At 46.1% G+C, this 144,179-nt stretch overlaps 1 protein-coding gene across 2 annotated transcripts; it reads left to right on the top strand.

Annotated features, from left to right (window-relative positions):
* Nucleotides 1–24,957: 24,957 nt before the first annotated feature.
* Nucleotides 24,958–101,246, top strand: Bcas1 (brain enriched myelin associated protein 1). 2 transcript variants are annotated; one of them, XM_059261983.1, is made up of 12 exons: nt 24,958–25,029; nt 27,107–27,185; nt 39,785–40,362; nt 56,579–56,734; nt 57,410–57,454; nt 60,132–60,266; nt 66,833–67,042; nt 76,094–76,135; nt 80,880–81,047; nt 92,172–92,237; nt 96,388–96,663; nt 101,051–101,246. In XM_059261983.1, exons 1-12 carry the CDS (start codon nt 24,958–24,960, stop codon nt 101,123–101,125), a joined length of 1,902 nt encoding a protein of 633 aa, XP_059117966.1. In that variant the 3' UTR covers nt 101,126–101,246. The 2 variants fall into 2 exon arrangements, with proteins under 2 accessions (XP_059117966.1, XP_059117967.1); XM_059261984.1 differs by lacking the exon at nt 60,132–60,266.
* Nucleotides 101,247–144,179: the final 42,933 nt, after the last annotated feature.

Here is a 144,179-nt window from a genome sequence, read left to right as displayed (position 1 = left end):
TCCCCCTTTCTTTACCTTTTACACCATCTGGAGATCCTCAGTGTATGGATGGCACTGCTCACATGATTGGGGAAAGCCGTGCCCCTCTGATGGTTAACCTTCATTGTCAACTAGACTTACAATCACCATGGATACGCACCTCCAAGTGTGTCAGTGTGGGAGTTTCTAGAAAGGCTTAGCAGAAGACAAAAGAGCAACCCTGCCTTAGTTAGGGTTTCTATTGCTATGAAAAGACACAAGATCATGGCAACCTTTATGAAGAAAACATTTAATTGGGGGGAGGTGCTCACAGTCTCAGAGGTTCAGTCCATTATCATCATGACAGGAAGCATGCATGTGGGCAGACGTGGTACTGGAGTAGTAGCTGAGAGTCCTACATCTTGCAGGCAACAGGAAATCAACTGAGACACTGGGAGGTATCCTGAGTCCTCAAAGCTTGTCTTCCACAGTGACACACTTCCTCCAACAAGACCATACCCATCCAACAAAGTCACACCTCCTAATAGTGCCACTTCCTATGAGATTATGGGGGCCAATTACATTGAAACTATCACACAAACCCTGAATGTGCACACCACCACCCCACGGGCTAGGATCGGATCAGAAAAAAAAAGAAGGCAAGCTGAGAACCCATCGTCATCCCCTCTGCTTCTACGCAGAAGATGCATCGTGGCCAGCTGCCTCATGCTCCTGCCAGCAGAACTTCCAACCACGGCAGGCGGATTGCACCCTCAAACTGTGAACCAAATGAACTCCTTCTTCCTTCAGTTGCTTTTTTATCAGGTGTTGGGTCAGAGAAAGGAATAGATTAACTAGCACATCTCTCAGTGAATCCTGGCTGGAGATGTCCACAGATGCATGCAGAGCCACACTTCCTCAGCTCCTGGCTGGATCTCAGTCCAGTCAGACTGACAGTCACATGAACCATCAATATAGGCAACAAAATATAACCAGAATATAAGGCCTTTTCAAACCTCTGTTGTATCTTTAGCTTTTAGAATTATTTTTTATTTATGGAAGACAATATTCAATATTCACTTTCTACTTGTGGCAGTCACCAATTTCCAGGGTGTGCACATGCCATGGTGCATGTGTGGAGGTCAGAGGACAAATTGCAGGAGTCAGTTCTCTTTTCACTATGTGCGTCCTGGTGCTTGAGCTCAGGTTATCAGTCTTGGAGGCAAAGAACCTTTACCTCCTGAGCCATCTCGCTGGCCCTGATTTCTTCTTTAAATTCACTAGATAAATTGTGAGTCACTTTACAGGAAATGTGTAATGACGTAGGAGGTGAGGGACGGGATGGAGACCGTGTGTGGCTAATTCAAGTATGGAGGACAGCAGTAAGAGGAAAGAAACAGGGCTGGAGAGATGGCTCAGTGGTTAAGAGCACTGGTTGCTCTTCCAGAGGTCCTGAGTTCAATTCCCAGCAACCACATGGTGGCTCAGAACCATTTACAATGGGATTGGATACCCTCTTCTGTCATGAAGATGTACAGGAAGACAGAACACTCACACACACACAAATAAATAAATAAATCTTTAAAAAAAAAAAAGAAGGAAAGAAACATAAATGCAGTTGCATCATCAACATTTGCACACACCTATGACAACCTTTCCTACATTTCCTTAGTTTCTGTTTCAGTGGTCTGTGTAGTCCTTTATTGCTCCTCAGGATGACATCTCATGTTCTCAGCTATAGCTCTAGAGCAACAAAGATGACCCTGATATAGCAGAGAAGTGAACTCATTTTCTCAAGAGAAAGATCCATGACTCAAAAAGTTCAGCTTGAAACTCTGTCCAAAGTGCATCAGGGAGGTGGATGGATATATTGCCTGCTCAAATGACCATAGGAGTCAGAAAGATAGGTGCCCAGGAGATGTTCTATCAGTAAAATGCTTGTACAACTCTGAGGCCCTGAGAGCCCAAGAACTCATGGAGACAAAACAAACACCCAGGTCTGGAGACAAAGTACTTCCAATTCCAGCTGTGGGGAGGCAGAGAGCGGTAGGTCCCTGGGGCTCACTCACCGCCTGAGCTCACCTAGTCAGCAAGCTGCAGCCCAGTGAGAGACTGTTTCAAAAACCAAGTGGACGGCATCCTGAGGATGACACCCGAGGATGACACCTGAAGGTGACCTCTGGCCTCCACACACGTGCACATATGTGCACAGCACCCACACATGTAGACATGCACACATTCAGACAGAGAAATCAGGAAGGTGACATGGGGCCTGTGATCGATACCTCCACACAGATTCTCTGGCTCAAAAGGCCTGGTTACCTCGGCACATCCTAAAGTTCATGTGGTGATATACTGTGTTCCCCAATATATTGTGCACCCCAATAAAGCTTATCTGAGGACCAGAGAAAAAGGCCAGCCACTATATTAAACATAGAAGTCAGGCAGTGGTAGCACATGCCTTTAATCCCAGCATTCAGGAGGCAGGGATACATCTGGATCTCTGTGAGTTCAAGGCCACACTGGGGAACAGAGCCAGGCATGGTGACACACGCCTTTAATCCCAGCATTAACCATAAAGGTCTGGAGGTCTGTACAGACAGACATGAAGTGACAGAGCTGGGCAGGAAGAGGAAGTGATGTAGCTGGGCAGAGAGTGGAAGTGAGATGGCAGAACAGAAAGGCACATAGGCATGGGTATACAGGAAGTAGGTCTCTTTGGAAGCTGAGGAGTTAGTGAGGTGAGGTTGGCTGTGGCTTTTCCTATTCCTCTGATCTCTCAGGTTTTTACCCCAATATTTGGCTCTGGGATTTTTATTAATAAGACCAGTTAGCAATTTGTGTTACAAGTTCACTTTAAAATAATCAGAATATCTAAGCATTGGATGGAAAAAAATGCTTGCTGTTCTAAACACTAATAGTCTTTGTATCTTTACTTCATGTAACTATAAATATTCTGAACTGTGTAGTTATTGTGTTAGATTAATTATGAAATGTGAAATGCACAAAGCATCTCCTTTACTAACACTCTTTTTCATTTTCATGGAGATGTGAGGTTTTCTGATCGTTTTTCAAACTTTTGAAAGAAACATGGCATAAGAATAGCTTTATTAAAAAAATAGCTTTACTGCTTGTGAATTTGCCCCAAGAGAAGTGATAGTGTAAAAATGAAGCTAAGTAGCAGCAGCTGCTGGGACACAAGCCGGAGGGGGGTGGGGACCCAGAAATACTGCAAAGTGGTGTCCCTTAAAAAGGCCGCCAGTTCTCAGTTCTGCTCATGCAGTTTGTGAGGATATGACCAGCCCCTCCTGTTTTATAAGGAGAAGTCAGAATTCTAAGCTTTCCTGTAAGTTCCCCTCTTTACTAAATGAGGGCAATTGATCCTCGCTTTGAACAACGGCTCTTCTCTCAGGACACATCCTGAAAGCAAAGAACACAAATGCTGGAGGTGAGGAAAACTGGCTGTCAAGAGCCTGCTGCTTTGGACAAAGGACAAAGACAAATGTCCAGTCAAAACATTTTCAAATTCACAGCCACCGAGGAAATAAGAGTTTCAACAGGAATCCTGATGATTCACATGTTCCCATCGCTCTGCTTCCAGGCCCTTGGTTTTACAAGCAGCTCTGTATGGGCCAGGAACCCATGAAAGAATAAGGAGGGCCGGGAAGTGTGCCTGGAGGGCCGGGAAGTGTGCCCAGAGTGCCTTTGCACGGCTCTTTCTATTTACCAAGGGTCCTGTGGCCAAACGGGACTACAACAGAGAACCAACTTTTTAAAAAATTTGATCTTGCTGGCCAGTGGTGGCGCATGCCTTTAATCCCAGCACTCAGGAGGCAGACACAGGAGGATCTCTGTGAGTTCGAGGCCAGCCTGGTCTACAGAGCAAGATCCAGGACAGGCACCAAAACTACACAGAGAAACCCTGTCTCAAGAAAAAAAAAAAAAAAAAAAAAAACCAAAACTGATCTTATCTTAGAGGTTAGCTTAAGATCATGAACAGGACAGTCAAGGGCATTCTTGGGAGGAAAGATGGCATGGTGCCCACTGGGGAGGGGGTCCTCATCAGGTCAGTCAAGTAGGTCCAGACAAGGCTTAGAGAGATGGAACAAATGTTTTGCTGGCTCAGTTTCCCCTTTTGGAAATGGATGGGCTAAAAGGTCACAGCTGAGACAGGGACAATGTGTTTAGATACAAAACCAGTGGGGCCCCTTAACTCAGTGTTAGAATCTTGTCATAGTGAGCAGGGGTCCTGGAGAATGGAAGTGTGTGGTGGTATATTGTGTACCTAATAAAGCTTGCCTGAGGATCAGAGGACAGAGCCAGCCACTAGATTAGATATAGAGGCCAGACAGTGGTGGCACACACCTTAATCCTAATTCCAAGGCAGAGATCTGTCTGGATCTCTGTGAGTTCAAGACCACACTGGAAACAGAGCCAGGCAGTGGTGGCACACACTTTTAATCCCAGTCCTGGAAGCACACATGCCTTTAATCCCAGGAATAAACGGCAGGGTGAAGAAAGGTTTATACGGCGTGAGGAAACAGGAACTAAAGCAGTTCAGCTGAGACCCTTTCGGGTGAGGACTCAGAGGCTTTCAGTCTGAGGATTCATGGAAACAGGATCGTCTGAGGAGTTGGTGGGGTGAGGTTGGCTGTGGCTTGTTCTATTCTGACCTTTCAGCTTTTACCCCAATATCTGGCTCTGGGTTTTTTATTAAAAGACTAGCTAAGATTCAAACAACAGAAGGAGGAACAGAAATCCTGGTTAGGCTGGGAGCCCAGAAAGGAAGGAGTAGAGCAAAGAGCCAAGAAAAGAGGAGGGGGCATCAAAACCCCAACAGTATGACAGACCAAGTCTGGGGGCCATGTGTTGTGGAATACTACTTTAACTAGGCAAAGATGTATCACATTTGTTTATGCTGCATTTGTTAATAAATATGTGTTGCTTTGCCTGCCTAAAGCACCACATTGGTCTAATAAAAAGCTAAATGGCCAATAGCTAGATAGTAGAGGGATAGGTGGGGCTGGTGGGCAGAGAGAATGAAGAGGAGGAAAATCTAGGCTAGAGAGGAGAGGAGAGAGAAGGGCCAGCCAGCCAGGCAGCCACCAGCCAGCCAGACACAGAGTAGGACACACAGAATGAAAGAAAAGTAAAAAGCCCCAAGGCAAAACATAGATGAAGAGAAACAGGTTAAATTAAGTTATAAGAGCTAGTGGGACAAGCATAAGATAAGGCTGAGCATTCATAATTGATAACAAGTCTCTGTGTCATGATTCAGGAGCTGGTTGCTGGCCTCAAAGAAAGCCCGGTACAGCCACGAGAACCGTGACAGGACACAAGGTTGGTGAGAGTAAAAGGAAGCAGAGATGGGAGGTGGAGGTGGGTGTGACCCTAGCGCTCTCACTTGGTATCCCGTAAACAGCAGAGTTAAAGACAGAACAGCTGGCAGAGGAGGGTGTGCCCCCAGAGCTGAGGTTTTATTTTAGGTGTATCTGTAACTCCTTTGTGTCCTTTTCAACTCAATGGCTTTTTATACCTATTTGTGTTTGTAGAATCTTGAAATCAATTATATCTTAAAACTTAATAATGATATTTTACACACATAAAACATGTGTGCTGTAGACTCAGTATCCGACACACATAAACATAGGTGGAGCAGAGCAATCACCTTCAAATATATTCCAAAAGAGAACTGTGTGTCTTTAAGCCAGTTATGTAGTTTAAAATTCTATCATCCTACACATGTTTGTATTTACGTACATACACACATACACCACACCTTTAAAAGAGATAGGAATATCCTGTGCACTCACTTTACATCAAGGCTGTAAGACTTATTTAGTTGTGTTTTTTTTTTTTTTTTGTAGTTGTTTTAACATAATAAGAGTGTTCCAGCTTGCTTCCTGCTACTGTGAGAAACACCAAGACTAAAAGCAACTTGAGGAAGAGAGGTTTTATTTCATGGTACAACTTGTAGTCCCTCGTTGAGAGAAGCCAGGGCAGGAGCTCAAGGCAGTAATAGAAAGCAGAAACCACGAAGGAATGCTGCTTACTGGCTTGCTCCTTCTGACTTGCTCACCCTGCTTTCTTATAGCCTAGCACTACCTGCTTAAGGGATGGCACCACCCACAGTGGGCTGGGCCCTCTGATATCCGTTAACAATGAAGAAAAGGTCTCATAGACATGGCCCCATGCCAGTCTGGTAGAGGCAATTCTTCAGCTGAGGTTCCCTTTACCCAGGTGACTCCAGGCATGTTTCAAGTTGACAGCTAAAGCTAACTAGGACAAAAACATGGAGATCACAGGCGACAGACTGAATAAATCCCTTAGGAAACACATGACATATTGGCCAGAACATGACAACACATTGAATCACAAGTAACTATTTTATTTAACCATTGAGATGAGAGGGGTCAAGGACTGAATAAATGTTTCTGAATTCCCTTTATAAAGTTTTTAAAATAAGTTTGTCTGTTCTGTTTTGGTTTAGCAGGGCAGAGGAATTTTGCTGCCTGAGCACCTTTACATCCCCCTCTCCCTGCTCCACCTTTTAGAAGAACACCTTTTCGTTTGTCCACCACTGAGCGAGGGTAGGGTTGGGGTGAGGGGGTTGAGTCTCAGTTATGTGGTTCCCCAGGATGGGGAGGGGAAGAGAAAAGGGTGGAGCAGGGGCAATTTTTGCAGACTGGAGAAGCAGTTTGTAAGCCTGTGGACTAAACATAGACTAGCTTTTTAAAAACTTGTAATTCAAGTTATGATTCAGGTGGTATTAGGCCCTAAGGAATCGGGGACTTTGTGTTTGTTTCTCTTATGGGGAGTGAGACCTAGTTTTATGTTAGCTAAAAGTCAGCAATGGGGGTGGGAGGGAAGGGTAGAGATGGATTTACCATTCTGGAGGGGCTGAGTTAGTGTAGATGGAGGCAGGCATTGTGGGAGAAACCACGGCTAGCTATGTCCAGGGCCCTGGAGGAGGATCTGGGCAGCGCACTCACACAAAGGGGACCAGCCTCTTGGCAAATGTCAACCTCTGGTCCAGGGGAGTGAGAAGCAGACAGATGTGGGGAGATTTGACAGAGAGGATCTTGCAGGGGATCATGTGGGATCTGAACTTGCTGGACAGGACTACCTGATTGGAGCAGGGACCTTAGCGTGCAGGGATTTGGTTAGGAAGGAAATAGCCTGAGGCAGCCTTTGTTAACAAGCCAGCAAAAGGAAAGAAATTTTTCTGGAGTAGAATTTTAGCAACAGGATTTGGAAAGTGGCACCAAATTGGCAGAGAAGGGGCAGTTTTATAGTGAGAGAAAGAGAACGTGACAAGTCAGATTTGAGAGTGAAGACCAGGAACCTGGAAGATGGTGCAGGGAGAGCAGAAAGAAGGGTCATGGGAGTGGAGAGAGAGACAGACACAGACAGACAGACACACACACACACACACACACACACACACACACACACACACACAGAGGAGGGGGAGGCTTTGAAAGCATGGAACCCCTGCCCATCTTCCACTGCATTGGAGAAAGTCCTTAGAGACTTAATGAATTTGCGAGTTAGACGGACCACCCTCTGAGATTATGAGGGGCTACTTTGAGCATGCCCCGTACTGTAGTAGAACATGAGAAGTTTGGCTTGACAGAGCCCTTTTAGAAGATTGGTGGCCCATGGCTGCTCAGCAGAGTGAGGAGGAGGATTCAACAGAAATCAAGTCAAAGGGAAGGGCTGTTCCTGAAACCAGCCGCTCCATTTAGTAGGAGCCCACTGAGAGGAAGAGGGTCATTTCCACGAGCTCTCACAAGGGAAACTCCCCGCCTGGTGTCTGAGTAGTTCCCGAAGCAGGGAGAAGATCTCAAAAGTCACATAAAGTTCACTCAGCCAGTGGTGGGCGCAATAAGAGCAATGGAAATAGTCCTTGTCTGACTTGCTCAAGGAACAGGGTTACAAGGGATCCGGCAGCAAGAAAAGGCGGGGGGGGGGGGACCTCCACTAGGAGAGAGGAACTCTATTGGAGCACATACTCCCCAACTCCCCATAGGGGCCACCCACCAAATAGAAGGCTGGCAAAAAGAAAGACAGACATGACAAGCATTTCATTTGGGAGGAAACCTTCATAAGGGCTCCCTGACATGAGAACCAGAGCCTGCTGCCTCTTACAGCTGGGAGAGTCATGGGGAGACAAGGGATGCCGAGGGAGATTGAGAAGTTTCCTTCTGTGGCCGCAGCTGCTCATTGCCAGGGGTAACCAACATGCCTGTTAAAGGACACTGAGTGGTTAATAACCGTTTTTCCTGGCCAGCCATTTCTGGGGCGTCCATAGCACAGGGAGGGAAGATTCCAGAAGAACAAATGACTTTAGTTCCAGTGGCTGAATTACTTTGGTTTCAGCTATTGTCATTGTTTAACCCAAAAGGGAGCTTTACAAAAATGGAGTGACTGTGGCTAAGAAGACCTTGTCTCAAAACAAACCCAAAGCAGTGTTTCAAAATGACTATGTATAACGTTGATATGGAATGGGACAATTACCAAAGAGAATCTTCTCAAGACAGAGTCATTTTTTGTTGTTGTTGTTTTTAGTTTTGGTTTTTGCGTATGTCTTTGCATAATTCTCTTCCCATTTGTTTTTCTGAGTCATAATGGGGTTTGAACCCAGGGCTTGCCAGATTCTCTCTGCCACTGAGCTACACCCTGGGCCACTGCTCCCTGTATGCTTTATAATGAAAATTTATTTCTTCTAGAATCATGGGGAAAAAATCAATTTAAAAATTTTGTTCTCTGGAGTTGCATTAGTCGCCTTCCTCGTTGAGACAGAAAACCCAACAGAGACGATGTAAGAGATGTAGGAGGTTTGAGACTTGGTGTTTTGGAAGTATTAACACATCCAGGAGGAAGACTTGAGTGAGGTTAGGGGAGGGACAAGCGTTGCCTGAGCTTCTCACATCATGATGGCACACAGGAATCTGAGGACACCTGACCGAACCAGGAGTGGCCATTACCTTCAAGGTCCAACCCCCTAGTGACTCACCTCCTTCAGTGGGACCCTACTTTCCAAACGTTCTATGCCTCCACCTCCAAAGTATCACTGCTGGAGACAGAATTCAGAACATGACCTATGGGGACAGCTCAGGTTCATTCCCTGACACCGTCAGAAACCATCGAGGACAGAAAGGACTTTTTGTTTCTGTTTTTTTAATTAATTTATTAATTATATTTTATGTATAAGTGTTCTGCATGTATACCTGCATGCCTAAGGAGGGCATTAGATCCTATAATAGATGGTTGTGAGCCACCAGGTAGGAATTGAACTCAGGACCTCTGGAAGAGCAGCCAGAGCTCTTAACCGTTGAGCCATCTCTCCAGCCCCAGGACTTTTTGTTTCATTCAGATGAGATCTAGCGATATTTGTCATGTTGGAAATCAGAACTAACAAGTTTCAAATATTCAGAAGTTCATTTAAAAGTATAATAAGCCCATTTGATGCTAATGAAAACATTAGTATAAAATACAACTTTTTTCCAATAATCTTCCAGCAAAATTACTTGTTTTGCACCAAAATTTTAAAAAGGCGAAAAACAACAGTATGATTTCAGATTTTTGAAAGTTCTTGGGGGTCTGCCCTGCTGGAAGACACAGGAGTTCCTCCCGCCTCAGCCTCTGCCACTTCGGTTAAGATGAAAAACACACACGGTCCCACAAGTGCGCAGCTGAGAGACAGACACACTCTAACAATTGTTCTCAGATAACTCTGAGCATTGCTCCAAACCTGAAGAGTGAGTGTGTCTAGTTATGCTGTTTTGTTTTAGAAGAGAAAACAAGAGCCTGGTTAAACGGCCTGCAGCTGAGAGTGTGTCCTGCTGTCCGAGGACCACAGTGCAGTTCCCAGCACCCCTGCCAGGCGGCTCACCAAGGCCATTAGGTCCTGCTCCGGGGATCCCATGCCCTCATCTAGTCACTGTGGGCACTTTCACACACGTGGCATGTATACACACAGGCACTCACACACGTGGCATGTATACACACAGGCACTCACACATGTGGCATGTATACACACAGGCACTCACACATGTGGCATGTATACACACAGGCACTCACACATACATAAAAATAAAATATTTTTTTTACTTTCATTTTTTTCCCTACTCATTCATTCTAATAGTCATTGTTTCCTAGATGGAGGTATTTCTTTTTTTAGTATAATATTTTATTGATTCTTTGAGAATTCCAAAAATAAAATAAACCTTTTTAAAAAGAAAAAACAATTTATGGAAAAATGGAAACTTATAAATGGCTCTTAAAAACACCTGATGCTACAAAAATGTAAAAAATTTCCAAATATAACAAAATTTGATTTCATTTTGATTAGAATCTTTTGGGGGTTCCTTTTTATTTTTGCGTGTGTATATGCAGATGTATGCCTATGTGTGTGTGGTATGTGTGTAGTATATGCATGTACGTGGTTCATGCTGGTGTGTGCACATATGGAAGCTGGAACATGATGTCAGGAATCCTGCTCTATTACCCTCTGCCTAGTTCCCCTGAGACAGGATCTCTCATCAAAACTGGAGCGAGGCTGACAGCCAGAAAGCCCCAACCCCGCTCCCGTCTGCCTCCTACAGTGCTGGGCTTGCATGTGTGCTATGTCATGCCTGGCCTCTTACATGGGAGCTGGGGATTTGAACCCAGGTCCTCATGCTTGCACAGCAAGTGCCCTTACCCACTGAGCCATCTCTCCAGCTACGTCTATGTTTTCTGCCTCTTACTAGATGTGTTGCAAAACAAAAATCGCCCAGGATGAGGGAAATTATTAGAGAAATGTATTTCTAACTCCATTTAAAGTGTTGACAGATGTATCAAAATCAAAACAGTCTTCTGAGTGGATGCGGCGGCTCCTACCTTTAATCCCAGGGGGCTGAAGCAGCAAGGCAGTGATTTCAGTGCCGCGCCTGGGTTATATAGCATGACTCTGTCCCAAGAGCAGCATGAAGAACAGCTTTCTTTGTCTTCCATGTGGCAGTATTTATACAGCCTGGTCCCCCCCCCCCCCCCGTATTCTCCAAAATGATGTCTTAGAACCAGATGGGAAGAAGTTGTTCCCACCTTCACTCTTCTGTTGCTCTCCCCCAAGACCAGCGCGGTTCTCACGGAGGCCTGCTCTCTCTCCCCGTGGCCTTATCTCCCTGCAGATTCTGAATGACCAGAGTTCAGTGCAGTCGATGAATGGTTTTAAGAAGGTGAATTTTCTATCTTTTTTCCCTTTACTATTTGTGGGGCTTTGTTTATTCAGATGTGCACATATTGTGCTTTTACATATGTACTGGACCTTTAGCTGCTTTAAAAAAAAAAAAAAAAAAAAAAAAAAAAAAAAAAAAAACCACTTCTAGAAACAAATGGTACCTGTGAAAGAAACCTCAATACTATCCCTTCATGGTTACGATCATTTCACTCGGTCAAGCATTTCCTGTGAATTATCCCCTGCTGGAGCTCTGCAGTGGGCGGCTGCTACTGTCCTCACTTCATACATGTGCAAGCCAGAGCACAGAGAGAGCAGAGTCCTCCCGCGGTCACATGGCTGCTCACCTAGTAGAGCCGGAATTTTTGTCACCTGCAGGAACCCTAGACCCCAAGTGTCCACATGAGAGTGAGCCCCGGATCTGACTGAAGTGAGCCCCTGAAGCCAGTGTCAGACCACAGACTGAACTAAAGAAATCATCTCGTCGTCTCTGAGCTTGCATTCCCAGCTTCCCAGATATATCACGTGATCATGGCAAAGGGAACCTCAGATGCAACAGAGGAGCTGATCAGGAAAATGCCGGCGACAAATGGGATAAAAAGACAAAAGTGACATCCGGTTTACTGTCTCAGCTGGAGCAGACTGGCCAGCTCACCCAGGCAGGGGGTTGGCTGCCATCAGCAAATCCAGTACACAGGACCACACTGCAAAGGTTCATGCCCACTCCAGCTCGGATCCTGAAAGCATAGCAGAGGGGCTGGGGAGATGCTCAGTCAGTAAAATGCTTGCTTTGCAAGGACAAGGACCTGAGTTGGATCCCAGGGAACCATGGGGAGAAACCTGGGGGATAGTATAGCCCACACCTTTGAAACCAGCACTGGGGAGGTTCTGACTAGTGGGTGCCTGGGGCTTGCTGGCAGCCTAGCCTACTTGATAAGCTCAGGCTAACCAAAGACCTTGTCTCAAAAACAAACAACAACAAAACACAACAAAAAAAAATTATGAGTAACACCTGAGGAGCTGCATTATGGTTGTCCTCTGGCCTCCACAAACACGGGGGGCGAGGGGAGGGACGACTGACATTGGCTCAGTGAGCATAGGCAAAGGTCTGTATGGAAGAGGACAGCATGTATGCAGGGTTGTTATGAACTGGCTTGGAGAATGGTGTCAGGATACGCTGGATTTCCAGGGAGCCCTCTGCAACCGGCTCCATCCAGATTCCGGAGACAGGGGCTGACAGCTGTGTGGGTCAGTCAATATTTGAAGAGGGGTGGAGATCCTAGGGAGAGAAGATTAGGAGGTGAATCATGTCAGGGGTGTATTGTGAGCACCTCCAGTCTGTATGCAGAGTGGCTCTGCTCAGGGTCCGGCTTGTCCCTCTGGGAGGCAGAGTCTGCACCAGGAAGTCTTGGCGCTGGAGGCTCACTGCTGTCTCCACCCAGGGCGTTCTGCTCTGCTTCAGGTCCTGTGGTCACCATCTGGAAATCCCTTTCTTCCCATACAGATGTGTAGGTAGTGTGTACACATGTACATTTGAGTATTCACATGTGGGTAGATATGCATACATAGGTGAGTGTACACATGTGTATGTGTGCGTGCGGAAGTCTGTGCTGGCTGGTTTCATGTCAATTTGTCACAAGCTAGAGTTATCTGAGAGGAGGGAGCCTCAGCTGAGAAAGTGCATCCGTAAGGTTAGTGGTAGACAAGCATGCAGGGCGTTTTCTTAATTCATGATTGATGGGGAGGGCCCAGTCCACTGTGGTGGTCCCTGGGCTGGTGGTTCTGGGTTCTGTAAGAAAGCAGGCTGAGCAAGCCATGGGGTGCAAACCAGTAAGCAGCACCCTCCATGGCCTCTGCGTCAGCTCCTGCCTCCAGGTTCTGCCCTGTTTGCGTTCCTGTCCTGACTTCCCTCGCTGGTGGACTGTGATGTGGAAGTGTGAGCCAAATAAACCCTTTCCTCCAACTTTCTTCGGTCATGGTGTTTCATCACAGCCGCAGTGACCCTTGAGACAAGGTCGAAGGCTGACACTGGGCGTCTTCCTGGGTCACTCTCCACTTTATACATTGAGGCATGGTCTCTCATTTGAACCCAGAGCTCACTGTTCAGGCTGGTCTGACTCCCAGCTTGCTCTGGGGACTCCTTGCCTCTGCCTCCTACACACTCGGATTGCAGTGAGCCACTATACCCCCTGGCTTTTACATCCTCACCCTTGCGTGGCTGAACCACCTTCCTAGCCCCTTGAAATTCTTCTTACTTTTAAACCATTTATTTTATTTTTAATTATGTATATGTGTTTTTGTCTGTGTAAGTATGTGCACCTGAGGATGAAGAGGGGTCAGATCCCCTGGAGCTGGAATTATGGGCAATATTGAGCCTCCTAACAATGGTGATGGAAACTGAACTTGGATCCTTTGTAAGAGTCCCACATGCTCTTAACCACTGAGCTATCTCCTCAGACACCCCCTTGATATTCTTAACAGTGTAATTTGTGAGCTGAGGTTGTGTAAGTAAAGGTGATGGTGTATAAAGGGTGTACACGAGGTGTGTATAAAGGGTGTACACGAGGTGTATGCACAGTGGCTGCTCTACCACCCTTTCACACCTACCACTCAGGATGCCACCATCCACATGGGGATGCTGAGCAAGCCTGGCAGTAAAAGGGCATCTGCAACCCGAGTGTGCATAATCTGAGTGTTAGCCTGCTTGCTGTGCAAGTCAGTATGACGCCAAACACAGAAGGGGTGGGGGCACACATTCTAAGAACCACAAATATGGGCTGGAGAGATAATTCAATTGGGAAAGCGAATTCCCCAGAGTCCATGTGAAAAAGCCAGGCATGATGCTACATACTTGTAGCCCCAGCGCTGCAGAAGAGGACACAAGGGGACCCCAGGGGCTCTTGAGTGTAATGGGTAGCCATTCCACACTGCGGGACTGCGCCGCGTCTTTCCTAGAACCTGCAACCTACCTATCCCTTCATTTGTAAGTTATGCCACTAAATAAATCTCCCTTTTAACTACGTGGAGCGGCCTTAATAATTTCACCAATGTCTGAGTCACCTGGTCAGACTAATCAAGGAACTCCAGGTTAGTGAGAGACACTCTCAAAAGGAGAAGTGAACAGCTTTTGAGAAACAGAAGCCAAGGTTGACCTCTGTACGTGTGTACCTGCATACACACAAACACTCATGCACAGGGATGCACACATACATGCACACACACGTGCATGTGTACCTGCATACACACACACACACACACACACACGCTGCTGAGAGGGCAGTTATGAGGTTCCCAGAGTTCCACACCGGAGTTCCTTGCATTTCAAGCCAGCCCTGCACGGAGTAAAGGAGAAGGTAGGATCCACACTGATGGCTTAGGTTTCTATTTCTGCTTTAACTTGCAATGATTTGAACAACCAATGTAATTCATGAACAGTGGAGTGAGAGGGTGTAGAAGGAAGGGGAAATCCTGTCTCTACTCCTTCCACAGGGCTTCTCCTTGCTTCTAGAAGTCTGCACTGTTTTCTCTTTACACTGCCAAATCCAGAGCCAGCTGCTGTGGTTTGGATAAGGGTCCCCTACGAAGCCACAAGGTGCAAGCTTGTTCCCAGTCTGGTGCTATTGGAGGTGCTGTGGTCTTGAGTAGGTGGGGCCTTACGGGGGAAGGGGGCTTACTGGTCCTTCAATCTCTGGTAACCCATCTGATTAGGGGTCCCCTGTCTCTTCCTCTCTTCACTTCCTGCCCCCAGGAGGTGAGCCAACTTGCTGGGCCACTCCTCTCCACTGTGACATGTTACTCAAAGCATTGGGGCCATTTGATCACAGACTGGAACCAAGTCATGATCCGAACTGAACCTTTTCTCTCTATAAAAAACCCCCTCAGGCATTTTATCGTAGTGACGGGTGGCTGGTAACACACCAGTGAAGCCCTCAGTACAGCTGCTGACTGCAATCCTGGGCTTCTACAACCTGCTGGTGCTTCCTGAGAGCCTTGCCTCAGTGAGTGTCCTCAGCCAAACTCCTACCCCAGTGTGAGCATAAGTGAGGTCCAAAGAGAAGGGCAGGAGGCATCTGTGGCGGATAACTGGAGGGTGAAGAGAGCCAGGCAGCTCTTGGCGTCTTGTCCACCATCTGCCCTTTCCAGTGGACCAGGAATATCAAGTCAGATTCACAATGAACATGGGGATCTCACAGCCAGGAGGCTGCGAGACATTTGAGGAGTTGGTGACTCACTCACAGTCACCCAGCTGGTCTGTGAGAATAAGGTCTGAGCCAGCAGCACCAGGGTGGAAGCTTGCATTGCACAGTGGACCATGATGGCCTTACTGAAGTTGGGTTTCTTGCATGCCTAGGGGCTGAGCGCTCCCCCACTTAGAAATTGAGAGTTTACTTCAGTCCTGTATGATGTTTCTGCTGCTTTCTGACTCTGACTCCATGCTCTCAACTGCTGCGGCTCTTCTTGGCCAGCAAGACTCGTGTTCTGTGAGTCCAGCATTTACATTGTTAGGACTCTGTGTCCAGTAACAATAAGCCCAGGAGGGTGGGGAAGCCCCACCCACCAGGCCATATATAACCTGATGCTTGGCAAATAGTCATGATGAGGACCTGGGTGAGTGCGTTATTGACTGAAGCCGCAGTAATTACTGGTTTGCATTTCTCTTGAATGTTTTCCCAGGAGTGTCCTTAGCACATTTTCCTCTTGCACTGGCTGTCAGGAAGCTCGGAGTCATGACTGTGAAGGCTTCTCAGCAAGTCTATAAAGAACATGCACATACTGTTTCATCCCTCCCCATCCTTTTGTGTCTTCATTGGCTTGACTTCATGCTTGTTCTCATGTACGTTACATACATCCTCATGAGGCTCTTTAACTTGTTACACACTGTAACTGTCTTGACTTAAGAACGTACCTCCGGGGCTGGAGAGATGGCTCAGAGGTTAAGAGCATTGATTGCTCGTCCAGAGGTCCTGAGTTCAATTCCCTGCACCCACTTGGTGGCTCACAACCATCTGTAATGAGATCTGGCACCCTCTTCTGTATACATAATAAATAAATAATTCTTTAAAAAAAAGAACGTACCTCTGTTGGTAGAGCAGCTTGCCTGGCATGCACGAAGCCCTGAATTCCATCTCCTAAGTCACATAACTTGGATGTGAAGGTGCATATGCACACCTGGAATCCTAGCACTGAGGAGGTGGAGGCAGGAGGATCAAATGATGTTCTTAAACTTCACAGTAAGATCAAGGCCAGCTTGGGCGACATAAGACCCTGTCTCAAACAAGCAAACAAATTCCTGTCCTGAACTTCTGACCAGCAATGTCACATGCTTTTGTCACAGCAATAAACTCCTCTGTCTAAGTGTTTTTTGGTGCTCAGAACTTTTACAGGACTAGGCACTGGGGGCGGGGGGAGGGGGAGGTGCATCATCTTCTAGCTAGGTGGTCAGGTTATGGTGGAGATGGCATCCTGGAATCAACGCAGGTAAAAGACGACATAGAGCTGCAGACCCTCCCAGAGCATCTTCTCCCGGTTTTGACTGTGATGCACAATTGTCACAGAGAGTTGTTGCATCCCAGGTCCACCCGCACAGCCCCACAGGGTAAAGGACACTGTGTGAGATGCTCAAAGTGCCCAGGGGGCATGAATGTGAGAGAATTCAGGCGCTCTGTTTTTTACTGGGAGGAGAGGCACCGACATCCAGGAAGAGACGCGTTTCCAAGGGTCGGGCAAGCAGGGCAGGGGAGGACTCCTCCCAGCCTGTGTTTGCCCTGCTCTGTGTATTCAGCCAGCAGGCCGGACAAGGAAGCAAAGAGCCAGGGTCAGGCTCTGCACTTGTCCCATACTGGGCAGCAACAGCTGGAGCCGCAGGACCCTGAGCAGAAACAACTGCTGCAAACAGCAGGGGACCCAAGATACTCCCAGCAGCAGCAGCAGCTCATCAGGTAACTACCTCCAGCGCCTTGAAGCTTTACTGGGGTGTCCATTGCTTGTGGTGGGGGTGAAATGATAGAGGCTGGGGACCTGAGGGTTGAATCTGACTCGCCGCTCCTATCTCTCACTCATGTGCTCTGTGGTCTTGGTTTGTGAGAGCTTCGGTTTTACGATCTGTGAAATGGACTTAGAGATTGTGCTTCCTAAAAGCTTCAGTGGCCATGTGGGCTGTGTTGGGTACAAAGCAACATAAGTCACTCAGGTCTGTGTGGATCCTGGAGGGTCATTAAAGATTGGGGACCAGTGTCTAGGCAAGAATCTCACAGCCAAGCAGACTTCAAATCTGAGGCTAGGGACCTGCAAAGACAGGTGAAAGGGACTTGTTAAGTGTTGTCTGTGAATCTGGCTCTGTCTATGATCATGGTGACATTCATGGTGACATCCAGTGAGGCAGATGTTGAATTTGAATCCCTGGGAATTTGCATCACCCTCTGAACCACTCTCCTGCTTGCCTGGACGGGCCATGATGTTCAGAGGGTGGTCTCAACCCGACCATAAGCTAGCCAGGTCCCCTGGGAGCAAGTTCCTTCAATCTTATGAGACTCAGTTTCCTCATCTGTAAAATGGGTATCACCATACCTCTGAACTCAGGATAAATACACACAAATGCCCATACGCTGAGCTAACATCAGCCATGGGTCTGCTCTTGGTGTCGGCATCAGGTCCAATTCCCAGTGGAGAAAACGAGACTGGAGAGAGGTGGGAACCGGTCTGAAGCCACAGAGGTGGAGCCAAGTGACAGCCAGAGGAGGGAAACTGCATTCACAAGGGACATCAGAAGATGTCCCTCAGCCATCAAGATCAGCTAAAGTCAGGAGCAGTGGTGCAGGAGGGAGGCAGAGGCAGGAGGATCACCAAAAGTTTCGGGCCAGCCTTATCTACATGGCTTGTTCTAGGCCACCCAGTAGAATATAGTGAGAGTGTCTTATAAGTAAATAAATAAATAAGGGCTGGAGAGGTGGCCCAGCAGTTCAGAATACTTGTTGCTCTTGCAGAGGACCCGGGTTCTGTTGGCAGCACCCATCTGACCCCTCACAATTATCTCTATGATATGATGCCTTCTTCTGGCCTCTGTGAGCACTGCATGTACACACACACACACACACACACACACACACACACACACACACACACGCGCGCGCGCATACAGGCCAACACTCATGCACATAAAATTAAAATAAATACATACTTTTAAAAATGGAAACCAATAAAAAAAAGTACAAAAAGATCAATTACACTTGAAGTCAAAATTCACAAAGTGAAAATTAATGTGAAAGCATCCTTGACTCAGAAAAATCTCAACTCAGTAAAAATAAGATCTGTGACAGCATTAATGCTGATTTTTTAAAAACTGTGCTAAAGGTGTTAGGGATGTAGCTTAGAGGTAGGAAACTTGCCTAGCAAACACGAGACCCTGGGTTCCATCCCCAGCACCACAGAAAAAAACAACAGGAAGAAGGCTCACACCTGTAGCCTAACTAACACTTGGGAGGCTGACCCTGTGACCTAACACTTAGGAGGCTGAAGCGGGCAGACTTGCAGTGAGCTGGAAGCCAGGCTGAGTCACACAGTGTATCCCAGCCCACACTGTAGCCTGAGACTCTTTCTCAGAAAAGAAAAGGAAATTGTTAAGCCTGGTTCTTCCTGATGCCTGGGATTCTTGCCTTTCCTGAAGCCACCTCACTGGCTCACCCTGGTTCCAAGCCCGCTGGGGTCTGAGCAGCCGCCCTCAGCCCTGGGGCGCGTATTTTGCTTCCCCAATGAGAGAAGGTGTGTGTACTTCGGTGGCTTCAGCGGAGGTGGCGTGGAAGGGAGAACCACGCTCTGAGCCACAGAAAATTCTTTTCTACTTTATTTGTATGAAAGAATCTGAAACCTCCAGAAGTATATCTGGTTTGGTTTGGTTTGACAGAGTCTCACTATGAAGCCCAGGCTGCTTCCAAACTCGGAATCCTCCTGCCGTGGCTCCCTGAGTGCCGAGTTTACAGGCATGTACCACGGAGCCAGGCTTCCTGGTTGTGTGTTCTCTTTAAGGAGGAGGGTATGTACTCTAGGAAGCAGTGGGTGTGCCAAGGCTGATCCTGGCTGGATTGTGTCTAGAGGTACAGGGGAGAAAAACAGACAGGTCTCAGGAGGCCACCTCCCTCCCGCTCCCTCTGCTCCCGCTGGTGTCCTGCACAGCACCTGCCAGGGGGAGGGGCTTCCATACTTCAACCCAACCCTGCCCAGTCAAGTGGCTGAAGTCTGCTGAGTTCTCACAGACATGGGTTCAAACCCCGTCTAGGCCTCTCTGTAGCTTTTTTCTCCCTTCTCCATTTACCCAACAAGCAGGGAGTGAGGCCTGGAAGAATGCAGGAAGGACAGACCAGGGGCGGTCTTCTTGGTGATCACATGCTTATGGGGAGGGACTGCAGAATGAGTCTCTTCTACAGAACAGGGAGGGAGAACTTTTGGAAGGGAAACACACACCAGAACTAGGGCCAGGCTGTGTGAGGCCAGCAGAGACCCGCAGCGAACTGCAGGGAGGCAGTCCCCTCTCCACTCACGTTGTGGCCGCCCGGGCTCTAAGAAGGACATCTGCATGCATGGGCACCCATGTAAGCTGGTGCTGGTCCTGCACGGTGCACCGAACGCTTCCCATGGCACCGCCCTGTCCTTCATTTAAGGATGTTCAGTTTAGTCCTGAGAACAAGAAAAATCAAACCTGGGCCTGGTGGTACAGGCCTGTTCTCTCAGCTACTCTGGGATGTTTAATGCAGCGGGGTTGCAAGTTCAAGGCCTGTCTGGGTTACAGAATAATCCCAAGGGTAACCTGGGCAACCTAGTGAGATTCTCTCTCTAAAAATAAACTGGGGGCTAGGATGTAGCTTAGTGGTAGAGAGCTTGCCTAACATGCTTGAGGCCCTGGGTTCAAATTCCCAATGCTGAGGGGAGAGAGAGACAGGGAGAGAGAGAATGAGCCAGTAAGCTGCTGACTTTCTAGAACCAGTCACTCTATATGCAAAGCAACGGTGTGTCACAGAAGCAGTACGAGTGTCACCAAACGTTCCTAGACACCCAGCAAGAAGCCCTTCCCCTGGACTCCAGGTATCCCATGCAGGGCTGGGGGGAGGAGTTCAGAGAGGGAGGATTTCTGTCCTGAGCCCCCGTACAGGAAGCAACCTGCACTACTGTGCATGGTCCCCTGAGGGTGGCCACCGAACCCCAGCACTGTGCTAGGCACCTGGTAAGGTAGATCCAGATGGTGGGGCTGAACACAGTGGGTTTACTCTCATGATTCGCCAGCAATACTGACCTTGCTTTGGGAGCTGGGAGAGAGTCTGGTGCTGCCCAATATGCCAGCCTGGCCATGTTGGCAGCACTCTCGGTGGAGTGGTAGGTGGCTTGTGGTTTGTCTGCATTCCACTGCAATGATCAAAGGTGATTTCTTGTTTGCTGGGTGACTAATTCTGTCACCATTCCACCTTTCCAGGCCCTCCCCTTGCACCCGAGAGTCATTTAGCTGCCTGCTGGGAGGAAGTTCTCAGGAATATTCTTTTGCTACGGCAGACTTGAATGGTGTGTACATTTATCCCCATCCCAGGAGCAGGGGTCACTGCTAATCCACAGCTGAAATGAGGGGCAAAGGTACAGCCCTCTGTCCAATAAGAGGTGTTCCTTAGCAGCACTCAGAGTGGCACATTCACATGAATCAAAACCCAGAGCAGCTGAGCTCAAGACATCATGACAAGAAATGGATATTCATGGCAGCTAGCATGCACCAGCAATGTTTGTGACATTGGTAATAACTGACATTTTTAATTTATACACCTGAGTCCTGTAGAGGTCAAGTCCTGCATAGGGCCTTTATGATCATGTGTGTGTGTGTGTGTGTGTGTGTGTGTGTGTGTGTGTGTGTGTGTAGACCAGAGGCCAATCTCGAGGGTCATTTTTTAGATCCTCTACATCTTGTTTTGTTTTGTTTTGTTTTCCTGTATACCATGTGTGCCTAGTGCCCACAGAGGCTAGAAAAGAGTGTCTGATCCCATGGGACTGGAGTTACAGGCAGCTGTGAGCCACCATGGGGGTGCTAGGAATTAAACCAAGGTCCTCTGAGAGTTTTTTGAGACAGGGTTTCTCACTGGTCTGGAGCTCACAAAGCTGGCTAGACAGGCTGATCAGTGAACACAGGTATATGCCTTTCTCTCCTTCCTCAGTGCTGGGATATATGCCCAGGTATATGCCTTTCTCTCCTTCCTCAGTGCTGGGATATATGCCCAGGTATATGCCTTTCTCTCCTTCCTCGGTGCTGGGATATATGCCCAGGTATATGCCTTTCTCTCCTTCCTCGGTGCTGGGATATATGCCCAGGTATATGCCTTTCTCTCCTTCCTCGGTGCTGGGATATATGTCCAGGTATATGCCTTTCTCTCCTTCCTCAGTGCTGGGATATATGCCCAGGTATATGCCTTTCTCTCCTTCCTCAGTGCTGGGATATATGCCCAGGTATATGCCTTTCTCTCCTTCCTCAGTGCTGGGATATATGCCCAGGTATATGCCTTTCTCTCCTTCCTCAGTGCTGGGATATACGCCCAGGTATATGCCTTTCTCTCCTTCCTCGGTGCTGGGATTAGGGGTGCACACCACTGCAGCTGGCTACATTCGGAAGCACTGGAGGTTGAACTCAGGCCTCACGCCCGTGTGTCAAGCATTTTACCTCCAGAGCCATCCCCTAAACCCTTTAGTCTGCTCAGACTGCAAAAACAAAAATACCCCAGACAGGAGTGAGGAGCCTTAATGACAGATACTTATCTTTTCACGGGTCGCATGGTTGGGAGCCAAGCAGATTCCTCAGTGGAGTCTCATCACTAGGGAACTCTGAGGGACACTGCCTTGAACTAGCAAGGACAATAACAAAGATGATCAGTTTGTAGCTAGCATTTGAGTGGTACCATCAGGTGTCAGGCCCTGTGTGGAGCACCTGGAATATATTAACTTGCTTAATTCTCACAGTAATCACTGGAGATGGGGCCTAATGTCCTTAATTAATTAATTCCATTTTAAATTAGCATAAATGTATTAGGTTTCAGTATGACATCATCAAACAACTGGGTTTTTTGTTAATTCTCCTGCCTTCTCTTCTCCCCACTCCCCAGTCCTGTTACCCCTCAAATGCGTCTACTTCCAGTAGCTCCCTGTCTACTTCTATGCTATAGGCAAGAACTTCCTGAACTAGGCTCCAGTAGCCCAGGAAAAAGCCCCTGGAATTACCAAATAAGACTACATGAAGTTTAAAAGTCACTGCTTACCCAAGGGAACCATCATCAGAGCACATAGACAGCCTGTACGGAATGGAACAAAAACCTTTACCAGCTATACCCAGACAGATGGTTAATATCCAGAATATATAAAAATTTGCGCCAGGCGGTGGTGGCGCACACTTTTAATCCCAGCACTCGGGAGGCAGACACAGGAGGATCTCTGTGAGTTCGAGGCCAGCCTGGGCTACAGAGTGAGTTCCAGGACAGACTCTAAGGCTACACAGAGGGACCCTGTCTCGAAAAAAAATTTTTTTTGCACAAATTAAACATAAAAAGAAACTCACACATAAAAATACTGACAATCTATAATGAGCTAGTGAGACAAATAAAATGTTTTCCAAAGAAGAAACCTGAATATGCACTTTAAGAAGTGTTTAGCGATGGAGCGGTTACTTAGCAGTTAAGAGCACTTGCTGGTTCCTGTAGAAGACCCGGGTTTGGTTCCCAGTTCCTACATGGCAGCTCACAACTGTCCATAACCTCAGCTCCAGGGGGTTCAATACCCTCTGCTGCTCTCCTTGGGCACCAGGCATACACAGGATGCACATACATACATGTGAACAAAACGCTCACACACATAAAAAAGAGAGGAAGAAATGAAAGCATTCCATAGCCTGAGCCATCAGGCACATCCCAGTAAAAGCACTTCATTATCCTCCTTGTGTAGATGAGGATACTGGGGCTCATGCAGGCTTAGGAACTGGTCCAGTGTCAAGTTTCTCAGTGTGTGGGGAGCAGGAGCAGAGTGTAAACTCTAGAGCCCACTTCGCAATCCCGTGTTCCGCCGCATTCACCTAGAGCTATCTGCAGCCTCTGTGTGAGCTCTCCGGACCCGGTAGGCACGCCTGTCATTCTTGCTTTGTTAGTCACAGCACTGCTGGGCCCTGGAAGCCTTGCCACCCTCCTGCCAACTGTTAGTAGATGTTCGTTTCCAACCATGCTCCCTTCAATCTTTGGTCCTTTGAACCTAGCCCCAAAGGCTCAAGGAATTTGTTTCTGCTATGCTTATATCTGCCAGTAGGTGGGAGTAAACTTTTGCTTTGGTTTCATTCCAATGCTGCCATTTAAAACAGTTGATGGACAGGTTAGAACAGCTTTAGATGTGGACATTGATTGCTGGAGAAAGCAGTGTTGTCTGATTCCAGGTGATCTCAGCAAAACACAGGTCCTGCATTTCTCACTGTTGACTCCCCTTGGCCCTGAAGTTGCAGAAAGACTATTTAGAGGATGCAGTAAAAGGGTCAGGGAACCTCAGCTCTATGAGATGAAAAGGCACGTCACGTGACTGTGGGTATCACACATCTCCCAGACCAAGCTATTTCATGACCTTAAATGTGTATTGAAAGTAGTCACCAAGGGGCCGGGGAGATGGCTCAGTAGGCCAAGGGCTTGCACACAGTGTGAGGATTTGAGTTCAGATTCCCGCACCCAAGCCAAAAGCCCTGTTGGAGAGCACATGCCTACCATCCTGGCACTGGGCAATAGCCACAGGAAGATTGTTGGCCGGTCCAGCTGGTCTAGGAAGTTCCAAGTTCAGTGAAAGACTCTGTCTCAAAAATAAAGTGGAGACAGTTGAGAAAGTCACCCAGATGTGGACCTCTGACCTACACACATGCACACACACAAACAGGTGTACATTCACAAGCCCCCAAAGTAGCCACTAAATAAGATCTAACTTGGATTGAACAATTGGGGCTTGTAAGTTTTGCAGACCACATTGTTGAAGTGTCAAATAACAGTGTTGACACTTGTAACAAGCTAAATTTGAAGTCTGGGTAGAGCCATGATATGTGTCCTGTGCATAAATGTATTCTTGTGTGTGCATATGTTTATTTATGTATGACCTTTTCCAAGATATTCAACCTGCATGCCTCAGTTTCCCCATCTGCACATTCAGGACAATGTTCTCCAGGTCCTGCTGATATGTTACAAGGAGTCAATGAGTTTTCCTTGGAGCAAAGCTCCTAGACAGTGTCTCCACGGGGAAAGCCCTCAGCCAATGCTGTTCCTGCTTATCCTTTTCTCCTGACTCTGCTTGTCTGAGCTGTAACCTGCCCTGTCAGTAATGACGATGCTCTGGAGACTCTAGGTTCCTCTCTTGGCTCTTCCAAGGCACCTGGGTTCAATTCTCAGCACCCACATGGTGGCTGACAACTCTGTAACTCTTGTTCCAGAGGATCCTGAGCCCTCTTCTGTCCCCAGAGGACACTGCATGCACACGGCACACAGACATTGTGTGTGCTGGCAAAACACCCATACATGTAAAATGAAAATTAGTAAATCTTTTTCATATATATATTTTAAAATGATACCCAAGAAATCAGGTTTTTTCCCCCAAGAATTTCATTGTGGAGAAAAAGACTGAAGCCTGGTGCCGGATACCAGCCAGCTCAGGGAACCTGTCCCTATGTCTTGGCTTCACACACAGGTGCTAAAACTCAGGTTTGTGTTTTGATTTCTTTCTCCTTTTTCTCTATTGGAGGAACAATGGGCAACCAAATGAGCGTCCCACTAAGAACCGAAGTCCAGGAGAAGGAACCGGAAGCAAACACTTACAAGGTAACACGTGCTTAATCGCTGGCACACTGACACCAGAAAGTAGAGCCTAGAGGGCGCTACTCTGTCTACAAGGGCTCACTGACGAGATGGGCTGTGAGGGCCGCCGCTCTCACTGTTGGTCAGTGGTAGTTGAAGTCCTAGAGTCTACCAAGGAGCTGGTGAAAAATGCAGGTTCTATTTGTATGTGTGGCAGGGGGGCAGTGCTCAGTGCACCCGAGTTCTGATCCAGCACCCATGGAAAAGGTTGGGTATGGCAGCACACAGACATGAGGACCCCAATGTGACCTCTGACCTCTGCATGCACACACATGGGTATTGGTTTTAGTATTAAGGTAACTCCACGTAGTTAAAGGGAGGTTTATTTTGTGGGGTAACTTACAAGTAAAGGGATAGGTTACAGGGTCCGGGAAAGGTGTGGCGCAGTCCAGCGGTGTTCTCTGGAGAACTCTGCTCGGTCTACCTCCAGCAACCAGGATCCAGGAACCAAGAGAGCCAGCACATCCGGATCTCGGGTCTTAAGGGCTCCTGTCTTGGCCCCACCTTGTAGGCGTGACAGTTACTGAAGCCTCAATAGGGGTAGTACTTCCAGGTCAAAGCTGGAACAGCTACTCACTACACATGGGCATGTTATGAGTACACCTCCACCACAAAATGCAGACTCTGAGCCTCCATGTAAGACGAGCAATTGGAAGAAATGGTGATCTATGAAGCCTGTGTCTTCAACGACTTCCACGGGTGATGGCCAGGGAGCCAATTTAGTAGCTACCCCAAGGTCGGTTTCCAAACGCAGACTTGTTTCTCAGTGCTCCCCTTGGGGACACCGGACAGTATCTGGAGATGTTTTAGATAGTCAACTAAGGAAGGGGACGTTTCCGACATCTAGTGCATAGAGGCCACAATTGCCATCCACTGTCCTGCACAGGACATGCACACACACACACACACACACACACACACACACACACACACACAGCCAAGAATTCCCTAGCGCCCCCCCACACACACACACAGCCAGGAATTCCCTAGTCCAAATACCCATAGTGCTGAGGTTGGCAACCCTGGGGGTATTTCAGTGGTTCAAGACTGACCTCCGGGAAATGTCTGAAATTACAGTGTCTGACTTTCTCCATAGAACTTTTTAACCCAAAATTATGTGGAAATCAGAGTGGACGGGAGTGCTCTCAAAGCTCCTTGATAATGGCACACACAGCGCTGGTGGAGAGTTCACAGGGCTCTCTCCTCAAAGTGCCTGGCAAGAGCTGAGGCCAAGGGGCTAGGGAGTTAGATCAGTGGGTAACGTGTTCGCCTTATAAACACAAGGACTTGAGTTTGATTCCTGAAGCCCACCTTAAAAAGGGAGGAAGGAAAGAAGAAAAAGAAAGGAAAGAAAGGAAGAAAGAAAGAAAGGAAGAAAGAAGAAAGAAGAAAAGGAAGAAAGAAAGAAAGAAAGAAAGAAAGAAAGAAAGAAAGAAAGAAAGAAAGAAAGAAAGAAAGAAAGAAAAAGCCAGACTTGTATGTAGCAATTCTGAGGAGGTAGAAACAGGCAGATCCATGGGACTTGTAGATTACTTGGTGAGCTCCAAGGCACTGTCTCAAAACAGGTGGATGTGACTAGAGGAACGCCCTCTGAAGTTGTCCTATCCACATGCATGTGCACCCACATACATACATAAACACACACACAGAGTGAACTTCCTATATTTGACAGGTGTGTTCACTAAAGGCGTGGCTAATAGTAGCATCTGTGTGGCCACACAGGTGAATTTAGCCTGGCAGGCCACTGAATTGACATGCTAGACTCTTGCTTGGTTCCTTATTAGACAGTGTACCTTTGGGGCCTCGACATCCCATGTGTGTTGTGGGACTTGCCTGCCTGTGTGAACCCAGGAGTGCTCTTATGATGATGGGAATCCGGCCAGAGTGAGTCATGTTGCTTCTCCAAGGCTGGATGGAGAGCTGGCAGTTTCTACAAACACAGCTTTTAAGTATGATGTTGGAAGATGCTCCTGCAGCCTTGAGGCTCTCCCGTGAGCGTTCCCCCAAGACCTGACCACCGAAACCATCCATTCTGTTGCAGGTGATATCAGACAATGAGTGTGTTCAGAATGGGAGCCCAGTGACGGTGTCCACTCACGTGGTTCAACACTATGATGAAGGTCAGTGCTGTGGGGGAAGACTGCTCTGCCGGAGTGTGACGTCATCTCTGATCCTATTTACAGTGAACAGAACAGGGGTGGACCACAGGTTTTCCTTGAAAGCTCGCATATTTATTCCCCAGGGTGGCAGAAACCCTGGGCCCATGCTGGTGCTTACACATGGGATGCTGCTTGCCCTATGGTGTTAGAGCCAGAATCTAGAGGTCATTAGTTTGTTCTCCTCTGAGTTCTGGAGAGGACCTAATTCAGGCCGTTCTAACTCAAGGATGGCTGGCTTCTCCCTGGCTTCACAGCATCTCTAAATACACATGGCAGGCTGGGCATGGCTTTGCAGCAGATAAGAACAAGCAATAGGGTGGGAATCCCAAGGGTCTGGCTTTGGAGGTCAACACACCTGACTTAGAACCCCTACTTGGCAGCTCATTGGCCATGGCACATGGCACAGCAAGGTGTGACTCCATTGCAGTTGGTGACCATTTCATGACTGACCTGACCTCACCTCCCTGCTGCATGCCTCACCTCCCTGCTGCATGCCTCACCTCCCTGCTGCATGCCTCACCTCCCTGCTGCATGCCTCACCTCCCTGCAAATACCCTCGGTGATTTTGGAGAACTGAGATCGTAGAGTTACAGGAGATGAACTACAGCCCTTCCACATACTTCCAGGCTGACCTAATCAATAATTCTTATAGGAAGATGAGCTGTTCTGGGGCTGGAGAGATGGCTCAGTGGTTAAGACACCTGCTGTTCTTCCATAGGATATGGGTTTGGAGAGAGAGAGGCTGAAAGAAGGATGCTGGTAGACTTGATTGTGGCCCATGCACTAAGCAGCATACAGCCTCAGAACAGGTGTGGACGTTTCTAGAAGCTGACCCACTTTTAACACATGACTTTCTGAACTATAAGATGCCTGTGTTGTATTAAGGCCCAAACTTGTAGTCATTTGGTGCCACAATGCATGCAAGTGTGGCAGTCTAACTAACTTGACTTGGGGGTGGTGTCGGTTCTGCCATTTGCCAGCGTATAATGGTGGAGTGGAATTGGAACTGTGCAAGAGTCACCTGTGAGATGGGACCATGCCATTCTGTCCACCCATGAGGGGGGTGTAAGGATGGTAGCTGTGAAGGATGACCTGGAGGAAGTGAAGGAGGAGGGGCTAACTACAGGCGAAATGGGCTGCAGTGACAACCTGTGTCACTGGCTACCCCCGATGAGTCAATCTTTTTTAAAATTTTATTTTATGTGCATTGGTGTAAGGGTGTTAGATCTCCTAGAAATGGAGTTAGAGACCATTTTGAGCTGCCATGTGGGTGCTGGGAATTGAACCCAGGTCCTCTGGAAGGGTGGCCAGTGCTCTTAGCCACTGAGCCATCTCTCCAGCCCGGATGAATCAATCTTACCTGACCAGATTCTCCCCCTTGGGTATTTATTACCAAAACTTCACAGCTCTTTCAGGGAAATAAAAATGCCCCATTTCTCTCTTTCCTTGATTCTGCTCTAGTGAATTTATTCTCTTTAAAAGAAAAAAGTGTCTATCTTCACAGCTGACCGATGGCAGAGCCTGGCACGTGACTGATCTGCCAGAGCACATCATTTCTCAGGAGCTGATACCTGTCTCTGTCACACACGGATAAGATGTTTCTTAGAATTAATATCTTCCTTTTCATCCCTCACCAATTGTCCTTAAAGAAGGAACTGCCTAATTTTGCATCTTTAAAATACGTGTGTGTATCTATGTGCATGCACATATATGGAATCAGTTTAGTGAAGGGAAAATTCCCTACTCAAGTGAAAAAGGTTCTGACTGATAAAACAATGAGTGAGAATTTGCCAGTTTTGATCCTTGAGGAATTCTCCCAGACGATGCCCCAAATCACAGCTGCCTGACTGCGGAAGAAATGATAGGGCCTGGGCAGCAGCTAACATGTGTATCCTCTTAGCAGCTGCTGTTTCCAACTGCTCTGTTGGTGTTTGCATTGGGTTTTGCTGTTGTTGCTTGTGGTGGTTTTATTCTCGTTGCTCATTCTGACCTTGAAGTCACAATCCCCCTATGTTGTCCTACAGTAACTGGGGTGATAGGCCTCAACACAGTGCCAGGATGCTACTATACTATTTTTTTTTCTTTTTTTTTTTTTTTTTTTTTTTGGTTTTTCGAGACAGGGTTTCTCTGTGTAGCTTTGCGCCTTTCCTGGAACTCACTTGGTAGCCCAGGCTGGCTTCGAACTCACAGAGATCTGCCTGGCTCTGCCTCTCAAGTGCTGGGATTAAAGGCGTGTGCCACCACCGCCCGGTGCTACTATACTATTTTAAAATGCCTGTATGAGTTGAACAAAAGTCTGGTAGGGAGTTGGGGCTCAGTCAGTAAAGTACTGAGGTCCTGAGTTTTGATCCCCAGAATCCACGTTTATTTTTATTTTTTATTTGTTTATTTTTTTAAGGCTGGCCTGGTGTCATATGCTTATAATCCCAGTACTGGGGAGGTGGAGAGACATAGATCCCTGGGACTCACTGGCCAGCCAGTCTGGCGTGCTTGACAAGGGAGAGCCTGTCTCAAAATGGCAAGATAGGTAATGCCAGAGAAAGACTGTCCTGTGGTTTGCACGCACACGCATACCAGTAGACGTGCACCACCTCGCATACGCCTGGATACACACGAGCATACGCGTACACACAAGATTAATCAATTAATTTAAACTTTAGCAGCCCCTGAGAGCAAAGGGCTCTTTGCCATCTGTTATAACATGCAATGCACTCAAGGTCTGGACCAGCACAGTTTTCTCCAGCCTTCTGGGAGATTCTGATGCCATGGCAATGTGAGGATGGCTAAGGGCCAGTCTGAGGCTGTGTGAGGCATGGAAGTTGCAGAGAGACAGAAATGACCCCCGTCTCCACAGCTCTATGTGCGGCTCCTGGTAGGAAGCCAGTAAGAGATTTGAGGTGCTCCAGCGACGGCCTGAAGTTAGAGTTTTCAATTAGAATCCCCCAACTCAAGACACCTGCAACAGTCAGTGTTCTAACCAAACACACTACACGGCAGACCCGGAGATGGCCACCTCTGTCCTTATGTCTGCCTCACTGCTTCATCATCTTAATCACGACCATTATCATCTCTATAATCATCAACCATCCTCACCATTACTAGCAGCTGCCATCATCATCATCAGCCATCATTACCATAATCATTACCATCACTATCTTTACCAGATAACATCACCACCATTATCACCGTCATCACGATAGTCATCACCGTTATCAAATATTTCTTTCATCTGCTTTGAATCCTGCATCTCTTCTGTTTCCCTCTTTTTATTCCATTTTCTCTTTCTTTTCATTACTTGTACGTTTATTTTGTTTTCGCTTTTTCTTCTTCTCATGTATATGCAACATACATGTTTGCATGTACGTTGGCACACGTGTGTGTATGTGTGCGCATGTACATGCACAGAGAGGCTCAGGGTTGATGTCGGTAATCATCCTCCATTTCCCTTCTACATTATTCTTCACAGCAGAGTCTCTTAGTCAAGCCCTAACCTCACCAGTATGGATGGCATCGTTAGCCAGCTTGCCCTGGAAACCCCTAGTCTCTACCATCCAAGGCTGGGATTGAATGACAGGCAGGCTGCCCTGCTCACGCAGGGTTTATGTGGGATCTCGGGGTCCACATCAAGCCCTCTTGCTTGCAATCGAGCACTTTGAATTCTGAGCCCTCTTGGTACATTTTAGTGGCATAAGGCAAGTGGATCTAGTTCACAGGCACAGTAAACATTTTGAACAATGTGCAGAGCAAGATCAAGGCTGTGTGGGGAGATAATGTCTCCAATCTAATTTCATGGATTCTTGGACCCCAGCTCAAGTACCCTTCTTCAAAGTGCCTGGATAATTTCAAGTCACAGACTGTTTTCAGAGTTCACCTAGGTTGTGGCATGCATCTGTATTACCTCATTCTCCTTGAAGATAAACACCACTCCATTGCCACATTTCCTTGATTCACTCCTAAGTGAACAGACATTTTGGTTGTGGTTGTTTAAACTCCAGTGCTTAATAAATAACACGTCCCTGTGCATTTGTGAGCTCATTTTTGAGTAGATATATATTTTGGTTCTCGTGGGCATGCCTATCTAGGAACAGAACTGTGGGTCATATGCTGGCTCAATGTCCACCTCTCTGAGAACTTCCTTAACTGTTTTCCAAAGCAACTGCCCATTTCACATCCCCACCAGTGATGCAGGGAGATTCCAGTGACTCAGTGATGTCACCAATACTGGCTACTGGCTACCTTTTTTGTTACAGCCATCCCAGTGGGTATGGAATAGAGCTGTGCTGTGATTGTGACTGCATTCCCACAGTGACAATAAAACTAAGCTTCTTCCCATGTGCCCAATGACCATTTGCATAGCTATATTTGGAACAGTGATGCCATCCTAACCTGACGGCTTTTCTGCCTCCTGCCCCCCCCCCTTGCCTATTACCATCTCCTCAGTAATTTACCCAGAATTCCAAACTAGCAATAGTTAGCCTTTGGCAGTCTCCTGTGTGTGGAGAGCTTGATTTCTTATTCCACTTCTATCTCCAGAGCCCACCCTAATAGCTGTACACACAAGGAAAGCAAGGTACCACTTTCTTTGGCAAGCTACTTAACTTTTTAAAACCTGCTTACCGTAGTACCTGATCAGCTTCCCTCAGTGGTGAGAGGGACATTACCAGATCACGTGCTGCTCTGAATTTCCAGACGGTTTTTGGAAAGTGATCTGGCGCCATCTTTTTTTTTTTTTTTTAATTGTATATTCATTGGATTGGGGCAGCAGCTCCACATATGCTCTCCAGTCTACAGAAGACAGAAAAACACTGGTTTAGGATTGCTAAATATAGACCTTTTCCCTGGAATTGTTTGCAGGAGAGATGAAAGAAACAATATGGAAACTACCAGAATGTTCATGGATTAGGCAATGGTCATGATTAGGATGATGGTTTACATATCTTTTGCAGTATCTATATTAAGAAATATTATATAATGTTAAAAAAAGAGAGAAGGCAGATTTGAATATTTTGGCTATGAGGGACATTTTTATATAAAAATCAAAAATATTTCTAATATAGAACTGGAGAGAGAGCTCAGTTGTAAAGTGCTTGCCTTGCAAGCAAAAGGACCCAGGTTTGAGAACCAAAAGTCTTTATTAAAAAAAAAAAAAAAAGTTGGGTATGGCAATGTATCACTTTAATCCCAGCGCTCAAGAGACAGAGGCAGGTATATATCTCTGTTACTTCAAGGCCAGCCTGGTCTACACAGCCAGTTCTAGGCTAGCCAGGGCTAAACAGTGAGACCCTGCCTTAAAGAACAAACTCAAACAGGGAGTGATAGTGTGAGTTAGTAATCCCAGCATGGTGGAGACAGAAACAGCAGGTCCCTGGGGCTCCCTGCCCAGTCAACCCTACTTAGAGAATCCAGGCCAGTGAGAGACTCTGTCAAAAAAAAAAAAAAAGGTGGATGTCACTTGGGTAGCAATACCTGACAATACCTGTCTTCTTCTGACCATCCTAACCACTCACAATGGCAAACGCAACCACCATATACTGTAGCTAGAGTTTTCCTGACTGGCCCACAGTCAGGACAAATCTCTGTCACCCGCCAGTCCCACAGCCGCTCAGACCCAACCAAGTAAACACAGAGACTTATATTGCTTACAAACTGTATGGCCGTGGCAGGCTTCTTGCTAACTGTTCTTATATCTTAAATTAACCCATTTCTATAAATCTATACCTTGCCACATGGCTCGTAGCTTACCGGCATCTTCACATGCTGCTTGTCATGGCGATGGCTGGCAGTGTCTCTGACTCAGCCTTCCACTTCCCAGAATTCTTCTCCTCCTTGTCCCGCCTATACTTCCTCCTGCTTGACTACTGGCCAATCAGTGTTTTATTTACTAACCAATCAGAGCAACACATTTGCCATACAGAACATCCCACAGCAATATACAGACACGCAGGATTCCTGAGGAGCCCCATCAGGTGCAGATGTTGGTTGCAAAAGGGTGGGAGGCAGACTAAGAGAGTCATCAATTTTGGTAGTTCAGACATGTCCGATGAATATTATCACCTGAGTTAAGAAGAAAAAACAAGCCCCCACAAGACCAGCTCAAACATCTGCTCTGCTTGCTCCTGTTGGAACAGCTGGCTTTGCATTTGAAGTAGCCCTGCATATTCTACATTTTTGCAAAGCATATGAACAGTAGGAAGATGGTGAGAAAAGATAAGCGTGGAAAGGGTCATACCACTGCCTCAGTCTTGCCCTCGGGAACTGATCGTCAGTCACTCTTGAAAATGTGCTCTGGGCAGCACAGGGTTAATAGTGCATTCGGATCCATGACATCACTCAATGTCTAGGCAAATCAAGCTGATAATCAAGACTCCATTCCCAAGTCCAAAAGCCCCCTCTGTTATTTGTGCTAGGATTTCCTGCCAAGACATCCTGACTCTTCAGAACTGAGATGAAAAGCCTGAAATGTGATCGTTCGGTGAAATTTCCAAATCTACTGTCTTCCTCCAAGCCATAAGCATCTGCCCCACGAAGCCTGACTCCGACACTTCAGAACCACAAATGGATCTGCCCAGGACTGCAGCCACAGCTGTTTGAAGTGTCATTTGACTCTTGCAACATGACCCGACCCGCAGAGGGTCATTTTTGCATTCTCTCTGAGGTCTTCATCGGTTTCTTTCCCCAAGGGCTTCCCATAGCCCTTTGATATTTAAATAGAGTTCTCTTTTGAAGAACCCAACAGCTCCTTCCCTCCCTCTGCAATGAACTGCTTTGCTCCATGTCTGAATCTGGATCCTGACACAACAATAGCTGTGTGTCTGACCCATGTGTTTTACCCATGCTAACTCCCATAATTCTGCAAACTCCCATAGATCTGCAGGATTTGGAACAACACCCTTTGTGATTACTGAGCACTCTGTATCCACTTTGTGACTTACTCTAATAGATCAGGATATCAATGTGTAAGACAGGGTTGTGTAGACAGTCGTGTTGGAGGAGCTGGAGAGATGGTAGAGTACTTGCTATGTGAACATGAGGACCTGTGTTTGGATCCCCAGCACTTAAATTATAAAAAAACAAATAACAACAACAACAACAACAACAAAAAGCCCAGCAGCAGCACACCTATAATTCCAGTGTTGAGAAAGGAGGACCTCCAGGACTTAGGGAGCAATCAGTCCAGCCAAATCAGTATGCTCGAGGTTCAGAGAGAGACCCCATCGCAAAAAGTAAGGAAATGAGGGGGTGATTGAGGAAGTCAGCTGAAGTTGACCTCTGGCCTCCATATGTGTGCATACACATATGTGCATACATGTACCCCCACACACATGTGCTCCTGCACACGCACGTGTGCACACACACCCCGACATACACAAAATGAGGTTTGTGTGGAGAACAAGCATCGTGAACCAAAAGAACAGGCATTCAGAAATGGATGCTTTATTGGGAGAGCAAAGATGAGCAGTCTCGGCTTTCCCTTTGAAAAGTTCTGTGAGAACTGGAACAAGAAATCTCAGGAAAAGAGGACCCTGTCCCCAGCAGCTTGTTACAGGGTGGCTATTCTGCTGTAACCATCAACGTCTTCCCCTGAGTGTGTGCAAGGCTTCACCCAGGGGCTCTGCTCTCAGAGTTACCCATGTCACGTGACTTAGCCCTACTGCCAGGCTCCTAAAGACAGTTGTAATTAGACATCGGAAGACTGTGTTCACTTGGGGCTGATATATAGTGGGGAGGAAACAAGGTGTTCCAGTAGTTCCCTCTTTTCATGGGGGACATACTTCAGGACCCCCGCCAGGGGTTCCCTAAAACACTTAATAGTACTGAGCTTGGGACATACTACATCGTTTTTCATCCGTGTATGCCTGTGATGATGTTTAGAGCCCAGCAAGACAGTGTAGCAGGTCAAAGTGCTTGCCACCAAGCTGATGACCTGAGTTCGATGCCCAGAACCCACACATCGGAAGGAGAGTCCTTCGGACTGTCCTCTGACCTCTGCACATGTGCCATGGCACTTGCCCCCCACCTGTGCACCCATAATAAATAAGTAGAAGGCTCAATAAAAAGTGCCCCCCAAAACCAGAAGAAAAATCCAAACCGACAGGTGTACAGACACGCAGAAATGCAAAACACTGTTTAAAAAGAAAAGAAAAGCAACAAGACTTCTACAAAAGCCAGAACTCCTGACGTCCAAGCTCAAGACACCGAGTCGGGTAAAATGCCAGGAAGATTTCAAAAGCTTTCTTTGAACATGATTGATGACCTGAAAGAGCACGCAAAGAAGCTGCTGAATTCAATCCAGGACCAGGAGAGGGAAGTCAACTACACAGAGGGACGGTTAGCAAAATGGATGAGAAAATCAGCAATATGAGTGGAAAAGTCAACAACATAGGAAAACATCAGCAAAGGAATTGAGATTTTAAAAAATTAAATAGAAATGTTGGGAGTAAAAAGTTTGATGGGTCATATTTTTAAAAAAATAATACTCACACACAGTGGAAATAATCCTCCATGGATTCCACCAAGCAGAAGAAAGAAATGCAGAGGAGAATAAGGTTAGTGGTCACCTTAAGTGTAAATGGTCCCTATCCATAAAGAGACAGGCTGGATTCCAAAGCTAGAACCAACTGTGTGTTGTCTCCTAGTAAGACATTGCACAGTCCAACAGTGGTGGCGCACACCTTTAATCCCAGCACTCAGGAGGCAGAGGCACGTGGATCCCTGTGAGTTCCAGGACAGCCTGGTCTACAGAGAGAGTTCCAGGACAGCCAGGGCTATGAAGAGAAACTCTGTCTCAAAAAAAAAAAAAAAAAAAAAAAAAAAAAAAAAAAACCCTAAGAAAGAATAGAAAAGAGAAAGAAAGACATGCTAGTGAAGACTCCCACAGAATGAAAATCTGCACAGCAAATGGGAACCAGACAAACTAGATAATCTGGTATCTGTTAAAGCTGACTCTGAACCAAAGATAGAAGAGGTTTTAAAAGACCACTACATATTAATAAAGAATCAATTCACCAAGAAGATATAAATATACATGCACCAATTTTATAAAACAAACACTACTCATCATAAGAGGTTGGACACCTAAGCTGGACTTGGGGAGGGGTGGGGGTCACTGGACCCCGAAGATGCACTTTGGGAGGGGTGGGGGTCACTGGACCCTGAAGATGGACTTTGGGAGGGGTGGGGGTCACTGGACCCTGAAGATGGACTTGGGGAGGGATGGGGTCACTGGATCCTGAAGATGGACTTGGGGAGGGATGGGGTCACTGGACCTCTTTATTTGTTCTTTCCAGTGTGACTACGTTGACTATATCTCCTTTCTCTGTTCTTCATATTTGTTGTCTTCTAATCAACCTACTGAGGATGAGTGGCCAAGCCCAGCTTCTCAGGGCTTCCAGAGCCCAGGCTCTGCCCCTAACACTCTGCTAACAGTAAGAACTACGCAGTTGATGAGGGATGTCTTTCTGTACGCTGTGAATATGTTTTATTATCATTGATTAATAAAAAAGTTGCTTTGGTCTATAACAAGGCAGGATAGAGTGAGGCAGGTAATCCAAACTGAATACAGGGAGAAAGAAGACAGAATCAGGAAGAGATGCCAGCCAGTCGCCAGAGAAACAAGATGCATTAAAACACAGATAAAGCCACGAGACACATGGCAAAACATAGATTAATAGAAATGGGTTAAGTTGTAAGAGCTAGTTAGTAATAAGCCTGAGCAATAGGCCAAACAGTTTGTAGTTACATTAGGCCTCTGAATGATGATTTTATAAATGACTGCGGGACCTTGGGACCTCAGGATCAGCAGGACAGAGAAAAGCCTCCATCTACACCCAGTAGGGCTTCAGCTGTCATGAAGGGAACCCACTCAGAACTCCCTGAGTTCTGACAAGTCACCGAGTGGCTTTACCTGATCTTGTTTCTTCCTGCTGACGGCTCTTACATGGGTTGCATGGTGTCTGGTATTGAGACTTTTCAAAGCAAAATACTAGCACATTTTCCCCCCATGGAGAGTGTTGTCTTGTGGTTTTTTTCCCCCTCTGGCTATAACACCTTTCGGCTCCTTTGGTTCCCAGGCAGAATGAGAAGCAGGGAAATCAGTCCATGCTCTCAGGGGGTTGCAAAAGCCTCATCTTGCTTTCAATCCCAGTCTCTCCCTTTTCATCACGTTTCCTCTCCCTCTGGCATGGACCAGACCCACACTCCAGGACAGGTGACAGGCCTCCCTTGCTCACGTGGTCCCCGCTCTGCTTGCTTCTCTCTCCTCCCGCTCTTTCCCTCTCTCCTGCAGTGTATCTGCCCCCAGTATGAGTTCTGGGGCACAGGAGAGCATCGAAGGAGGGCCAGCCAGCTTAGCTAATGCACTGACTGCGGACTTCCTGACGAAGCCTCCCTGGTTCTGTCACTGGCCTCATCTTATGTCACTTCTCTGTCTTCTGTGTTACTAAGAGGTCACTGAGGCACACAGGCTCTCTCCTTTGGTTCCTGACTCCAAACACTGTAAGATACTAGAGTTTGGTGGAGTGACTGTGAGTGAATGCGTGCACATGTGGACATGTGCTTATCGCCCCGTGTTAAAATGGAATGGAAATATAACAAAGAGCTCTCCGATCCTCTCCCGCCTTTATCCCTGCTCCTTGACTCCTTGCAAACAGATACCGAGACGTGTCTGTCTAGGTGTATACTAAACCCGATGCGGTGTTGGCAAGGATGGAGAGAAGTCTTCGACATTATCATAGTATCTGTCAGTCATTAAGTACAGCAGCCCAGACCCTGGGTGAGCCTCCCCACAAGCATCACAACGGCCATATCAGGGAGCTATACACATTCTCATTTGTTTTATTTTATTATATTTCAAGTGTGTATATGAGTGCACTTGCATATTTGTATGTATGTAGATGTTCATATGGGTTCGGGTGCATGTGTACACATGGATGCGTGAGGTGGAGGCCAGAGGTCAACCTCAAGTATTGTTCTCAGGGGTATACACATTTTTACTGAAACAGGGTTTCTCACTGTCTTACCAGCCTGGAACTCGCCCATCAGGCTACACTAGCTGGCCAGTGTACCCCAGGGATCCTCCAGTCTCCACCTCCCCAGGGCTAGAATACCACACCCAGTTTTTTTCTACATGGGTTGTAGGGGGTGTGGGGCACAGCTACACATGGAAGGGGACATGACCTCAGGTCCTAATGCTTGTGAGGCAAGTGGTTTACTGAACGAGCCATCTCCCCAGGCCCACACCCCCATTTTGTAAGTGATGGAAACTCAAGCTCCTTAGGGATTTTCCCAGGATCTCAAGGCTTGCCAGCAGAAGATCTTCAGAATCAAATACAATTCCAAAATCCTTCCCACTGCCTTGCTACCAAGGGGCCTTGAAAAGAAGGCAGTTCAATTGGTTCAAGGCAGGAAGGGTTGGGTGTTTGGGAGTGTAGCTCCCAGGCGGTTGGGAAGCTGCCACCTACACACACAGAATGCATGAGCTGGCTGGTCTCTAGAGCCCTCCCCCTGCTGAACACACCTGCTCTTCAAGGCTACAGTGTCGCCTCTCTGAGGAGAACTGTTTTAGCCTAGATGTTGCCGGAGGCAATGCTGATAGATGTTTCACATTGAGACAGAAAGAACATGAACTCAGGAGTGGGCTTCTGTCTGACCTCACTGGGGACTGGGGGGAAGGTGGCTTCAGCTCTGGTGCCAGTGGTCTCCCTCACCAGCGGTGACAATAGCTGAGTTTCCTGACGTGTATCGAGAAGTTAGTGTATCTCAGCTACTTTTCTGTGTACTTTAAACACATTAACTAGTGTTATTTCCTAAGGAAATGGCGAGGGCGGGTCTACCATATCTTCATTTTTACCAGAGAGTAAAGCCAGAGAAGAATTAAATGACTTGGATTCAAAAAGATGTTTTGTTTATTTGTTTGTTTTTGAGACAAGGCCTCACTGTATGCTCTGACTGGCCTGGAACTCACAGAAATCTGCCCACGCCTGCCTCCATAATGCTGGGATTAAAGGTGTGCACCGCCACTCCCTGCCAGAGGTGGTCCTCGAATATCCCGGGGGACATTAATAAAATATGTTTGATTACCACAGCTTTGGGGTGTAAGGGCATTCAAGAGGCTGGGTTTGATGGAGCTGCTGTACATAATACGCAGGACAGGATCCCATGATAAAGAAAGGCTCAAACCCAGAGGTCTAAAGTGGGAAGGGGTTGAAGGGCCTCCCAGCTCCGGAGCCCAAGCTCTAACCTATTGTGATTTCCTATTGGAAAATCTTAACTTCATGCTCCTCTGGGTTTCAGGAAGATAAAAAGTGACAGTAGACCTTGGCCCTCACACACATGGTGCTTGGCAGGTAGTGACTTCCCAGTCGTGGCTCTTCTGCCTCATCAGCCTCAGGGGTCTCTCTCCCAGGAAGAGCAGGGTCAGGAGATGTCTACTGGGCTAACCCAGCAGGGGACAAGGCGGCCTGTCTGCAGAGGAGACTTTGTTTATCAGAACTTGGAGTCCATTATTCACCCTTGAATTTCCTGGCGTGTTGAATGACCACTGTTTATGTTTGTGTTTACAGTCGATTTGGGAATAAGCATCTCCACGGATAATGTGGCTACTTCTTCCCCCAAGACAATGGAGGCCCAAGCTGTGGCCGATGCCAGCGGAAAGAATCTTGGGAAAGAAGCCAAGCCCGAGGCACCAGCTGCTAGATCGCGTTTTTTCTTGACACTCTCTCGGCCTGTACCAGGACGTCCCGGGGACCAAGGCTCGGATTCATCGGCTGCATCGGGCCGGCTTGATGTCAGCCCGGGCACAGCGCCTGCGAACAAAGACCCAAGTGAGCACGGGGCACTTCCGGTGGCAGCTGCACCAGGGCCGGCTGCAGATAAAACCAGACCAGGGTGCACTGAGGCCAAGCAGCAGGCCCTCCCTGCCACCTGCCCACCCGCACCTTCACCACCTGAGTCCCGGGCAGAAGGCCCCTCCAAGCCGAAAGACTTCAGCTTTTTCGACAGATTGTTTAAACTAGACAGGGGAAGAGAAAGCACACCAGTTGACGGCCAGCCTGAAGAAGCCCAGGGGGTGAGAGACCAAGACCAGGCCGCTGACGCTCCTGCTCTGCCAGGGAATCCCCATGGTGTCCCTGCTGGGGAGGTAAGTGCGTTCCTCTCCAATGGGTGCTTCTGTTGGGGACACTAACCACTGCACATGTCACCCTGCAGTCACCAAAGTCCTAGACAAGGCAAGTTTAGCCTCTTCTTTACGTTTGTGCAGAAACATCCAAAGAGCAATCCGCAACCTCTGTTTTATGTAAAGAAAGAGAGGTGGTAGGTGATGTAGAGGTGAAGCTAGCCTCCTTATCCACGGCTGAGGTACAGGGCCGGTGTTTATGAGCCCAGACAGAAAGGCAGGAGGGCAAGGAAAATGACCTCTAGCAAGCTTAAGTACCAGGCCGGGACGTAGACTGTGAGTACTTACCTAACATGCTTGAATTCCTAGATTTGATCCCCATGACCCCATACACCAGGCATGGAGGCTCAGGCTTTCAATCCCAGCACTTGGGAGGTGGAAGCAAGAAAATCTGAAGTTCGAGGTCATCCTTGGCTACTTAAAGCCAGCCTGAGACACGTAAGACCATGTCTCAAAAGAAAAAAAAAAACAACAACAAAGAATTAATTATATCATGACTATTAGACTCCAGACAAAATTTCTAGGTAGTTGAAATTGGGAAAAGACACTAAGAATAATGTATTGACGCCTCCTGGTATCAATATTTTCACTACACCCATAAATTTGGGCTCAGGGTTTATTGAAATGTTCTTTCACATGTCTACTCCCAAACTGCACTAGTTTGGCTAACAGTCCAATGAGCAGCATGTGGGGAGGGGTCAGCCAAGAGCCCCAAGGTGCTCCTCTGAGGGCTATGACCTGGTCACCGACACTCATGATGATGGCGGGCAACTGTTCACACACATCGCCTGGGTAGAGGAACTCTGGCTGGGGTTTGCATCATTGCCCATGGACACCCAGAGCCGTTCAGAGGTGGTGACTTTTAAACAGTCATCGGGCTTTAAGATGTAGGGATCCAAAGCCAGTCCGTCACCTGAGTCATTTATAAGAAGAGGCTCTCTCTGCTCATCTTTGCACGGTTGCCTCGTGACTCAGTCATATCCTCCTTCATTAAACAAATCAAGCCAGCATTACCAGCCGCAAACCCGGGGCATACTCAACCCACTCTTCCTCTCAAAGAACTCGGTGGCCAACAGTTTTGAAGTGGTGCTTTGCAAACTCGGCCTCCTCTGTTGGGCTGGGATGTGGACACCCTCAGAGAAGGCAGCTAGATTTCATTGCAGTGGGTTCCCAGGAGAGGCTAGCTTCAAGATGCCATCTGTGTTAGAAAGACAGCACGTATGGATGCAGTCCAGCCCAGGGTGACGTCTGGAGTTGAAATCATCTTCCAGAGTAACCCCTCCCCCCCAATTAGAAACATGTTTTCTTTCCTGGATAAAAGACCTCTCTCACTTACATTTGCCAAGGAAATGTATGTGCTTAATTGTGTCATACTTCAAATTTCCATATTTTTTTTGGTTGGCAGTATCACTGAAATTTGAAATATTGAGTGTCCATCATGTACTATGCACATATAAAACAGTTTTTTTGTTTTTTTGTCTTTTTTACATAGTATGAGATAACCATTTCTCCTTCAGCCTACAAGTGCATGGATATTTGAATGCGTATATATGCAAGGTTTTTAAAAAACCGAACAGCAAAAAAAACATCGCCTTCTGATTTGTACAGGTTTCTCATCTGGCCCCTGGGGCCTACTTCTGTGTTTAGGGGAAAACCAATTGCTTTTTAAGTATAGTGAGAAAATACAGCTCTCAGAAAATAACATGAATAAAACGTCCCAATCAATAGCATTCTTGGAGCTAGTACCCCCACAATGCAAAGGTGAGCACTGGATGTATCGATTCAGAATTCTTAGGGTAAATTATGCATTGGGTTCTGCCATGTCAGCTCTCCCTCCCCGTCTCCCATCCCCCACAGTTCTGTGCCTCCGCCCCGCACCGTCACTGCATGCTGGTTTTGGAATTCCAGCCATAGAGCCACCGTGAATTAGGACAGAGATAACTGGCCCCCATCTCATCCTGGAGAGGGGTGGGTAAACACACAAATCTGTGTTTTCAGAATGACAATCTTATTTGTGCGCCTCATAAAACTACATTCAGACCATAGCATAATTAAAACAAGGCAAGAATTCATGGACAAATGGAGCATTTACCACAGAGGCCAAAGAAAAGATAAATTATAGACCTGAAAGTCTGACTGAGCTGTGATTCACACAGACCAACTGGTTGGCAGGGATGCGACTTTTCCCCCCTCTCTCTCCCCAACTGAACCGAGGTTCTAAGATAAACATTTAATAGATTTCATCGCACGTGCACAAAATGACCCTATAATGGAAATCTGGCCTTACTGGTTATAAAAGAAAACACTGCGTTTCTGTTACCTCATGGTCCTTCCAGGGCTATCTTTGTGGTAGGGGGTGGATGCATGGATGAGTGATGGGTGCCAGAGATGGTTCCTTAAGATTTAAAAATGTTTCTCTTTGCTTATAAATGCATTCAAGTTCTGCACTGACTGTTTGAACACGAACCTTGTACAAGAGAAGGATGGTTGGCTCTTAGTCCTAGCTTCTCATCTAACAAGTTTCTTTGCCCCCGCCCCAACTAAGCTTTTTATTACATTTATTTATTTATTCTGTGAACGTGCATGCACGTAGGTCAGAAGACAAACTGTGGCAATCGATTTTCTCTTTCCATCATGTGGGTCCCTGAGTTCAATCCCTGGTCTTCAGGTTTGGCAGCAAGCTCCTTTACTTGGTGAGCCATCTCAACAGCCCTTGCAGATTTTCTTAAGAGATGCCAAAACTGAAGCCTTGGGTCACTCAGGCCACGTAGCTGAAGAGCCAGCTTGCTGTTTTCACTTCCTGCTCTCCTGTCTCCCGGCAGTGCACTCAGAGATGCTCACCAAGTGAAAAGACTACCTCTAAAAACAAGAAAATGAACTGGATGTCATGGTACATGTCTGTAATCCTAGCGCTTGAGAGGCAGAGGCAGGAGAATCAGATGTTCAGGGTTATCCTCTGCTACATCGTGAGCAGGAAACCAGCCTTGACTGCACAAGATCTATCTCAAAAAACAAAACAAAACAACAAATGAACAATCAGTTCCAGAGTGTCAAACTGTGGATACACTGGGATAGGAAATAGAGTGGAAAGTGACGGTTAAAATGGATGGGAGGACAATCTGGAAAGCATTATCTAAGAAGACAAGAAGACAAGGAAAAGTGTGTGTGTGTGTGTGTGTGTGTGTGTGTGTGTGTGTGTTTTCTTTCTTTGCACAACACCAAGCAGTACTTAGAAATCTACTGCCATATGTCAGCAGCACTAAAAGCACTTCTCTCTAATAATTGTGAATGCAGTTATCAGTCTAGAGAAATGCATGTGACAGAGATGCCTCCTGTGATCCCTCATTGCCTAATCCCCTGTCAGCATGGGTGTCCACTACTTGCCAGCAGCAAACTCATATTCCATTTCAGGCCCTAGGTAAGAGTGAGCTCACGCCTGTGTCCCTATGCGAAACCCCACAGTAATTACTGATGCCAAAAACCAAAATCGGAAGCTGGGGATGTAGCTCAGCTGGTAAAGTGTTTACCTAGTGTGCCTGAGAGCCCGGGTTCCAGTCCGAGCATGGCACAAACTAGGCATATGGCACAAGCCTGTAACCCCAGCATCAGGAAGATGGAAGGCAGGAGGATCAGAAATTCATAGTCATCCTCAGCTATATAGTGAGTTTGAGTCCAGCCCGGGCTACAGCAGACTTTGTCTCAAAACAAAAACACAAGCAAGAACATCCCGTGGAGCTAAAAATCTGTGTTCACCTGCCTGAGCTGATGGGAATCAAGCTGATAAACTCCTAGCCTTCTGGTCAAGGAGAAGAGACAGGGAGCCAGAGGAGGGAAGGAAGGAAGGAAGGAAGGAAGGAAGGAAGGAAGGAAGGAAGGAAGGAAGGAAGGGAGGGAGGGAGGGGACTCTTGCCTACAGGAAGCAAGGGGGAACCAATGGCCTTCTTTGATATTCTTTCTACCCTCCACCCCAGTCACAAACAACCAGCATGGTTAATGTAAGAATCGCATTCCCCAGTGAGCCCATGGCTTCTTTGGCTGATGTAAATCCAGTGTCTGGAGCCCTTGAGAGACTTCTCTGGGGAGACACAGACAAGCTTACGCACACTGTTGTCTGCAGAGGAGCAAAGACAGGCGGCCATTTTCCGTGTGGAGCCTCTACAATGGTTCAGTTACTCGGCTCAGTTAGAAAAAGCAAATAAAATTGACAGAATTGCTTCTTTCTTCCCCCAAAGAGGAAGGAAGTGGGTAAGTAAGAATTCTTAGCTCTCTCTCATAGAACATGGCAGAGGACAGTAGAAACATATATTTATCTTTCTATTTTATGTGAATGAGTATTTTGCCTGCTTCCATGTTCGTGTATCATATGCATGCAGTGTCCTCAGAGGCCAGAAGAGGGCGTCAGAACCCCTGGAGCTGGAGTTACTGAGGAGCCATTTGTGAGCTACTATGTGGGTGCTACACCCTCCCGAAGAGCCATAAGTGCTCCTAACTGCTGAGCCATCTCTCCAGCCCTTCGATTTTTATATTTTCGGGTTTATTTTATTTCCATTCAAAGACTAATCATTTCCCAGTTAACTCCATGGATCTCTATGTGGCTTGTTTCAATCCTGGATAGTGACAAGGCAAATTTAAAAATTTTTTCAAGCACACTCACCTTTCAAATGACCCACTTTATAGTTAAATATTTGTTGAGACATTTAGCAACATTTTATCCACAAGATTATTTATTTGCTTTTTATTTATTGCAGTGCTGGGATGGGACCCAGGGCTTTGTGCATGCTAGACACTCTACCAACTGAGTGCTCAATCCCCAGCACAAGGATTTTTTTTTTTTTTTTTTAATTCTAGGGTCCTTTGCAAGAGAAAAGTTCCGATTTGGGGAAGACCCACTACGTCCTAACTCTTTACCAGCCTTCTCATGCACCAACTCTTCTACGGAGAAAAAAGAGAATGAAAAATATTGAAATTACTAACAGCGATTTCTTGTCCATAATGGCTCAATGAATATAGTTTTCCAATTTGTTCATTTCTCTATATTTTCTATTATTTTTAGGTTGTTTGTTTTTAATTTGGGCAGGAGGATTGAGACAGGGTTTTGTTATATAGCCTAAATTGGCCCCAAGCTCGAAGCAATCCTCCTGCATCAGCTTCTCGAGTGCTGGGATTACAGGCATGGGTTGCCAAACCTAGTTTGTTCGTTTCACAAAATGAACCATGCAGTGAATCCCCAAAGAAAAAACACAAAACGAAACCAACACATCCAATATTTCCTCGGTTCGTCCAGTAAGTGGCGCTATGGGGCTGGAACATCCCAAGTCACATTGGACATCTGGATTCCTCCCTCCCTGGTCACATTGGCGCCCAGAGATGATTTTTCTCTCTCTTCAGCTCCCAAACTCAGCGATCCAGATCTTGTGTGGCAATTCCTCGCTCTGAAACAACGCTGGCTTTTCAAAGAAACCTGTCTCCAGCGCTGTCCGACAGTGGCAGCATTTGGCGCCCTTTCCTGGTGGACATTTCCTAGGTTGCTTGGATCACATTCTTTCCCAGGCTCGCTGTGGGATTAAAACATGAGAACGCATTTTTATTAGTCAGTGTGAATCGGAGTAGGAATCGTGAGAGAAATAAAAGCAACTTTTCCCTACATTGATAATACATTTTTTATTTTCCTCAGTAACTGTGAACTTTGTGGTTTAAAAAAAAAAAAGCATATATTGTGTTTGGAATAATCACAATTCAGTAATGAAGCCACACAAAATGCTTTTAGTATCTTCTTCCCAGTCGCTAACTTACTTCCTTTTTAGGCAAATTAGCATCTAGTAGCTCTGAGAATGAACCAACCATCTTTCTCCTGAATCCGATGACTCCATGTAGGTGCCTCTGCTCCAGGAAGAAGGAAAGTAAGAGAGAGACTCCCGCGGTGCTGTCGCGGCACCCCCCGGAGAGGAAAGCCGCCATCCCTCGCTTTCCTTCGATCCCAGGCAGCACCCGGCTCCAATTTCTAAGAGATGGAAACCATGGACAGGAGCCGAGGACCCTCCTGCACTTCCCTCCTCCTTCCTTCAGAGCTCTGTGCTTTCAGCCCTGGTTCCTGGGGTGAAGGTTTACAATGAAGTCAACTCTAGCCAAGCTTTGAGCCTCGGTGGTCCTGTTCCCAAGACCCTGCTGTGGAGGAAGCTAGGCACTCCTCTGAGGAAGCAAGGCAGGGCATCACATCCCTGCTTCGTCCCTGAAAACCTAGTTGACGGTTAAAACCAACCAACACAGTAATGCGCTCTCCTGGCTTAAAACAAGAAATTACAATCTATACATTTGTCTATCATGTCACTGATTAAATAGCATTTGTATTTTAGTGTATCTTCCTATCATTTCTTTGGACAGAAATAAAATCTGGATTCTTAATTTCTTCCCTCTTCCAGAAATGGTAATATAGTATACCCACTATCTGTTCCATACTTTTTAATCAATTAATATTTTTCTGTACATCAAGAGCTTCCTCATGCTGAAGAAGTAGATAGACATACCAGGATATACTTAGCCATGTCAGCCTTCTGATAGCAAAGACCTTTTTCCTCTGTCATTTAACCCGTGTGCTGTTAGATTTAGAACAAACTCTTAGAAATGGAATTGCTGAGCAATTTTTTTAATATTTGGTAAGAACTTAACAAAAATTGCCAGGTATTTACCAAAAATCTCCCATGCTTGCCCTCTATCCAGATTGAATTAGTTTATAGTCTATCGGCAAAGCCTGGGAACCTGTTAGCACAGCCTGCCCGATGAAGGCTTTTACAAACATTTGGATTCTTTACTTTCCACTTGTTCTCTTCATGACTTCTAGGTTTCATGTCATAGACACAAAAACCTTTAAGTCTAGAACTGCACGATTTCCCTCATGTTTTCTTCTAGTGTCTTTACCCATTTGGATTATTCCCCTGAGCTGGGGTGGGGCTATGACACCAAGTCAAATGGTACCCCCGCCACCTCACCCCGACTCCCGCCAGCCACCCCACCCCAGTTGACTGTTGTTTGTCCCTACACTTCTCATCAAGATGTCTTCTTCACCTCATGGGTTTGCAGTGTCATTCATGTCTTGATTAGAGTCCATACATCTTTAGGGAAAATAGCTTGCATGGCTTTTGGAAACATGAGACCATATCCAGCAGTGAAGAATGATAGGGGGCAGTAGACTTAGGACCAAATCTATTGCTGAGAAGATATTTGAGCAAACCTAGAATCCCCACTCCAGATGAATGATCCGATTTAAGGCAGTGTGGTCCTACAAGCCTTTCACTCTGGAATTACATAGGACAGGGTTCAATCCCAACTCTGCTCTTTGATCACAGGCAAGTATTTACTCTTTTCATACAGCAATTTCTTCATCTGCAAAATTGGAATTGTAAATAGATCATCCTTCATCAGTCCTCATGAGAACTAGTGTGGCATCGAGCTGGACCAGTGTGTTTGGTTACTACTAGAATGAGAGTGGGCATTGGTCCTCCTCTTTACATTTTCCTCAGTAAAATCTGCGGCTAAAGAATATCCATCATATGGCTGTAGTCTAATTTCACATGTTAATACCACATGCTAATTCATTTGATTTTCCAGTACTCGTCAACACCACATGCTAATTCATTTGCTTTTCCTGGACTCATCGGAGCAGGGGTTCTTAGTCATGCCTCTCGCACTATCCCACAAGCTTCTTTCTCTTCTGACTCTTGAAGCAATTTCCCAGGCAGTGGAAGGATTAGACAGAGAAATTCTCTAACCTAGTACTACCCACAGTGGCATCTTACAAGTTGACAGTGTAGTGTCACAGTCAGGTGTTGGCATTGATGTAGACACAGAGGATATTTCCATCTCCACAGATCTACATCCATCCCGCCTCCTCCTCCAACTCCCAAGACAACAGGCTAGACTGGAACTATTATGTAGCTCAGGCTGACTTCAAATCGCAAACCTCTTGCCTCAGCCTCTGTTGGGTTGGGATTGCTGGCCTGTGCCTCAGGTCCCCTCCATTCCTCACTTCTAGCAATCGCTAATCAATGTGTCCTCCATTCCTGTTGATTTCCCATCTCAAGGCTGTTATATCAGCAGAGTCATATGCTTTGAGTATTTTTTGACGAACATTTTCCCTCAACGGGCTTTGCCATGGATGGATCCAGACCATCGCCTTTTCCTTCCTGTTTCATTGCTGAGGAATGCTCCATGCTGTAGATTTATCAGCTTGCTTAACTAGTTTTAAAAATTGTTCAATCATTGAATGTTCCCCCAGTTTGGAGTGGTTATTAATAAAGAGATGATGGACATTAATATATGGGGTTCTGTGAATATAGGATTTGTTTCTCTAGAAGAAAAGATCAGGAGTATCGCTGGTACCACCCTCAAGCTTGGTCAGAGAAGCAGAGACTCACAACTGATGGAGGTGCTGACAGCAACTGTCTTAACCCTAATGCGACATTTATGTCCCTACCACCCCAAGTCACAGAGAACACCGAAGAAGGGGAACAGAGAGAATGTAAGCGCTGGGGATGGGAGGAGAGCTGTGGAATGCTGTGTTCTGGACATGGCATGACCGTCACCCTCATAAACTCACTGAAGCTGTGGTTACCTGCAGCAGACCCTCAGGACATCAAGCCAACGCGATCAGTGAACATCCCAGCTGGCACTAAGTGGATTACAAAATAAAAGAGAGGGCGTGAAGGTGGAAGGGGGCTGTACTGGGGGGTCTGGGGTAAATGAGGGCCTGGGGATGGATAATTCAAAATACATTGTATGGATGTATGAAATTATCAAAGAATAAATAAGATAATATTTTAAAAGTACATTCATTTATGTGTATGTGTGTGCTTACACACATGTATGTGGAGGTCAGAGGACAACTTGTGGGAGTCATTTGTCTCCTATCATGTGGGTCCCAGGGATTGAACTTAAGTCTTTGGGCTTTAGCATCAGGTGCTTTTACCTGCTGAAGCATCTCTGTTTGTTTGACTTATATTTTTATTCTACTTGTATGAGTGTTTTGCCTTACAGACCAGAAGAGGGCATCAAATCGCCTGGAACTGGAGTTAAAGATGGTTGTGACCCATCATGTGGGTGCTGGGAACTAAATCCAGGTCTTCTGGAAAAGCAGCCAGAGCTCTTAACCACGCTGAGTTCCTTACATATTCTAGGTATTTCATAGGACAAAACTGTGATAGTGTTTGTGGTAGTTTGAATAAGAATGCTCCCCATAGATGCATGCATTTGAAATCTTGGTCACCAGGGAGTGGAACTGTTTGAAAGGATTATAAAGATTAGGAAGTATGACCTTGTTGGAATAGGTGTGGCCTTGTTGGAGGAAGTGTGTCACTGGGGGTGGGTGCTATGGAATATTACTTTAACTATGTAAAGATGTGTTACATTGTTTATGCTGCATTTGTTTAACTATGTACAGATGTATTACATTTGTTTTACCTTGCCTGCCTAAGGCACCTGATTGCACTAATAAAAAACGAATGGCCAATAACTAGGCAGTAGAAGATAAGCAGGGTTGGGGGCAGAGAGAATAAGTATGTGGAAGAATCTAGTCTGGAGAAGAGAGAGGAGAGAGAGAACCAGGGAGAAAAAGAGGGAGATGCCTGGGGCCATCCAGGCAGCCACCAGACAGACAGACACAGAGGAAGCAGTGAAAGTAGGACAGACAACAGAAAGAGAGAAAGAGAGAGAGAGAGAGAGAGAGAGAGAGAGAGAGAGAGAGAGAGAGAGAAGGAAGGGAAGGAAGGAAGGAAAGAAAGAGAGAGAGAGAGAGAGAGAGAGAGAGAGAGAGAGAGAAAGAAAGAAAGAAAGAAAGAAAGAGAAAGAGAGAGAAAGAAAGAAAGGTCCCGAGGCAAAATGTAGATGAAGAGAAACAGGTTAATTTGAGTTATAAGAGCTAGTGGGACAGGCCTAAGCTAAGGCAGAGCATTTGTAATTGATAATCAGTCTCTGTGTCATGATTTGGGAGCCAGTTGGTGGCCCAAAAGAAAAAGCCTGCTACAGGTGGGCTTTAAGGTTTCAAAAGCCCAGGCTAGGCCCAGTCAGCCTCTCTCCTTCTGCTGCCTATGGATCAGGATATAGAACTCTCAGCTACTTCTCCAGCACTAGGTCTATCTGCATGCTGCCATGCTTCCCACCATGATGATAATGGACTGACCTCAGAAACGGTAAGCAAGCCCCAGTGAATGCTTTCTTTTGTAAGAGTTGACTTGGGCCGGGCGGTGGTGGCGCACGCCTTTAATCCCAGCACTCGGGAGGCAGAGCCAGGCGGATCTCTGTGAGTTCAAGGCCAGCCTGGGCTACCAAGTGAGTTCCAGGAAAGGCGCAAAACTACACAGAGAAACCCTGCCTTGAAAAACCGGAAAAAAAAAAAAAAAAGAGTTGACTTGGTCATGTGTCTCTGCACAGCAATAGAAACCCTAGCTAAGACAGTGTTGTTAACGTAACAAAAGTTAAAACCCCTTGGGAGATAAGCCTCTGGGCAGCCTGATTAGAATTACTATCACTGTTAGGTGAGGTGGGAAGACCTGCCCAGTGTGGGTGACACCATTCCCTAGGCAGGTGAGCCAGGCGAGCCCCAGTGTGTATGCATTCATTGCTTTCTTCTTCCGACTTCGTATTTAATGGAAGCAGATGCTCCAGACTCCTGGTGCCTTGACTGCCCTGCCATGTGGACTATGACCAGGAACTGTCCCCTAAAAGAAGCCCTGTCTCCCTTAAGTTGCTCTAGTTAGAGTGTTTTTATCACAGTTACAGGAGAAGATACTAAGGTGAGCTCCTTTAATTTTGGTGAAGTCTAAGGTATAGGCTGTGATTTTGGAAACTAGCCAGCACACTCCTTAATACAACAAATGATGCCGGTCTTACTTGGATCAAATTTGTTCATTCATCCATTCTTTTTGAGCATCTGTGATGGGCACAAGTCCAGGTTTAAGTGATGGACACTGGAGAAAAAGAACAAAGCCTCCCATTCTAGGGGGAAAAAGAGATACAAAGAAGTGAATGGGTGATATTTTTAATACAACGAGGGATTTCTCCTTCTCCTTGCTCTTGCTTGATGCCTAGGCTGGAAAATTCTCTGTCCTATGTATCGCAGGGTATGCTTGGAAGTATTCCCAGTGTCTGCCTACCAGATGTCAGTTGGACCCTCATGAAAATCAAAACGATCTCCAGAAATCACATCTCAAGTCCCTGGTGGGAGGAGGAAGGCCCAGTGTTAGAGTGAAATGCCCTAGAAAAATAAGGTAATTAGAACAGGGTGTACTGGATGAGTTGTGGCAGTTGAAAGCAGGGCGGTAGGGGAAGAGTTGCATGAAAATGTAACAGTTGGCAAAGACTTGAAGGAAGTAAGATGGAATATCCCTGGCTCATGTGAAACAACCCGGGACAGGAACCTGCCTGACATGTTCCAGGAATTTCAAAAAGACTGCTAAGGCTGTAATCGAGAAACTTAAGGGGAAAATATTAAAACACAAAAGGACAGAAGAGAACTGAGAACAGAACGCATGAGGGGCATTTGGGACCCTTCATCACAAGGAGACACGAAACAGTGCTATTGAAAGTACTTGATCCCTGCATGGCCTCAATCATGAAGAGGCCTCTTGGGCCTCAGTGTTCTCTCCTGTAAAATGGTTTTGACTGTTTCAGCGAGACTGAGGTGTTGGGTTTGTGAAAGTCCTGATAACTGGGAGACTGTCTACAGGATAAAGTAGTTAAGCTACAGGAGGTAGTTGGAGGGTTTCAGAATTGAGTTTTTGTTTATGGATATGCTTTGTGAAGCTATTGGTTTCTCAGCCTGGGTTTTGTTTCCATGGTGTTGAATTTTACTGCTCATTCAACATCAGTTGAGCTGAGTTGATAGTGGTGAACGTCTGTCATGTCAAAGATGGTTGAGTCTTGACATCTGTGTGACTTTGGGCCAGTGACCTCATCCCCCGTGTCATTGTCTGAACAACTGCAAATTGTAACATTTGTTGCAGAAGATTATCAGAGAGATTAAACAGCAATGCATTTGTTTGTATACAGTGGTTTGTATATTGTAAACCCAAAATGCTTGACAACGTGCGTTGTCTTGGTTTTGTTTCCTGGAGGTGTGATAAAACACCCTGACCAAAGCAACTTAGAGGAGAAAGGGTTTGTTTTGCTCACAAAGCCAGGTTACATCCCATCACTGTAGAGAGGTGAAGTCAGCAGGAACTCAAAGTATCTGGTCTAATTATAGCCATGGTTAAGGGAAGGCAGCAGGGAAGTAAATTAGCGTTAATTAAACACCCATGCACACTAGCGCCCAGCTTCCACTCTCCCCTTTAATACAATCAGGGATTCCATGCCTAGGTAATGGTGCCACACACAATGGGTAGGCCTTCCACTAACAAGATAATCCACACAGATGTGACCACAGGCCAAGCTAATCTAGACCATTCTCATTTGACACTTCCTTCCCATGTGACTCTAGATTATGTCCAGTTGGCAATTAAAACTAACCTTGAGGGGCTGGAGAAATAGCTCAGTGTTTAAGAGCACTTGTTTTTCCAGAGGATGAGGGTTCAGTTCCCATCTCCCACATGACAGCTCACAGCTGTTTACAACTCCAGTCCCAGGGGATCTGAAATGCTCTTCTGACCTCCCTGGACATCAGGCATGTAGTACACATGTATACATGCAGATGGAACACTCATACACATAAATAAATCTTTTTTAAAAATTAAAAAAACTCATCATATTATTTCCATAATGAATAATGATATGTTATGACTAGTGATCTTGTGTGAGTTATAATAGCTCATAACAATCAGAAATCACTCCATTCCTCTAACTAAAATGCTTTTCTGGTTTAAGACATTCAGACCACATCAGTTTGTCCTAGGTTTCCAGGAACTACCAAAAGAAGAGGGCCAAAATCTGCTCTAGGAGCAAGGTTGTCATATTTCCCCCTCCACTATTAGAGGAAGTGATCAAAATAGGTAGAAATGCGGAGTCTCCTGTGGGCTCCTGGAAGCTCGCACCCTGGGCAGTTGGAGAAATCTCATGTAGAAGCAAAAGGGCTCCTTCCATCCCTCTGGTCCCTCCATCCGGGATCTGGCAGCAGTGGGGGAGGGGAGAACAGCTGGGGCATTGACAAGGACCGCCAGTCCTTGGGATGAAGGAAAAGACTATACACGGTGTGTGTGTGTGTGTGTGTGTGTGTGTGTGTGTGTGTGTGTGTGTAAGGAATGGTGACGAAGCAAGACGATGCCTAGACCAGGAAAGTGTGGCGTCAGACTAATCCTATCCTGCTGCTGGGAATGATGATTCCAGCTGTCAGTCCTTGTCCACACCCTCCTCCCCTGCCCATCCAGGGCCGTTACAGGCAGCGCCTGCTCTACCACATACCAGGCAGATACACAGAGCTGCCTGCATCATCAGAACTGCAGGGAGCCTAGTGTAACCTCCACTGTCTGGCAGGAATATCAGTTTATAAAATTTGCTTAACTCTTGAACTGTAAATCTCACTCTGGCAATTTGCCAAGGGAAATGGAGCAACATGTGAGGGCTTAAAAATACAAGTGTGGGATGAGGAGATGGCTCAGAGGCTTGCAGTGCTTTCCACGGGAGCCTAACGACCTGAATTTGTAGCTGGAGTTTTCCTGGTCCTGCCTGGCCCATGGTCAGGACAGATCTCTCTCACCTGCCGTGAGTCCCGCAGCTGCTCAGACCCAACCAAGTAAACACACAGAGACTTATATTGGTTACAAACTGTATGGCTACAGCAGGCTTCTTGTTATCTAGTTCTTCTATCTTAAATTAACCCATTTCTATTAATCTATACCTTGCCACGTGGCTTGTGGCTCACCGGCATCTTCACATGTTGCTTGTCATGGCAGCAGCTGGCAGCATCTCCTTTCAGCCTTCCTGTTCCCACAATTCTCTTCTCTGCTTGTCCCGCCTATACTTCCTGCCTGGCTACTGGCCAATCAGCATTTTATTTATACAGAGCAATATCCACAGTGCGAATTCAATTCAGGATCCATGTAAAAGCTGAATTTTATAACCTCACATTCTATGAGAAGTAAGAGGGGATGCCAAGAGAAGTGCTCAGAATTCCTGGGCCAGCTAGCCTGGGGTATGCAGCCACAGTAACAAGAGAGGCTCTGCCTCAAAGGCAAGGTGGAATGTGAGGACAAACTCCTGAGCGTTGTCCTCTGACCTCCACATGCACACCAAGGCACATGCACAAACACACTCACACCCATAACCACAATCCACACACACTCAAAAGCAAAACTGTGAGATGCTTATAATATATAAAATATAAAACCACAAACACTATAATTACCCATAACTAAGAACACTGGACAATAAATAAGTACATTGGAAAAACAGAATAAATATCATGAGAGGCACACCAAATGGCAGGGTCTAGCTGCTTGGTTATGGGGAGCCAGCTCTGTCCTCTACTTATGCAGGAAAAGCAAGTTAAGACAGACATCCTCGTCTCACTTGTATAAAGTTTTCAAAAAAGATTTATTTATTTATATGTGTATATATGATGCTGTGTGAGTTTATGTATATTACATGCATGCAGGTGCCCACAGAGAGTGGCACTATCAGGAGGTGTGGCCTTATAGTAATAGGTGTGGTCTTGTTGGAGGAAGTGTGTCACTGTTGAGGTGGGCTTTAAGGTCTCATATATGTTCAAGATACCACCTAGTGTCTCGGACCACTCCCTGTTGCCTGCACAAGATGTAGAACTCTCAGCTACCTCTCCAGCACCCTATCTACCTGTATGCCACCATGTCCCACCATGATGATAATGGACTGAACCTCTGAACTGTAAACCAAGCTCCACAACCAAGTGTTTTCCTTTATTAGAGTTGCTGTGGTCATGGTGTCTCTTCACAGCAATAGAAACCCTAACTAAGACACTTCCCTTGATACATAAGAAACAGCATGGGGCGGAAAAAAAAAATACAGCCTCTGTCATTGTGGAGATGCTGGTCTGTGGGCCTGTAAGGACAAAGGCTGAAATGGAGGAAGTTAGGGAAGATATTGGGTCATTAAAGGTAGAAAGGGCAGAGATGTGGGAGGAGAGCTTGAGCTGGAGTTTTAGGGACTGGCCCTTGGAAGAGGCAACACTTAAGACTGGGAGGGTGAGGGCTGGAGAGATGCCTAAGACCTTAACAGCTCATACTGCTCTTGGAGCAGACCCCAGTTAGGTTGCCAGCAGTCCACATCAGGAAGTTCACAACCACCTGTAACTCCAGCTCCAGATGATCTGACACCCTCTTCTGACCTCCATGGGCATCTGCACTCACACGCGCACACATGCACACACACACTACTGGTACCCAGAGGGGCAAAAGATTCTAGAGCCTCGGAATAGGAAATAATTTGTAGTGTGATATGTTTGAGAAACTCAAAGAACTCAGGCCAGAAAGAATAGAGAGAGAAGAATCAGAGAGAGCCACACCGAGAATGACACTGAGGAGGCCGGGTCAGAGTTTGGGCCTGACTCCAAAGCCAGGAGAGGGCACAGGAGGCTGGTAAGATGTGAAGCATATATCTGTGGAGTGAGTGGGGCTGCTAGGACACAAGTAAACAGGACAAGAGTTGTGACTGTCATGGAGTGGAGTGATGACAGTGTCTTGTCTCAGGGTCATGGTGAAAAGGGACAAGGAAAGAAATCAGTTCCCAAGTCCCATCCCAGGTGCCAGCAAACTCCCAGACCCCAAAGCAGAGTAGTTATTGGAAAATGACTTCTTGTTGTTATTGTTGTTGATATGATTTGGCTCTGGGGACTGTGGTAAATCCCACAGGGCCATCTCTAGCCTAACATACAGATTATCGGACAGAGAGACCATAGGATGGAAAACCTTGGCTTCTCTGACACCCTCCTTGCAGACTCGAGAGAAAAGGGGTTTTGTTTGAGATGTAATGTGCACTGCTCAGTTTGTTACCTTCTGGCCCCAAACAATATCCCTCCTACCAAGTGCAATGAATGTGTTAGCGAGAGGGGGAAGGGAAGAGAGAGGACTCTCATAAACTCCCGATTGTCCTGCCTGGCCGTGGGCAGAAGAGCTATGGCTGGAATTAGGGGATAAGGAAGAGAGGGGTGTGGAATAAAAGGGAGACTCTGAGAGTCCACATCCAAGGAGCTGCAACTGTGAAAACTCTATTTTGTTCCCAGGACATAATTGACAGCGAGGAGAAAGGACAAGAAGTTGACACTCTGAGTTATTCTGTCCCTGGGGATCCAGAGGTGCTGGGGACCAAGAAGGAGGACCCCCAGGAGGTAGATACCACAGAGAGTAGTAACTCCATCATGAGCTTCTTCAAGACCCTCGTAAGTACTGTTCTCTGTTTTTCTTCCTTAATGTCATTGTCGTGGTGTCTAATTCTAAGAATACTTGAATGTCATGGTATCAGTATTATCATCAGGGCCATGTAAATGTTCTTTCTTAGGAAACTGCGTTCCTATGTCCTTCAGTGACAAAGCTTTAGGGCCGGAAGCCATAATAACAGCACGGGGGGGGGGGGGCAGTGCATCATAACTGTGGGTTTTGAGCTGTGGTGTGATGGAATCCATTAGTAACTAGTCCCAAGTGTGTTTGGGTTGTATGCCAATATCAGTCTGACTTCAACAGGTGAAATGAAAAAAAAAAAAAAAAAAAAAAAAAAAAACAAACAAGATGTGCCACAGATATTGTGCTTCGACTAGTGACATAGAATTGAGGGGACACCTAATGGCCTTCTGGGAGGTGGTTTTTTGAATGTGATCCAACTTTTGGTGGATGTGTAAGATCTAATACATTTCAGAATAAAATATTGATTTTGTAAGCTGTTTATTACCTAGAGGTGCTCATGTTAGAGACATGACCTAATAGAGTTAGGTCAAAGGCACTTTTTATTTCTCAATTTTTGGTGTGATAAACTAGAATACCCTGAAGACTTGTCTTTATGAAACACAAGTCACCCTCTAGAGCTGGTTTTTAACACTTGCATTTCTCTCACTTTTCAGGTTTCACCTAACAAAGCTGAAACAAAAAAGGATCCAGAAGACACGGTAGGTATCCTGAAGTACATATATATCTAGGTTTATGCAAAGAATCGGGGTTCGATTTGCATATGTGTCTTGGATGATATGCATATCATGAATATTATATGTTACATATACAATATATGAATCTACTTAGAAATTTAATAGTGCTATTAGATTTCCTTCAAGTATTTGGTTTAGGTTAAGATTGTGGTTTTGTTTGGTTGGATTCTGCAGTGCTTGGCATTAGATCCAGGGCCTCTTGCCCTGTTGGCAAACCCTCTACCCACTTAGCCATAATCCCCTGCCCTGGTTAATGGTACTTTAATAAACATTTTAGTGGGACACTTGAAAGATGATATACTTGCTCTGGCTAAAGAATGTCACAATGGCCAGTTGCTAAATATACAATAGATACAAATTACTAATAACTACACCATTATTATCTTTTTTCATTGGGCTCAGAAAAGAAAATGAGAGAATTCAGGTTTTCTGTTTGTTTGGTTGTTTTTGTGTTTGTTTGTTTGTTTGTTTGTTGTTTTTTTAAGACTTTCTCTGAAGTGAGGGGCAGAAGCTGTAGCTCTGGGGGTGTTAATGTGTTTTCCATTTTCATGTAATTTGAAAAGTAGCTCTCCACTGCAGAGGTGGGGAGGGGCACCCTTATCTTGTCCCGGACAGCTTGTGTTTGAGCTCCAGGTCATTGATGTGACCATATGATCCTGACTTAAAGCCTCCACATCTGTAAAGCTGGCCCGGGGTTGAGGGAAGGGGCTGCAATGCCTTGCAAACTGGAGCCCTGTTTGAATGTCGTCAGTCCTATTCCACAATCACGTAGTGGATTAATAGATTCCTCTAGACTTTTCTTCTCCCGTTGAAAAACAGATTCCTGAACATTACTCGTTGGCTACCAGGCAGCTAAGGTCAAATTCAGTGAATGGTGGGGTCAAGATGTTTGTTTCTGTGTTTTCCAATTCTTGGAGCCCTATACTCAGCACACTGGGCTGTCGACAGTGGAGGATGTGGGTGGTGTTGGGTGGCTTCCCAAGTGGCCCGATTCACTCTTTCTGTTTAGCTGGCCCATGTACCAAGACCCATCCACAGTGCAGAGATGGTTCCCCACTGGGCGTACCTTGTTGATAAAATCTCATTGTCTCATCCAGCAGGCTGAGAAGTCCCCACTGGGAACCGGTATTTTAGATGAGGGATTATGAACACAGACTGTTTGGGATGCCCAGGAAATGGCCTCTCTTGTTCTGTATTTGTCTTTGGGGCATCTTTTTTTTCTGAAGTTCCCAAAGTACTTTTGAAAAGTCTGCATCTCTGTTACACTTGACCATGAGTCTTTTATATATATATGTTTATTTCCTTATTTTTATATATGTATTTTATGCATATGGGTGTTTTGTCGACATGTATTTAAATGCACCACATGCATGCAGTACCCATGGAGGTCAGAAGAGGCCATCTGATCCCCTGGAAGTTAGAGGAGGTTATTAGCTGCCTAGTGGGTGCTGGGAACTGAACCCGGATCCTCTAGAAGAGCAGCCAGCGCTCTAAACTGTTGACCCATCTCTTCAACCCTCTGGGTGACTGCTAATGTACTACATGCTTCATGAAAAACCCTCACAGCATTTGTAACTTGAGTCAACAGTTTGTAGTGATTGTAGCTGAGTTATTTTGATTCTTATCTCCTCCCATTTTGGCTCAATGAATTGGTTCACACCAGAAACTTGCTTTGCCTGGGAAACCTGCTCACTCAAATGTTGTGGGTGATATTATTTCCATGAAGTGTTGTGGATATCGCTCTATATAAATAAAGCACTGATTGGCCAGTGACCAGGCAGAAAGTATAGGCGGGACAAGGAGAGAGGAGAATTGAGGAAAGAGGAAGGAGAGAGAGATCGGCTGGAGCCACTGCCAAGACAAGGAAGATGTAAAGTACCGGTAAGCCATGAGCCACGTGGCAAAGTAAAGATTTATAGAAATGGATTAATTTAAGCTGTAAGAACAGTTAGCAAGAAGCCTGCCACAGCCATACAGTTTGTAACCAATATAAGTCTCTGTGTTTACTTGGTCGGGTCTGAGGGCTGTGGGACTGGCAGGTGAGAGAGATTTGTCCTGACTGTGGGCCAGGCAGGAAAACTGTAGCTACAAATGGCGCCCAGGGTCAAAGGAAATTGGTTTGAGGATGGAAGTCATTTGGTGGTAACATTCAGCCAAGAAAACAAAATCAAGACACAAAACATCTCTTGTCAACAGGTGGTTTATTGGTTTCCTTTCCCAGGTGACATCAGCATTTACATATTTAAAGCTGTTAGTCAGGACTACTGTTATCTTTTAGGATTTGGTTATGTTTCATTTGATGTTTTAAGTCACAGTTTAAATGGCCTGTCACTGTCTTAAGCAAATATGGATGAGGAGAGCTGTTTTGGTTGGATTGGGGATGGGGTTCTGAGATGTGTTGATTCGGGTCATTTGCATAGGTGACCCTGTTAAACACCAATGTATGCCTGAAACTGTGAGTATACTGTCTAGTGAATCATTTTTGAGAACCTTTACAAGTATTCCCATGGTGCTTTGTGGTTGGGAGATGTGAGTGACAGACCAGTAATTCATTGTCACAGTGTCTGAATATACTTTGAAAGAGAAAAGTCAAGTGGGTTTGTTTACACGCAAATCGCTAAGCTGTGGCTGCTGTTGTCAGAAGGCGACCAAGGCAGACAATGTCTGCGACGGACACGCTGGCCAGAAGACGTTGGAGACGCAGGATAAGAGCAAGAAGAAACGCCTGGACAGCCCCAGGCTAGGACTCACCTTTAGAAAGTTCTTTAGGCATAAGGTCTGTATCTCCTCATACTAGGAGGAAAAAGGACCCTGCTCTTCACCTGATGCCTAGGATCCAGTGCCTAACAGCTCTGAGTCAGGGAATGCCTCGGGTGGCTGCGATCACTGAGGGGAAATTGAAGATGCTGAGGCCTGAACTTCGGGCATTTAAGTCCCCATAGCTATAAACATCTCAGATTGGTTCCTTCCAAGTGTGGACCAGGGTTCTGAAATTCTCACCCAGTGTTTCCCAAACGTCAGTCGTTGGCATACACCTTCACCACTTTACTTAAATATACTATTAATCATATGATATTTTATACTAAAATTGACTATTCCTATTTAAATGTGCCTTTCAAAAACGCTTTCATGTCCCATCACACATGGAAACCAGAATCACTTTTCTTAACAGAAAAATGATCATTAATGTGGCTAATTAAACGTTCTTGCTCATTTCTGTAGAGCTTAGAATCCAGTTTCCTCCAGGTTTTTCCTTCCAGGAAGAAATTGGCTGGTGATGGAGACTGCTAAAGCCATCCTGGCAGCAGACCCAGCTTTTCCACAGAGCGTTATTAAGTGACTCAAGGGTTAGAAAAGGAAAAGTACGCTGTTTGAGCTTTGCTTCTTATCCTGAATGTAAAGTTGTGGTATGCCACCCACTCCTTGGGAAATTCTCTTCTAACCTCAAGATAACAGTATTAGCTTGCTGTCATGCGCCTCCCCTGTTCCCTTTGGTGACTGAGTTTACACTGAGCCCACATAGATGCCAAGCAGGAGAAAACAGTGGATGAGGGCAGAGTCAATCACAGTGGTGGACATGAGCTCAGCTTTGGAGACAGACTCTTCGTGCACGAAGGAAGGCCCCATGCACATCTGAAACCACCAATTCCAAGGTCCTCGGAGTTGGGCCCAATGCTTGGAGGGTCTTTTTGAACTATTAACCATTGTCTACCACATTTAGTGGGCCTGTTTTAAACACAAAAATGTTCCCAGCTCCATTTTCTAGTCCTAGGCTTGTATAGGCAAATGACAGTTTCCATAGCACACTCACATAGCAGAATCTGCATTTGCGCATGCAAACAACGCCAGGTCACCTTCAATTTCCAAGAAGACTTATTTTGTTCTGTAAAGAGAGAACTACAGCCATTGCAGGAGGAAGGAAAGGAACACTGCAAAGCGGTCTTGCGGTCCGGAAAGGCTCAGTGGTAAGAGCACTTGCAGCTCTCTCAGAGGATCTGAGTTCATTTCCCAGCACTCACATGGGGCAGCTCACAGATGCTCATAGCTCCAGCTCCAGGGGATCCAACACTGTCTTCTGGTCTTTGCGGGCACTGCACTCACATGTGCACGTACACTTGCACACACACACATACATTTTTTAAATAATTTTTTTTTGAAAAGTGGTATAGGCAGGTGGATATAGTGCATGCCTATAATCCCAGAACCTAGGGGAAAAAGGCAGGAGGATCACCCTAAGTTTGAAAACAGCCTGGGCTGTTTATCAAGTTCCAGGATAGGCAAGGGTACACAACAAGAACTTGTCTCAAAAAAGACCAATAAATACATACATAGTAAGTGTATGGCCACTTGGGTACGTGGTACACAGTTTAGTAACAGCTAATGAGACATATCATAAACCTTTACACAGAGGAATCGGGTTTAACTCCTACTTTGGGAATTATGTGAAGAGGGGGTGTCTGTAAAAGTGTGTGACTCCCTCCACACCACATCTGCCCTTAATTATGATATCCATTTTATGTGTCACAAAATTTCACATCTATAGTATCTCATCCCACCATGAATGGCCACCCAAGGTCCATGACATTTCTAGGGCTTTCTAATATCAGTGACTCTTATCCTAGCAGTGAGGCACATTTGGGAGAAGGATGGGATCTGAACTCTTAAAATATTACAGGAAGTGCCCTCTTCTGGGCTTCTGTAACCCAGACACAGGAGCTTCAGGGTTGTGCCTTGATTGACATCAGTGTGTTTTCCATGCAAATGTCAATTAAAATAGGAGGACAATCCCAAATGTTCCCAATTCTCATTTATACAGTTTGCTACGTATAGGTCATCGGCTTTTACCTCTGTGTTGAAAACTTTCTTTCTTTCTTAGTTAGGGTTTCTATTGCTGTGAAGAGACACCATGACCATCAAAACTCTTATAAAGGAAAAACATTTAATTGGGGTGGCTTACATTTTCAGAAGTTTAGTCCATTATCGTGGAGGGGAGCATGGTAGCATGCAGGCAGACGTGGTGCTGGCTACATCTTGACCAGAAAACAACAGAAAGTGGACTGAGACACTGGGTGTGGCTTGAGCATATATGAGACCTCAAGGCCCACCCCCACAATGACATACTTCCTCCAACAAGGCCACACCCACTCCAACAAAGCCACATCTCCTAATAGTACCATTCCCTGTGAGCTTATGGGAGTCAATCACATTCAAACCACCACACTTTCTTCTCTTCTTTTGATTATTCTGTTGTCCTTAGAGGAAGAAAAAATCAAGGTCATTAAAACAATAAACCAGATCCTGTCTGTGTCTTGTGTCTCAGCTGTAGAAGACACCAATCCCCTCAGGTTCACCAAGAGGCTGTCCTCTAGGTCAGAAAGGGAAATCCTAACAGATTCAAAGTGAAGCCAAGTCTGGAAGTGCATACTTATCATCCCCAACATTTAATCCCCCCTCAGCCACATAACAAATCTGGGGCCAGTCTAGGCTGCATAACAAGTAGCCATAGCCACAGCAAGACCCTTCATAAAAGCAAATCAATCAATCAATAAGTAGCTTTTCTTAGTTTAAAAAAAAATGTGGGAACTGAGAGAAGGTCCAGCAGTTAAGAATACTTGCTGCTTTTTTGTTTTGTTTTGTTTTTTTGGTTTTTCGAGACAGGGTTTCTCTGTGTAGTTTTGTGCCTTTCCTGGAACTCACTTTGTAGCCCAGGCAGGCCTCGAACTCACAGAGATCCACCTGCCTCTGCTTCCCGAGTGCTGGGATTAAAGGCGTGCATCACCACCGCCCGGCTAACTTGCTGCCTTTTTAAAGGACCAGATTTTTGTCTACCAGCACCCACATCAGGCAGTTTATAAGTGCCTGTAACTCCAGCTCCAGGAGATCTGATGCCTTCTTTTGGCTTCTGTGTGTACCCCCCCCACACACACACACACATACACAGGGCAGGGGCATACACACATGATTAAAAAAATAAAAGAAATGTATTGTGTTGGCTATGTCAACTTGACACACAAACTAGAATTATCTGAGAGGTGGGAACCTCAACTGAGAAAAATGCCTCCATAAAATTCAGCTGTGAGGCATTTTCTTAGTGATTGATGGGGGAGGACCCAGCCTATTATGAGTGTGGCCACCCCTGGGTGGGTGGTCCTGGGTTCTATAAGAAAGCAGGCTGAGCTAGTCATAGGGAACAAGCCAGTAAGCAGCACTCCTCCGTGGCCTCTGCATCAGCTCCTGCTTCCAAGTTCTTGCCCTGCTTGAGTTTCTGTCCTGACTTCCTTTGATGAGAAACAGCAACATGGAAATATAAACCAATATAAACCCTTCTTTCCCCAACTTTTTGCTCATGATGTTTCATTGCAGCAATAGAAACCCTAACTAAGACATGTACTATTTTTTAAAAAGGAAGACTAGAATTAATAAATTTCAGTAAGTTGTGGGTATGAGGCTAGGGCATCCTCCATGCAAGGGGAATGCCCTACCCCTGAGCTCCAGCCCCGCCAAGGTTACTGTTGGAAGAAGCAGGCACATCACCTTTCCTTTCCTACCCTCAACCTTTGTCTTTTGGAGTTAGGAAATAAGATGCTTCAGAATCAAACTTTGTCCCATGTCCTCCAGTGTTCCGTGACAATTTAAACATACCTGAGGCCAGGCATTGCTTGAAAAAGTTTGGCCAGTGCCTGTCCTCTCAGTAGGAAGCTGCAGTTTTTATTAGAAGCCAGCCCATGGCACTCTTCTGCTTTCCACACACCCATTGTTTGGTGTTCTTGTTCTGATGTTTGTACCTTATTGAGACCTCCTGTGTCCCACATCCACAAGTAAAATCAAGGGGATGACTTATTTATTAAGAAGATAGTCCCCAGAGCTGTTAGACTCCCACGGGTAGGGTCACCAGGTAGAATATAGCATGTGTGGTGAAATTCAGGCTTCAGATACACAAGAAATAATTTCATGTTTTCTTGCAATCCAATCTTTATATAGTAATTTAAAATTATTAAGAAAAGGGAGTAATTTTGGTATAAATTTAAATATATTTCATGCAATATTTGGAACATACTTACGCTAGAAAAATTATTATTTGCTGGTTTGAAACTCAGACTTACTGGGACATTCCTCTTTTTTAAATTACATATATGTGTGCGTGTCTGTGCGGGTATGTGCACACATGAGGGCAGGTGCCTGAGGAGCACAGAAAGAGGGCGTCAGGTCCCCTGGAGCTGGAGTTCCAGGTGGCTTTGAGCTTCCTCGTGTGGATGCTAGGAACCAAACTCAGAGCCTTTGCAAGAGTGGGATGCTCCCTAACCACTGAACCATCCTTCCTACATAGTCATCTTCAATTGCAGTCTGGTGACCCTCGAGAGCACTGGCCTCTGCGTCAGGCTGGAATCTTGACTGTCTCCTCCAGACTCTAGAGAAAGGATGTTACATTAGCTAACGGTGGCAGGATACCTTGTGGGACTCTCTGGGAGTAAGAGGGTGAACGGGCAGGGAAGGAAAATGCGAAGGAAACTTTGCTGGGGTCCTATCCCAGGAATCCACTGAGTGGGTGGAAACCGGCCATGGCCAGATCTAGTCCTCCCTCCTCTCTCCCTCTTCTCCGCCCCCTCTCAGTTTAAGGGTTGACAGATCACAGGCCCAGCTTCCTTGTCTGAAAATGTGAACATTGGAAAGATGACTTTCAAGACTCTGGTCATCTACAGTGTCATGGTGCATACCTGTAATCCCAGGACTCTGGAAGCTGGGGCAGAGGAAGAACTGACTGTAGCCCAGTCAGAGCTACTCCCAAAGACCTTTTAAAACAAACCAACAACCAAGAACATTTCAAATTCTAAGTATACTTTTTTTTTTTAATATTTTGGTCTAAATTGCATTTTTATTGTCAGGTTTTTTTTATTTTTGTTTTTGTTTTTCTTTTGATCAGAAATCATCATCTGGGAATTTAAAGGGATTGTGTCATTAGGTCCAGAGAGCAAAAGTCATAAAATGAAGATGCTTAGGAAAACGAAGTCAGGTTAGAAGAGCCTGATGTTAAAACTTGAATGTCAGTGTTCACTCATGGCCAGACGTATTTGGGCTTCATGAGTCTAGGAATGAGCAGCAGTTCACTGGAGGAGTAAAGGGTGTGTGCATGGAAGCAGGTGGCCTGGTGCATGGCTGTGTTCCCAACACTTGGGCGGGGTGGGGGGAGGGGGCGGTAGACGCGGGATGATCAGAAATTCAAGGTCATCCTTGGCTGCATAGGGAGCTGAGGCCAGCCTGGGCTACATGAGGCCCTTTGTGGGTGGGGAAAGAGAAGAAAAAAGTAGAGAAGAAAGAAAAGAGAAAAGAAAGGACTGTGGGGGGAGAGAGGGAATAAGAAACATCAGACACCTTGGAACTGGACTTCAGCACAGCCTGTAGAGGGGAGTGAGAAGGGGTAGGACGGAGGTACAGGAAGGAAGAGAGGGGAGGAGCAGGAACCTTCTGAAGAGCTTGTGTGTGGAGTGTGGAGGCTCATCTAAAGTCTGTGCACCTCCGTCAGCTGACAGTCTCCTCTCTGCCCTCTCCGTGGCCTGGATCTCCAAGTGGGACATGGGAGAAAAATTTCAGAACTCTTATGACCATCAAATTTATCTCCACCTTGCCTTAATTTCCAATTTGGCTTGGTAAAGTAATAGTGTTTATAAAATAAACACAAACCATCATGCATGATTGTGTGCATATTCAGAATATTTCCCATGGATGGGAGCCTGGTCAAAACTATTTGGAGACAAAGGGCCTTGGTTAAAAAAAAAAAAACAAAAAAAACTTTCTTTCCTTCCTTTCTTCCTTTTTACATTGATTGATTGATTGAGTGTGTGTGTATGTGTATACGCGCGTGTACAGTACATACATATGTATAGAAACATGCAAGCCACAACACACGTGTGCAGGTCAGAGAACAACTTGCAGGAGTCAGTTCTCTCTTCCACTATGTGGATTCAAGGGATTGAACTCAGGTCATCAGGCTTGGAGGCAAGTTCCTTTACCCACTGAGCCAAGAGCCCACCCAGAACTCCACTTTCTAATAATATACCACCTCTCCCCAAAACCTACCCCCACTAAATTACTTACACAATCATCATTACTAACAAATCTCCCCCTTTTTTCTTTCCCAAAAGGGAAATATCTGGAATATATTTTCTTTAACACAAAGCTATATTCACAGTGGAAATTTGCATAAAACAGAAAATTAGAAAGAAAAAAAGACTAACACCATGCATGACCCCAGCCTGTGCTTATTTTAACAGGGAATCTTTTACTTTTGAAACTGTGAGATTATTTTGAGTTTTTCACTTTCCTTTTACAAACAAAACTTTTTAGGAGACTGAAAACTCACCCAGTACTTCAGCCAACCTCAAGTCAGAAAAAGCCAGCTTCACGCCCCAGGAGCCTCAAGGGGCGACCAAGAGTTCGAAAGGCTGCGGCCCACCAAGTCATGCGCCTCCTGCTGCAGCCAGTGACCCAAGGGAAGGCAGCAAGGAGAAGTCGGGGCCCACCGCACTGCCTCTGGGAAAGCTGTTTTGGAAGAAGGTGGGTCTGGTCGCGAGGAGTTCGCAGGGTCCGGGGCGATGGACTGGACGCCGATGATTCTCAGACGTTATTGTCCTCCTCTGTGATTTAGCTTGCCATTGTCATGCTATTCACAGGTGCTCCGTGGGGAGAAAAGACTGTGAACCAGTAACAGTTGCCATTCTTTGAATGACTAGGGTTAGTGACCAAGGGCTGTGGTGTGTCGACTATCTTGTCCCTCTGCAACGGTCGATAGCCCGGGCTTCCTCAGCACACACTCTTCCAGGGCAGAGGACCCCCTCTTTGTCTTTACCTCCCCCTGTCCAGATGCAGCCCTGGTGAGCCGATTCTTAATCCCCATTTTAGAAAATATGATGTCCACCAGACCACCAGCAGGGGGGCGTGATCTGTAGTACAGCCGAGTTGGCAGAGGTGCCGCACGCACAGAAATGGTGGCCGGGCTGCGGTGGTCCGAGAGCGGGGCTTTACCCATCGGTGCAGAGCAAACCCCACTGTAACGCATGGTCAGAACTCCGACCCGGTTTATTATTTTTTTATTTATTTATTTTTTTTGTTTTGTTTTGTTTTCCGAGACAGGGTTTCTCTGTGTAGTTTTGCGCCTTTCCTGGAACTCGCTTTGGAGACCAGGCTGGCCTCGAACTCACAGAGATCCGCCTGCCTCTGCCTCCCGAGTGCTGGGACTAAAGGCGTGCGCCACCACCGCCCGGCGCCGACCCGGTTTAAAGTTCTCTAAAAGATGAATGAGAAGCTGGGGTGGATTCATACAGCTGGAAGCACCTGAGTCAGTGGCGTCCTCAAAACCCCTGCACTTGGCACACCGCACAAAACAGCGGCAAATGCCCATCGGTTTCACTCTCTTGGCGAGAATCCAGCTGGACCTCTGAGCCACTTTCTGGTTTATTTCTTGTTGTACAGAAAGTTTTTCTTGTAGATTTTTCCCAGGACACTGATTCCTCTCATTCATGAACACATTGGAACATGCCAACTACTATTTTAATTCTATTTCTGCCTACATACTAATTTAGAAGTATTTTGCCAGCAGTAAACATAGGAAACAATTTCCAAATGATTTATGTGCACATATTGGTGGCACAGGAAATGACTTCAGTGACCCATATTTGAATATTCACATTTAAAGAATGATTGTATACTCATATATGTATGAGACTTACATGTACTATGTATATATTTATCATCTATATAGTTATATACCATATGTACAAGTACATATGATAGTTATACATATATTCAGCCAGGCTTGGTAATACGTGTCTTTAATCCCACCATTCATGAGGCAGAGGCAGGAGGATCTCTGTGATTTCAAGGCCAGACTGGTCTATATAGTAAATTCCAGGACAGCCAGGACTAAACAGAGAAAACTGGTCTAAAAAAAAAACAAACAGAATTGTACATATCTTCAAAGCATATCAACATATTATACTTTAGATCAGCATAGACTTTTGCGAGCTAGAGAGTGGTTCAGAGCAAGTAGCACTCTTGTGGAGACCCCGGGTTCAGTTCCAGTGCCCATACTGGGGGGCTCACAACTGCCTGCAGCTCCAACCCTAGGGGACCTGATGCCTCTGGTTTCACACACACACACACACACACACACACACACACACACACACACACACCTTTTTTGCAAGCAGATTTATTGCTCAAGTTGAGGCCAAGTGCATTGAGTTTAGAAAGGAATCCAGTGAAGAGAGATCATGTTCCGTAAAACGTGTCCTGGTGTGATGGCAAATTTGGATGCTCCGAGAAGCACACATCAAACAGAGGTATCAGTGATTTATGGGGGAAATTCCTGTGAATGGCGAAGGAGTGGAGGCTGGAAGTCAGTGCTGAGGCCACAGTGAGAGGCTGTTGTTGGGTGTGTGGGAGAGAGATGGGGGCGGGGAGCTTGGCTTGCAGCTGGTGCTGGCAGAAGCCGAGGGAATGCCACAGCATAGCTTGCTCATGGTCAGAGTCCCACAATGGACAGGAAAACAGGACCCAGGGCCCCTCCATGCTCTGTCAGTGACAGAGTCGTCAGGGAAAGGACAGTAGAGTGCTGAGGGTGTGACAGGTGAAGTCTGTCCCCACAGTAAGTCTGACACACCTCCAAGCCATCTCACGCTGAGCCATCTCACTAACAGATTTTTCCATTTTCATGTGGGGACTAGGTAAGGAAGCCCGGATAAAGGCTAGATGCTCCCAGAAAACTAGAGATGAGATGAAATGTTCAGGATCTGTGGAAAGTCTAACATCTGTGATGTCATGTGACATTTGTGAGCTCAGACCAGCTATCATGATCAAAATGGGCCATGTCCTATCTTAAAGAAAAAAAAAATCTCTTCTAAGAGCTGGACAAGTTCTTTTAAACAAGAGAGCCCCTGTAGGTGGAGCTGCCATGGATAAACTATGTGCTGTGAAGCTCTTTATATGGTTTTTTATGTCTTTATTAGATCTCTAAGAATTCCGAGCAATGTGTTTGATCATATTCACCCCTCCCCTGACTCCTCCCAGATTCACCCCCTTCCCTACCCATTGAGCTCTATGTCCTCCCTTTTTTTTTTAACTTCTTCACCCATCAAGTCCCATTTGTGTGACCCATTTATTCTTGCATGTGTGGCCTCCCACTGGAGTGTGGCCAACCAGGGACCACTCTTGTAAAGAAAACTGAGCTTGCTTTCCCAGCAGCTGTCAGTTGCCTATAGTACCATGGCTAGGGGGTGGGACTTCCTCTCCACCTCTCCTGTCCATGGGGAATTTGGCCTGGCTTGTAGCTCCTTGCTCTTGGCAACACATCTTCAATGGGATCCTGCCAATTTTTTAAATTGGAGTTGTTAAGAGTGTTGTTAAGAGGGCCAGACTATTCTTTAAATTAACCAATTAAGAGCTAAGTGCTACTAGAGGAGACTGGGGTGATTCTGTTTCTGAGGTTTGAATGATTCTCTCATACCAGACATTCCCTGGTTATCAAAAAGAGACTGAGAAATGGAAAAACACTCACATGTTATTAAAATTATTAATAAAAAGTAATTTTAGTATAGGTTAAGTATGTTTCATTCAATATTTGGGACATATTTATGCTAGTAAAATTATTATTTGTTGGTCTGAGATTCAAATTTAATGGGACATTAAATCACTAGGCTGCTCCCTTTCAGGGAACCTCTGGGTTTGGCCTCAGTCCTGTTTATTCCATTTTCAGTCTGAACAGCTGGAGTCTCTCCTTCAAAACACTGCACGCTCTTCAGTTGCTCCCAGAGATCCTCTTTCTCAGCCACCCTGTCCAGGTTTCCTTCTTGCCTCTGCGGTGCCCTCGCAGAACACGTCCCCAGGCTGGGTAATCAAGCCCTCTCTGCCCTTCTTCATGTGTTATCCGACACACCTGCTCCTTGGCTGTGGAAGGCACCGAACTGCAGTCTGGTCCTCCCGGTCTCTCAGCCACAGACTTCTCCGAAGGATAGAGAAGAGGAGCAAGGGGCTGCCAAAGGCTCTTCTTTGCCCCTGTGTACTGAGCTGGGAAACCAGGCCAGGGGCAAAATCAGACGAAACACAAGATCTAGACTGAGTTCATCATGGGCAATGTCATGCTTTCAGAGAAGAGTGGAGACATGTGCCCACCCCTCCATAGATAGCAGCAAAGCTCACCCAAGGGTGAAGCCAGTGCTTAGAAGTGACAGATGACTTAGGACAAGGGGAAGCGCTTAACAGCCTGACTGGCAGCCCCAGGGTGTGGGTTATTAGCACAATTTTGATCTCCATCAGCAGCGGTTCTGTTTATTTTGAGCTCTGTGGCTGCATCTGATGTATTTGAATACAGCAGAAGAATGCAAACCATCCCACATGGCTGCTCCCTTTGGGGAAGCCTCTGGAATCTGGTCTCAGCCTTGCTATTTTATTTGTTTATCAGTAAAAGGAGTAAATGACGTAAAAGCACTCATCAAGCTCACCAGCTGGGTGAGTTCATTAACACAGTCTGAACAACAGACAGTAAAACCCTCAAGAAACTGGCACAAAAAGCTGAAGTTGATATGACCCAGAACTCTGTTTTACAAAAGTCAGTGTGCCCCTTGACTACAGAGAGCGAGCCATTAAGATGTTAACTGAGCCTCACGGCACACCCTGCCTGCCCAGTCCAACCTTGGAACCAGTGTCATTGAAGCAGTGTTTACAATGTCTCTTTGTTGCTGGAGATTTTCAGGTCAGAGCCTGGGTCTTGGTAACTCTTAAAAACTAGGCTGATCCACTCATCCTCAATCTGCCAGTAGTGAGGAGGGTGAGTATTTCATGTGGCCACATTGGGAAGAAGAACAAATAAAGAGGTCCACTGACCTCCAGCTCTATCTTTGGGTCCCTGACGTGAGGTTTATGGTTAAATAGAGAGCAAAATGTATGCACAGCTAAGCTGTCTTGGTCAATATGTGGTCCTGTCCATCACTGACTCCTGGCTGTATTCAATGCTTTACGTATGCGAACGAACTGCATATATATATGACGTATATAAAGGAGTCTATGTCCCGCCCCCACTTGACCTGTCTGTGTGGCTCTAGGAAGCTAAGATAGGTGATTATAAATTATTCTGGGCTTCCATATATATCTAGGATCAGCCCGAACCATAGAACTCTTACCAGAGCCATTGAGAGTCACCAGGCCATTCACTCTACCTGTCCCAACTCTTGGACTCCAGCATAGTTCATCTGCCACTTGCAATGTCACAGGGAGAAAGCTGCCTACCTGGATTGGCTCTCTGGGGGCAGAATCCAAGGTCAATTCTTGGGTTCCTGGGGGTGTCATTTAATATGGTTTCTCCTCAGCACCCACAAAGTCTCTTCTCTCCATAGAACACAAGCAATTTAAGGGCAGCTGAGCTGGTCGGACTTGATCTACCAGCCACCAGCAGCCACTCCTGCAGACTGCAGAGGCAGCAGACTCCTAGAGTTCTTACTTCCTCCTGTGAATACTCTTTCGGCTTTTTTTTCCATTGACCACTGTCTTTCTGCTCTGCTTCCTACACACTAGCTTCTCCAGGAGTCTATGGACAACTGTACCTAACTACAGACACTGTTTTCCTTGTTTCTTCCACCTGCTTACCTTCCAGAGGAGGCGTGTTATGTAAGCAGAGTTGCACAACAGAACACTAACCCTGAGCCTGCCCCTGCAGTCACAGTGTCCAGGACTCGGGTGCTGAGCTGATGTTCTCTTACACCAGGTGTGAAAGTGTGGCTGGAACTGGCCTCTTGGCTCTTCTGAATCTTTATGCTAAGTCAGTGTTTCAGTTGCTGCTGGTTGGGAGGCTGCATCTGCAGACAAGTTTGTAAACATCTACAAAGCTCAGAAAGATTTGGTGGTTCTTTCGTACAGTCCTAGAAACACTTATCATTACACAGTGCACAGCTCTTTCCCTTTTCTGTTCTAATCTAACCCTTCGGGTGACGTTAAGAGGAGATCTCTTCTTGGTAATAGGAATTACTCTTTACTGTGCCATCACTTTAGTATACAAAACAAAACAAACAAACAAAGAGAGAAACCATACATACAGGGGATTGAACCTAGGCAAGCAAGTACTCTACCACTGAACTATATCCCCTCCACCTCATATCCACCCCACATGCACTTTTTTTTTTTTTTTAGTTTGAGACAGGATCTCAACTAAGTCACTGTTGACATGAAAAGTACAGCTCTCACCTCAAAGGGAGACAGAGTTTACTCTGAAGTTAACTGTTGGTGACCATGACCCAGGAACACAGATCTGGGTTATCTGAAACACCGAGTCCCAACAGTCACAGTTTCATGAAGTTTTTATCTTAACAGAACAAAGCCATAAATCAGCAAGGTTTTGAAATACATCAGTGGAAACATCAGCTTCCAGCAGAGCTGAGTGTGGGCCCCAGATGCTGTCTTGTGACGTTCTTGGCTTTGAGGTTGATGGAAGACAGGAGTCAGTTTGCATAGACCACAACAGCTAGCTAGATATTAGCAGATATTACATTTAGAACTTAAGAGCGCTGTTCCCTTTATCTGCTTTTATTTGTGGTTCTGTTGACACAGCAAAGGCTCTGATAGCAAACAGTTTGATCTAAGCAAAACTACGGTCAATGTAGAGAAAAATAGAAAGTAGACTCAAGCAGTACAGAACAGTCTTGAAGATGCTATAAAAATTGCTCAGGTGTGAGAGGGACGTTCATGAGCTCTCAAAATAAGGACTGTTCAGGCTAATCAGATGATTCAGTGAGTGCTTACTGCCAAGCCTGATGACCTGAGTTTGGTCCCTGGGAACTTCTACAAGTTGGTCTCTGACCTCCATATACATGCTGTACCACAAAGAGAGACACACACAAATAAACCACTTTAAAAAGTATGCGGGGTGGGAGGGGGTGGGGGGAATGTCTGGATAGTATGACTTTCAAAGTGTAACATAGCAATCTCAGACTGATCATGAACTCACCAGGTAGCTAATCTTACCTTTCTGGTCCACCTCCCAAGTGCTGGGATTTTTAGAGGCATGTGCCACCATGCCGGGTTCATGTGATGCTGGGGATGGGACTCGGGTTTGTGCATGCTAACCAAGCATGCTATCACCTGAGCTACACTCCAAACCCCCCAACAGGCAGAAGGATCTGGAAATCTAAAGGCACAGTGAAGATCAAGGGAACATGGGTGTTCAGAATGAACTCCTCCTGGCCCTCTCAGTCACCTACACCAAGCTGACAGTGTCTTCTAGAACACAGTGAGCAACTGACAAGAACCTTACAGACAGGAACATCCAGATAGGACTGGCCTGACGACAGAGAGCTGGGATGGGAAAGAGGCTTGAAACTTTGTGAGCTCTGCTTTTAAGTAGTGTGTGTGTGGTGGTAGGGGGCGGGGGGAATGTTTCCTCAACCTAATGTAAACAGTATTTTGACTCCAGAAGCTATTGTAGGTTGGACTTGAGGAGGTCAGGTATCCCTTGAGTCTTTAATTCTATTTAATATTACCTGTGTGTAATATTAAATAGCTCCCCACTGGCCTAGAGAGAGAAGTTGGCTCTGTCTTAGTTACTTTTCTATTGCTGTGATAAAACACTGTGATCAAGAGCAATTTCGGGAGGAAAGAGTTTATTTCCGCTTACAACTCTCAGGTTACACTCCATCATCGATGGAAGTCAGGGCAGGAACTCAAAAAGGGCAGGATCCTAGAAGCAGGAGCTGATGCAGAGGTAATGGAGGGGTGCTGCTTACTGCCTTGCTCCCCATGGCTTGCTATGCCTACTTTCTTATACAACCCAGAAACTCCTGCCCAGGGGTGGCAACACCCACAGAGGGCTGGGCCCTCCCACAATGATCACTAATCAAGACAATACCCCACAGATTTGCCTAGAGGCCAAGGTTATGGAGACGTTTGCTCAGTTAAAATCTTCTCCTTCCAGATATGTCTAGGTTTCTGTCAAGTTGACCAACTCCAGTCAGCACACACTCCAAGCCAGCAGCATCCCTTGTAAATGGTTTTGACTGTGGCATCATTTCCGCATCAATAGAAACTTTCAGAAATGTTGGGGTTCCTGTGTGCCCAGGATGTCCTTGATATGGAAATAAGATGGGCAGAAACAACAGTCTAAGCCAATGATCTTAGCTAGGAAGCTTGCAAGTTCACAGTCACCAGATGGGGACTTGGCTTTCAGAACAATATCCTCCACGCTGTTCCACCTGAGCAAGTGACTTGGCCTCTCTGTGTCGTTTCTTACACTGTAAATTATGGTCATGTACTTGTTGCTTGAGACACATTAAGGGAGATAAGGCATGGCAGGCACCTGAGAGATTCGTGTGCAAATATCCCTTCTCTTCTTCCCTTCCCTGTTACTGAGCAGGACTAAAATGGGTATAGGGAAATGGTTTTAACCTGGAATCGAAGAAAAAGACACAGAAGGTCTGTGAGTATCCTGGTATCATCTGCAAAGTATTTTGTTTCTTGGAAATTCTCAAGGCAGTCTGTATCTACAAAAGCCCCACACACCAAGGTTTAAGAACCACTGAAGGAAAGCTACCAAGATGACTTCCAGAGTCATAGCCAACTGACAGAGTGTAGCATTGACCTTTGGAAGAATCAGGATGCCCCCTCTCCTGTTTGGGGCAGGACTCTAGATGCCATGTGACTCCAGGGGAATAATAGTGTCTGGACTAGGGTGTGTGAAACCCTAGGTCCTAGCCTTCCATGGACTAGTCCACTCAGGTTGAACTTGAGCAGGACAGAGTTGCCCAAGACCAAGGGCTAGTGTAGGGAGCTGCCCCCAGTGCTGACTAAGGACTACAATCAGATAAGGCTGGGGACCCTCTTATAAGGTGGGGGTACCTGCTTGCTTCAAGACCCAGAGCACATTTCTCTGTTTCTCTTATAGAATTTCAAGAAGTTATCTGTTTTTGCCTAACAGTAGCTGTGTGTTGAAGGACTATATTTCCCTCTTGGGCTAGGAATGTAGTTCATTTGGTAGAATGTTTGCCCAGCATGCAGGAAGCCCTGGATTTGCTCCCCAATATCATATAAGTGAGGATAGTAGTGCACGTGGTAGTGCACACTTGGAATCACAGTCCTGGGAAAGTGGAGGCAGGAGAATCAGAAATTCAAAGTCATCTTTGACTATAGAGTAAATTCAAAGCTAGCATGAAATGCATGACATTCAGCAATAATAATAATAACTATTGTTATATATTATTATATAGTTATTATTATTGTTCTGTTTTTATTGGCTACTAGAAAATGTGAAGCAAATACGTTCTTTCCCACAGCCACAACTCTGCAGCTAGCATTTTCTGTGACAATCATTCCTGTTCCAAGCATACCCTACCTGTGACACTATGTTTATTCTTTGTTTGTTGCGTCTTGAAATACACAACTTGTATCATCTTGCTATACCATTTGCCTTTGTGGAAGCCTCCTTCAAATTCTTGCTCAAACAAGGTCTACATTAACAGTTCAGTATGTGAGAACTACCTTGTTGGACTGGTAGACCAGATGACCCTTTGCTCTTGGGTGACTTACTTTGGTAACATCTTGACTCTTGCTTTTGTTTTTATCTTCCTCTAGTCAGTTAAAGAGGATTCACTTTCCACAGGTGCAGAGGAGAATGTAAGTGACTCCGTGCCATCTCAAATCATCTTAAATCACTGTCATCTTCGGTGTGTCGGGCCATTGGGTGTTCAGCTCGGGGATCCCTTGTTTTGCATGTCCTGTGTTTTGCATCCACTGTAGACTCTTTCATCCCTTCCCATGATCAGGGGCCAAGGTGCGGGGGACAACATTGGACCAATTCTTTATCATTCCCATTGAATCTACGCAAAAGTAGATCCAAAATCAGAGCGTCCCTTTTCTAGCTTGTCATCCTTCAGGGGCTGAACGAGTCTACTGCACATAGTAATGGCTTTGCACATCCTTAAGAGATGGGGTTGCATCTTCTGCTTTGTTCTGCCTGGACTGCTCCTTCACCTTCGTTTCCATGGTTATCCAGATTCTCACTAACTTTGGGTGGTACTCAGACCCAGCCATTTGTATCAGGCATGAGGATGTCTTACAGCAATAATCCAGACTGTTGTCTCCACTAGATAGCTGACCCCAGGGGTCTGATAGACTGATGGCCAGATATTTCTGGCCTTTAGTCTTCTAGAGATAGTAAAAAATTTTAAAACAGTTCACTCATGTCCAAAGGAATGGTGTTGTATGAGATCTCTCTCTGTGTCTCTCTCTCATACACACACACACACACACACACACACACGCACGCATGCACGCACACACACAATGTGTCTTTTGAAAATCTTATCCTGAGAGATTACTAAATGGGGCCTTGGCAGCTCCAGGCTGAAGACAGCAGCTCTCAGTGCTGAAAGCGGTGAAGACTGGACATTTTTATGATTGGGGTAAGTGAATGTACAACTTCTGAAGACAACAAAAGGACATGATCACTTTGCCAAGGGAAAATGTACTTGCCTCCTCTGGAATCTCTTGTTCACTTACCATGAACAGTGTATATGTTTTCACGTTTATTTAGTTACTGGAACCAAATGGATGTTGGAAATCCAAACATTTTCCCTAAAATGTTAGTCATGATAGGGGTGAACACTGGAATGGCTGTGTATGATTCCTATACTCATCAACATCTATTCACTTCCCATGGTATTGAATCGCATAAGGACATTTTCATACAACTATATGATGTACTTTGAGTGCTACTCCCATGTTTCTGACCCTCCTCTTCTTCCCATCCCATGTCCAGTGAGTTCCCATTGTTCCTCTAGAAGTGTTATTATTCTTATTAAGAGAAAAGTCTCGACAATCTGTTGGTCCTGTTCCTTCATACATTCTTTTGTCCATCATTCACTCTTTCTTTCATTCTATCCTTTCCTCTTTTATTTCTTGAGTCAAAGTTAATATCTCAGCAAAGCTCAGGCCTTCTCTCTTGATTCTAGAAAGTTCTTGTGAACTTTCCTTGTATTTTCTAAGAAGCCTGAATCTTCTCTCCTGTCAACCTGAAAAGCACAAGTCTGCTCAGAGACTGAGTTCTCTGAAGAGAAACATTTGGGGAAAATCGGTGTTTCCATTTATTCTAGGATCCCTGTATTCCCCACAGCTCAAGTATCAAAATCTGGAGTTGACCTGAAACAACCAAGCACATTTCACTTTGTACCATATGGTTAAAACAGGAATATGGCTGAATTAATAGATATATTCCTAGTATCAAAAAGTAACACAGAAGGAAAGCAAGACATTTTTCATGAAATGAAGAAATGTTTTATACATTGCTTTTTTTTCCCCCTTGCTTAGCCCTTTACCTTGCATTTCCAATTTTAAGGCTCCACATTTACCATCTAGCTTCCCATCACTTGGAGGGAATGAAGATAAACAGCTATGACCCAGGCACCATTATCTCCAGGTCACATTTCCCCCTGAACCTCAGTTTACTTATCTGTTATATGGGGATACTGATGGAAGCAGTTTGTGGCTCTGGTGAGACTGAAGTGAGATGGGAATTTAGACATCAGTAAACTACAGTTCACAGGCCAAATCCGGTCCACCACCTATTTTTAATGTGGCCCACAAGTTTAAAGTGGTTTTCTATATTTTTAAATGGCTGGGGGAAAAAAGAAAGAAAAATATTATCATGACATGTGGAAATTACATAAATTCAAATGTCAGTACTGGCAAAGTTTTCTTAGAACTCAGCCACATATCCCTTTACACATTGTCTCTGGATGTTTTTCCTGGTGGACCAAGAGAGGCAACACCTCTCGCAGGGACATCTGGCTGCCCCCAGCAGCAACTGCTGGTGAGTGGCAGGTGACACAGTGAATACCGGTCCTGCCATCAATGTCTAGTTCCCAGGGAAGTGATGCTTTCCCAGCGGCTGGGCATCCAGGTGGAGTGAGGAGTGTGTAAAAACAGAAGTTCATTCTTCCTCCTTGGAGAAGCAACAGTATTAATCACAGCAGTACCCAGTCCTCTAACGCTCGCTGCAGGACGGCTAGAAGCCACTAACCTTGTTCCAAGATTCTGGTGACCAGTGACTTCTGGGGAATGCGGTTGAACTGCCTCGTTTTGTCTAGTTTCTCTTCCTATACCTTTCCAAAAGCAGCCTGTCAGTCCGTGTATAGTCCACTGTGATCCCTGAGCTAAAGGTGGGGGTGACGTCAACCTCAGGTTTTCATGAAAAGAAAATAGAGCCTTGAAGACCATGAAAGTTTAGAACTTCTTCTAAAATCGGATTCTAACCCTATAAAAAGTAAAATCCGGGCCAGCAAGATGGCTCAGCAGGTAAAGGCACTTGCTGCTAAGCCTGACAGTGTGAGTTTGATCTCTGAGATCCACGTGGTGGAAGGAGAGAACCGACTCCTGAGAGTGTCTGCTGTACACACACACATACACACACACACACACACACACACACACACACACACACACACAAGTAAATAAACATTTACAAGGCTGAAAAATAGTTGGGAATAGTGGTGTTCACCTTTAATCCCAGCATTCAGGAGACTGAGGCAGGTGGATCTCTGTGAGTTCAAGACCAGCCTGGTCTACATAGAGAGTTCCAGGACAGCCAGGGCTACTTAGAGAGGCCCTGACCCAAAACAGAAAAAAAAGATGGAAAAAAATCTGTCTTGACTATAGCAGTTATGGAATAGCTAAGGTATACCACAAAAATGTTTTGGCCTTAGTTGGTTAAATTATTATAACTAATGAAACTAATCTTCCCTTGCTAACAATGTATAAAATCAAAGCAACAGGTACTTCCTTAGTAAGGGACCTATCAGTTTCATGTGAAGAAAACAAAAACCCACCTGGATGCAAAAGAAAACAGCATACTGGCTGCCGTTGCTGAAAGTGCTGGGGCGAGCCTTGCCGGGGCTCCTGAAGCATCCACCAGGTCACGGTTTGCAGCACGTCCACTCACGTTCCATCATTACGGCACACCTCCCATCAGAGCCACAGACTGTCTTATTAGGAGTGATTTTTCCCTCTAGGCTCTTGTACACAAAGGTTTGAAATGCTTCAAAGACAGAATAATTCAGAACCCAGGGTCAGGAGGTCAAAGTCTGTCCTTACCTACTCAAGAGCCATCTCCGACTCTTCTACCCACTGTGGCAACAGCTCTTTTATGACCACGAGGTAGCAAATGTAAGGATGAAATCCCACAGACCAAGGACAGCAAAGCCAAAGGCTGGAAAGGGTCCCAGTTCCTAGAGGATGGCAGAGCCTCAAACAGATGTGAGAACATCTTGCTGTCAGGCCTTCGGCTTCACTTGCCAGCAGGAAACCCCATCTTCCTCAAAATGGCGGCCGCCCTCTAGTAGTACATTAGCCAAGTTAGTCGATTGTTCATAATCCTTATTTGTAAAATGGGGATAACATTACCTTTGTAGCTATGTCCCAAGGTCATATATAAGAAGTACCCTGTACCACAGACATCAAAAGAGGTAGTAATTGATATAATCGTCTCTAAATGGACCTGTAAACCATTGGATGCTCCAGGTCATTGTGGTCATGGAGCAAATAGGTTTAATGTTAACACCAGTAAGAACCAGTAAGAATCAGTAGCATTAGCTGAGTGTTTATGTTACCTGGCACAGGCTGAAGAACTTGACGTATGTTGCCTGATTATTCCTGCTCTGCCTTAGTCACTGTTCTATTGCTATGATAAAACACCATGACCAAGGCAACTTATAAAAGAAAGTGTTTAATTAGGGTCCAGATTATCACTTCAGTGGGTTAGTGCATGACCATCATGGTGGAAAGCATGGAAGCAGGCAGGCAGGCATGGTGGTAGGACAGAGCTCACATCTGATCCACGAGCTGGAGACACAGAGAGAGAACTAACTAGAATGGGGTGCCTCAAAGCTGTGAAACACCTCCTTCAACAAGGCCACACCTCCTAATCCTTCCCAAATAGTTCCACCAACTGGAGGCCATTCTCATTCAAACCACCACGGGATCTCTACACAGGCTGAATGTAATTGTTCTGGGGCAGACCAAAGAGAGACTTACTAGAAAGGGTAGAAGGGACTCCTCCTGTCTACGTCTTGTACCTTCATGGGGAAGGAATTTGCCAACTCCACTCCTATCTGTCTGTCTGCCTGTCCATCTGTCTGTCCAGTGATCAGCAATCATCTGTCTGTGAGCTCATTAAGTACATCCTGAATATTTCCTCTTGAAGATTGCCTATATAGAAACTAGTCACGGGTTCAAACCCTCAGCTACTCTGCAGACGGGAGAACCAAGACTCCTTCATAAACGTGTTTTGGGGGAATAGTTAGGTAGCCGGGGTTGTTTTGTTTTGTTTTGTTTTACTTTCTTATTACCTGGCAAAACAATCCAGGTGGTGTGTGAGCCACCAGTAGAAACTGTAAGGTTTGAGGAAGTAGAGCCTGCCTTACAAACTGTGGATCTCAATGAAGAAGAGGCCCCGCCCGAACCCACAGATGTAAAAGTTAAAGAAGAAAACAAACCCCGGAGGACCCCTCTGATGGCGTTTCTCAGACAAATGGTAAGCCACCTTCTGTCTGTCCGTCTGTCCATCCGTCCGTCCGCCCATACAGAGCAGACATGCAGCTCATCTGCTGACAGGAGGGGGTGGGTTCTACCCATGGTGTGAGATGCAACTGTAGTGAGGCATGGGCACTTTGGATGGGCTCAGTGCGTAGATTCCCTGTCGCTCTTCTCATTGGTCCTCTGGCCTGCTTCTTGCTACTGTTCTTTAACTTCTGCTAGCTCCCTTCTTAGTAAATTAAGAGGCTTTCAGTTGTCAGTGATGACAACAGTATCTACTCAGAAGTTAATTTCATTGCTGGTTTTGCATTGTGTGTTTGATGTTGGTGAATGATACTGCTTTCTCATTATGATGATGAAGTGAACGTTCCTTTTATTCAAAAGAATTGTTTGCATAAAGAACATAAGACTATGTAAAGATGGGGCTGGAGTGATGACTTGGTGGTTAAGAGCACATGCTGCTCTTGTGGAGGACTAGGGTTCTGTTCCCAGTGCCCATATCAAGTGGCTCATAACCATCTGTAACTCTAGTTTCAAGAGATCCAGTGCCCTCTTCTGGCCTCTTAGGGTATTGCACACATAGGGTGCACATACAAACAAGCAAGCGCACATGCATGTACACATTTTAAAAATAATTTTTAAAAATATGTAAATAAATTAAAACAGGCCTTTAAAAATGTATAAGGCATTTCCTGGATTAAATACTGCATAATATAACTTATAGCCAGGCATAGAGGTTTACACCTGTAATCCTAGCACTCAAGAGGCTGGAGTGGATTCCAAGTTCAAAGCCAAACTGTGTTACACTGTGCGTGAAACTCAGTCTGCAAAACAAAAAAGGCCAAAGCTATAGACTGAAGTCTAGAAGTTCTGAAGATAACACATGAGATATGAATAGCCTAGGCCATTCAAATGCAATAATGGTTGCCTAATATTCTTACAGTGGATACACATATGGCTGCATAGTTTGGTTGGTGAGGTTGCCATACTCTTAATCTGTGTGGAACAGAAAGAATGTGGGCAGAGACCTTTGTGACTACGAGAAAACTAAAGTCAGCTGGGTAAGCAGCAGCAGCCCGAAAGAAAGGTCATCAGTTTAATTCTCTTTCAATGAAGAATAAGACTTTCACCCTCAAGTGCCTCTGTTTTCATATCTAGGAGTCTAATCCATTTGGAAAAAAAACTCCCCCGTTTCAGAAGCCTCTTAACAAGATCACAGACAGAATAAAAGCCAGCCAAACCCTTGTAGGCGGGAATGAGACTTGGAAGGTATCGGAGATGCCAAGCTCTCTTCGTGTTGGCTCCGGGTATGGAGGGTGTAGAAGCGATGGGCAGGCTGAGGCTGAGCCCCATCCTCTCGTTGTCCATTTGCTCTAAAAATGGGGTCAAGATTTGAGACTTTCCGGCCAGTAAGATGGCTCAACAGGTAAGGGCACCAGCTGTCAAGCCTGGTGACCTGAGTTCGATCTCCCAAACCCCCACACAGTGGAAGGAGAGAACCAGACTGTGGTGAGTAGTCCTCTGGCCTCTATATGTGCACTGTGGCATTTGTGCGCATGTGCGTGAGAGCATCCATGAGTGTGCACATGACACAAAACCAGTGTGATTTAAAAAAAGAGAAAAGAAAAGATTTTAGACCTTTGGGCCAAGGAGAAGGCTCGGCAGATAAAAGCACTTCCTGCTCAAGCCTGATGACCTGGCTCCAGCCCCAGAACTTGTGTGAAATGCTGATGCACTGGCATGCATCTGTCATCCTAGCCTCCTATGGGGCCACAGGAAGTGGAGGCAGAATTTGTTAAGATTCACAGGCCAGGTGGCCTGGTGGCCCCAGCAGCAGCAGAGGCAAGAACTGACTCCCAAAAGTTGTTCTCCGGCCCCACATGTGTGCCATTACATGAGAGAGCCTGCTGCCGCTACACATGTGTGCGTGCGTGCCCACAAGCCCATGTGCCCACACACAAAGAGTAAATAAATAACAATTTTTGAAAAAAAAAAAAAAACCTGAGATGTTTACACTTGTTTTCACATGACACCAGTAAACATATTTGGCCCATTTCTGGTGACTGATCTAAATGATAAATGGGATTCCCAAATTCTTCATCATGAAATGAAAGGGATCAGCTTTCTTGTTTCTGGATAAAGTGGGGAAACAGAAGAATCAGCATATAGAGTTAGCGCCTCTTCCAAATCACCAGTGTGGCTAGCTTCACTGCGAAGGGGAGAAAAAGACAAGGAATTCCAAACTAAACATAGAAATGAAGCCAGAGTCCATCTCCAGCAAAGCTTTGAGCTGGGAGAGGTTCAGACCGTGTGTCTTTATACCTCGATGCTGTCTGGAGTTCCATCCCCTCAGGGAATAAAACCCAGTGAAGCAGGAAAAGACCTCCATTTTTAACTCTGCTCGCACTCAGTGAGTAGGCTCCAGTATCTCCACACAGTCTCGATCCCTTCTTTTGCCTGCATTAAGGATGTACATGCACTCCAAAAAAAAAAAAAAATGTTTTTACATTCACTTATTTTGTATGCTGGGGATGATGCATGTATGCGGAGGTCAGAAGGCAACTTGTAGAAGTCAGTTCTCTCCTTCCATCCTGTGGGTCCTAGGACTCAAACTCAGGTTGTCAAACTGGGTGGCACCTTTACCCACTGAGCCGTGCCCGGGACTTTACACTCACTTTTATGTGTGTGTATTAATGTCCCTGCTGGGGAGATCCCTGGAAGGTGGACTCCGTGATTACTTCTAGGAAACTTTTTTTTTTGTAGTATATTCATGGCCTCTAAATTGACTTAAAATCTTTGGATTTCTACAGGGGATCAAGGCCCAGAGCCTGCTCTAAGGGATTGAAAATAGATGAGATATGTAACCTACTAATAAGGGTTAGGGCAATCTTTTAAAGCCAAATAACTGAATACTTCAAACACATTTTTAGGTAATTAGGAAATTATAATTTTATTTACGATAATTGATTTAATGGAAAACCCAATAGCAAAACCTCTTGTTTGTATCCAACTTCAGTAGCCGGAGAGTTGACTGCCCGGCCTCTGTCTCGTGCCTCTTCCTTTCTGCTGATGCATTTCATGTTTTGTGGCAAAGGAGTTCTTTGTTGAATACTTTTGTTTCAAAGAAATGCACTGAACTATTCATTTTATTGCTCTTCTTTAACCTGTTTCTTTGGCTTCTTGAGACAAGCTTTTACTCTAATGCTTGAAATTCACAATGTGGCCCAAACTGGCCTCAAACTCATGGCAATCCTCCTGTCTCAGCTTACCAAGTGCTGTGATTACAGATGTGTACCTCCATGCCCCACTTGGCCTAGTTCATTTCTTAAGAAATCATTTTCTTCCCAGAAATGAACTTCTCACAAATTGGGAGATCTTCATTTCTAATGTAACTCTATTTCAGGTAAAAGAAAGTAGAGTAATATAAATCCTAACATAACATTCGACACAGATAGTTGGACTAAACCACCCAAGTCCCACAGGCTCCTACAGGACTCCAAAATAATTGCAAGGTACGTCTAAGACATCAGCCCATCAGAAGGGAGAAACAGATTCTTATACATACTAATCAGCTGATGTCAAGAAAGTGACTGAAATGCTAGAATATTTTTATAGTGTGAGTAGGCAGAGGGCTGTGTTCATGTACCTAATCACCAGGTAGGCAGATTCAAACCAGAAATGTGGGAGATAGAAGTATGGAGATTTCAGATTTCTAATCTGTCAGTATAATAACAGGCTGCTTCTGGGAAGCCCACTTTTTCTCCACACTAGTTTTAACTACATTATTCCATTTACTCCTCCTTGGGAGCCTTTCTGTGGCCCACTGGTTTTATAAGAAAAATCTTGAGTGGTGTGACATTCTCAGACTGAGAAAAAGACTTTGAGGTTTAATAGTGGGGCAGCTAAAGGCCCAAATGAGGAAACAGCCAAGAAACCTAGTTTTCTGTTAATCACATTCAATCTAACAGGCTAATAAAATCAAAAATTAGTATTATCAGGGGAAAGGAAGATGGTTTGAAAAGGGAATTATAAAACAAAATACAGGAGTCTTTAGGCCAGAGTTCTGGGTCTCAAATACCCCTTTGAGTATTAAAACATTAATAATGAGGTGGTGAAGATATGGCTCAGTGGTTCAAAGTACTTAAGACATCAGGTTGGTTCCCAGCACGAACGTCAGGCAGCTCACATCCCAGGGGCTCTGAAGCCTTCTTCTGGCTTCTGCAGACACCTACACACACACACACACACACACACACACACACACACACACACACCTACACACACATAAACATACAAATAAATAAGGAAAAATAGAATAAATATTTTAAAAAGTCAAAGCAGGCCCAGTTGTAATAAACGTTATTACTTCTTCCAAGTGATCATCAGCAGAGCCTGGTCTGAACAATTCACCCAAACCCTGGAGCAGACTTGGAGTCCCAAGTCAAGTGTTCCCTTTTATTCCATTTCTGTTGTTTCTAAAGCTGTCCTTTGACCCGGGCATTATTGCTGCTTCCCGTGTGGCCGTTGGTTTCTGGAGTTTGTGGAAGTAGTATGATGCTGAGCCCTTGCTAGGGGTTCTCTTATTAAGGTTTTCTTTGTAAACATTGTCTTTATATGTTGGGTGACTGGTCTTAAAATTACAAGGCAAAAGAGCAGAATTAATGCTTGGCTTATGTTAAGCTTGGGTATAGAATTCTTGAGTATATTTGTTCTTACAGTGAAAGTTAACTTCGGACAGATCATTTATATGACTAACACAGTCCTACTTCAAATGAATATCTCAGTGAAGCAGAAAACTGGGATGTATTACCTCTGTGGACCTGAACATTTAATGAAGATACATTTCCTTGGATCCAAATTAATATGGTTGAGTTAGGAAACATTATTGCTAATACTCTCACACTCTGTTAAAATTTTACCTCCAAACTGAGAGTGGTGACCCACTTCTGTAATCCCAGCATTCAGGTCAGGTCCAGGAGGCAGGAGGATCAGAAGTTCAAGGTCACCCTTGGGTACATATTAAGTTTGAGGCTAACCTGGGCTACATGAAACCCTGTATCCCCCACAAAAAAGATAAACAAATAATCACCCTACTTCTTCTTTGGCTTGGAGATAGTGTTTTATTTGTTTGTTTGTGTTTTGAGATAAGACATGTAGCCCTGGTTGTCTTGGACTATACATCTCACTATGTAGATCAGGCTGGCCTTGAACTCACAGAGATCCACTATGATGGCTAGTCTTGCTTGTCAACTTGACCTACATCTTGAATAAACTATAATCCAGAAATGGAGGGCACACCTGTGAGAGATTATTTTTGCTTGGGTGCATCCACTTCTAGTCCAGACCTTTGAGGTAGGAAGATGCACAGCTTTGATCTTGAGGCAGGAAGACACAACTTGAACCTGGGCCACACCTTCTGCTGGAAATCTATACAGGGACATGGAAGAAGGAAGCTTTGCTCTTTGCCTGCTTCCCCTTGCCCATTCCTTCAATGGCTTTAGAGCCTACTTCTTTGGGATCCCAGTGTATATACTGAAGACCCACTGAGAAATCCAGCCTAGTGGACTAAGAAACTACTAGATTCTTGGATTTTCTGTTCCTAACCAGCCATTGTTGGATTAGCTGAACTGCAGCCTGTAAGTCATTCCAATAAATTCATTCATTCATATATATATATATACACATATATATATACACACACACACACACATATATATATATATAGTGAGAGATTCATTCTATAAGTTCTGTTACTCTAGAGAACCTTGACTAATGCATCCACCATGCCCTTGCCTCCCCAGTGCTGGGACTAAAGGCTTGAGCCACCACACCCATCCCTCTTCTTTTAACTGTCAGTTTTGGCTGAAGGGTCAAAATCCATGTGCGTTCCTTTCCAAACAATGTGAACTGACCACCAAATGTTTCTGCTCAGATGTGGCCATCTGAGTGCCCCATGTTAGAAACAGCTCCAATAGTCCTCAGGGCATCAAGCTATCAGCATGCATGGCACCTTGCAAGCAATAAAAACTAGGACCATTAACATGCAAGGCTCGGACACCAGGACTAGATTCTGTCTCTAAACTGCAGGCTGGAGTCCTGAGATGCCTACCTTTGAGTCTCATGAATAAAACCATGGGGGAAACAAGGTACTTGGCAGGGAGTAGGAAAATCTCAGAAATTGCTTCTGAGCCTCTAAACTTTTCTATGTGACACTAAATCATTTCTGAAAGAATTTTAGTATCCTCAGACCATAACTTTGTTATTTTTGACAACTGGAAAAAAATAAAGCCTCAGTGGTCACAGTTGTTTGGATGGCAGAGCCCAACATGGATTATCTGAGTTGTCACTGAAAGAGGGCTCTGCCTAGTTAGGTTCTGAGGGAGGGCAGGTGGGAGGTGTTGGTATGCATGATAGGCGTGGTTAAGGAAGTGGCCTCAGATGAACTTAATGACATCTTTGTCTGATGCCAGAAGTCAGTTAGTTTGGCATACACACAGCTTCTTGGGCTTCAAAACAAACAGAAAAAAAAGCCATCGGAAGGCTTTCGAGACTCGCTCCCATTTTTCCTTAAGAAGGATGGGAATGGTAGTGATCTTCCTGAGATCCCAGAGGTCTGCTCTCACACTGCCAACACAGCATGGTACTGAGCTGACCCAATTCTCCTCCAAGACTAAGAGATGGAGGGAAAGGAAGCCTGCCCAATCCAGCCCTTGAACTGGAAAAGCATCTGTGGAACACATCTTAAAATAAGGAAAGTCAAGTTCAACAGCGCTGTCTTAGAATACAAAAGAACTTTATTGTCGGGAAGTTGTGGAAAGATCATTGTTTTCGGTTTTTTTGTTGTTTTGGGTTTTTTTTGTTTTGTTTTTGTTTTTTGCTTAAAAGCTATGTTGTTCATGCATGTTACATTGATTACCTTTCTATTGCTGTGATAAAACACCATGGCCAAAGCAACTTAGAGCAGAGGGTTGATGGTGGTTGGAGCCGGAAGCTGAGCTCATGTCTTGAACCGAAAGGAGGAAGCAGAGAAATAGCATGGTGAGAGCCTTTAAACTCTCCAAGGCTGTGTCCGCGACCCACTTCCTCCACAGCCCACACTTCCCAAGCCTCCCCCAGACAGTGTCACCCACTGGGGACCGAGTGCTCAAAGGCCGGAGCCTACAGGAAACACTCTCACTCAACACACCCCACGTGTTTGTATTTCACAGCTCAGCATGCCCCTGGGAGATGACTCATTTGGTAAACTGTTTGATTTCCAAGTATGAGGATCTAAATTTCACCCCCAAGCCAGGTATGATAGCTTGTAATCCCAGCACCAAGAAAGCAGAAACAGGTAGCTCTCCGGGGTTCGCTGGTCAGCCAGCCTAGCTCTATTGATGAGTTCCAGGTTCAGTGAGACTCTGTTTCAAAAAGAACAGGTGGGTGCTTCCAGGGGAACATCACTCAGTGTTGACCTGTAGCTTCCACGTGCACACTGCCACACAAGAACACCTCCCCACTCACCCACACAGACAAATACACAGTCCCCCAGGGGCTAACTGAGGTGGACAGAAGCCATATTCTGAAGGCCACTCTGGAGTGCCAGTCAGTAGAAGGGGCTCCTTCTACTGAACCCAGGGGACCCAGTGAGATCACAAAGTGTCGGAATGTTAGCAGATGGTAAGGAGGGCTGCCAGCAATCACCAAAGGAGTCGGTTCCCTTTACTCCATGCTCTCAGGCAAGGTTGAGCCTCTTAGAACAGCACAGGAGACCGAGAGGAAGGAAGAGCCACTCTCCATGCCCCAGGACCTAAATTCTGCCAAGAACACACTGATCCCTGGTGTATCTCACGAGTTCTCTGAGAGGAGTGCATGGAAGCCTGGAACAGTCTCAGCCACAGTTCTACTGCTGTGAAGAGACACCATAGCCAAGGCAACTCTCATAAAGGAAGCACTGAATTGGGGGCTTGCTTACCATCTTAGAAGATCAGTCTATAATCGTCATGGTGGGGAACTTGGTGGCACACAGGCAGGCATGGTGTTGGAGAAGTAGCTGAGAGCTACATTCTGATCCATCCAGCAGGGAGGGAGGGAAGGAGGGAGGGAGGGAGGGAGGGAGGGAGGGAGGGGGGAGAGAGAGAGAGAGAGAGAGAGAGAGAGAGAGAGAGAGAGAGAGAGAGAGAGAGAGAGACTGGGCCTAGCATTGGGTTTTGACACCTCAAAGCCCATCTCCAGTGACACGCTTCCTCCAACTAGGCCACACCCCCAAATCCTTCTAATCTTTCTCAAACAGGTCCACTCCTTAGGGACTAAGCATTCAAATATGAGCCTACAGGGGTCTTTCCCATCCAAACCACCACAGTGGTACCTGCTGGTAAATCCCAGTTACTCGGAAGGCTGGGGCAGAAAGATGACAAGTTCAAGGCCTGCCTGGGCAATGTAACAGATGCTGCCTCAAAAAACAAAGAAATAGGAAGTTCATAGAGCTTGGCAGCACCCCATCCTCCATTCCTAACCAATCAAGAAACACATCAAGGGTGTACCCGTACTTGGGATACTCTGGAGATGTGGTTTTAGGAATTTAGGGATCCCCACACTCTGCTCAAACTATTGATGGTGTTAGTCAGTGTTTCTGTTGTTTGGAGAGGAATACCAAGTAATATTTAAGAAGCTCAGGGTCCACCTTGATCATGGGCATGTCCCCCAAACATCTGTACTTCAGGTTCATCCATCTCTAGCTTCTCCAAGCCTACATTATTTTGCTTACTCTAATTTCAATTTATCTGATTCAAATATTCTAATTTCAAGTAAATGTTCAACCATCGCTAGTTGATGGTGTAATGCCTGCTCTTCCTTGGGGAGGCAGAAAGCAGAGGTGGCTTAGAGTATGGAGCCTGGACTCACTGCCCGTTGTCACAGCGTGCGTCTCTAACCAGCTAGGTCCACAGCCCAGCCTCATATCTCTGAGCTTTCATTTTGCTGGCTCTTAAAATGAGAAAAATAACGATCCCCCCCGTTAAGGTTCTGCTGTGGTGAATAAAGCATGCACAGTTTTCTCTTTAGGCCCAGTGCCTGCTCTCAGTTAGCTCCCCACTCAACGTTAGCCTTGTGCTCTTCTCCGAAACCTTGAGCATCCCATCTCAGACAACTGAAGCAGATCACACTAATCAGTCAAATGCATTTGAGTACCAGTACAGTTTTCTTTCCTCATGCATGTATGGTATGTGTGCTTATATGCACGTTTGCCTGTATATGGGTACACATGTGTGGGGGTGTGCATGACATGTGTGCGTGTGCACCTGAGGCTGGTGCTGGGAGTCTTCCTTATGTTAAGGTAGAGTCTCTTGATTGAACCAGGTGCTGTCAGATATGACTAGCCTAGCTAGCCTGATCCTCCAGGAATCCTATTTCTTCTTCCCGTGCACTGAAATTCTAAATGGTCACCATGCCCACCCAGCTTCCCAGGGTCTGAACTCTGCTCACACCCGCTGCTTTCAAGTAGGTGTGGAGCCAGCTCCCTGCCTGCTCTAACGTTCTTAGGATTAACTGTTCTTGGCTATGCCCTGTGAGTGCACGCCGTCTGCTAAGAGAACAGCCCAGGTGATAACAGTGAGGGTGAGCATCTCCTCTTCACCCTACAATGCTTCCGCCCCACTTCTTGCACAGCTGGGAGAGATGATGCAAAGTAATAACTAACTATTCCAAAATTCGACCTGAGTTGGTGTGGTGGATGAGACCTGAGCGCTCATCACCACACCCAGTGGGTATTTGATGGCGTCAAGCACTGGGCATTACTGTGTGCACAGCTAAAGCTACGGAGCTCAGGTTAAGTCTGCGTGTGATTGTGGCCAGCTCGGGCATTAATGTGCTCAGAATCCCCTGAGGGGCTTGTTAAATACAGGTGGCTGAGCCGTAGCCCCCAGAGTTTGATTCAGCAGATCTACACCTAAGCAGGTGCCAAGAATTTGCTTCGCTCTAACAAGTCCCCAGGTGAGTCTGATGCCTTTGTGCCTGTGGCTGCACATTTGGAAATACTAGTTCATTCAGCTCACCTGGTTGAAGGAATCAAAGATGCAGAGTCAACTAGATGCAGCCCTGTCAAGGAAACCACCGGCCCTAGGGGGCGCTAAAGGATGGAGCATGGAATGCTCACTAACCCTCAGCACTCCACTGGATGAAAATAGCAGTTAGCACCAGGTGATCCCAACAGGAGGCTACAATGCCCAGTTGTTCATTCACTCACGTTTAATCACCTCCTTCCAACACTGCTTTCTTCTCCTCTTTCCCCTTCTCAAAAAGGATCTCATTTAGCCCAGGCTATCTTGTGGCCCTGCTGCCTCAGCCCATAAGTGGAGGGATTACATGCATTTTCCTGGGGAGACAGGAACAGATGTCTATTCACCCCAGCTAGGGGGCCAGTGACTGAGCAAAGTACCAAGTCCACCGAGGTCTCCCATGGTAAACCAATGAGTTTATTGGGTTTTCTTCCAGAGCTTGAGTGAGGGGTGACTTATAGGAGCCTGGGTGACCCCAAAGCAACTGCTGCACTGAAAGGTCTCACCCTAGCATGGATAATGACTTCCTTATAGCTAGCTAGATGGAGCCACACCCTTCTCCTCCAGTTAGCCTTCCACATGCTGTATGCCCTAGTACTTCCTGAGACTACAAACAGCTGGGGGGGGGGGGGGGGGGGTAGGAAAGAGTGGCTAGAATCTCAGGTGAAGGACTAATGATCCCCCCCCCTTTCTATGAGGGACAGTCAACAGGCCTGATTTGGAGGGTCTCTTGTAGCAGTCACAGCTGCTCCATGGCAGTGGCTGTTACACCCAGAGGACCATGTTCTGCAACCCCAGGTGTGTCCACCAGAACCAGCCTCAACATTGGCACTTTCCTCGTGATCTACTCATCCCGGAATGACATAACCCTGGGGGCTTGGGACTTTGGCTGCTCCTTTGGGAAGCTAGCCCTTGATTCCGTCGGACTCCACATCTCTATGAGCGGTCCTTCCTAGTTGCTCTTCTAGGGTCTTGATCCTAAATCTCAAGAATAAATGACAGGGGTCATCGGTTTGGGGAGTGCATGCATCTGTCCCTTGTTGCTGTGTTGCGGTCACTGAAAGGACACTGTCTGTTTGTTATTATAGTCAGTGAAAGGGGATGGAGGGATCACCCGCTCAGAAGAAAGTAATGGGAAAGACTCCAGTTGCCAAGTAAGTGACCTTGAACTCAGTCTGGTGGTGGGTTTAGCTGATGCCTTCTCGCTTCTCTCCAGGCTTATTTTCAATGCAGTTCTCAGTCATTTATGCAGCGTTTCCAGATTAAGCACCCACTGTATACCAAACACTGTTGGGCTCTGCAGACATGGTATAAACTAGTCATCAGCTATGTTGAACCTCCTCTTCTCTCTTCCTATGGGAAATTTCTTCCCAGCCTTCAAGTTTTAGCAGAAATGTCACCCCCTCAGAGATCCTATGCCCTGAGGTCATCACCGCCATCTTGTTGGTTCACTTCATGATACTGCGATGATTCTCCTATGTGTCTCTCCTGCCTCGCCCATGTCTGGAACATTGTGGAGCAAGCAGGTGTCTGCATTTTTCTATCGCTGTGTGTGGGGTCTGGCACACAGTAGGAACTCTCCTGAAGCAGATGGGTGATGCCCACTGACTTAGCTGCTTTGTTCTTAACAGACTATTTTATATCTGCATGGGATCTTCCTTTTAAAAATCGGATCAGTGGGCTGGGGATGTAGCTCGCTTATTAGAAAGCTTGCCTGACATACACAAAGCCCCGATGCCATCCTGGCACTTCGTGAGACCAGGCATGGTAGCACATGCCTCAATCCCAGCACTTGAGAGCCAGAGGGAAGAAAATCAGGTGTTCAACATCATCTAAAGACCCTCTAGTTTGTAATCCGGCGCTTTTTAAATTTTAAATGAATACCTCTATAAAAATATCAAATACTGGGGCTGGAAAGATGGCTGCTCTTCCAGAGGACCTGGGATCAATTCCCAGCACCAACATGGCAGCTCAAAAAAGTGTCTGAACTCTAGTTCCAGTGGATCCAACACCCTCACACAGACATACATGCAGGCAAAATATCAATGCACATAAAATTTTTTAAAAAATTTAAAAATATATCAAATACTTTTCTAGTAATTTTAATAATATGAAGAAGTGCTTAAAAGCCTGGATTTTAGACTCAATGGGCTAGGGTCTTTTTGTTTTCTGTTTTTTGTGCAGTTTTTGCTATAGGTGTTTTGGCAGATTACTAATCTCCCAGTGCCTCAGTTTCCACACTTAGGTGGATGTAGGGGAAGTAGACGTTATAGGGCGTCCTACCTAGATGACTCAGTACCAGGAAAGGACTGAGAACATTCCTGGCCTGGAAGGCTCAATGAATTGTTTTATATCAGCATAGGCTGCCATAACAAAACACCATACGCTGAGTGGCTTAAACCACAGACATGTCTTTTCCCTCATTTCTGTTGCTGGAAAGGCTAAAATCAAAGTATCGCTATGGTTCAGTCTCTAGTGAAGGTTCTCTCCCTTGCTTGCAAATGGCTGACTTCTGCCTTGCAGGGGACATAGAGGAGAGGAGCGAGGGGAGAAGAGTGCCCCCTAGTGTCTCTTCCTATAATGACGCTAAACCTTTGGAATCAGAGCCCCATCAGTACAACCTCATTTCACATTGAATTATTACTTTATTCCAAATGCAACCCCAAAAGGGAATCATTTTCAGCATATGAATTGGGGTTGCATGATCCAGCCAAATGTAGGTGCTACTTGTCATTATTATTAAACTGTTGGTAGGGAATGGCCATCCAATATTCATATCACATGAATCTACAGCATAACTCAGAATACAGTCTAGAGTTGCTATTTCTATTAATAATTAGAAAACTTCTATATATGTGGGCAGAAGGAACAAGGAAAAGCTCAGTTCCCAGATGGAATTTTTCCCGAGAAGGGAGGGGGAGTCCCTGCAGCTGGGCAGTGTGAGCGGTGGGCTACTAGTGTGTCACCGTGCGTCATCATTTCCCAGTGCCTCATCTGCACAGTGCACTCAGAGCCTCACAGTTTCTTAAAAAGAGGAACTGCAGGCCAGGTTACGAGGGTGACCAGCTCTTCTGTTAGCCCGTTGGCTGGGGACTTTCCTGAACATCAAGCTGATAGTTCTGTGTCTTGGAACCACCTCCCTCTAAGAAAACCCGAGATGATCGCTACCCGGCATTTGGCATTCCACATGGGCCAGATGTGGCCATTTGACCCTCAGGTGGCATGACACAGACAAGGACAGGGAGAGCCTCTCGATGCCTAGTCGCACAGCAAGGGCATGATAGAACTGTACTCAAGCCAGGTCTCTGACTCCACTGTAAGGATTTGAGTCACTGCTAGATGCTGACATCTTCCACACAATTTGTGGAAATTCAGGGGTTTGCACAGCATCGCAGGTTCCCAGCCTTCCCAAGGAGCATCGTGGCGGGAGTCCCCTTCACCCACAGAGACAGTTGCTCTGGGCTTCCTATGCTACTCAGGGATTCACCTCCATGTCTTATCACTTGCTACAGCTTTGGCTGCTGAGAAATGGCAGGATTAGGTACAGGTGGCTGCAGAATAATTTGAAGGGTGTTGGCTACCTCCAAGGACATCTACTTCCCGAGAGCTGCAGTCTCCGTGAGCTCAGGCTCAGAGCGGCCTGTCCGCTTGGCTTCTGGCTTCTTTCTCAGAGCTGTGCTGGGTTCACTGATGCAAATCACCAGCTTTTATTCTTGGTCAATGCAACAGCTCTGCTGTGGGACTTCCTGCCTGGGTACAGGACAGGACTTCATGAACCAGAGTTTGTAGACCTGAATTAAGGGGTCAAATGTGGCCCACGGGGTAGTAGTTACACTTCTATTGTTTGGTGTAACTTTCAAAGTTGATACGGATTGCATTTACAAGAGTTCACTGCCAAGGTCTCAGAAGCCTCATATGGGGGTATGGGACCATCAGCACTTGGGAGGCAGAGGCAGGAGGATCACAAGTTTGAGGCCCATGCTGGCCATGTAAAGACATGATGTCTCCAGCTAGGATGTGAGCAGCCACTAGCCAATTGGATGGTGCGCGTGACATTGGGTTCATCAAATTTCTCTTGCTACTCCCGTTTGCCTCCCTGCACCATAGCCAGAGTTGCTGAGACCTGTGTCTGTCTAACACAGGAAAGCTTGCTTGGGACTCTGTTCAATCACCGCCGAGGAGTAGGATTTCTCTGGGGTTGTTTGGTCTCCCTCTTTTCTGATTTTCTGTGTCTGTACTGGTAGTCAGTTGAGGTCAAAAATGATGAGAAAAAGATTTCAACTTCCTGACAGATTTTTTTTTTTTCTCTGCGTAGCTACAGTTTTCCCAGAATCTTCTAGGACTAGGGTTTTTATAGCCTCTACATTGTAGGTACTGTGTAGGGTGTCTCATTTTGGTATTGAAAGATGCCCATTCAAAACTAAAAATAACCATCTGGGTTTTTTTTTAAACTACCGTTTCATGAAATAAAGGGACAGTTTCACATAAAAATATAAGTCATATGTAATTATGAATTTCAAAATGTGCATTCTCAAGAAATAAGTCACCCTGTTCATGAAAGGGCATCAGGAATGCTGGATCCACGGTCACATATGCTGACACCCGTACTGATTTCATTCACGTGTTCTCGGCTCTGCTTTTCTCTGTGTTGACTTCCTATCTGGAGATATTTTTTCTCTTGAAACGAACTCACAAAGGCTCAGGCTTGTATTTTCATAGCTTCAAATCCAGTGGAGTAAAGCCAGACTTCTTGATTTTTCTAGCAAAGTTCCAATATCAGATCAGCCCCTGTCTTCGCTATCCTGAACCAATCAGAGCTAGCTTCAGCTATCCTGAACCAATCAGAGCTGTCTCTAGCTTATCCTGAACCAATCAGAGCTGTACATGTTCCATCACATACACTGTCGTGACTGGCCAGGCCTAGGCCACACGCTCTTCTCCTGGGGAGTAGAATTAGTTTGCCTAGATTGCATGGGGTAGCTGTTATTACTATCCCAGTTTACAGGTGGGGAAATTGAGGCTTTGGGGAGTTAAGTGGCTCAGCCAAAGTCATGTATGTAGTTTGACAAAGAGAAAGAGTCCTTACAGGGAAGGCATAAATGAATAATGGATTATTACAAAAATAAATACATAAATAAATGCCCCCTGCTATACACGACCTTGATGATTTGTTTTTTTTTTTCCCCACATTTTACCCAAACTCATTTCCAACATCCGAACATCTCTGTTTAACACATTTACCCTTCTGCTATTAAGAATCGTCTTTCAGACACTAAACAGGGTCTTTGTTTGGAATTACTGTAGACATCGAACTCCACGGAGAAGACGCCCTCGCCTCCAGAGCCGGAGCCCGCGCCAACAGCCCAGAAAAGCAAGGAGACCTCCTCGAAGGAGAAGTCGGTGGACAAGAAGTCTGTGGCTGAGACCAACAAGCAGAAGAGCAGCAAACAGGAAGCCAGAGAACCCGCGCAGTGCGTGCAACAGCCCGTGGTGGAGGCAAACTCACTGCAGAGTGGAGACAAGCCCCAAAAGAGGTCGGAGAAGCGGCGACAGTCCCTCGGGGGCTTCCTGAAGGGGCTGGTAAGTGGATGGGGTCGTCTTTCTTGGTTCTTAGCTAAGGGATGAGGTATTAATCTCCAAAGTGTAGGCTGAGGTTAGGGGCAAGAAGGATGAGGATGCGGGGTGGTAGGGACAGGAAGATCTAAATAGCATTGCGGATGGTAGGAGAGAGTGAGACCAAAGGCCTATGCTCCCAAGCCACTCCACTCAGCTTGTCCTCAGTCCTGCTCCGGCTGCCTCCTAGCTGTGTGTCCTTAGCTGAGCTATTCAACCCCTCAGTGCCTCAGTTTCCCCCGTTGTAAAATTTAGGTCAAGGTGCACTTCGCTTTTTTTTTTTTTTTTTTTTTTTTTCTTTATTCCGGTTTTTCGAGACAGGGTTTCTCTGTGTAGTTTTGGTGCCTGTCCTGGATCTTGCTCTGTAGAGCAGGCTGGCCTTGAACTCATAGAGATCCACCTGCCTCTGCCTCCCGAGTACTGGGATTAAAGGCGTGCACCACCACCACCCGGCCCTCAATTTGCTTTCTATTGCTGTGATAAATACCACAACCAAAAGCAACTTGGGGAGGCAAAGGTTTATTTCAGCTTACAGTTTACAGTCCATCAAGGAGGGAAATCGGGGCAGGAACCAGAAGGCAGGAACTGAAGCAGAGACAATGGAGGAGTGCTACTTAATGACTTGCTCCCCAGGGCTGGCTCAGCCAGCTTTCTTACACAACCTAGGTCTGCCTGCCTAGGGGATGGCACTGCCCACAGTGAGCTTGGCCCTCCCACTGAAGTCATCAATCAATAAAATGCCCCCATAAACTTGCCTACGGCCCAATCTAAGTCAATTGATGCTCCCCCTTCCCTAAAGTCAACATATTTAATGTGGAGTATTTGAGGAAGGGACCATTTGTGGATTGGACAGAACTCTGAATCAGAAGAGGATCCTAGAGCCCAGCTCAGCCCTACCAGCCATGAGCTTACAGGCTGGACAAAGTAATCACTTGCCGGGAGCCATTCCCCGGCGGTGGATGGGTCCTGCAGAGGGTGTAAGGAGTCAGCGGGAGAAGGAAGTGAGCCAGGCCATGGCGGTCGGGAGAATCTTGCAGTCTGACTGACGAGCAGCCAGAGTGTTTCTTTATTTATACAGAATTTAGTTAGCAGGGATACATTCATGATGTTCTAAAACATAGATCATATCATTTTTGGTTTTGGACATGTGTTTCACTTCCTTTTGCTCATCTTTTAGTCATCATTAATAAACTATGACAGAACAGTTATCATTTCCAATCATTTCCCCTCAAGTTTTGACATCATTAATAAACAGAGTTATCATTCTTACTCATTTACCCCATAACACAATTTTTGAGAATCTAGAGGCATATGACAGTCTGTGCTCAAGCTGGTTGCTTTGGTTGCTTCAAGGACATTAGACCAAAACAAAATCTTCAACCACCCGGGGCATTTTGCCATGTCCCAAGCAATGTATTATTAACTCTTAGTGGTCAGAGTGCCCAGGAAAAATCCTCAGGCTAAAGCTGCTGCAGTTATTATTCAAATTTTGGCATAATATAATCAATGTTCACATTTATATCTTTATAGAATTAATCTATATGTCTAATCCTGGCATTCCATTGTTCCTTGGTCATATGACATTATAGTGGCTCTACATGAGCTAACTTCTAAGAGAGGGAGGTCCTAACATCTCATACTTTTATCATCTTTCCACTCCACCCTTTACTTATCAATATGTCTCTATGTAGGGCAGAGTTGTATGTCACATAATTGTCTGAATGTACAGTGGGAAGAGGCTTGTAATCTGAACTGTGGACTATTCCTCTAGCCCACCAGATCTTGATGACTTTTTTGAATTTACTTTGTTTTGAATATCTTGTTCCAGTGTAAGTATAGGAACAAATGTTTCAAGAATGTCTCACAGCCTCATGAAGAGACCTCTGGCTTCTTCTTTATGTGTCACAACCTCCAAGGCATAAGGAAGACCTTCAAGTAGATAAGGATATCTCCCTCAAACTGTGGGGGGGGGGGGCGGGGTAACAGCATGTTCAGGACTTTCCTGGATAAGCTCAGAAGCAGCATTCCTGGGAGAAGGCATAAATAATTCATAAGGAATTTTCCATCAATCCAATATCCTCAAACTGTACAAATATTAAAAGTGCCCCAAGTATGTAACAGGTGGAGATGAAAACCAAAGGTGGCATGGCAGCCATCATGTGGCTCAGCTCTGCTGGATCTTTGTCAAGCAGCTGTGCTGGCTTCATGACTTCTGCCATTCCGTTCAGATATGGCTGTGCCGATCACTGACTGGCTACAAGAAGCACCAGAGTGGTGCAGTGCACCATTTACCTTATTTAAGTATGATATGCTATGTTGCCTGCTTGTGGTTGGCCAAATTAGACAGTTTGTGATTAACTAGAAGTCCAGCTATTTGCTATACAAAATACTCTCTCCTGTTAGGTTCTGGTGTGTTTAGCCACTCAGTCACACTGTACTCTCTGTGGCATAAAAACTTATAGAGCCAGCCTCAGGCTGATGGCCCCCTGCATCTTTAGTCTGCCAGGGATAATGCTTGCTTGAGTTACTTCTTCACCGAAGGAACAGCTGAGACTGCTGGGAACAGAATTCTTTTTGCGGCTGCAGTTTCAGGCAGAGTGGCCAAGACAGTCAGATTTGTTCTGACCACCCCATAAAATTATCAGAGTTGGTATTCCCAAGACCCATGTAAATACCAAGAGGGTGTGGCCACAATCGTGTAATCCCAACACTTAAGGAGGCAGAGACAGGATCCCTGAAGGAAGATGGCTATAGAGTAAGTAAGTGTGGTTTTGGTCCAAGAGAGAGACCCTGCCTCAGTATATAAGGTGGAGAGCAATTGGGGAAAATGCCTGGCATCAACCTGTGGCCTTCGCATGGCCTTCACGTGTGCACCATACACATGTGAGCATGCATGCACATGTGCATGCGTGCACACACACACACACCAGTAATTGCCTCCAATCCATGTGACATGTATAAATTTCAGCTCACGCGTGACAGGAAAGAAACTGTGTTCAAAGGCTAGGGATTCTCTTACTCGTTGATATGAAATCCTGGGAAATAGGCATAATGGTGCAAGCCTATAATCCTAACTCTCAGGAGGATTGCTGTGAGACCAGGACCAACTTGGACTAAATAGTGAGTTCTAGTGTAGATGAATTGCTAAACGGTCTTATTAAATTAAAAAAAAAAAACACACAGAGCCAGATATAGGAGTGAAAACCTGAGAGACCAGGGAAATAGGAAAAGCCACAAGTTAACCTCACCTCACCAACACCTCAGTCTCCAAAGCGACCTACTTTCTGTATACCCACGTCTATATGCCTTTCTGTTCTGCTCCCTCATTTGCTCTCTCAGTCCAGCTACATCACTTCCTGCTCAGCTCTTCACTTCCTGTCTGTCTGTACAGACCTCCAGACCTCTATGGTTAGTGCTAGGATTAAAGGCTTGTATCACCATGCCTAGCTCTGTTCCCAGTGTGGCCTTGAACTCACAGGGATCCAGACAGATCCCTGCCTCCCAAGTGATAGGATTAAAGGTGTGTGCTACTATTGCCTGACTTCATGTTTACTATAGTAGCTGGCTTTTTCCTCTGAATCTCAGATAAATTTTATTGGGGGACACAGTATACTGGGGGACACAATACATTACTGCATTCTAGGACAGCCAATATTTGGGAGATGGGCAGAGACAAGGGTGGTATGTATTTGATTTAGGTGGTGCTAACATGACCATTGTACTAATGTGAGCTCGTGGAACTGTATGCAGGAAGGGCTAGTTTGACTGTGTCTAAGTAACACTTGACAGAAAGTACAGTAGTACAGTCGTAACAGCACCTGCATGCATCCACCTGCCACACCAGGACAGCAGTAAGGTGCACCCTCCACATGCCAGGAACTTGGGTGGCCCTGAGGATGCAGCAGACAGAATCCACAGATGAGGAAGATGCCAGATTAAAGATAGTAAGATCACTCCAGATAGTGATGAGGAATAAATCAGAGCTCCATTTTGTGAGACAGAGAAAAAAATGAGTTGCTTGACAATGACTAGAGATAAGGTGTCTAGAATGAGCTAGAAGAGGAAGTTCCCCACCCCAGGACTATTCTAAGTGTATCACAGTGTGAGTCCACGTTATCTTGGGAACAACCCTCTGAGATGTTTAAATATTCTCATCGCAAAGGCAAAGACATCAAATCATAATGTGTCTAAGATTTCACAGAACCAGAAAGCAACGTCACTAGATGCTGAAGCTGGACATCTACCCACGAATAGGGCATATTTGAGTAGCACATTACCTAGCTCGGAATAAGTATGTGGTAAGTTCTCCTTGCTGCTGTTGGCTTTATATGGACTGCTTTATGTTTTTCTCCAGGGACCAAAGCGGATGCTGGATGCTCAGGTGCAGACGGACCCCGTATCCATCGGACCAGTCGGAAAATCCAAGTAAACAAACCACTCGTTCCCACCAGATCCTCCTCCACTCCATCTCCCGTCCAGACTCACTCTGTGTATATATTTGTCTTTCTCCTGGCCAGCCAATGAAATTCTGCCTACAACTTCAACCTGAATTGTTGTAGATTGAGGTGTATTATTTATGTCTCTGGTCCAGTCTTTCCTGGCAATATAACTGTAAAAATGGGTTAGCAGGTTAACTAGTTAATCCAGGAGAGCTGGTGAGTGCCAGGTGTGGGATGGAGGAGGTAGATAAAGGCATTTGTGTTAAGTTATGAAAAGATGGCAGTATCCAGTAAGTTGCAGAGGGAAAATGCAAAAATAATAATAATAATAATAATGAAAAAAAGAATATTCTGCTTTGTAGCAGATGTCAACTCATCCCCTAAGCCTGAACGGGGAAGGGAAGACCTATTTGTTCATCTTGGAGGAAGGAGGACTCTGGGCAGGCCCTGTGGGCATCTGCCTACTTTCTGGAACAGAATGTGTAGGGTACAAAGAGGAATGGGTAAGAGTTAGTTTTCAAATAGGACCCTTGAAAGTTATTGGGGAAGGGAGTGATTGACTGGAGAGAGATTGCAATGATTTGGGGGGAACAATTATTTCTGAGGTGTGGGGACAAGGGCCTGGATTACCAACTTTAAAAGAAAAACTAAGGGCAAAATGAAATTAAGTTGCAGGTTTATTTTGTGATATAAAGGGCTGCCAAGACCTCCACTTTCCCCTTTGCATTCGGTACCCCTAACAAAGATTTGTCTCTGCAATATTTCATTATTAATGTTTCTCAGATGCCTGAGGAGTTCGCTTCATCTGTTCTGTCTGACGCTTATCTCACGCCTGTCTGTAATTTCCTAATGTGTTCAGGATGTTCTCTGATTAAAAAAAAAAAAAAAAAAAAAAAAAAAAACCTTCCCCTAACCCAGTTAATAAAAATTGACAGAAGATTATTCAAATACTTGAGGTGTTTTTTTTTAAATTCTTGTATAGAGAACTAAATTGGATCATGAGTCCATTACGGTGTAATGCAAAGTAGTGTATGATTGACTGATGGTCGTGTATATTGTACCTCTTTTTTTTTATTTAATAAAAAAATATATTGAATTTTAGAAAAACCTTTTTATTCTAAACTTTAAATGTAGCTCTCTGATGCTCTCTACAAGCAGGTGAAAAGTGCCCACTACACATGCCCACATACATGTTCAGCTATCCCTTCACACATACTTTTGTGTACATAAACATTCCTTCTTGAAAACTGATATATACGGGGCTGCAGAGATGGCTCAGAGATAAATAGCACTGGCTGCTCTTCCATAGGTCCTGAGTTCAGTTCCCAGCAGCAATATGGTGGCTCACAACCATCTATAGTGGGATCTGACGCCCTCTTCTGGCATAAATTCGTGCACGCAGATAGAGCACTCATACACAAAATAAATAAATATTTAAAAAAAAACAAAAACAACCTGATATATACAGGAATAGATTGGTGCACACATGTGACTGAACTTAAGGTGGCAGCCTCTGCCCCAGCAGACCAGATTCAGGCCACCAGTCCTCCATAAGCCTTTAATTAAAAGAGCCAGATTAATGGTGAAAACCAGAAAAGGGAGATTTACTCCATGGGGCCACACTGGTAAGAGGGACAGAGATCCAGTGAGCCTCTTCCACCCCTACAGCCCTTCTTCAGGGTCCTGACAAGTGGGTAAGGTTTAAACAGAAGACAGGACTACATAGCCAAGCAGTCCAGCCCTGGCCACGATTATCTCAGCTCCAAGTCTGCCCCACAAGCTGTAAAACTTCCTCCAGTGAACAAACACCTCCTCTGGAACCCTGGGGCTTCAGCCTTTTCCTTTTCCATCTGGAGACTCCTGGAGAAATTGTAATTTGTTTCAGTAGTCTGATAGTCAAAGAGGATCACAGGAGTCCCTTTAGAATATATCCACTCCTGCCAGTCAGGCAGGTTTTACGCGCGCGCGCGCGCGCGCGCGCGCGCGCGCACGCACACACACAGACACACACACACACACACACTCATATCCACACAAGTAGACACAGATCCACACCCACCTTCACACTGGTTCACACAAGCCCACTCACTGCACATGAGAACTCTCACAGGGGTCAGAAATAAACATAGACTGTCCTGTCCTGGCGTGGCTGAGAGCGTAGGGACCATACCTGAAGCCGACTAGGAAACTGGTAGACATGTCCGAAGAAGGGCCATGTCTGTAAACCCCCAGATGTGGAAGGAGTGATAGCAGCATGGCCTGCAGGCTGCTGACAGACTGACTGGACCAGAAGCGGTTTCCTGTAAGCTAAATTTGCTTCCTGGGTCCTCCTGACCTGAGTTAGAAATCACTGTCTGTTCCTCAACTGGTTGAGGCTGGGGGTAGAGGCTACTAAAAACACCTCGGGAAAGCTGGAAGGGGAGGGGGAAGTGGCCACAGGACCCAGTCCCTCCAAGTTGCCAACAGTGAAACCAGCCAGCTGTCCGCTCCTTTGTCTGCAAAGCCCGGGGGGGGGGGGGGGGGGGGGGTTGCCCGCTGTGACCTTTGGCCAGCCTCTGGCCTAGAGCAGCCCACAGAGGAAGGTGGCAGTCTCTTGGCCAGTTTCACCTTACAGGGCATCAGCGCTTTGGGTTCAGATGAGAAATGTTTCCAGGCAGGATAGGGAGGTCCAGAAGCAGTGAAGAGTGACTCAGGCCACCAGGCAACAGCGCCCTCCCACTTCCTGGAAACCAAACACAGGTTGGGGTGGGGGAGGGGCTCTTCGTGGAGAAGCTCCGAGAAGCCCCTCGCCGGCAGTTAGTCCTGGTCTCTCCCCTCTCCTGGGCCGGAGAAGAGGGAACTCTTAAACGAAGTTGTGGCTTTGCTTTTGTTTTTATGAAAGTCAGGAAATTGAAGGCACAAACTCAAGCAATGATTTACTGCAAGGACCCTAAACCCAGCTGCAGTTTAAGAAGGAAGTTTTGTGTTTCGTGTGAAAGTTGTGTGCTCTCCGTTGTAGTCCGTTTCTGATGAATTAATTCACAGCGGACGCTAACTGCCACACCTCACGCCACTGTAGTGTGAGAAAGCAGGCACTCCACAAATGTGCACAGAAAGACTGTAGGGCGCAGGGGTAAAACGTTGCAAACGACCCCATGGAGCCAAACCAAGCTCTGGCAGGCAGAATGGGAAGCAAGTCTGACAGGCGGCAAAACAGTCCGGACTACTCTCCCCAGAGAAAACAAAATCAAGAAGTTCGGGAGGAGAGGGGACAAAGTGCTGGGTTTGTCACGATGAGTCATTTAATGATTTACTGATTTATTTGTAGGTGCACAGGGAAGTGTCTGCTCTCCCTTGCCAAGAAGACGTGGCTTTTCCAAGAATGGAGCTAGTGAGATGAAATGTCCACCACTGTGCGTGCAAGTGTATACATACACACATACACATACACACACACATACGCTCGCTCACTCACACTCATGTGCACAACACGTGTGTGCACACCCTCGATGATGCCTTCCAGTTCCTGCTGACAGAAACTTTTTGACTGATATCCGTAAAAGAATTTACTCAAAGGAGCAGCTGTTCCCAGCAGCCCGAGGCCACCCTTGGATCCATCCTCTTGAGGAAAGAGCCACAGACCTAAGGAGCTGCCAAAAATAGGGAGCAAAAGAAAGCCAGAGAGGGTACTGGTTTGTTTGGAGCTCTTTGCTCTTTAAACACGGTTCTCTGTGTGTGTGTGTCTCTGTCTCTATCTCTCTCTGTCTCTATCTCTCTCTGTCTCTCTCTCTGACTCTGTCTGTCTCTCTGTCTCTCTCTTCCCCCTTACCCCCTACCCCCAAACACCATGCAAACAGTCCAGATACACTGGGCAGTGGGGATCTCATTAAATTTACAAAGTCCAGAATTGGCCCCTCTGGCTCCTCCTCAAAGATGCAGAGAAACCTAGGCCTCTTGGTCCAGGACCTGCAGGTGTGGTCTCTTCCGACCCGTAGCCCCAAGCTAGTCCTGGGCCTGAAGCAATAAAACCAGAGCTCGGGGTGCAGCACAGCCATTCCCAGCCTTGTGGGAGCGGAGGGGGCAGTGGTGTGGTCATCACCACAAACGGGAGAGAAAAATCCTTCCCGGCCTGCCTGCGAGGAAAGTCACCCACCTTCCCACGGTGCAAACCCCGAGATTAGGGATGGGCCCGGGCAGGGCTCGCTTTAACCAACCACCCTCTCCATGTCCTCTTCAGAGCCGTTTAAGTAAGCCCAGTGAATAGAGTCGGGTCCTTCTCTGGTCGGACTGTGTTCGCGCTGTTGAAAACGGAGCAGCGTGGTCCCCTGATAATCACTGCCCGTTAGCAAGAAAAAACAAAACGGCAGCAAACAACTTCCAAACATTCTTATAGGGGTCTTTGGGCCAGGGCTAGGGATTGCTTCTCGGGAAGTTGGAAGTTTTGGGCCTCTGTAGCGCCACCCATAAAGCTACCCCTGGCTCCACTGCACCCTGGAGCCTCTAACCTGCCCGGCAGAAACGAACCACGTGATTTAACAGAAACAAGGGTAGCAGCCCCTGCTGCCTGACAGGATCTCACACACAGCCTTCCTAAAGCACTATCTAACTTATGTCTGTGTGAAGGCCCCCCGCCACCCCCGCCACCCCCCCCCCCCGCCCCTACACACGTACACTTAATTTAACTGCTTCGTTACATTTTCTTAGAAGCCGATGGGCAGGAATCTGTATGGGTTTGTTTCAGATTTCCAAATGGGTGCTTCCTGACAAAATGGCCCCAGCTGCACATCTGGCAATGGTTGCCTTTGAAGGGAGCTCTTGGGAGAGACTGTCATTCAAACGCCTTTTACCTAATCCGACCACATGGGTGCGCTCCAGGACCTGAGTTCTGCAAACTGACCAAGGCGCTTTCTTCTGTTGCCGAGCCAGGAAATTGGACCTAAGAAAGGAACATTAAGAGTCTGTTGATTAACTTCTAGAATGCAGTCGGGTTTCATTGGAAGAACTGGAAGAATTAAGACAAACTGGCCACTTACTATCTATGATCCCACAGCCCTCCGAACCAAGATGAGCTAGGTAGGTTTTATGCTCCTTTATGCTCCCTCCACCCTGCAGAACGCTTAAGGAAGAATGTGGAATTGCCAAACTTTCAAGCAACCTTGCAGCTTCCATCATGCTCCACAGCCTGACCTTACCTCTCACACTGACTCCCCTCCCCCAACACACCCGATTAGAGATCAAATGAATTCCCATCTCTACTTCCTCCAGCAATAAAGGGATAGCAACGGTGAGGATTACAGGGGTCACGGCTAACAGTGCAGTAGCTAACACACTCTCAGTACTCGGTAAACAACAGCCATTCCGGCATAGGAACCCGCAGCAGCGACAGAAGCCCCCTTCTCACATCAGCTACTAATACTAGCAATACTGATATTTATCATTGCACACACGGCGTCATGCCACGGCCTTCGCTCTGGTGCTTGGAGACTTCTGGCTGATAATGAGATACACCCTTACATATAACAGGTGTGCCATAGCCTGGCTCTGGTCCCAAGAGGCTTTGCTCTGCCTTGTTCTGTGGGTTAACTTTGGACTAAAACTAGTGGCAGGTGATAAGTGCCACTGTAGGCAAGGGGATTATGGGATTATTATAATTAGTTTCACCTGAGTGTTTGAGTGAACTCAACCTCGAGAAGGCAGCTGTGATGGCTGCGGTAGTTACCCATGAACCCCAAACCAACCGCTTCTACAAGTCTCTGTTAGCCATAGGGCCTGTGTGAGCCGAAGCTTAGCCCCCAAAGCATAGTCCCTGGACTGTACGTTTCTCCGGATCAGGACATTTTTGTGTTTCATGGACACTGGCGGATACTCAGTAAATGTCACTTGAACCGCTAGATGGATAGATAGATATTCCACAACTACTAGCCCTGAGAACATATCACCATATGCTTGAGAGTGAGCTTCGCTTAGCTCCGGATGCCAGGTGGCCAGCTCAGTGGCTCGCAATGGATGGCCCTGGACCAGCAGCTGCAGCATTGACTGAGGGCTTGATGGGGCTGTAGAGTCCTCCTACTCTAATCCAGACGCTCCGACCAAAAATTCCCAGAGTGGGACCCACGCACCTGTGTCCTTACATAGCCTTCAGGCAGTTTCAATGTAGAAGAAAATGTGAAAACCCCTGAGAGAGACCATATCCTGAAGTGCCCACCGAGTATGCGGTCCAAAGACTGGCCCTGAAGGTGCAAATTACAAAAGCCGGTACTGACCTTCACTAGGAGCTGGATACTACTGTGCAGCAAGCAAATGGCCTTGTTTCCTCCCCATTTCACAGACGAAGAAACCATCTGAGCCTACAGAGTGCAAAAGCGCTGCTGTCCAAGGCTGAAACCCAAGCTAAACTATTATTTGTATGTTTTAGAGACGGGATCTCATGTGTACTGGGCTGGCCTTGAACTCGTTATGTAGCTAAGGGTGAGTTGAAACTTCTGCTGTTCCAGACTCTGCCTTCTGATGTTGGGATTCCAGATGTGCGTCACTGCACCTAGTTTATGTGGCACTGAGGATCGAACGTGGGGCCTTGTGCATGGCAGGAAAGCCCTCTACAACTGAGCCACCGCCCCGGCCCCGCCAACAGCAGCTCTTAAAGGTCTGTGGGAGACACAGGAAGGAAAAGAACGGTGATGATTGTATGAGGATGTGACAGCGTGGGACTGAGAGAAAGCACTGTGACAAGGCCACTTGGATGGAGGGTGGCCTTTTGCAGAGGGGACAGTTGAGCTAATTCAGGAAGGATGAAGAAGGCTTGGCCAAGGGTTCCCAGAGGAACAGGAAAGAGTGTAGACTCCCTGGAGTGAACTGAGTAGTTCAATACAGCTGGCCAGCTGGTGGGATAGCCTGCCTTGGAGGGGCCAGAGGGCAGCACAGAACAGATCTTCCAGAAGGTGTAGGAGTCTGCTATAAGAATTTGAAACTATCTATAAGCTGGGAATACAGTTTCTGTGGCAGACAATGTGCTTGACATGAGCAGGACTCTGATCCCCAACATTCACGCTTCTCTCTCTCTCCCACTCTCTCTCTTTTACTCTCCCTCTCCCTCTCCCCCTCTCTCTTTCCCTCCTTCCCTCTCTCTCAATAGGCAGCCATAGAAGAGATATGAGTGGCAGGGGTGACATAATTAAATTGGCATTTTGGCTTCAAGTAGGGCCTAATATTCAGCCAGTATTTGCCACATGACTAACTATCCATCAGATATTAATTAAAAATGCATCATTTCTTTTTAAGATATAAGAAATATCCACTTAGGGCCTGGAGAGATGGCTCAGTGGTTAAGAGTACGTACTGTTCTCGCAGAGGACATGAGTCTGGTTCCCAGCACCCACATGAGGTGAATCACAATTGCCTGTAACTACAGCTCCAGGGGATCGGGCACCCCTTTCTGTCCTCTGGGACACTGTACTCATACACATATGCAAACACACACATATACACATAATTAAAAATAAAATCTTTCTATGTGAAAAAAATCTACTTAGATAAAACCTACCAGTGGATTTAACCGTTAAAAAGACACCCACAGAAACATTCATTTCTCAGTGTCAGTGTTGATTGGACTCGGGCCCAGCCATCCACTGGGGTGATCCATAGCTACAGTGAATGGCTCAGAGAGCTTGGACAAGTCGGAGACCTTCAATTGTTCTGTTGAGTCTGCACAGTAATGGTTCGGAGCTTGAGAGCAGACCAACGAGAAACCGTCTAGGGCGTGCGAGCTCAGTGACCAGGTTAGCAGTGCACAGCAAGAGGTATTGATTGCAGATGGCATCTGGCCTGGGGAGAGCATGGGTGTTCTCTGGTGTGAAGGCCTTCGGTCTCTGGGATGCCTTGTCTCATCCTGTCCCCTCTCCGGCTCATTAGAGGGGAGGGGAAGCTCCCGGATCACGTCCCATTCTGAAGTACACCTGTTTTTCTGGGGAGAAGAAATCGATCTGCCTTTGACTTTCCTTGGTTGCAACAATATGAGGTATCCATGGCAATAGATTCTGTAGCTGCCCAGCCCCATCTCTTCAGCCCACCTCAGAGTTCCCAGGAAGCACTAATGGCTTCTCATCTCAGAAGTTCCTCGTTCTCTGCTCCCTTTCTTGGTGGCCTTCTGCAGATGTCGTCAGAGCTTGGTCAACCTACCTTCAGGGTGTTCTGGAAATCTCTGAAAGTTTGTCCCCAGAGCCAACTCTTCCCAGTGAGAGAGGGAAGATGGCATATAAACCTCCCGTCTCTCTGTGGACAACTTTAAGGTGTCCTCTCCACATTCCTGCAGGGTCCTTAGTGGGCACTCACAGTAGTGAGTGGCATGCTCATCGCTACACATTGCCCCCCATCACTTCCCAAATAAACTGCTAGTGTCTCACCTTCCTGTGGCAGGGGCCGTGTCTGTATTTGGCATCTCAAGAATGCTGAGAGAGACCACGCCAATAGTTTGGTGGTGAAAACTGGTTTTAACATTCTGGAGGGCTGAGAGAAGGCTAGCCTGCAGCAGAGAGGTCCAGAGAATGAAACTACAGACAGACGGATGGAGGAGGTGTTAGTATGGTAGGAGAGAGTGTGAGTGCCTGTGAGAGACAACAACTGGAGGTGGCTGAGGACAGCTGGAGCCAGGGTGCCTCGGAAAGTATGGCCTTTCTGTGGCTGGAAGGGATGGTAAGGATACACACCCATCAGTGACACCCCCACCCCCGACCCCCGGCTGAACAGACCCAGAAGCTGTCGGCAATGGAATCAGGAGAGGCAGTTTGAACAGGAGGTTGGAAAGAGGATCCGAGAGACATCACAGCATAATCAGAGACCTGGCTGTAGCTGGAGTGAGGTCCCAGCCCTTACGTGGGTCTCAGGAAATGAAGATGGATGGAATGGTCACGATGGCATGACTACTGTTTCATCTTCAGAACAAAGTTAGTGTTGAGAATATGCCCGGGCAATCCAGGTCAGCATGCCGCAGAGACGCCTGGGCACTCATGCTTGCTGCCACATTATTCACAACAGCCAAGCTACGGAAGCAGCGTTGATGCCCATCAACAGGTGAATGGATAGAGAGGATGTGCTGTGTATACATAATAGTCTTACTTGTCTGTAAAGAAAAATGGAATTATGACATTTTCCAAAAATGGCTGGGACTGGAGATCATTGTATTAAGTATGTGTGACTTGGGAAGACAGACTATGGGGTCTGGGGAGGGATCTAAAGGGAAATAGGGGAAGGGGGGGCACGAAAGCCAGAGGAGTACTGTCGTGGGGAAGTGTGAGATAAACAGAGCAAGAAGGAAGGGTGGCAGAAAGGGTATGAAAATGTCAGGATGAACCCATTATTTTGTACACTAACTTAAAGTTAATTTTAAAGGTTCTTAAACCCTTAAAAATAAAATAAACACTTAAAAAAAAAAAAAAAGAAAGAAAGAACGGAGTGGTGGTTATGGTTAGTGCACAGGCCCCGAGTCCACAGAGCCTCCGCTGAATGGAGTTCTGCTACTCACTAGCCATGTGGCCTTGAGCTTAAGGTCTTTCCCACCATGGAGGCGATGAGCAAAGCCCCCTCACCAAAAGGTGATGGAGATTCAGCGATGCTTAGCAGGAGATGAGTGATTGTGGGGCTGGGGCGTGTTTGGTACCTACTAAGCGCTCGTTTCCATGGAGACACTGGAGCTGAAAGTCCTCAGGCCGTTGTGTCCCTGGGGGTGGGAGGGCAGCCCAATGGGAGAGGTGCTTGCTGCTCAAGTGTTAAGGACCAGGACTGCAGTTCGATGCCCAGCACATCATATAAGTCCAGATGTAGGGACACCTGCCTCTAATCCAAGAGCTGGGCAGGCAGAGACACAGCCCTGGGGCTTGCTGGCCAGCCAGTCTAGCCAAATAGGTGAACTTCGGGTTCAATGAGAGGCCTTGCCTCAGTTGAGACTGATACTCAATGTCCACCTCTGGCCTCCACATGCATGTGTATTACATACATATGCACCCAAATGCACACGTACACACTAACCGGCTAAAAAGTGTCTCTTCTTCTTTTTACTACTTGTCTAAGATCTGGCTCCAGACTTTTCTTCAAAGTCTTACTAAAGCATCTCCTTTCCGGAGGTTAGGCCAGAGCTGGAACTCGAGAGTCACCCTCTGAGTATCCACCTTCACATACCCCATCCACTCACCCACCCCATCCAGGTATCTTGGCTGGCCAGTCCTCACAAGTATGCAACGATTCTGAGAACACACAAACAGGAAATTAGGCCCTCAGCCCAGTGAGGGCTAAAACTTTATGTCCCTCCTTCTGCGGGAGAGACTTCTTCAGTTCCCATAAATTTGGGCCTTGAAAAACCAGGTCCCGTGGCCAAGGTCTTGGGATGGTTAAATGGCTTTGCAAACACAGAACCTCTTGAACCAAACAGGAGGCTTGATGGGAAAGAGCTGGGCAGAAGCAGCGTAGTTTAAGTCAACCACAAGACAGGACATCTAGAGTGTGGGGCAATTTTATTTAATCTCTGCAGCGGAGGAGCTTTGCATGGCAGTTCTGGGAAACTTGCCTAAGAAATCAGCACTCTAGGCCTTCTCTTCAGACCCAGAGGAGAATTCTCAGGCCCTTCATGAAGTGTCTCCTTAGCAAGCGGGAGAAAGATCACCATTTCCCAGGTGTGCTATTCAAGAGAATGTCATCCATCCTGTCACTTTCCTGGATCCCCTCGTGCTGCTAACCTGGGGTCCACCTACCTGGATCCCCTCTTGCTGCTAACCTGGGGTCCACCTACCTGGATCCCCTCGTACTGCTAACCTGGGGTCCACCTACCTGGATCCCCTCGTGCTGCTAACCTGGGGTCCATCTCTTCGGTTTGCTGTCATAAGATGGGACGTGGCTATGCAGCCCCTACTGCTCTCGGTTTCAAACTCTCCTGTGTACGTATATCAGCCCCCAAGTGCCAGAATTAGAGTTAGTGTGCCACCAAGCTGGACTCTGAGGGTCTCTCCTCCTAAGTAAAGCCCCTCCTCCACCGCACACATAAACCTTCCCTCCATCCTCCAGTCTCCAATATTACCTGGGGGAAACCAAAGTCAGTTGATATGTAAAAATCCCTTCCCCTTCTGAATACAACTACAAATAAAAAAATAAAAAATACACCTAAAACGTTGTTGGAAGCATCGTAGGACCTGGCAATAAGGACAACGGAAAACATGTAGACTAGCCACGCACTTTCAGCGGATGGGAGCTGGGGAGTAATACCCAGGGAAGATAGTGAGACCCTGTCTCAAAACAAAACAAAAACAAAAACAAGGAAGAAGAGAGGGGAGAAAGGGGAAGGGAGAGGAGAAGGAAGGTTGAAAAATCCTGCACCAAATAAAATATGCTTGTCAGAATTAAAGACAAAAATATGCTTTCAGAAAAACAAAACAAAATTAACATACTACCAACAAAGGTGCATTTGTGTATATGTATGTGTATGTGTGTGCACTCATGTATGTACGTATGTATGTGGTTGTGTGTGTGTGTGTGTGTGTGTGTGTGTGTGTGTGTAAGTTCTCTGAGAGGAAGAAATGATCTTGAAGAGATGACAATCAGTGCAGGAAAGATGAAGAGCAACAGGATTAAAGCATTACTAAATGTAAATGAATACCGGTTGGGTTAAAGATAGTAATATCTCACGGACATCAAAAGGCATGTACAGTTTTAAAGCAGGGCAGCCATAGCATGCACACATGGTAGGAAAGACGAGAAAGGAATGGAAGGTGTTCTCCCATTGCGTGATCTAGGAAAAATAGTAAGTGTGCTAATTTTGTCAATGATGATCAGGGATGGTCACCACAATCCATGAGGCAATAAGAAAGACAAGAGAATGTAGCAATAGCAAGATAAAAGGTGACATTGAATGATCTAAAAACACATTAAAAAAAGATAATAAACATCTCACTTTAAAAGTGAGAAAAGAGCCAATAGAGAACTGAGCTGGGAACTGCAGCCTTCACTTGCAATCCGAACACTAAATCAGAAGGATCTAGAATTGAAGGCCAGCCTAGGCTACATAGGGAGCCTTAGTATCCAAAGGGAGGTGTTGTCAAGACTTGGACTCATAACAGGTGAAACTTACTGAAAACAGCTAATAATACATTAGCATTGTGTTTCTAACGTATTAATAATTACATTAGGTATAAACAAACTAAATACTTCCATTCAAAGCTTTCATCCCAGGGGCTGGTGAGATGTCTCTACGGCTAAGAGGACATGTTACTGCTGCAGAGAACCTGGGTTCTGTTCCCAGGACACAGCCTGTGATTCAGGACTGCCTGTGACTCCAGCTCCAAAGGAACCTGACACCACTGGCTTCTTCAGACACCTGCACTCACGTACACAGACTCCATTCACACACACACACACATACACACACACACACACACACACACACACACACACACACATTTACAAATAAAAAGAAGAAGCCAGGTGGTAATGGTGTATGCCTTTAATGCTGGGGCACTTGAACCGCAGAGGCAGGTGGATCTCTGAGTCTGAGGCCAGCCTTGTCTACAGAGTGATTTCCATGACAGCCAGGGCTGTTACACAGAGAAACCTATCTCGAAAAAATCAAGCAAGCAAGCAATCAATCAATCAAAGAGATTTCATACTAAATGGGAAAAAAAAGACAACTATGTTCTAGGAGGCATCTGAATACAAACATTTCAAAAGGGTGAAAATTAAAGATGAAACTATTCCTGGCAGTTGTGCAGTGGGGTTGACACACGTCAGTAAGATATGCTAATGAGGTGAAGGCTGGATGATTAAGAGTCTGAGGCCAGGGGGCTGGAGAGATGGCTCAGCAGTTAAGAGCACTGACTGTTCTTCCAGAGGACTCAGGTTCAATTCCTAGAAGCCCATGGCAGCTCACAACTCTCTGTAATCTGGCACAGACATACATGCAGGCAAAAATGTCAACGCACATAAAAATAAATAAATAAATAAATAAATAAATAAATAAATAAATAAATAAATAAATAAATAAATAAATAGTCTGAGGCCAGCCCAAGCCTGCAAAATGACTTGGCTAGTTAAGGAAGTTGCTACCAAGCCTAATGACCTGAACTTGATCCCTGGGACCCACATGCTGGGAGGAAAAAACCGATTTCTGCAAATTGTCCTCTGATGTTCACATGAGTGGTATAGTACACATGGACGCCCCCACCAACACACACATACAAACAGAATATAATAAGTAGTTTTTAATGTGGGAACATATCACATGAATGTATCAACCTAAAGAAGGCTGCCTTAGCTATTCCAGTATCAAGTGAAGTAGATTTTAAGGAAAGAAGCAATATAAATAAAAGGAGATATTTTATAATAGCAAAAAAAATTATCATGCTCTCTGGAAAGGCAAATCAATTCTGTCTATATGTACCTAGAAACATAGCCTCAACATGCAAGAAGCAGAAACTGCCAAATCTAAAAGGCAAAATCAAGAAATCCACACACAGTGGCAGGCTCTTCAACACTGTCTGTAACTGAAAACAAGACAAAAGCCAAAAAGAATGAAGAACTTTGATCAACTCCGTGTACACCTGACCTCAAGAAACTTCAAAGAATAAACACAAACTCGGCATGTTTCCTGACCACGGTGGAATTAGCTAGAAACCAACAGCAGAAGAGAACACGTCTAAGTTGTTGGAAATGGAATAAAATGATTCTGAAAACTCACAGCTTTAAAACCAAATGCCAACGGAAAACAGAAACCATTTCATGGGCGCAGGATGGCTCAGTGGATAATTGTGGTGGTATTTTATTTGTACTGAAATGTGATTTTAATTGTATGTTAATAAATAAAGTTGCCTGGGGGTCAGAGCTATTAGAGCCATAGCAAGTGCGTGGCAGCAGTGGCACACGCCTTTAAGGACCTGGAGGGCTGTACATACAGGCAGTGACGAGGCAGTCACGTGTTTGTGTTTACAACCAATGAGAAGGCAGAACAGCTAGACTATATAAAGACATACACACAGGAAGTAGGTCCTTTTTCGGAGAGCTCTCTTGGCTGAAGCAGGATCACTGAAGCAGGAAGGGTAAGGCTCTTAGTTCTGACCTCTTGGCTTTCTTCTCTGAATTGGCTCTGTGTTTCTTATTTAATAAGACGGTTGGTTACATCTACAGATAATGCATTTGATGTGCAAACCCCAGAGCCCATGAAAATGTGTGTCTGTGATCCCCATACTCCTACAGTGAGATGGGAGACGGAGACAGGGCTGCACCAGAATCATGTTAACTGAGGAAAATCGGCAGGTCAGTCATCCTGGAGGGGACATAAGGAGACAAGTCTTGAGAATGTTGAAAGGTTCTAGCGCATTCCCATCCAAGTCAGGTTAGCTGTAGGTCTGAGTGCTGCAGGCCTGTCTGGTACTTGACAACCTCCCCAGAAGACCTTCCTGAACAACTGCGGAATCGAGCAGGCCAGCAAGCATGGTGTATGCAGCTGCTGTTGTATGAGACCATGTCTCAAACAAGGTGAAGAAGTCAGCGACCACACCTGAGATTGTCCTCTGCCCTCCATACCTAAACCATGGTGCACACACACAAGCATTTTGACTAAGTGAACCTTTACCATATCAAAATAAAGATTCACCTGAAGAGCAAATTTTTGCCAGAAAGTGGTGGTACACGCTTTTAATCCCAGCACTCGGGAAACAGAAGCAGTCAAATCTTTGTGAGTTCAAGGCTAGCCTGGTCTACAGAGTGAGTTCCAGGACAGCCAGGGCTATACAGAGAAACCCTGTCTCAAAAAACAAAACAAGCAAACAAACAAAAAGCATTTTTTTCTATTTAAATACATTTATTAGAAAGGAAGAGAGGATAAAAATCAAGTATAATCAGACTTTTCTTTGTGACACCAGCTCACAAGTAATGACTCTGAGACTTATTATTAATTATGAAAGCTTAGCCCTAGCTTAGACTTTTTCCCCAATAGCTCTTATAATTTAAATTAATCTGTTTCTATTAATCTACATTCTGCCATGTGGCTTGGTTGGTTACCTCTCCTCTGTACTGTATGTCCGAGTTCTTCAGTATCTAGATTCATCCCAGCTTCCTCTCTCTCCCTGGAAGTCCTGCCTATTCTCTCCTGCCTAGCTATTGACCATTCAGCTCTTTATCAAACAGTCACAGTAACACATCTTCACACGGTGTAAAAAAAAAATCTGCAGTAATCAAGGGCCTAAGTATCTGTCATGTGGAATGTAGAAAATAAAAGCAAATGAACTCTACAGAGTAGAAACAGAAGGTACTAACTATAACAGAAGAAAGGCATGAAAAAAAAGAACACAAAAGCAAAGTATCCCACAGAGACACCGCACCTCCCAGCATCACGTCCCCTTGCTCATCCACGCTTTCGTTCGTCCGTCCAGCACACACAGAGACCCTGCTGTATATGAAGCCTTGTTCTGGTTTCTCAGGTAGAACGGCAAGCATGTGACTTCAAAGAGCATGTAAGCGACTAAAGAGAGACAGCAGTGAGCAACAACTCAGTAGTGTCAAGAAACAGAGTGTTCCAAATTAAAATAAAAGCACAGAAACAAAAGAAGAAAGAAGAACTACCAGAAACAAGGCAGAGAAGCCAGGCTTGGTGATACTCGGCAACCCCCAAATCTGAAGTTCGAGGCCAGACTGAGCTACATTAAAAGACTCAGTGGATAATTAAGTGATAGGTGGATAGATGATAGGTAGGAAGATTAGATAGATAGATAGATAGATAGATAGATAGATAGATAGATAGATAGATAGACAGATAGATAGATAGACAGATAGAAGAAAGGTAATGCACAGAGAAACATGGTCCAATTTAGTTAGCAAGATCAGAGAAGCCTTCTTTGAAAGCTGCATTTGAGAGTTTCAAACACTCAGAAGTCAAGCATGCCAACCTGAAGAGAAGGATTACAGAGAGCAGGCTCAGCAAGCCATGGGGAGCAAGCCAGGAGGCAGCATTCCTGCATTTGCTTCTGCTTCAGCTCCTCCCTTGCGTTCCCGCCCTGACTTCCCTCGGTGACAGATTGTTACCTGGATACTAAGATGAAGCCAAGCCTTCCTTCCCCAGTGGCTTCTGGCCACGGTCTTTATCACAGCAGAAATAAAAGCAGGTAGTGTTGTTTCCAGGCACTACATCTGTAAGAACTTACTACAGGACAATAGACAAGCCAATGCACCTGTGTTTACCCAAGAACCACAGAAGGAGGTGCACCTGCTGGAGGCTGGTGCTGTTCCAGTAACCAGAGCTGTGCCAGAGAGCAAGACAGGTAAGTGCCCAATGGCCTCAAGCGCACAGAACAGGAAAGGAAGTCATGTCTTAGACTCTCTTTCTCTCACACACATACATGGAGTCTCTCTCTCTCTCTCTCTCTCTCTCTCTCTCTCCCATTTAGGCCAGAGAACAGCTTTGGCAAGTTTTGGGCTTGGGTGAGGCATTCCTCAAGAGCCACCCACTTTTTTTTTATTTGTTTGTTTGATAAAGGTTTTTCACTAGGACCTGGAATTGTCAATTCAGCTAGGCTGGCTGAGCAGCCACTGAGCCCCAAGCACCCATCTGTCTCTACCTCCCCAGACCCGGGATTACAGGTACACGCTGCCACGTCCGATTCTTAAGACCAAACTCATGTCCTCATGTTAAACACTTCACCACCTTAACTGTCTTTCCGGGTCAGAAGTCAGCTCTTCAGGGAGACAAGGAGTGGATCAGAATGCATCCATGCCACAGCTCTACTCGGATCTTCTGATGGAGGAAACAGAGGGTGGGGTGTCAGAGGCCACCGGAGAACAAGACAAGTCCAGGGTGAAGAGGAGGACCCTGTGCTCTGGATCCAAAGGTGACTCACTCACATTGTACACTCGGCATTTTGGAAAAGGAGAGAGAGAGAGAGAGAGAGAGAGAGAGAGAGAGAGTCCTGACAGCGTCATGAGTATTTACATGTATGAGTCAACCTGGGAGTGAGCCTGTGTCCAACTGAACACGATGCAAGTTTTGAAACTTCATTTCCAGACTATTCCCAGGGTGCAATAACTTCCTGTTTTCATTGCAGCCTTCCCAGTCTCTGAGGCTGCCATCCTCTACTTCAATTTGGAATCATGGGCACACAGAAAAGCTCTGTGACAATCCTGTAAGAAGACGAAGTGCAAGGACTGATTTCTGGCTCCTGTCACAGAGGGGAATTCATTAGGTTATTTTTCAGCTGATTCATCGTTGACCAAGAGTCCTGCTCTGCAGAAGTGGGAAACAACACAAGCAGAGGATGGTGCCAGGACAGTTGTTGTTTTGTTTTGTTTTGTTTTGAAGACAGGGTTTCTCTGTGTAGTTTTGGTGCCTGTCCTGGAACTCACTCTATAGACCAGGCTGGCCTCGCACTCACAGAGGTCTGCCTGTCCCTGCCTCCCAAGTGTTTGAAATAAGGCCTATGCCACCACCACCTGGCTACATACATAATTTAAAATAATAAAAATAAAATACTTTAAAGTGTTGTGGTAGCTTGAATGTAATTGGCCCCCACAATCTCACAGGGAGTGGCACTATTAGGAGGTGTGGCTTTATTGGAGTTGGTATGGCCTTGGAGGAAGTGTGCCATTGTGGGGGTGGGCTTTGAGATTTCCTATGCTCAGGATGCCCCCCACCCCATGTCTCAATTGATTTTCTGTTTTCCTGCAAGATATGGGACTCTCAGCTACTTCTCCAGCACTGTGTCTGCCTGCATGCCACCATGCTCCCCACCATGATAATAATGGACTGAACCTCTGAAACTGTAAGCAAGCCACCTCAATTAAATGTTTTCCTTTATAAGAGTTACCGTGGTCATGGTGTCTCTTCACAGCACTAAAAACCCTAAGTAAGAAGAGTATATTCTCTTCTACTCCCCATGATTTAAAATTTAGGAAGGCAGACAGGCTGGTATATTGACTCATCCTAGCAGCTAGGGGGCTGGAACAGGAGGACCATGAGTTCTAGACCATTCTAGTGCACAAAGTAAGACTCCATCTCAAGAAACCAAAGTTGGGGATTTGGCCCAGCAGCAGGGCACTGGCTCTGTGTATGGCCCAGCACTGCTAAATCAATTACTTCACTTTAAAGGTTTAATAATCTGAAAACATTGATTTTCAACAACTCTTGTGTCTGCTCCAGATGGAGACAGCTAATCACAGTTCCACAAGGGGGCCTTCCTGAGTGCTAAACCTCAAGCAGGCTTCACCCCTCATGGGCCTTTGTATGAAGAATGTGTCCATCCCAAGGAGCAAACAGTCTTGTTTTCCCACCAACTTCCTTCCTGCATCAGAAGAGCTGGGTGCACACTTCAAGCGTGACCCGGACTTAGAGATGGGTCCCGCTGCTCTATGTGGAAGCATCGCCTTCCAGGAAGAAGGCAAAAATGTCCTTTGCTTGAGCTTCTTTGTCACCCGGTTAAAAGCAAACTGACAGAGAGACGTCATCTTACCCACTGTCATCACAGGAACAAATAACAACAAATGTCGGTAAGGATGTGGGGAGAGCGGAGCCCTCACGCTCTCAGACGGGAATGTGCAGCCACTGTGGAACAGTATGGAATCCTCCAAAACTGGGATTACAAGTGCCACACAAGCCAGCTGTACCTGGTTACACGCCACAGAGACGCTTGCACACCCGTGCCTACTGCTGTGAACACCAACAGTTCCCACCGACTCCCTTCAGCCCCAGGCTAGCCTGTCTGTGGTCTTGTGTTCTTCTTCTGTTACTTTCAACTTCTGCTTCTCTCTCCCTCCTCACCCCAGCCCTCTCCTCACCATAATTGTCCTCGCTTCCATTTCTCTGTTCTGAAATGGCCCTTGCAAAACACCAAATCTACTGTCCTGGGCCCCGAATCAACTTCCAGTTTCACAAGTAATACAGGAAATCATTTTCCTAATTAAAATAACGAGCAATTTAAAGACGGGTCCACAAGTCCCCCTTTTGATCATTTATTCCCACTCTTAGAACATCTTCCCCTTGAGGAAAGTTATGGAGAGAGTGGGGTGGCTTCCCTCTCCTATGCGAGCTGGATGTTGCTTGTTTTCTTTGGACATTTGTCGGTATCTAATCATTTGAGCTGTTCCCCAGGCCTCCAGAGCACAGATGAACTGTGGTTCATTTCCCTGAAACTCTGTGGAAGAGTATTTATTTCTCCTTCACTTTAACAAACAATAAAGTTCTGGAGGGTACCATTCACTCTGTCTCTTCTATAGGGGCCATTCCTTTCTCTCACCAGATGCTGAGAATTGCTCCGGAAGCCACCGTGGTATACGAAGTGTTCCTTCAGCACTGATAGGCACTGACCACCCACCCACCCACATAAGCAATAGCACAGATGTATTGGCCCAGCCCACTCCCATCCTGCCGCAGGGCTTTTAAGTGGCCCTGGATAGCAGGCTTCCTGTTTTGTTTCTGTTTCCGCTGCTTTTTCACTCTCTGGTCTGTCTTTCCTAAGTCCTTTTGCCATTGTCCTCTGCTCTACCGGTCCTGAGATGCAGCCGTTGTCTGGGATTCGGACCTTCCTTCTCTGCCCAAGTGAGTGTGTTGACTCCCATGGTTTGCACAACCATAACTTCAGGGAACCCAACAAAAATGTTTTATGAGCCAAGTAGTCCCAGGACTTGAGAGGTAGAGGCAGGATGATAAGGAGTTCGAGGCCAGTCTGGACAACATAAGACCCAGTCTCAAAACAACAATGAAAAAACAGATAATAAGTAAAAATCCTGGGGTTTCATCATGAACCTCTGATGAGGGTTCTTCTGGTACCGCGCTGAACTCCATGCACAGCTCCAGCTGTTATGGCTTTCTTAGAATCCAGGAATCCATATTCTTAAGGGTTTTTTTTTAACCCCCCAAAGAGCAGCAAATCTAAATTTGAATGTAAAAGTTCACATTTTCTTAAGAGTTGAAAATAGATTTAGAAGAAAATTTAATCCCACATGATTAATAAAGCATCCTTGTGGGGTGGTTCTGCTACCAAGAAGCTAGACCGTGGTTTCTTCCTCAAACTCACTTCCTTCCTCAGGCCCTCCTCTTCTGAACTGCACCCTTCAAATCAGAAACTTACCCTATGCTTCCACCTGAGAAGGTGCTCCAGAACGCAGCACACCCTTCCATCTTCACTCTGCTGCCTGAATTGTGCCCGTCATTCACCAATCACAACCCGTCACAGAGCATCCTAACTGGTTTCTTTGCATGCCTACGGGGCACTCCTCCATTCTAGAACACCCTTGCCATCAATACTGTGAAAGGAGGGGTGGGGAAGGAAGAAGAGGGGGAGGAGAGAAGCAAGAATAGTGAAGGGAGAAGAAGATAGAGGAGGAGGAAGTGAGGGAAGAGAAAGAGATAGAAGATAATGAGGAGGGAGAAGCACCCAAGTCCTCCCCGATGAGAGTCTTACTAGTCAATGTCATGTAATCCCCAAAGCCAAGGTGCCAATTGTGACCCCTTTGTTCAATGCTTGAATGCTTGCTGTGAAATTATCCTTTTGTACACTGTGAAGATTTTTCACTCAGAATGGCTTAATAAAAAGCTGATTGGCTGGTAGCTAGGCAGGAATTATAGGCAGGACAACCAAACTAGGAGAATGATGGGGAGAAAAAGGGAGGAGTCAGAGAGATGCCAGCCAGCCACCAAAAAAGCAGAACATGTAGAAAATGAGGTACCAAACCATGAGCCAGGTGGCAAAGCATAGAAAAGAAATATGGGTTAATTTAAATGTAAGAGTTAGGTAGTAACAAGCCTGAGCTATTGACTGGGCATTTATAATTTATATTAAGTCTCTGAGTCAGCTATTTGGGAAGAGGCTGTTGGTTATTTGGGAGCAGGGGGACAGGACAGGAAAACTCCACCTACATTTGACTGATCCAGTATTATAAATTTTATCCAAATTTATCAAATCAGATTTCATAGCAACATGCAGACATCAAGTTTTCCCTGAAAGATCTAACCAGCTAGTAGCACACTGCAGTCTCAACTATAACCAAGAAATGACTGGGGGGAGGCGGGAAGGTGGTACTTTGTAGTCTTTGCATTGTGACTGCTTGGCCCTGAGGACATTTACAACCCCTGAACCACAGGCCACAAGTCAACCAGCCAGTATGAACCATAAGAAAGCCCTGCTCCCAACCCTTCCTCCATCTCCATCCTTTCTTCCACTGCTCATCACAGCTGCCTGGCAAAGATGCTGCTTCAGACTTGAGCAAATGCTCCATCCCACCGCTGTGGCCTTTGAGTCACTTAAATCAAAGTGGATATGCTCCATTCCAAGAGGGCTTGCCTTTAGCTCAATAAATCACTCCTCAGATCACTAATGACATTGAACTTTCTCTAGACAGCACATTTGGGTTTAAGACACTGCGGCTTGAGCTCTTCATTTAGTTTTCTGGAGCACCTCATTCAACTCAGATTCCAACACAGGAAGACAGAGTTCCTGGCAGACAGGCATGCCTCATTCCTCTGAAATCTGCCAGAGACATGCAGTGACTGTTGTGTGGTGAGAACACTACTTACATTCTTAGAAAGCACACACACCCAGAAAGAACACACACACACATCCCCCCTCAACTATTATCCTTGATATGTGTATAACATATATAAAAATCATCGTTTTATACTGTGATAATTGGTTATGAATAAAACTGGCTAAAATAGATAAATAAAATAATCAAATAGTTATTTTAGGGGACTGGAGAGATGGTTTGTCAGTTAAGAGAACAGTTGCTGCGATGGCAGAACAACCCAAGTTCAGTTCCCAGCACCCACATCAGGCAGCACATGACCATGTGTGGTCTCAGCTCCGGGAGATCTGGTGCCCTCTTCTGGCTTCCTCCAGCATCAGCTACATGTGGTGCACATACAGACAAGCAGACGTGCGCGCGCGCACACACACACACACACACACACACACACACACACACACAAATAAATTTAAAGGTTATTTTGTCAAAACTAGGTTAGAACTAGGTTCTATCTGATTCATATTAAGGCTTTTCAAGGTGATAAACTCTACTAGACATGTAAGCCAGTCTCCCTTCTTTCTTGGTAAAAGAGTAGCAACTGTCATGTGGAGAGACTTTTAAAACTACAAGTCACAGACTCCGTTACAACCAAGAGTGCCATTTAATAGGCCTCTGGCCAGGGAGATACCAGAGCGGTAGGTGAGGAGCTTCCCAAACAACTCCTTAAAGGGAAAGGCGGGTCTTGGGTTGGGTGGCGCAAACCGGAGATTAGGCATGGCCCACTTCCTAAGTGCCATGCCAGATAAAGGAATGGCTCCAAGTTCTTGCCTTTCCTCATCACCCACCTCTGAATTCCACACTAGAGAATACACTTAAATATTCCCTAGCCTGCTTGAACCTGTATCTTTCCATCATCCACAGGTAAACTGTGCGCTGTTAAAAGCTGCTTTGAATAAATGAAGAGGAAAGGGAGAAGAGGATGGAGGAGGAAAGAAAGAAGGGAGCTAGAAGGAAGGAAGGAGAAGAGGAGGAAGAAGAGAAGGAAGAGGAAGAGAAGGAAGAGGAGAAGGAGGAAGAGGATAAGGAGAAGGAGGAGGAAGAGAGGAGAAGGAAGGGAGGGTGGGAAAGGAGGAGAGGAGAGGAGGAAGAGGAGGAAGAGAAGAGATCTTTTCTTCATTGACTAGCCCAGTAAATTATCACAGAAGGAAGGAGGTACTAATTACGGGATAGCTGCAAGTAACCTTATTTTTATTCATAGTATCTCAAAATTATTCAGGTGTGCTTTTTTACCACTTTCTGCCTTTTAGCCCAAATAAACTCCAACATGAAAATTATCCTCTGTGCATATAAAAATTACCTACACAGGGTTCTGAATCATTTGCCAAACTTAAGCCCCAATTTTTATTTCCTTTTTGGCTGAGAGCAAGATGTTCCTTTTAGGGGATGGAAGCTTCTCAGTTTCCCACATTGAATGACTCAACTCGAATGTATCCTCATTAACATTCTAGATTTTTCTGTAATCTCCTCTGCTCCATACATTCAAGATAACTGTGTCAATCACTGACAGCTTTTAACAACCCCGCTGTTTCTGGAGATGTGACCCATCCAGTAGCTGTGGCTATAGATTATCTGAGCAATTGCTTCAATCCCTCACTTGTTTTTGAGTTGAGCATCAGCCTGACCTCTGGGCATGGCTGCCCATGACTCAGTCAAAGTGAGAGTTTCATCACTAAATGTGGCTGTGTTTGCTATATCTGTTTTCTCTCTAGCAGATTATTCAAATACCATCGGGCTGAAGTCAAGTTGCCTCAGAACCCGCAGAATCTCTACCCTGGTCCCTGTTGGGTCCCTAAAAACTCAGCCATGCTGTAATATCCTTCTGAGACTACACAATGCCTGCAGGCTGTCAGCCAGCTCTCTCCTCCAGCCCCCTGCCCTCGTGGGACTCCGATGCCTCCTCTAACGACCATGTGTTTCTTATCTCCTCCAACACTGTTGCTAAGCCACAACGCAGGCAGGCGGGAGCACATTTCCCCGGGTGCCTGCTTCCCTTCTTTCCCTTTTGACACCTCCAGCTAAGTCCTCAGCATATTGTCTTTCCCAATCCAACACAGCCCCACTGTGCCTTCGGGGACTTCATCATCACCCAGGAATGCATCCTTAGGAACAAAAATGCAAAACCAAGAACACCAGGAGACAATTAAAGAAATTTTCACTGGTGAGGTCACAAGTAGTAGACACTTCTCCTTAATGGGCAGAAACTTTCACGGACTCAGCAAGCTACTGAGGCAGTTCTGCAAACAAGCTGAAAATGCCTTTCCTAACTGCCCAGGCCAGGGCCACACAAGTGCCGTCTTTAAGACAGAGCCTTTCTTGAATGGTGTGCAGAGAATGCCACCAAGCTTTGGATGAACTCGATAAAGGAAGACATGTCGTTCTCAGGAGTCTGAATTTCTTCCCTTCTCTTCCTTCTTCTCTCATTCCCTATCTTTTTTTCTTTCTCTCTTTTCTCTCTCATTCTCTCCTTCCTTCCTTCCTCCCTCCCTTCTTTCTTTCCTTCCTTCCTTCTTTCCTTCCTGTTGCAGGGCTGCAGATGACCATGAGACCTCAAGCATGTCAAGTCAACTGCTCTACCACTGAACCACACCCTAGCCTTCATTGTAATTACTATTATTATCTTGACACAAGTCTCACAATTGAGCTCACTCTGTAGCCCAGGCAAGCTTTGGACTTGCATTGCTCCTGCCTCAGCCTCTGTAGTAGTAGGGATAGCCAAACCCACTTGAGTTTTTCTTCAATCAACCAATTCTTAGCTGTTCATTAACACACACTCGTAATTCCAGTACTTAGGAAACTGGGACAGGAGAATTGCCGTGAGCTTGAGGCTAGCTTGGACTACATTATGAGACCTTGTCTCTAAATAAATACTTTTTAAAAAAAATCTTATCAAGCACCTCTCCCAGCAAGCTCCACCTGGGGCCTCACTGCTGTGGTGGGAGTTCTGGTTTGTTCCAGCTACTAATGGACCCAGAATTCTACTGGCTAACACATTAGCCACTAGACACAGGTGGCTCTCTAAATGTGAACATACAGTCACAAAAATGAAATGAAGTGAAATTCTTATTTCTTCAATTGTATAGCCTCTCTTCAGTGTGGATTGTAGTTATTGTCTTGGATAAAATAGGCACAGAACATTCTTATCAGTCTAGAAGATTCTCACTCAGCATGGTGCTGGAACCAATAGTGTGGTTCCAGGGAGTGGTCCTGGATTCCTTCTGCTGGGTCACTCTCAGGGCACTTTCTCCCAATCTTTGTCATGTTGGATTAGAAAAGTTAGTGTTTTCCCCTCCCCTCCTCCCCTCCTCCCCTCCCACTCTGATCCCCTCCCATCTATCAAGTCCAACAATTCCAGTAAGAAGGGAGAAAACAGTCTAAGTGAATTCGTTGATTGTCAGTTCCAAAGCGAGACTGACTTTAGTTCCGCGTTTCGGTTCCCGTCATGCAGCACAGCCTGCGTGCACCGCGGAAGGATGCTCGCACGGTCCTTGGCGGTGCCAGCGTCTTCACCTCCCCAGCAGAGGGCAACTGCGCTCCAGATTCTCGATGGAGAATGTTTACACAATCATTCCAGCTTTGTGTCCGTGCTTGCTTAGCGTGATACTTTTTTCTTTTTTCAGTTCATTTCAGTGGAAATGCAGAGTGCCAGATAATTCAGGCCATTTGAAGGGCAAGCCGTGGGAGCTTGGCGAGCAAGGTCCTACTTCACAGAGAACTCACGCCTGGCATTTCAGGAAAGCACAAGAACCTGGCACCGTGACTCTGCACGCACTATTTTGCAGAACTCTAGAACCCCAGAGGCAGACATAGGTGCCCTTTCTTGGGACCAGATTGGAGTTGGGTGTCAGACTTGGCACCAACCTGACAACTCATTCACTTCTCCCAGGCCACAAAATGGTGGTGGCTGTAAGAGGTGACGCCAGGGACCCGGGAAGAACACTGCAGTTTGCATGAGCTCCTCTCCAAAGACCCAGGCCGGTCACTCTCCCTTTCCACCTGCCCCTCCCCGTCCCCAGTGCCTCCCTCACCCTCGTCATCTCCCCCAATACGACTCTCAACATCTCAGCAAGAGGAGATGAAGACAGATACTTGGGGGTGAGAAGAAGAAAGAGAGAGAGGGGAGGATATATAGATGACACATGCATTTGCAGGTGGCATGTAGCTAATCATTTTTTAATTAAAAAAGAAATTAAAAGCAAATCAAGGATATATAATCTGATGTCGTTAGAACAAGTATCCAGAAGGGCTGGCGACTTAAAAGTGCTTGTTAAAGCCAGGCTCACATCTGTAATCTTATCACCTGGTAGTCTGAGACAGGAGGAATGCCAGGAGCTCAGGCCTGGCCTGAGCTACAGAGTGTGCTTCTATCAAAAAAAAAAAAAATTTTAAATACACAAAAAGAGTGCTTGCTGAGCAAACAAGCCTACAGCCCTGGATTCCATCCCTTGCAGCTGGAGAGATGGCTCAGAGGTTAAGAGCCCTGGCTGCTCTTACAGAGGACTAAGGCTCAGTTCCCAGAATCCACACTGTGGGTCACAACTGTCTCTAACTCCAGCTCCAGAGATCCAATGCCCTCTTCTGGCCTCCACAGGTACCAGGAACACGTATGGTGCACATACATATATACAAGTAGATATTCATACACACACAACTAAAACAACATTTAATACAGATATAGAAGGATAGCACTGAGCACAGCTGGATACAGGGGTTCAAACTACACCCCCAGAGTCATCCCATTCACCTTCACACTCAGTTGACTCGGGTAGCTCTCCTCTCTGAACTGGCCCCTTGCCAGTTTCACGTTGAGGTCCTTTTGTTTTTTAAACCTAGTTCATCTGGGCGGGGTTAATATACAGCCAGAGCTCAGGTCAACACTTCTGCTTCTCACTGCAACAGCCCTCCAAGTTCCGCAAGATCACCAGGAACTGCTAAGTTCATGGGAACCTTAATGGAGAAACTGAGTCTTTCCACGTGATTCCTGGCAGGGGGTTCCAAGCTAAATAGAACTTTGTGACAGCTAAACAATCAAAGCAGAACTGTGTGTGTGTGTGTGTGTGTGTATGTGTGTGTGTGTGTGTGTGTATGTGTGTGTGTGTATGTGTGTGTGTGTATATGTGTGTGTGTGTGTGTGTGTATGTGTGTGTGTGTATGTGTGTGTGTGTGTGTATTCATGTATGTATGTGTATGCATGTTTCCATACACAAATGTATGTGTGTAGTGTGTGTATGTGTGCCTATGGGTGTGTGTGAGAGAGTTGTGTGTGTGTGGTATGTGTGTGATGTGGTGTGTGTGTGTATTCATGTATGTATGTGTATGCATGTCTGTATACACAAATGTATGTGTGTAGTGTGTGTATGTGTGCCTATGTATGTGTGTAGTGTGTGTATGTGTGCCTATGCGTGTGTGTGTGTGTGTGTGTGTGTGTGAGAGAGAGAGAAAGAGAGAGTGTGTGTTATGTGTGTGAGTGTGGTATGTGTGTAACATGATGGTGTGTGTGTGTGGTATGTGTATGATGTAGTGGGGATGTGTGACTAGGCATGGGAGGGTGAGGGTATGGTATGTGTGTGATATGTGGAAGGGTATGTATGTGTGATATGTATAGGTGGTGTGTTTGGGGTGTAGTATGTGTGTAGTGTGTGTGTGGTTTGTGAAATGTAGTGTGAGGGAGGACATAGTATGAGTGGGGGTGTGTATTCACCATGGCCACCCTCACTCCGGGGAGTGACATCAGTCGCATGGACGACTCATGATGGTCATGATGATGGACGTACATCCGATGCTCAGGCACATCTCGACTGTCACCCTCTTTTTCTGCTGCTGCACTGTGTCACTTTCCCAAACCCTGGACAATAGTTTGGGGCATCTGATTCCACCAGTGACATCATGTGTTTCCAGAGGGACACCCTCTGTCATCCAGGACCGTAGCAGAGTCACAGAGAAATGTCACAGAAACCAAATGCAGAGTATCAAGGTATAACTAGGCTCAGAGCTGAGGGGGAGCCACTGAATTGATTAAAAATGTCAGTATCATAAAGACAGTGGACAGCGGTGGGGACATCCAGGGTCCAGGAGCACACAGGCAGTCCAAACCTGATCACCAGAAGGCCGTAGGTAAACAACGGCTACACACAGATTCCTCACACGGTTTATATATGTGCGACTGCGCGGTAAGTTTAAGCTTACTTTCAATTTAAAAGGAGCTCACAAGCTGGGGCCAAGAACGGCTACAGTCAGCATTCCATCACTTAGTCACACTGTGCAAACAGCACCTCCTGATACACCCTGACTTGTAGTAAAATGAAGAGCCCATATTTGCATCCAAGACAGCTCATCAGTGCAGAGTGAAGAATATCTGTTCCTGAATATTTGCATAAATCACCCCAGGTCCAGCGACTGATTGCGAGTTCCCAGGTAGCACAGCCAGAATGTTGTGTTGTCTCAGGATTCCAGAAGTTTCTGAAACACAGACCAAGTACTCATTTGTATTACAAAGTAGCTGACTGATAGAATTGATTATATAACATAAAACCTTTTTAAAAACTGAGATCAGCTTTGTCACCCAATGGGGTCCCTGGCCCCTTAGAAGAAGACCCAAGCTTCCCTTGGTTGACAAGGCTCTAAGGCCATCCAGTGGGTCCCAGTTCCTGTTGCTTCAACTGGAAGACCTCTCCCACTAACTTGCACCTGACCCCTCACGTCTACTTGTCTAGGCTTTCATGGCCGCCTGTCTGTGCATTTGGGCCTCAGCCTAGTCATCCCTCAGCCCTCTCCAGTTACTGTACTAATGGAAATGACCACTAACTACATTTTCAACAAGCATGCTGCCTCCTCAAAAACATGGGTTCTCCGAGGGCAGAAACTTGCTGAGCACCGCTCCTGACATGCTGGAGTTCTGGGTGTCCCTTGTCCCCTCTGTGTCTGGAAGATTGTCACCACTGTGTTGAGTGGTTCAGTCCCTCCCTCCCTCTGGTGTGTGCCCAGTTCCCACTGCTTTGGGGAGTCCTTCCCTGGTCACTCTGCTCTCCTGTCTTTAGTGTGGTTTTTTCTTCATGGAACATATTTCTGTCTGGACACACACACACACACACACACACACACACACACACACACACACAGTAAGGCATATGTTTCAGCTTCTCATTCTACCATCACACAATACCCTCATCCCTGAAAAACCCTATGAAAGGCAGAAGTTTGTGCATTTTTATCACCACTCTACCCCAGCACCTGAAGCCAAGCCTGACTTAATTGATGACGAATAGTTAGTTTGGGTTTTGTTTCCAGACAGGGTCTCATGCAGCCCAGGCTAACCTTAAATTCAATATGTAGCTGAGGATGACCTTGAACTTCTGATCCTCCTGTATCTACCTCTCCTGTGGGATTATAGGCATGTACCACTATTATTATTATTATTATTATTATTATTATTATTATTATTAGAATGCAACTTATTTATTCAGTTCTGGGCATCACATCCAGGGCCTTAGGTAAGCACTCTACCAACTGATGCCCCAGATACCCTATAATTTTTGCACAAATGAGCAGAGGTAGATGCATGGTTAGTACTCCATAAATGGATAAAAAGACTGGAAATGGGAGATTTCAGCTGCCTGAGCTCAAGACCTACCACAAAGCTACAAGTGACTGACAATGTGTCACTGGCTCAGGACAGATCAGTGGACCATCAGAAAGACAGTCACAATATAGTCAAGTGTGCTGTTTATTTATTTAAGTCAGTGAGTCTTTCCAACAAAAGATACTGAAACAACTGAATATCCATGTGCAAAGACAGACTCAGCTCCAACAGTCAAATAGTAACTTGCAATGGTGGCCGGCCGTCAGACATAAATGTGAGAGGTGCATTTATAAAACCCATGAGAGAAACCGGAGAAAAGAACCCTGTGACCTTGGACTGGTCCAATTCTTCCTATAATTCAAAATCTTTAAAAATTTTAATAGACACTTAAAGCATCATAAAAACAGACCATTTCCATCTTCAGGGGTCTCCGTTAAGGAATTAAAAAGGGTTGGGTGTTATATGTGCCTGTCATTCAGTACTCAAAAATGGGGACTGGAGGAGTATGAGCTGGAGGTCATCCTGAGCTGTATTAGTAAGACCCTGGTAGGTAGGAATATAGGTAGGTAGATAGGTAGAAAGGAAGGATGGAAGGGAGGAAGGAAGGGAGGGAGGGAGAGAGGGAGGGAGGGAGGGAGGGAGGGAGGGAGGGAGGGAGGGAGGGAGAGAAGGAGGGAGGGAGGGAGGGAGGGAGGGAGGGAGGGAGGGAAGGAGGGAGGAACGGACAAAAAAGGAAACAAAAAACACAGACTGGAGAAAGGGGGCTTTTATTTTAAGCATGCTTACTAAATTAAAAACACACCCGCAGTCCTGGGACACAGGAAACTAAGGGGGAAAGATCGAGTGTCCAAGGCCAGCCCCGGCTACATAGAAAGATGCTGTCTCAAAACAGAACAAAACAAACTAAAACACCTATGAGAAGAAGCCAGTATTTTTAACTAAGCAAAATATTTGAACAGATACGTTTTACAAAGAGACACTAGATTATTAACTAAGCATTAAGTACAATTATTCATTGTCACCAGTCATTATAGAAATGCAAATTAGAACCCACGATGAAATGCCAAAGCACACAGTAGGATAGCTAACCCTTATTGACGGCACCCGCTGTCAGTAAAGACATGGGACAATTGGAACCTCCTACCTCATCAATGAAAACACAAAATAGTACAGCTATTTCTGTCTAAAAAAAAAAATTGAATACAGTGAGACACATACTTAGCTTGTGACCCAACAGTCTCATTCCTATGTATTACCCTAAAAAAGTAAAAACATATGCCCACCAACACTTGGACTCAACTGTCCTCAACTGCTTTCTTCACAGTGGACAGGAAGCAAGAGAACAAACATCCATCACTTGGCTAAATAAAGCATGGGTCCAATTGACAGTAGAGAATTGTTCGGCAATGCCAGACAAGATTCTGTGAAAGAAGTCTGTGATTCCCTTTACAGGAAGTCCTAGAAAAGACAAAACCATTATAACAGAGCAAATGGGTCACTGTCACAGTTGTGGGATGGTTTAAATGACTATGCATCGGCCACAACTCAAAAGAAGGCTTAGCACTGATACATGGATACAATAAAACACACCCGTGTTGGGTGGTGACGTGCATTCCTATCCAGTCTTGGTTCCTTTATTTTTCTCCTCCAAGCAAACAGAGCCACTCAGCAGCTGTTGCCAGTCTCTGCCGCATTATTACTAAGCAGCTGGGTCACCTTAACCTTCCATGATGTCACCATAGGACACGATAATGACTAACGTTAACACCCTGACGAAATCACTTACCTCATCCATGAAATGGGATCATAATAGTACCAGCCTCCTGGGCTTGTCAGGGGAGGGTGAAAGGAAGTGACAGACAGGCCTGATGAAACACTCCTTGCCCGATGCCCTGTCAGCATTAGTAAGCTCTGTGGCAGTCAGGACTCGGGCCTTTGTTTACATGCCTGCCTGGGATGAACTCCGGGCTGCTCCACTCCACCCAGCCACAATGGGCCTGCTGCTTATATCCCTCTCACTGGGAAGAGGCAAAAGGAGGCCAGAAAGGTTGTAAGACTTAAGGATACACCATGGCTACCTGACTGGAGTACAGGTTTCTGTCCAGACCCTCCTGAAGACATGCCCAGGGGTGCTACTGGAGCATCCTCTTTCCCAGTTCTTATTCTTGATTCACCCAGGAGTCACTTCCTACCTTCGTTAGGTCCTTCAGTGGCTTCTCTGCCCCCTGAGTCCTCCATGATCTCTGTGGCACATCCCTTATGAACGTCTTGCTAAAGGCATGTGGGAAGCAGCACTAAGGGCAGAGGCCTCTCTAGGCCACACTCTTTTTTCATCGCTGAATCTCTCTTTGCAGCACATGCCTTGTCCATGCCTAACTGCAGAGCAACACAAAATCATACACGTACTCAAAACATTATGAGAGTTTTCTTTTCTAACTCGACTGCGAACTTTGCAAACAACCGTGTCGTGTCTTATGCCTGGTAGACACCCCTTCCTCTCCCCACATCCCTACCTCCTTCCCACTTCACCTGTGCATAGAACGTGGGCTCCCTGCAAGGAAAATCTGTGTCCCCAGGACTGAGATGATGTCCATGCAACTGATGCGATCATAAACTCTTACAGGGAGCTTGCATGGGCCTAAGGCCCAACACTTGCCTTTTTATGGATTCGGGCAAGTGGCACCCACAGGTTCACATGGCTAGCTGGGGTAAAGCCATAAAGCAAGCACTGCATTCCTGTGGGTCCCCATCAAGTAAGTGACATCATCAACATGAGGCATTTATTTTCAAAGGGATGCATAAAAGTGTCCCATCCACAGACCGTGCCACCTCCAGCTTACTGTAAATCCTGTGGTTCCAGATTCAACACATGTCATTACAGTGTGTGTAATTGTGTGTGTATCTGTCTGTCTGTCTGTCTGTGTTCCAACTCTTATTTATTTGTTTACTCATTTATTTTTTAATAATTTGTTTAACTTTATCTTATTTGCATTGGTGTGAAGGTGTCAGATCCCATGGAACTGGAGTTACAGACAGGTGTGAGCTGCCACGTGATGCTGAGAATTGAACCCAGATCCCCTGGAAGAGCAGCCAGTGCTCTTAACTGCCGAGCCATCTCTCCAGCCCCCTTATTCATTTATTTTGAGACACACGTATGTAACGCAGGCTAGTTTGAATGTGCTGTGGAGCTGAGAATCATCTTAAATTTTCTTATCCTTCTGCCTCAGCCTCCTGAGATAACAAGGGTATGCAATCACATCTGGTGTGTGCAATGCTGGGGACTGACCCTGGGCTTTGTGTATGTCAGCCAAGCACACTACGCACTGAGCGACATTCCCAGCTCCCTGTTCTGTCCGATTGACACACTGAAAATACTTTCTGACTCTTCTTAGCTCTTGGTTTGGCATCCCGTCATAGCTGTTTCCTTTAACACCAGAAGCCTCACCGCGTCGGTGTGCCTTGAGCCCTGCCGGTATCTGTGTAAACCAAGACCCTGCACCTGCTCAGCTTCCATCTTCCTGGATGTCTACCCCATGTTCCTTGTTCCCCTGGGTACCAGCCCTCTGGAAAGCTGAAGGGGAAAGACAGTCTTCAGAGTCACAGGCTGGAACAGAACAAGACAGCTATGTACCCAGCTTACAATTTTTCCTTTAGCTTCTCTTGACAGCTCAGCCCTGTCCCTGGCTGCACACCATTCTTGGCGTGGAGCATCCTATCTGCAGGAAAAATAAGTCAAAGGCTTAAGCTGCTGAAGGCAAAAAATCACTGCTTACCCTGTGGGGAGCCAGGGGAAATAGGTCCCTGATTATACCTGAGCCACTGGATGATGGGGTGACATCCCACACGATAGAACTTTACACAGAGGTCCATTAAAGACAGGCATTTGGGAGTGTGTGTCATGGACTCAAAATACGGGTGAAGAGCCATCCAAAGGAAGGGGAGAGCTGTCAGTCAGTCAGTGACTCCGAGTGAGTTTGCCCTTCTGCTGTGAAAAGCCTTTGCACTCATTACAGTCTGAAGTGCTGCCTTATCTCAAGGTATGCCATACCCGGCTGTGTGTATGTGTGCCTATGTGTGCATGTGTGTTCATACACATGGAGGTCAGAGGTCAGAGTCAAGGGTCTCATCCAATCGCTTCACCACCTCATACTTTTGGAGCAGAGTCTTTCCCTGAACCTGCTGAATTAATGAGTTCATGTGGAGAAGAGATGACTAGTTCCCTGGACACTAGATGCCACCCCTGGCTTGCACTTAGGTGCCACAGTACGAGAAAAGCTGAATTTGTACATAGGTTTGCACTTTGTGAAGCAAGAGAGAACTTCCTCCTTAAGGAGGGGAAGATATCTCCTCCCTGACAGGGTGGGGCAGATATGCCCTTCCCGATCAAGTTCCCTTAGCTAGAAGGCTGTGTGAGAAAATTCTCAGCCCCAGTGGGAACATCAGTGACATTATTTCTCGATGGGATACTGCTGCCCTAGCCAACCCTGAGACCACAGGCTTGGAGTAAGGTGTGGCCAGTGAAGAAAGTCCTGCAACTCCTTTGTATTGAGGAAAAAGATGGGGCGGGCAGAGAGAGGCTTGACTAAGCACTAAGGCCCATCCCACCACTTGGCCTCATCTGCTGGGTGGAGTGAATCACTACCCTGGTCCTTCCCTAAAGCAGCATGGCTAATGAAAGCAGGAGTCCTCCTCTTGTGAAGTGACCCGGGGTCAAGAGTATGAAGACCTAGAGACCCCAGAGAGGAAAGGAAATCCCAGAAACTGCTACACTTGGCTCTCCTTTCCTTTAGAAAGCAACTTCCTTGGGGTGAGCTGGATACCTTCATGCAATCAATTTTAGGGACTGAACGTGGTGCTGTAGTGTGGATCCTCCCCACAGTGCTCCCTTTAACATTCCCGCCATGTGTTCAAGGCTTACTCTTTGGGTGCTGCCATGGGGTAGGAGTGGGCTAGGGGTGTGTGGAATCTTTAAGGGGTGGAGCCTAGCGGGAGGTCATTGGGGGCATGCCTTCAGAGGAAATTGTGACCTCCTTCTCTTTTTTAGTTCCTTGCTGTGGGGTGAGTGACTTTGCTCATACGCTCCCCACTGTGAGTTACTGCCTCACTAGAGGCAGATAACAAGAGAGCATGCTGGATCCTTGGGGGAAGCAAATGGTTGTGCTGTCAAACTGCCTTCTAAGCGAGCATGTTCAGATCCATGGAACAACGGTGCTCCCAGCCTTGGGCCGAGAAGCTTCCCTGTGCATGAGGGGATGTGAGTACAGAGATATATAATGGCTCAGAGTGCCAAGAACAACTGCTCAGTGCTCAGCCAATGGCATCTGTATCCCCGCCTCCACGGTGGCGGAGACTTCGAGGAAGAGGGTTCAGAAAGACTAGAAGGGCCAGAGAGGGGAAGAAGTGCCTGGAAAAGCTCTCTTCTTGACACGACTCAGTTGTTGCACTCCTGAACTCTCGACAGCTATGGTTACCTGCATGACTGGTTACCTGCATGATACCTGCACAAGACCAGGCCTGCCAACATACCTACATGAATCAGGGAGAGGCTCAGGAGGCCCCACCCCTCCCTGAGGAGATGTGGGCAAGTTAATGGTGTCTGGGGGAAGGGGAAGGCACTGTTCCATGCTGTAGCCACTGCTGAGTTGCCATTGATCAAGTAAATACCCCCACACACACCCCATGTTCATGCAAGCTCAACCTTCTAAAACATGAGCCTTTAGGAAATATCAAAGACCTAAACTATAACATCATCTTCAAAAAATAAAAAAGTGAATTCATGGCTTCCCACTTTTCTTCCTGTCTCCTTCTCTTTTCATCTAAGCCTTAAATGTTCTTTGGGGTGATAGAATTGTTTTTAAAACCGAGAATGGAGCACTTCATGGGATCTTTCCCAGTCTGTCTGCTTTTTGTAGTCTACAATAGTCCGAATATCACTTGAATGTCATTTCATCCGAATAAGCCCCAGTCTGCCGAAGCCCGCACACCTGCAGCAGGTCCCATTAGGACACTTCTGACCCAGGCAAAGCCCGGGATTACAGGCTTCCTGGAACCTGAGCCCACAGCCATTCAACTGGGACAGAGCCTCTGAACTCTGCCCTACTAGGAGGCTCCAATATTTCACTCTCTCATTTCCTCAGAACCTCCTTGGGAGTGTCTGGGTGATGATTGTCACAAACGGGCGTGTAGCAGAAATAATCAAACACATAGAGGACATATGTACTTCCGGAATTAGATTCTTGTGATAGCCAAGCAATCACACAGAAGGAGCAAGGCGAAGCCAGGTGGGGGGCAACACTGCTGTGGCCACAGACTTAAATTTCACCCCTGTGGGACTCATTGTTAGGAACAATGGCCCTTTTAGCTATGGAACACAGAACGACTAACATGTTTTTAGCCTGTCAGTAAGAACTACCATCATATATGGGTAAGTATTTCCGCACAAAACTCACTTGGAAGGGATATTGTTTCAAGCCTGGACAAAGCTCACACTGTTGGGCTCCTGTTCCAGTTATTTTAGGCAGGGAAGGGGAATTTCCACAGCTCCCTCCCTCCTAGAAATTCTGAACGCTCAGCCTTAAGAAACCACTTCCTTGTAATCTGTCAGAGTCTGAGTTATTTAACGGAAGAAAAAAAAAATCCCCTGACTTTATGAATAAAATCCCTAGCCAAGCAATTCACTGGAGAACATCGCTTAAGTTCAAACAGGACAAAGCCATGACCTGACTTAGCAGAGAGAAAAGAATACAGGAATGCAAGCTGGAATATAATCCTGACAATGCCAATATCACTCGTCACAGACAGCAGAGTGCCAAGCAATGGTCTTATTTGCAAGTTTATTGTACTGTGTGTAAATGATTTAACCGTCAATTAATGTATACAGGTGGCAGCAGCTATGGCAGAAATCCAAGGTAGCCCGCAAATGACAGTTGAGAAACAGGACTTAGACCATGCCAGTTTCACAAATAAAACAACCGCAACAGAGGAAGTAAGGAAAGTGCAAGCAGACGGCTGGGAGGTGGCTCTCTGGGTAAAGTGTTCGCTGCACAAGCCTGAGGATCTGAGTTCGGATCCCCAGCACCCACATAAAAAAGCTCCCCGTGGTAGCCCCAGAGCTGAGAGCCCTGGGGCTCGCTGACCAAATCCCTCCAGTCAGTGAGCTCTAAATTCAATAGAGACCCGGTCTCAAAAGACAAGGTGGATGTTGGAGATTTAGCTCAGTGGTAGAGCACTTGCCTAGCAAGCGCAAGGCCCTGGGTTCAGTTCTCAGCTCGGGGGGGGGGGGGGGGGGGGGGGGGGGGGGGGCAAAAAGGCCAAGGTGGAGAAGCGATTAAGGGAGGCATCCTGATGTCAACCTTCTGCTCTCACGCACACCTGTGCAGTGGAGAGCATCTGCACACACAATCATATGTCTCTCACACACAAACAGCAATAAAATACAGTGTAACTGCCGTGTATTGAAATGCAATCTCAAGCAGGTGCTAGGCACCAGATGGAACATTTTCTAAGCTTTAACTCTAATACAAAACACATAAATGGAGAGACTCTGTTGTCCCCATCCAGATAAAACCACTCTGAGCAATGGCCGAGCAGGAGTCAATCCCACAGTTTGTGCCAAGCACAGCCTGGGAACCCAGAGAGGTTCATGTGGGTGAAACCACTCACACCTTGCAGGAAAGGAAACAGCCACAGGCCACTGGGAAGCAGCATTTCCCAGCCCTGAAAAATAAGAACATTAGCATCTTTGACTCAGGGTACCCCCAGCCCTTCCTCCATTCAGATGCTAAACTAAATGACTTAGTCTCTGAGAAGGCAAGTGACAAGTGGCACCTTCACCATCCAGCCTCTGCCTTCTCCTTTTCCCATAAACCATTGTGCTTTGTGGATGGCTGAGGACTTGCGCTCTGGATGCACAGGTATTTCTGTAACCAGGCACAGTAGCCAAAGCCAGCAGAGTCCCCAGCTCTCCCCACTGGGAGCTTCGTCAGCTGCTCTCCTTCTGAGCAGAACAGGAACCAACTCACCTAAGAAATGATCCCCTCACCCTTGATGGAACAGCTGTACAGCCAGTTGATGATTGTCCCAAGGTGTGAGAACTTATTTCCAGAGGAGCGTGAGGCGGTGGTATGATGTGTGCCCAAAGAGAAAGCCACTTAGCAACTTCCTTTCCTCCCCACCCCCACCCACCCCATCCTTGGGCCTTTCCTTACTGAATCATTGCACCCAACCTCCATAGCTAGTCCAACTCCAGACCTAAAGACGCCATGTTCTACGGAGAGCCATATAAGCAAGACATGCTTAGTTGCTTGCTTACAGCGCTGAGGGTGGAAACCAGCACTTTGCATGCGCTAGGTAAGAGCTCTACCTCTGGTCTGGATCACCAGGCCAATGCACAGTTCTGATGGCCCAGAAATTTATGTTCATCTGCAAAGAATTCTGCTACCCACACATACAAAGGTAAGAGCTCTCATTGGATGGATGGACACTCGTTCCATCCTCCTATCACAGGCCCAAGTAAAGCATCATTCAGCCATTTAACGTTGAGGATAAACTTATCCAGTAATCATTTCAATTAACCCCATTTTCTGATGAACCTCAAAGTTAACTAATTGGTATAAGGTTGCACAGCCATTGAGTGCAGAGATAGGGTTTATGGTGGACTGAATGAGAAATCACACACACACACACACACACACACACACACACACACACACACTCATGTGCAGGAACACTTGATCCCGTAGGTGGTGCTGTTTGGGAGGTTATAGAACCGTTAGGAGGTGGAGCCTTGGAAGATGTACATCGCTGGCCTAGGAACGGGCTTTGAAAGTTCATGGACTTATCTCACTTCCTGTTCTCTTTCTCGCTGCTTCCTGCATGTGATGAAATGCCTACTACAGCCACCATACTGTTACCATTCCCAACACCGCGGACTCACCCTCTGGAGAATGAGCCCAAATAAGCCAGACGCCCAAATAAACTGTTTTAAATTGCTCTTGGTCAGGGTGTTTTTCCACGCAACAGAAAGTCAGTCACGTGGGTCAGAGCCCAGTCACCTGAGAGTCACTCTTACACTGCTGTCCCACTCGAGTTTGAAAGTCAGCGAACTATGCCCCTTGTTGCTATCAGGCTTTGTTATTGAGTTTTATTGGAACATAGCCACACCCATTTTCACCAAGGGTATATAATTGTTTTGGTTCGCAAGGTCAGGGCTGAGTCACTGGCATGGAGCCTCGCGGCCTGGAAAGCTAAAACTCTTTACTATCTGTCCCTGTGTAGAAAAACAGATTACTCCCTGTCCTCTGCGGCTGCAGTAGGAGGCAGCCCGTAGTCTGCACAAGGAACTTTTTATTCTCCTACAGCCCTAGAGAAAAATATGCCTTTTCTTTCTCCAAAAGAAGATTCTCTACCCAGCCGTGGGTCACAGTAGAGACTGGTTACTGGCTCCCCCTCTGCCAAAGGGACAATATGAGTGTCCCATCAAGCTCTCAGATGCACTGTGGTCATGCTGGCTGGCTAGCCTGTGTGTTTATTACTGTTTCATCTACACACACTTTAAGCAGAAATCTCTGGCCACAGAGATAACTCAGTGGGTAAAAGCATTCGCCACCCAACAGTCCTCAGAACCCATGTGAAGGTAAATGGAGAAAACCAACTCCACAAAGTAGTTTTCTGACCTCCACAAGAGTACCATGGTACATGTGCATGTACACACACACACACACACACACACACACACATGCACACACACACACTGGGTCTCATACACATAAAACCAATAATAATAAATTAGAATAAAATTGTATGGATGGATGTTTTGCCTACACGTATGTCTATGCAACATGTGTGTACCTGGTGCCTGAAGAGGTAAGAAGAGGGTGCCAGATCCCCTGGAATTGGAGTGACAGATGGTTGTGAGCTGCCATGTGGGTGTTGGGAATTGATCCTGGGTCCTCAGGAAGAACAGCCAATGCTCTTAACTTACACTAAACCATCTCTCAAGCTCCAATTTTTCAAAAAAATGTTTAAATTACATTCATTCATTTATTTGTATGTGTGTGCACGTGTGTGCATATGTGTGTGTGTGTCCATGCACACTCACGCCACAGAACTCATGTGGAGGTCAGAAGACAAGCTGACTTGTAGGAGTCAGTTCTCTCCTTCCACCATGTGAGTTCTGAAGATCAAATTCAAGTCATCAGGGTTGGCAGCAAGCGCCTTTAACCACGAGAACATCTTGTCATCCCCTAAACTGTTTAAAATTAAATTTTCTGTTTACTCATTTTGTGTGTTAGGGGGTGTGCACGTGTGGGGTCAGAGGACAACTTGCGAGAGTCAGTTCTCTCCTTCTGCTATGTGACTTCCAAAGACCAAACTCAGGCAGTCAAGCTTGATGTCAGGAGCCGTCACCCACCGAGCCTCCCAGAAGCCCCAGCTGTTTAAAGGAATCCTATCATTTTCTTTGTAGATTATTCTGTGAGAACCACAGTAAGGAAGTTCCCTCTTGAGACTTCCGTCTGGAATCCCCACTGTTTATGGGCAGCTGGCACACCCCCACCCTTTGCCCTCACCCCTCATCCCCACCGGCGTGAGTTCCTCTATTCCCTTTATTTGCTGAATTTCGGGGCTTGGAGACGGAGATCCCCTCCTCACAGGGCTTTCTGCCCACAGCCTTTGGGCTCCCACCTCTTGCCATCCTTTCCTATAAGCTAATCATCCTTAACGGTGCTTTGTTACCAGTTCTTTGAACTGTTTCCAGCCTTGCTGTATGCTAGGATGTTTACAGGACCTGCACCCTGGGACTGCTGGAGAGGAAGTACAGGCTGTGAATCTAGGAGCCTATGCTGGTTAATTTCTGTCAACTTGACAGGAACGAGAATCGCCTTGGGAGATGGAGCCTCCCTTAAGGAACTGCCTCCATTGGACTAACCTGTGGGCACGTCTGTGGGACATTTTCTTGGTTGATGGTTGATGTGAGAGAATCCAGCCCACAGTGAGCCATGCCACCTCTGGGCAGGTGGTCCTGGGATGTCCAAGAAAGCAAAATGAGCAAGCCATGGGGAGCAAGCCATGGGGAGCAAGGCAGTAAGCAGCAGTCCTTCATGCTTCTGGCTTTTGCTCTGCTTGAGTTCCTGCCCTGACTTCCTTCAATGATGGGATGTGTAAGCCAAATAAACCCTTTCCTCCCGAAGTTGTTTGGGGACACTGTTTCACGACAGCAACAGAGAACCCAAACTAGGACGGAGGCAATGGATGATCGGCCTGAGCCCAATTCATTCTCCTCTGTCATAGAAAACAAGGAGAATGGAAAGACGGCTCAGCAGTTAGCGCACGCTGCTCTCTTAGAGGATCTGAGCTCGATTCCCAGCATGCAATGTCCTAAACTGCCCACAACTCCAGCCCCAGGGGTATCTGACACTCTTGGCTTTCACAGACACCTACTCATAGACACAGATGTGTATACATAATTTTGAAAATAAAATAAATATTTTTTTAAAAACCCAGACTTATAGGTGAGTCATTCATAGCTGATCTAGCAATCCTTGCTGTTTGACTTTGTTCTTTTAGTTCGTGTAATATACACTAACTCCTGGACAAAGGGATGGGAAATACGCCATCATATACAGATTAAGGCGTTCTTAAAGTTTGCATATTTTGACTGGAATAAACTCCAAGCCTTAGAATCCATTCACCACGAGAATGTGAGAGTGACCAACATTGTATTATTTTAAGTAATAACCAGTTCTCATCTAAGAACGACTAAAATAGTCATTGTGGGGAATATATATGTATACATATATAAGAGAGAGGTATATAAATATACCTCTATAGACATAAAAATGATAGGTTTGAAGAATTTAATAATGTAAAATAGCCATGGAACCTTGTCAAGCAAGAAGCACATACTTGAGAAATTCCACATTTGTGAAAATGTACTTTTTCCCAAAGAGAACGTCTCTTGTACAAAGGTACAGCAAGTGATTGATATTTGTGGTTTTGTTTGTAGCTGTGTATCCAGAACCTGGACCAGGGTCTCCTAACTATGGCGCTAACAGACATCTGAGGGAGGCTATTTCTCCAACACGAAACTGTCTTGTGTGTGGTTTTTTTTTTTTTTTGTTTTTTTTGTTTTTTTTTTTTTTTTTGGTTTTTCGAGACAGGGTTTCTCTGTGTAGCTTTGCGCCTTTCCTGGAACTCACTTGGTAGCCCAGGCTGGCCTCGAACTCACAGAGATCCGCTTGGCTCTGCCTCCCGAGTCCTGGGATTAAAGGCGTGTGCCACCACTGCCCGGCTTTGTGTGTTATTCTAATCCCAGATGACTGTAGCAGCTGGCACCAGTGTGACAAGCAAACTGTTTCCAGATACCACCAAATGTCTCCTGGGGGACAAAATTGGCGCTGGTTGAAAACCAGTGGCCTAGAACATCCGATAAGCACTCAGCGATAGCGCTGGATAATTCCACGAATGACAGGAGGTTCAGAAGTGAGGGCTCCATTCTTTCCGGGTTTTTTTTTTTTTTTTTTCTTTTTTCCTTTCTCTCCTTCACTTTCCTGTTCCAGGTTCTCCACCTGGAGCTTACAGAAGTCCCGTCCCAGGCATGGCTCTAAAATTCACAACGTTCACTTGGCAGCAACATCTGGAGCTCAAACACGATACTTTCCAACGTCGGGTGCTGTGAACATCCACGAGTTTCACCAATGAAGTTACTTGGCCTTTATTTTAAACAAAATCCATCTGAAATCAGGGAAGGGGCGGTTAGTCTTTTAAAAATGCATTTCCCACATAGGTCTTGGGTTGTCGCTTGTGCAGTTAGGGGACTGTGAGCATCCTAATGATTTTCCGCTACTCGAGAGAGGACAATTAACGAGGTCTAAACAGCACACTGGTCCCTTGCCTGTCTCTGCCTGTGACGCTTGACAAGAAGCCACTTAGGGAAAGGAAGTGATTCGGGTTTATAGTCTGAAGGGATAAAATCCATCCCGGAGGAGAAGCCATGGCAGAAGTCTGCTCCAGGGTGGCAGGCCTGTGCGGCTAGGACCGCCTCAAGGCACATCTTGGCGGGGCAGGAAGCAGAGAGCAGGTGGGAAGCAGGCTCACTCCTAGTGACCCGCTTCCTCCAGCAAGGCTCCACCTCTAAGGGCTCCACAACCTCCCAAAACAGCGCCCCCAGCTGGAGACCAAGTGTTCAAACAAAAGGGAGCCTTGTGGGACCCCTCAAATTCAAAACACAATACTGAGTAGTCGTTGACCCAGAAAATCTTCCGTGAGCGAGGGAAGTTACAAGCAACGCGGTGGTCTTGTTTTACAAATGAGGAAACAAACTCGCAGGGGGGTTGGAATCTGTGGGTGCTGGAGGCTCTTCCGCCTCGTGTGGCGATGCAATCTATGTTCCTGTCTGAGCCACACGGAGCTGTACCGACTTCTGTGAATATAGCTCAGCCAGCTCCAGCCACCGTGCTCAGCCACCACGCTGGTGGTGAGTAAAGGGGTGAGCATCTTCCCGGCTTCAGGTCTGTTTCACAGAAGGCCAAGATTACCTGCAGTCTTTTTTAGACAGGAAATGACGGTAGAGCGAGGGAGGGATTAGGAAAGAGCCCGAGGCAGACTGATAAAAGTGCAGTCAGCGTTGAAACTCATCAGCAGATGACACACGCAGATGGGCCATCTGTATAATGTCTTTATCCAGTATGGGGACATAGGCTGCTGTCAGGCCCCTTAGGTTGTAATCCAGATTTACTATTCGGTAGTTATGCGTTAATTCGAAAGGATCTCACGGGAGGATCTCATTGCATAGTCCAGGCTGGTCTTGGACTTGCAATACTCCCGTCTCAACCTCCCCAAAGCTGGGATTAAAGGTGCACCACACCACACCAGGCTGTCTTTGTTAGTTTCAACGTATTCTCGTGTTTATTTGCCCATTAAAAAAAAAATTGCACACCTATAATCCTAGC

The sequence above is a fragment of the Peromyscus eremicus genome, chromosome 4 (assembly GCF_949786415.1).
Source record: "Peromyscus eremicus chromosome 4, PerEre_H2_v1, whole genome shotgun sequence".
In the NCBI taxonomy this organism is placed as follows: domain Eukaryota; kingdom Metazoa; phylum Chordata; class Mammalia; order Rodentia; family Cricetidae; genus Peromyscus; species Peromyscus eremicus.
Note: the sequence above shows the minus strand (reverse complement) of the source record. Positions and strands in the feature narration are given on the sequence as shown.

Bases quoted from the DNA above. Each gene is read 5' to 3' on its own strand.
- Bcas1 (XM_059261983.1), top strand. From the start codon at position 24,958: ATGGGCAACCAAATGAGCGTCCCACTAAGAACCGAAGTCCAGGAGAAG. The intron at 76,136-80,879 runs GTAAGTGACTCC...AAAACAATCCAG, and splicing joins CCACAGGTGCAGAGGAGAAT to GTGGTGTGTGAGCCACCAGT. The intron at 81,048-92,171 runs GTAAGCCACCTT...TTGTTATTATAG, and splicing joins TGGCGTTTCTCAGACAAATG to TCAGTGAAAGGGGATGGAGG.